General features: G+C 37.9%; 4 protein-coding genes, 1 long non-coding RNA gene and 3 pseudogenes across 6 annotated transcripts; 3 read left to right on the top strand and 5 right to left on the bottom strand.

The window, feature by feature from the left end:
- Positions 1–1,728: 1,728 nt before the first annotated feature.
- Positions 1,729–48,047, bottom strand: LOC131783609 (uncharacterized). Its single transcript, XM_066174138.1, is given in 45 exon segments — positions 1,729–2,861; positions 3,376–4,263; positions 4,472–4,641; positions 5,393–5,648; positions 6,034–6,186; positions 6,607–6,696; positions 7,642–7,737; positions 7,845–7,934; positions 8,600–8,717; positions 9,085–9,242; positions 9,545–9,739; positions 10,560–10,711; positions 11,750–11,945; positions 12,131–12,274; positions 12,655–12,797; positions 13,730–14,097; positions 14,411–14,438; positions 14,756–15,038; positions 15,252–15,290; positions 16,699–16,897; positions 17,168–17,266; positions 18,224–18,362; positions 19,341–19,744; positions 19,988–20,150; positions 20,485–20,722; positions 21,197–21,394; positions 22,817–23,102; positions 23,194–23,295; positions 23,553–23,759; positions 24,165–24,343; positions 24,534–24,651; positions 24,938–25,066; positions 25,530–25,624; positions 25,744–26,565; positions 27,186–27,392; positions 27,622–27,780; positions 28,189–28,338; positions 28,680–31,382; positions 31,975–33,657; positions 33,660–34,727; positions 35,663–35,912; positions 36,877–37,346; positions 45,146–45,308; positions 46,248–46,743; positions 47,941–48,047. Coding segments are annotated over 44 exon segments (14,628 nt in total). The 5' UTR covers positions 46,716–46,743; positions 47,941–48,047; the 3' UTR covers positions 1,729–2,499.
- A 7,600-nt stretch (positions 48,048–55,647) lies between these two features.
- On the top strand, positions 55,648–56,715 carry LOC136284141 (uncharacterized; annotated as a pseudogene).
- A 436-nt stretch (positions 56,716–57,151) lies between these two features.
- Positions 57,152–57,892, bottom strand: LOC131783608 (uncharacterized). The gene has a single exon (XM_059100366.1). It carries the CDS (start codon positions 57,890–57,892, stop codon positions 57,152–57,154), a length of 741 nt encoding a protein of 246 aa, XP_058956349.1.
- Positions 57,893–64,331: 6,439 nt separating this feature from the next.
- On the bottom strand, positions 64,332–79,251 carry LOC131769243 (uncharacterized). The gene is made up of 4 exons (XM_059084988.2): positions 79,132–79,251; positions 66,826–66,958; positions 66,230–66,493; positions 64,332–65,629 (listed from the first exon to the last, which is right to left on the bottom strand). Exons 1-4 carry the CDS (start codon positions 79,166–79,168, stop codon positions 65,257–65,259), a joined length of 807 nt encoding a protein of 268 aa, XP_058940971.1. The 5' UTR covers positions 79,169–79,251; the 3' UTR covers positions 64,332–65,256.
- LOC136277075 (uncharacterized) lies at positions 71,549–74,640 on the top strand. Of its 2 annotated transcripts, XR_010715775.1 has the most exons (4): positions 71,549–71,808; positions 73,044–73,121; positions 73,348–73,391; positions 74,510–74,640. It is a non-coding gene; the product is annotated as an uncharacterized lncRNA (long non-coding RNA). The 2 variants fall into 2 exon arrangements; XR_010715774.1 differs by lacking the exon at positions 71,549–71,808 and having other exon boundaries at positions 72,355–73,121.
- A 4,475-nt stretch (positions 79,252–83,726) lies between the features above and the next one.
- On the bottom strand, positions 83,727–93,377 carry LOC136276838 (uncharacterized). Its single transcript, XM_066158586.1, has 4 exons — positions 93,304–93,377; positions 87,520–87,658; positions 84,971–85,234; positions 83,727–84,341 (listed from the first exon to the last, which is right to left on the bottom strand). The coding sequence occupies exons 1-4, from the start codon at positions 93,332–93,334 to the stop codon at positions 84,077–84,079; spliced, it is 699 nt and encodes a 232-aa protein (XP_066014683.1). The 5' UTR covers positions 93,335–93,377; the 3' UTR covers positions 83,727–84,076.
- Positions 93,378–101,274: 7,897 nt separating this feature from the next.
- On the bottom strand, positions 101,275–112,216 carry LOC136284140 (uncharacterized; annotated as a pseudogene).
- A 7,255-nt stretch (positions 112,217–119,471) lies between these two features.
- Positions 119,472–120,575, top strand: LOC136284139 (uncharacterized; annotated as a pseudogene).
- The last annotated feature ends 2,037 nt before the right edge of the window (positions 120,576–122,612 follow it).

The following is a 122,612-nucleotide window of genomic DNA, read 5'->3' as shown; positions in this document are numbered from 1 at the left end:
GCTCGGACGCTTCTTGCAAAATGTGATGACTACCAATTTCAGAGATTAATTCTTCAGTTTCCAGCATAAGAGAAAAAAATATCGTATCGCAAGCATGTTCATCACAACGCCTCCCGATGTTGAGCGAAGAGAAAGTGGCTCCATGTTTTGTGAGATAAACCATTTCCTGAAGTTCGAACGAATCGATTAGAAAGCATGAAACATAGCGCTGAAAACTACGACAACCAAACAATTAAATTCACTCATCCTTCTGCAGAAGCAACTTTATTTTACTCGTGAGTTTGCTTGCACCACACATTTGCAGTCAATAATTTGATTCTTAGATGTTTGACAGGTTCTCACATGACAATATCGTCAAAATCAAATCACTGCGTCAGACTTAATGTAAACATGAACATCGCTGACTCAATCTCATTTCATTTTAATTTTGGGAAAAACCATTTCTTCGTTCTTGGTGTAAAATAACACCTTCGGCAAAGCGCAAATTTTTCAAATGAATAGAGTAAATCCTGCGATAATCAATTGAAGAGCAAAAAACTTGCGCTCGCGGTTCGCCATCACTTAAAAACTTTCTAGGCAAAACAAAATACGTAAGATAACTTCTTTTCCCATAACACCACAACCGTGTTAAACTTTCAAAAGAAAGGACAAGAAATAACTTGAATAATTCGAACACTATGAAATATTATTCGAGCGATGAACCAGCGTGAGGGTTTTTAGGCGATGAATGCCAGAGTCAATGTTTAACCGAAACGTGATCAGTTGAATTTACAACTGAAGCTAGTATCAAACGACAGTTGGTAAAAAACAATGCTTGAATTTTTTCTGGGTCTTAGCGTAAAAGAAAACCCAGATAAGACACGACTTACCTCCTCTTCTTTCGCGGGTCCTTTGTAGTTTGCTTCTCTTTGTTGATGACCTCTTTTCGGTCTGTTTTCAGGAGCGACTTTGCATTTCCTTCTCGCGTTGCTCTTCGCTAAATACTCGCCTTTTTATATATGCCCTTTATTGTTCTCTTTCGCGTTCCTCTCGCCGTATTCTGCCTATTTTGGCGTCCTTTCTAACTTTCTTGCGCGATTTTTTGGATACACTTTACGCCGTTTACTTTTTGGCTTTTTTTGGTTGCTCTGTCTCTTTATATCCAGCCTATTTTCACTAAAAACCCCCTCTCCACGAACTTGAATTATAACAATTTCCTCCGGTTGACGAAGCTAAACCTTTGCCGGTATTGTTGCCTTACGAGTTGTTTAGAAATTGCTAAATACTGAGACCAGTTTAATTTCCCGCTCAAAACGCGGGTGGCGAATTATTTGCTCACGCGGCTTCACATCTGCCAGCCCACGTGATGCACATCATGCAATGCCCAACCGTGTGCCCGCAGTACGCTACACTGCAACTCGACGCCCGAGTATGCGCACTTTATCGTCATTTGACGGTGTCTCCTTGCGGACGGTGTCTCCTGGCGCGCACTAATGGGGTATCCAAGTTACGCACGCAATCGCGCCTGCGCATTACCTTCTCTCTCGCCCTTCCATTACGTAATGGCTAAGATAGTGCCCGTGGTACAGTTGGCTGCGCATGCTAAAAGTAACACCTTGTACGGTGGGTCGTAAGTTCGTACAGTTATGAGTTATACGTCCTTGTTTGAATAATCCTTTAATATAAAGTTAATATATCAAAAGAACTATGAAAATAGCTCCAATCTTAACTGAAACCCGAGTAACCCCATGACGTTATTTGGCGCATTGCTTTTTGTTTGTATGTTTGTTTGTTTTTTTTTTCCCACGGTTTTTACCTTCCGACTAGGGAATAATTGGTTTAGCTCGTTCCTACTATAAATTTCTACTAGGTTGCAGATACTTTTTTATGATCTTTCTTTTAGTCCTCTCTAAATGGAAGAGGAGGTCGGAGCACAAGCAACAAGCATCTATGTATCTTATTAGCCGTTTTAGTGTGTAGTATTGCTGAGTATTCATACGAGTTGTGCAGTATTTTGACGAGGCCGTAGGGCGAGTCAAAATACGAACAATGAGTAAAGAAAAAAGGTAATACTCAGCGATACTACACTCCAAAATGTCTTATAGAAAATTGTCATTATCCAGTTGGTTCTTTTTCTGCTAAGTATTTCTGCTCTACATTTGTTTGTTCATAAAGTCATACCAGAGAACACTCAAAAGAAAACATCCCACGCAACAAACAGTAAGCTGTTCGTAAACATTTTTTTTACGCACGTTTGAAACTACTTTAAGACTAATAAATACAATAGCCTCTATTTTGTGCGGAAGTACGCGCACATTTTTTTCCTTGGAGATCATCTGTTCCTCGAAGCTCACTGTTTTCTTCGAGTTCCGCTCTCGGAAAACTGAAATAGATAATGTCCGCGGACGAATATGCGTTCATATATTCCGCCAAATCTAGGCTATTGTTCATATAGTGATTGATACTCTTCTCCCGCGACTTGTTTAGTGTAATACCAAACCCGCTGTTATCAAGGAATCACTAATCTACGCAAGGCATATTCTTCATCTCAAATGTCTCCGTTGTCTTGATTCCACGGGATACAATTCCACCAAGCTCCCCTTTGGAGTCTGTCACAAGAACCGGGTTATCAGTGCTTCCGTTAAAGCGTTCAGGTTTCTTCCTTCCGCTGAAAGGATCGTCCCCAGTGGGCTCGACTCTTCGCTTAAATTTCCGAGAAAGGATAGCGAGAAGCACAGTCGCAGTTACAACGAAAACTATGAATCCGCCAACGGAAATCCCAATGATCATAATGGGTTTTAGAAACCAACTCTTCGTAGGCGCCTCTACTGGAATCTCCTCAGTACTTACTGTCGTGATTGCACTTGGAGAGCTGTATTCGGCTGGTGGAAAATAACAGTTGAAATGATTACCTAGTTAGAAATAAACAATTTCGATTTTTAAACTCCCGAATTTTTTTTATAACAATCAGTTGCTGATTGTTATAAACGTAAATTTTGCTTGTGGTTCGGAATGCTGCACGCCTTTCAGCTAACAATTTGAGTTGTTTATCTTACTCAGGTATGCTGCGCATTTGAATAGAGTGGCTTAAGATATTCTTCTTCTGACGAGTATTAAATTCCTTTGCAATAATTAGATATCATTTCATTAATTCACCCTTTGTTTAATCCAATCTTTCCGGAATTGTTGGCACCGTTTGAGCACTTCATCAACAGATGCCACGAAAATTTTACTCCTGAAGCGGTTGACACTAGCTCGTCGAACCACGAAGCATGTTAGCAGGATATTCAGTATAAAAAATTTCTTAACAGAAAATAGAAGAGAATTTCAAACATTCAACAAGAACGAGGAAAAAAATTCCTAGACATCAGCAATAGGAGATAGAAGACGATATACCTTTCGAGCGGGTAAATGATGTAGTTTTAGTTTCAGATGTAGTTTTAGTTTCAGATGTAGTTTTAGTTTCAGCGAAAACATTTACAGTGATGTCCAGATGACTGGAGCACGAAACTTTTCCTCCATCACTTGCCACAACTATCAGAAGGTACTTTTTAGGCTGAAGTTTATCAACAACTTTTAGTTCTCCATTTTTTTCACCCACTTTGAAGGCCTCTCCACCGTTCCTTGAGTTTGATAAGGTGTATCTCACTTCTCCGTTGAGCCCACTGTCCTCGTCACGGGCGGATAACACAGTCAGAAGTCTACCTAATTGTGTATCTTGCGAAATGTTGAACCACGTTGCTTGAGGGAAGTGAAAGACCGGGCAGTTGTCGTTGACGTCGACAACATGGATGTACATGAAAGCAAAGCTTGACTTGCGTGGATTTCCATCGTCCGAAGCCACGATCTTCAGCTGAAACAGATTAGGAGAGGAACTTTCGTAGTCCAACACCGACGATGTAAGAATATCACCGGAGATGCTGTCGATGGTAAACGCCATTTTCGCGTTATTACTGTTGTCGATCGAAAAAAAACGTTTCCCATTCCGGCCTGTGTCGGCATCCCTAGCGTGCACTTGGAGAATTGTCGTTCCCGGGGGACTGTTCTCTAGGACTGAGGCATTGTAGATAGACGCGGCAAAAGCTGGAGCGTGTAGGTTCGGTTCAGCTGTCATGTTACACGCTGCCCCGTCGTATCCAGGATAACACTCGCAAGTGTTGGGTAAAATGCAATCGCCCTTCTTTGAACAGTCATCGAGACTGGAGCAGTCTGCCACACTACAAGCTGCACCATGCCACAAAGAGTCGCAAACACATGTGTCATAGCTGCTGCATACACCATGACCTATCCAGAGCCATTTAAATCAGTCAGTAATTATCTAGAAATGCTTCGGAAAGAATTTTAGCCCCAGTGACCGGGTGATTTACAAATTATCAAACAAACAAATTACATACGATGTAACTGTAAGTAATACTTGTTATCATGAAATAACCAAGCAGCAGGTCTCTGAGCAGTTATTAGTATAAGACTAAGGTTTTCGACAATGTCTCACCTGAACAGTAGTTAACACCTTCACATGACACATTTGAGCAGTCCACCCCACTGTAGCCCATGTCACATTTGCAAAAGTTTGCCTCGACACAGACACCGTGACCAGTACAATTGTCAATTGAACGACAGGAGGAAATGTTGCATTTCACACCACTAAATCCATCATAACATCTATAGGAAACAAGAAATCGTAAAAAAAAAACGAGCTGTGAGTAGGAAAAAAGAGGGGAAGACGATGAGTCAGTTAAAGATATGAGTAATAATGAAAACAAATTCAACTAGAAAGTTATACAAATAAAAATGCATTGAAAACAAAAGACAAATTTCGTTAAAATTTGATTTAATTAAAAAAAAATGGAAATGACAATGGCCTTTCTCAATCGTTCGGCAGGAAAGCCCATTCGTTCAAAGTTTTAAAATTTGAGATGCATCTTTCTCATTCAGTGCTTTGTTAAGGGAATCTTTAAAAATCCCTCTCTAATATTACAACTGTGCAACTGACCTAAAGACGTGATAAACATATCAAAATGTTCTTGGACATTTCCTTGATCGCTTTCTGAACAGGGAGACGCTGGTGTGCAGAGCGCCTTGTAAGAGGAGAAAGCCATTTTAGCGATGTCAAATTCCACCCACTATCTTATGTTTTTTAAGCAGAATTTTGTGTTTTATTGAGTCAAAAGCCCTTAGCATATCGACAAATGACAAACCAGTAAGTTTATCATCATAAATGGCTTTGACTGGCAGTTGTTTAGTTGCCCTACAGCTTGTGATTTATCATTTCTACGTTAAACCATATTCGTGTCCATACAGGAATCCCCAAGCGATCAATATATGCATTCGTTTGTGCATGCTTCACTCTCTCCATAATTTAATTAACAATGGAGAAAGATCAGAAAATTAAGATAACAGAGATGCTTTATACCTGCAAGAGACATTTCCATCATTTCCCCCTTGAATACAAACTCCGTTTCCGCTACAGTTTCCAAGAATCTCACAATCTACAACATCACTGCAGTTCGCCCCCTGGAATCCTGGGTAGCAGCGGCATGTGTTACTTGATACACATACCCCTTGACCGGAGCACTGGTTAACTCCTGCGCAATCAAAGAGAGCACAGCTGGCTCCTGTCCACCCTGGAGCACAGTCGCACTTATAAGGAGCCACGCAGCGTCCACGTTCTAGAAAAAAAAGTGCGCTATCCATCATGAATTGAATCCTGGGATAAAGGAAATACTTTGAAGAAATGGAAATAAAATATGAAAATGGAAGCGATCTTTGCTGTAATGAACACTTCTTAAGCAGTCGTAAAAATAAGGCCTGAAAAAAATTAAACAATGTACGGGATTTGAACCCATGACCCGTGTTTAAACCCTTTACAGGCCTGAATTTTTTGTATTTGGCCTTATTTTCACTACTGCTCAACTAGCGCTCAGTACAGCGAAAATCGCTTCCATATTCATTTCTTTATCCGCAGTTTACAGTTTTACATAATTTTAATATATTTACGGAAGTAAAATATGTTCTCAGATAAAGAAAATGAAAGCAAAGTGTACAAAAAATTACTTGAGCAATAGTCGAGTGATTCACAAGAGAACTGGGTACAGTCCTTTCCAGTCCAATCCTCCTGACACTTGCACACATCAAAGTCAACACAGATCCCTCTTTTGGAGCAATCAGACACATTTGAGCAGGTAGGAATAACACTGCAGTCATGTCCTGATAATTTAAGATAAATCCAGTTGAGTTTGCTCATCGAAAACCCTTAACCACCATAAAAGCCACGATTAACAAACCCGTAAATTGTATGGCGTTGGTACTGAAGGAGAGTGCGGTCTTCAATTACAATTTTTTAGCTTATTTAAACTTTAAACTGTCGTTCTCAGCCCCATGGCACGACTCAGCGCCGTGCTCCGTCTACTCTACTATTCGTTTAACAACTATGAAGTCTTGTTTAACTTCTTCATTATTTGTTTTCAAAACACTCCTTGAGTGGCCACAACTGAAGCGCAAGGTTAGTTATCATCTCAACGTTACAGCCTAGTGGCTTTGACTACATGATCAGTGAAACAGGGGACATATATCCACTTTTAAATGCATTTGCCAACTCCATTTAGCCTACACAATAAAGCAACTTACCAATGTATCCATCATGACAGTGACACTGGTCTGTCCTCTTACATAACCCGTTGCTTGGGCTTGTGCAGTTGTTGACGTTGTTGCATGTTGCTGTAACATTAGTGCGCGTTATTGTATGAGAGAACAGAGAGATCGTATGTTACTGCACTTTTATCTCGTCCCTTACAGCAAGTAAACAGAACACAATTTTATCACATTTTTTTCAAAGGGATCTCATAATTAAGAAAAATGTCGCTCATTACCCTTGAGAGGCTACGGAACACAAAGCTTATGCAACAGTCAGACCACACTGTGTTCGTGGTTAATTATTGTTGACATGAGACGAAACAATCCTTAGAGGGTTATGAATAAAGCTCTGAAAATTGCATTTCTAAATTACATCTCGGTCTGAATATCTCAATGAAGTTAAATATAGTGTTAATCAATTCGCTTGTGGAATTTTTTTCGCCTTCTTAGGCCGTTTGAAGCGTCTTTTCACGAAAGTGCTTGTGGGGAGACAAGGCTGGCAACTTGGTGGCAGCCAGCCGCGACCGCGTTCACTTGAAACTGTTATAGTCAAAGCTTCAAAATTTTTCGAGAAAATCGATACTGAATTGATTAATTTAGCTTTCTAAATATGATTGGTGCGAGACTCAGCGACCAAAGGAATTCGAAGCATGCAGACCGTTTCAAATTTACCAATCAGCGCTTGGCTTGGTTTTAAACCGCAGTGGGCTGCCACGGGAAGTTGCTGCACTTGACGGTAAATTGAATACGGCCTGTATGCTTGCCACCAAGTTGTAAGCCACATAGATTTTGTTCGTCTCATGTCAACAATTTAACCACGAACGCATAGTGTGGTCTGCCTGTGCTTAAACCCAGAAAAAAAATTACAGACATGAGTATCTTGGTAACTTCGTTTTTTTCTCATCGTTTCTAAGAACCAATTACATTTCCATGCGTAAGGTTAAGAGATCATAAGGGGAATCTTGTTAAGATTTATTGTGACTGAATATATATGAAAGCTCCTCGATATGCACTTATTTCAGAACCCACCTTTGTGATCACAACTGACTCCTTCCCAGCCATCAACACATTCACAAAATCCTTTCACGCACCGCCCGTGTTCCATGCTGCAGTTTGTGCAGTTACCTGAATTGAAGAATACTTTTCAGGAATGGACTTGGTAAGTAGTATATATTTTTTTCTTGTGACAAACTCCGTTTACGTTCTCAAGCCTTCTGATTGGCTGTACCTACCTAAGTGACAACTGTCTCCAGACCAACCAGTCATACATTGACACGTGGAGTTAATGCATGTACCCTTCCCAGAACATTGGTTTGGACAACCTTTCAAAAAAGGGAGAAAAGGATCACTTTAAGTACCACAAGTTATGTCCATTGATTTAGATTCAATTTTAAATGCTTATTTGAGTACTTCCAATAATTTAGGATTATTCGAAACTTCGCCAGCTCATTCATAAAGCCGTGTCACAAAAATAAAACCTTCCAGCGACTAAAGTCTAAAAGCTTCGTTAGCGTTGTTTGCGGTAGATAGGGTTCATCAGCTAAAAACCGAAGGCTAAGGCTGAAAACCTTTAGCGAGACCCTGGTTATTCTGGATATCACAAAAACCGAATCTAACAATTGTTCTATTATTTATTCAATGAAAAAAAAAGTGTTCACGCAAGTAAGTAGAACGGCGAGCAACACAAAGCGCGCAAACGTGACATGATTATCCCTAGAAATCATACACCGCGGACATACATGACATGATTACCCGTGACCTTGAGTGTCCTTTACATGATTATTGTATAATCGGCAGTTACATGACGTCCCAGGCGCTGACTTAAAAAAAATTCATCTTACGCTATGGGCCAACCAGAAAAGAGATAGTGAGTTGAATGTATAATAATGAAAATTGTTGGACTGGCTTATTAAGAACCATTTAATAAGTTTGTCTCAACTTTTAGCATGCTGATGAATACTTTTATGTCCGAACTTTTTCAACGTACTTTGTTTCAGGCTCTCTTGTCCAGCAAGTGTCATATCATTTGTTACGGCTACGTCATAAATGCAGCTCTGCAACATCGCGCCAGTAAGTCCAAGTGACGAACAGGCTTCCGTAGCTTCCTAGAATAAACCATACAAACTAACTGGTTTACCTACCCTCTCTTTTCTTTATATAGCAAAGGGATTTATTCTAAGGACAAACCTACCTTCCTGTTCAACTTTAAAAATGAATAATGATAATGTGTTAAGCTTTTTATTTCACATTTAGTTTCTTGAAAGCTTCTATTTCAATGTTCACGGTGACAAATTAAATATATAAAAATTGGGCCTTGCCACGTGACTTATTCCAGTGCTGTGGCTATGCGAGAATAGTTATGTAAACCGGTTATTTTTGGCATGCAAGAAAACGAAAAGAAAAAACAAACAAACAAACAAACAAAAAACAAGAAACATTTTGAGAATAAGACAAATATCAAAGAGCTTTTACCGCGACAATGATATCACCGATGCCATCTAAAGAGTACAATGGAACATGGTTTGGATCGTTGTAAGAAGAATCCATGATGTCATCGCTGTGAAAGTTTGAAGAGTTCCATGACCATGATCCTCGAAGGCCGGAGTTGTTGTGAACAGCCGTTATGCGCCCTTAAAAGAAAAAGAAATTTAAAATAAAATTTAGTGTAAAAACTGTTTAGGTAAACAGAAATTTAGAGTACAGTAGATGTGAGAGACAGCAAATATGTCTATATTTAAAAGATCTTTTTATCCAAATAATAGCTAGCCTTAGTCTCAGGAAAGCTGATTCTGGAACAGTGAAGATTTCAATCTATTCGCACAGTAATTGAAAATTTGAAAAACGGAAATTGGAAAATCTCGTGGATCAATAAGGTCCAAAGAGTAGGAGTCTGATCGACACGCTGTAGGTGAACATCATGATCCATACTTACAAGAATCAGCAAACTGAATAGGATCATTATATTGTTCTCCATTTGGACCCCTCAAGTCATTGGATGGATCATCATCCATCACTCCACATAGGCCTTCAGTTTGGCTTTTAAATCTTGCTGAGGGTATGAACATGACGTTGAGATAATGACGGCCCATCTTTGGACTGTAACGTACCTCAGCTGTTATTGTAAGTCCTTGAAGTGAAACGAACAGAGAATAAATAAGAGTCGATGAACGTCCGGACTGTTAGCTCAGTCGTGTCATCTATTAGCTCGGCTGCATCGACTCTAATACCGGAAACCGCAGTGACACCTGGTTTCATGACTATAAGTAGCATACTCGAGGAGTGAGAAAAATATAGAACTTCACAAAATAATGAGGAAGCTGGAAGACAAGAAAAAAATTCATGAACGAATGGAGTGGCTTTGAAACAACATTGGCATAGTCTTTGTACCCTGTATTATAAAGATATTTTTGGTGAATGGAATACTTATAAATCTTTGAAAATGTCACGAGAAATAGTGATGAGTATAATAGCTACGTTCTGAATCAATTATTTTTCACATAAAATAACGATACTTCAAATTAAGTCGACCATAAACATTTATAAAAGAAGATCATGATGATTCCCTTTTGAGAAAATGAAAAGCTCTCACTTGCAATTAATTCGCATTTACCTACCCTATGCCTCATAATGGATAACTTATGATTTATCCATAAAAGAATATTTGCCTGAGGCGTAGGATGAGCAGAAAGAGGCATTAGCCAGCGTCACCGAAGGGGAGTGGGATTGGGAAATCTGTAGACGTTGTCGAGTCAGTGGATCTGCGAGAAGCGAGAGATTTTCAATGAAACGGCATATAACAGGTCTTGAGAATTTCTCCGAGGACTTTTACGGCCAATAGAAAAGCTTCCGCGGGAGTGCGAAGTTTTCTGATTAACTTATTAGATATGTGGCGGCTTTTACCCGAATGATAATAGTCATATAATTTACAGTAATGAGTTTCACTAAACCTGACTCATATTGCACAGAGAAAAGTACGACTTGTGCTTCCTCTGGTTTGGATGATGTGGAAGTTTTTTGGGTATCCAACACAACCGTTCCATTATTAAGCTTCACTTTATTCCCAATCAGAGATGTGACGTTCATCAGACCTCCGTCGATTCTATGAATAACAAGAAAAAAAAATTTAAAAAAATATATATATCACCATCTCCATATCATGAATAACGCAAGAAACTTAAATGATGTTAGAAAGTGTTCCCTCGTATATATTTATAGAAATTCCTTAAAAAATAAGGGCAAGGTGTTCAGGTACTTTACGCTTTTTAGCTCTATCTTAATTTCACTATGACCACCAAAGGTCAAATTATTTATTGGGTGTTTGTCTATTTGAATATTTTATCGACAAGTAAAACTTATGTTTAACGTCAAGTCTTCGACTCGTGGTGCAAATTTAAAAGGATGAAGGCGAATTCCAGAATACTTTAATGCCTTTTGCTGGCATAAAGTATAAGGAGTCATAGTAACATGTTTTCAGACCAAATTTTGGAAGGAGGACTTCTTTATTTTCAATATCTTTGCTAATTCAAGGTAGGAAGCTTTGAAATCGCTTTCCTCTTTTTTTTTGTTCGATATTGACGGCGAGTCGCTGTAAAATTTAAGTTTTAAATACAATCCCCTTTTCTTCCAGTTTATTGGGGCAAGAGGCCGTGTCAGCTACTTTTGTTCATTTTTACCGCCGGTTTCGTGAGACGTATCTGAAAATTTTCACGGTCAGGTTATACAAGTGGCGAGAATCTGAATTATGTGACTTATACAGCGCTGCCTTAGACTTTTCATCGACGTAGCTAGTTTTATCTTTGATGCCCTCAGGAGACAATCCCCAGTGGCATGGAACTCCTGAGATGCTTTCATGACAAAGGAAAAAAATGGGAAAACTTTCAGTGCCACGCGCTTTCCATTCCTGTCAGTTACAGTTGGGATAAATGGAAATTTGACACATATGAGTGACAGACTGAAAGAACTCAGTGCCCAAACCTACACTAACTCAAAAGGTCATCGACAGTTTTTTTGTGCAGACTGCTTCACAGTTTATAGTAGTACTTATTCTTCCCCCATTTCTACCTGTTTATTGACAGAAAATTGAAATTAAGAAATGAAGGGCTTTTCAATGACAGATTTTACTAAAAACTTTTCTTACCGTAGTTTCGGAAATTGGTCGGGATTACTCGTGTTAAGAGCCATGATTGACAGTACACTCTGTCCCGCCTTAATTGCCACGCCCCCTGTAAGCGAGGCTCGTTGATAAGCAAAATAGCGGAATTGAATTCCAAAGTCATTGAAGATACTTTTACATCCCCAGAATTCGCCAATTCCAAAGTAATCAAAATCAATGCCTGCCGGAAAAATTTAAAAGTATATGATAACTGGAAACTAGCTGAAAATAATAAGGCTAAAGAAAGCATTGGCAGAGGTACTTGAGGACATTATGGCTTTCAGAATACATAAGGACTTTCCGTGTATAAAGGCAGTCACACAAATTAGTGTTTTAAAGCATCGATCTTTTTATGAAATAGCTTACCATCTAACGTCCCAAGATGAGGATCACCCCAGTTCCATCGCGGTAGCCTTATTTCGCAGCACGTTCCAATCCACCAAAAGGAGCAAATACACTGAGACCCACAGTTTGTTGTAGCTATTGCATAGCCATTACCAGAACAGCTTGCTAAAATAACCGACATAACGCAGACATATGAATACATACTTTCAGACAATTTGTTATACTCGTTTTCTGGTGCTAAAGAACCCAATTACAATCCGTCACGAACTGGCTTATAGCTATTTGATTATTATAAATGCTAAAAATCAGAGAAATAATGTTTTAATTCTTGTTGCGAGTTCAAGATTATGCAAAAATCTCTGTGTTTCCGTCATTTTGTTCTGTAAGAGTGTCTTCTGCTGTAAGACTTATTGTTATACTAGTTTTATAAGGTTGCAAAAGAAACAATCGTCATACGGTCACTCGTGTTCTTCCAGCATTTTGCGTGGCTTATCACATCAGGGTATTAAGTGAAATCAATGATGGACCACAGTTCTTTTCCTAACCTGAGCATGGCTGCACGTCTGGTTGAGTACATCCGGGTCCTTTCCTTCCCACAACGCAATTTGGAGGTTCACCACAGGGTGGATGTTCTGGACACTTGTATCGATTGTTTACAATAACGGGTTCTTTTCCTTCCGGGCATTTCCTTAAGATTACACAGATGATATAGGAATCAAGGTATTATTAAGGTCACTAATAAAGAAAAGTCTCAAATCCGAAATCAAACCTGAATGTACCTAAACCCACAACACGAAGACCAGTTTCTGTAAAACTTCATATAATCGCCAATGTTCACCTCATCATTAACGCTTGGTCGACGTATCAGAAACTCACTCAAAGTAACTTCAAATTTCATTGCTTGAAGGGAGGTGAATTGACTTGTACACATTAAGATAACATTTGCGCTACCCCATTTACGCTAGAAAAAGAGTTGGACATCTCCTGCAGAACTTTGGTTTTCAAGGTCGCCATCGAATGCGAACAATACTTTGACCCATTTCGTTCTCTTCTTTATCTTACATATCAGTTAAAATTGACATTTTCCGACCACAAATTTCGCATAAACGACTAAATATATTCTCTCACACATTGTTCGCCAGTATTGATGTGCCATATAGTAAGAAATTCTTGGATAAGCTTGAGCGCTATATCATGAATTATAAAAACTGAGGTCTGAGTAATCTGCCGAAGCTAAAGGCTGAGGCAGATAACACAGGCACGAGGCACGAAGTTTGATTATTCATAATTTTATGCGAAAACCGAATTCAAATCAATGATCGTTTTATGATCGTTTTATGACACATTTTTTAAAAATCATCTGCAAAAGAGGACACTTCTCCCTGAGTTTGCAAACGTTTGAGAACACCACATGGACAGAGACTTTGAAACTAAGCACACTTTGATCTTGACCTGAAAAACGCAATATTCGCTCCAGATATTGGGCTATTATGAAATATCGCACGATTTTCTATATTGACGGACTACTCTCCAATAATCAAATTTTTCATTGCATTTACAGTACTTGATAGAAGTGTTTGCGATTGCATTAGAATCCTCAAGTGATTTCACGACACTTACGGTTTACAGCGACAACTTCCATCAGAATCAACCAGAGCTTCTGCTCCACCATCACATCTGCAAGGAGGAGGGGTGGTCGGAGGCGGTTTTGTGGGGCGAGTAGTTGTTTTTTTTCGGGGCGTGGTAGGTTCGGTTGTCAACTCTGTTGTTCTTTCGGTCGTGATAGGGTTGGTTGTCAACTCTGTTGTTTTTTCGGTCGTGGTAGGGTTGGTTGTCAACTCTGTTGTTTTTTCGGTCGTGGCAGGATTGGTTGATAACTCTGTTGTTTTTTCGGTCGTGGTAGGGCTGGTGGTAAACCATGTTGTTTTTTCGGTTGTAGTAGGATTGGTTGTCGTTGTCCTTGTTTTTTGAGGACATTCACAGAGAGACTGGGAAAAAAAATTAGATCGTAAAAACTTAACTCAGTGCAAATCGCTTCTTTGTAGGTCCCTTAGCCTGTTGTGTAAACGCACAGACGAAATAAACACAAGTAGTGTGAAATTCAGTAGATGCACAATTATTTGCAAATCACTAATGCTTATTAAGTACGAGTAATTTGTTATCTCTATTTGTTAAACCTTATCAGATAACGAACCTTTTTGGCTCAGTCCGACCACTATGTCGTACAGCACTGCCTATCGATGAGTATTTTTGTAAAAACTAGTTGGGCTTAATACACAGCAAATTGCAAAGCAGAATTACCTTAGGACATGGCAAATGAAAGCAGTTCCTGAAAACAGAGCACAAGAAGAAGTTAAGGTTCTAAATACGTATCGGTTGTTAAATGCCGAGTGCACATGCCATAGTAACACTTATGCATACATTCACTCCAAAATTTACCCTGCACTGGATTCAAAATGGTCGAAATGGTTCCGGTGTCTTGAGATCTGTAAACTCCTTTTTATAGTCAACTTCTGTTTATTTTATATTTTTAATTGAAATAACTGCACTGTACTGTTAGGTGGCACTAGCTATGATAGTTCATTTTCCTACAAAGTCTTGGCGGTGGGCTATCTGACAAAAATCTGGTACAAGATTGACACAAACCTTAGGGGCTTCATTTCCCTCGAGTTCAAGTTTCCAATTAAATTGAACTCTAAGCCTTTCCTAGATCCTCCAGGTAAGTGAAACGCCAATCCAATGACCATCTCCGTGAATCCCAGGGGAGTTATTTTAAGTTCATGTGGTCGTCGTTTAGTTTTACAAAAGTCACTGCACCAATCAAAATCTGCCCTGATCCCGTAAGTAACCCCAACACTGAGTTGAATAATTGAAATACCCAGCCCAGTTATACGTTGATCTTCATAGTCATAGTCTTCAAGGTAATAAACTGTGGAGAAAGGGACTTGAATGAGTGCAGTTTGAGAATATTGCTAAAGAGAAAACTAGTGTACTGCGATTTTCCGCATTCTATTTCATGTTTACAAACTTCGTTCGTAGTTCTACGGACTGAGCAATACTCCGGTCGTTAGAAATGAACTCTCACCAATTACAGTGTACTGACAACTTTTTACAAAATGGTAATGATCGTCGTTAACATCACCTGAATAAACATCACCATCATCCGTGTCGTCGTCGCTCGCTAATTGGAAGACGAATAACGGAAAAAAATGAGTATTCCTGATTAAATCCACCATAAAAGTACAAAAATCTTAAGAGTAATGATAGCAGATTACAAAGCCTGTGAGTGGCACAGCCAAACGGTTTATCCTGCATAGTGACTTAGTTTGGTCAGTTAAGTTGATTACTTTGAGGATAGCATTCCAAGGGTGATCAACGGAGTTTTCAATTACACTTCCGCGAAACATATTCGTTGATGAAAACAATTAGGCCACCGTATTAGATGTTCGGGACGTGAGGCACACGTAGAAGGTCGCTCACACTTTTTAAATACTCTTATCAAGGATATCAATTAATCTCTTGTTAGAATTTTCTCCTTGTGATGTATCCCTAATTGACTCGATCGTAAGTAGACTTTCGTTAAATAATTTTTACCGTGTTGAGTTATCTGAGACCCCTGGTTCATCAAAGAAGCCACACTAGACAGAAGTGGCCTTCCTTTGATGTTTGGAAGGTTCGTGGGAATCCAAGGTAGTTTATTTTAGGTTAGCTAAGAATCAGTCTGTATGCAGTGTGGAAATTGTTTAAGCGGTTTTCTTAAGATGAGTTTTAGTCCCATATGTCCGTGTAAAGTGACATCACGCTTATCATCACCCCTAGATTAAAAAAAAAGGTTTCTTTCATTTCCTACAAATCTGCCATGGCCAAACCATGACTAATTCTACCGATGTAGATGCAATGCCCCATGTTTTTCCTCGAACTTCTCGAGTTTACTGAGATACTCGTTCGAACCTACTACAACAGGACTGTAAACTCTTAACTATATGTTAATTTACACGAGAGTCTAAAAAATTTAATGCACAAAAAAGTTCCAAATATTTTAAGTGAATCTTGGTAGAAAACTACAACCTGTTCGAACACTCCATTTACCGACTCGTGTTGATCCGTGACTCGTGCCGAACCAGTTTTGCCAATCATTCTCTACTTTGTTATTTTCAAAGAATTATTGATTAGCTTCCACGAATTTTTACAAGAATAGGGTTTTTGATAGGAACTGTAACAAGTAAGGAGCAAGCCAATTTTCGCGCGCCCAGACCAAAAACAGCAGCAACAACAACAACGATTTCCGAAAGGTAACGCAAGAAAATTCGCGGTTGATTATACAGCTTTCGTTACGCTGACGTCACAAAAGGCAGAAAAAAACCTAACATTCGGTTTCTCTGCGTGGATCCTCTGGTATGTACGCAGCAGCTAAAAGCATGTGCCTACACTCTCGTATAAAAGATCTTTTGAACCATCTGGGAACGCGTTTTCTTTTTTTTTGTTTTTTGTTTTTTGTTTTTTTTTGCGCGGCCTCATAAACTCTCTGGAGATTCTTAAATTAGACAGCCAGAAATCACACACAAACTTGACACAAATGACATACTCACGGAACGAATTAAAGAGATTCGAGAGACTCGGAATAGCCCTTTTAACAAAATCCAGGATATCCAGAGAACCTCCTTTCTCGCGCCGTGTCCCACCAGCAGGAATTCCAAGAATAAGCTTTGGAGTTATAGAAAGCTCTGCTTCCAGCTGTTTAGCTTTTGTTTCAACATCCTCAACGGAAAAATAACTGGAGCTCGTAAACTAGAACAACAACATCAAAACAAATCTATATGGCTTTACTGTGGTAAAAACAGTAGTTACTTGACCGACTGACTGACCGACTGACCGACCGACCGACTGACTGACTTATTGATGATGCTAATCACTGACTCTCTAACTGACCTACTGCTGAACTGACGACCCACTGACCGACGGACCAATTGCTAAACGGAAGGACGAACGACCGGACTTTCCGCTTGCCTGCTCGACCGGCTCAACGACTTGATGAATTATTTAGCTCTCATTACTCACTTGGCTCCTTCCTTTCTGACATCCCTCGAGAGCTCTGCAATTTCCCTCGATGATAAATTTGATGGACCTTGCCATCCTCATGGGGAGTTCAACTTCATACTGAAAAATAACGTCATGCAATAAAGATATAAAAATCAAGAACATAGAGTTAAGACCTCATCGTTTATACTGGTGAGAAAATTTAGATACAGTTTAGACCAGAAACATGTAACCTAGAAGCTTCTAAACCTACCTATATTGCTTAAAAACAAGCTGGGAATTGTTAGCTGGCCAATCAGAAGCAAGGGTGTGATTTTTTTTCTCAAATATGTAACTAGACTTTCAACTCACCTTTACTGTTTCAGAAATTTTGATTCAAAATACGGAGTATCGCACCATTACGAAAAGCACTACCATTTTGACTACCTTATGAGAAAGATTTATTTTCCACCGCACAAAAGGACGAGATTGGCACATTCGAGGACCGCGTTGGCAAATAGAAACGTCCACAAATTTTTAAAAAGCAGTTAAAGAAAATGGAAAACTTCCTTTGAAGACTACCCTTTTCAAAATGCTTGGACGAGCCGTAAGGGGACACATTACGGACCAAATTCAACATGAAAACGACGTACAACGGCAGAGTAATGGTCGACTTGAATCATCGTATGACTTGACTTATCAGAAAACTAAGACTGTCAGGACTCTGACGAGACAAGCACACTATTTGCTACTCAACATTCTATTAATGTATCTGACTGACAAAAATTACCGTGACCATGCGTTTTCCAGGAGCAACCACGACAACAAACTCAGTAATCGAAGCACTCACCGACTTACTTAATCACTAAGTTGAAAGGCAACGTAACGCCGATGTCTTTTTAAAGGGCATGTCGGAATCCACCTCGCGGTTCTCACAATCCATAAAACATTCACATCGCCTGTAAATATATTACCAACGAAGGAGACAGGGACAACCCAAACGAAAAAAAAGGTTCTAACCCCATTCTGTTGAAGAGGTAGACAAAAAAAATGGACATCTAGATATAGATGAATGATCAAATCAATACAAAAACGTACCTCAGCTGTTAAGTCAAGTTGTCCGTAAACTTCTAAAAAGATGGCAGATGGTATGCATAGCCCGAAAATGATGGGGATGCAAATTCCTGCTATCCTAATTGGACGTAGTATCGGAAATTTCTCTTTAGTGAGATGTAGCCTATGCAAACGAATCAGACAGAAGAATGTAGTATATTTACTTTATATTATCTAAATTAACTGCAACAAAACTAACATCAACTCAAAGATCTACGAACAGAAAGTTCTTAGGGCACCAAGTTTCACCAGGGAATGCACCAGTTTCATGATAACAATACAGCTAACATTTAAGATAATGGCAATGGCAATGATGATCATAGAAACAACTTGTCAGATATCTTTTGTTTTTTTTTTTTATATTTTCTTAGGTCGTGGTATTTTTAGATCAACTGTTTTACTTTGGTTATGTTGTTTGAGTCTTTCTTTTAATCGATGGACCTTTTTAGTCGGTATCAGACCAGGTTTATTTGAAAAAGTTTGGGTAGTGCCAGCTATGTTTTTCAAAGTCTCTTCCAAGTAGAACGTGGACTCCACACATCCTCAAATAAGAAGAGCAGATGTCCACTCACTTTCTAAAAATCGCGATAGTCATTAATCTAATCGTGCATCACCATATATATTAGCCTACCAGTAGTCTCTCGTTTCTGGTAAAGTCTATTGCGCGAGTTAAAAAACAAACATTGTATTATTAAGAAAAAAAATATGTGAGCACTCTGCAAGACGCGCAAACATCAAATCCTTTCTATTTTGCTTTATTTTTTTTTTTGTAGCCTATCATCAAAAGACGCAAAAGTGTTTTCTTCTCAACGCTTCGAGCAGAGTACAACACAATGGAAATAGACCTCTTTTCCATTTTTAATTTTTTTGACTTTTCAGCGCGGGGAAATCTTACAATGACTATTACCAAGAGTAACCAGTTTTCAGCCGAAAACAATTTTTTTTTAAGCGGCTGATCTTAGTCATTCCGGGCTTTGCGAAGCTTAACAAACGAGAAAAACACGATAAGGTAATAATTGACACTGCAATTCCCAATTGAAATATTCCATCCTCTACTAAAGATAACTGAATGATGATAGTATAAAGAAGTATGACATCCTACCGCGCTTTGACTATAAAGTCAACACCAACATCATATGTGACAGTACCATCCATCTTTACCCCTACAGACGCATCTTCTGGGATCATTTTACCGTTCTGGTTTCGTTTAGAAGACACGACTATGGACACAGTAAGGATTGAAGATATTGAGAGTTTATGGTTTATAGTCATGTAGCCCGATGCATACGGCACTTTTGAGAAAGCAAGTGCTATTTTAATCGGCTTCGCGACGAAAGCTTTCGAAAACGGAAGCTCTCTATTATAATAATTGTCTCTCTTGCGTCTTCTGCGTTTCTTATGGAGTTGATCAAGCTTTACCATGGTAACAGCTGTACCATTCTCAACAGACAAAACAGGAAGGACTTCTATCATCCAGAAATCCCCGTTCATGTATGATCCCACAACCTAAAAACAGATTTTTTTAATTGTAACAAAATAACTACTGTGTAAACGAGAAAAAAGATAATTAACACTTTTTTATAGTCTGTGTCATAAACAGGCAAAGCGAGTTAAGTGTTAATAAAGAATTCACGATGCAGTTTCGGACATGACTTTTATGCGTGTCATGTTTTTGCTGTCGTTGTTGTTGTTGGTTGTCTGCCTCAGCTCTACTACGTTTAGGATGAATTCCCCCGGTGTTTTTCTCACCTTTGCGAGGACGGGATAACTGGTTCTTCCGATGATAGAATCCTTAGTTGACACGTGTTGTGGATCGGCGTCTGATTCGGTTATCATCAATCCATAACTGTTGTCACCACCAGCACAAAATACGCCATCATCAGATGCAGAATCGGCGATCCGGGGTGTAAATCTTCATATCGAAACAAGAAGCAATGATCGTCATGCTAAGTGAACTCCTGTTTGTTTGCTTGTTTTTGTTTGGTTGTTTGTCTGTTTGTTTACGATTCATGAAGTTCTTTAAAAAGCTTGTGCTGCAAGTAGGGCAAACCCCTCCTCCTGTGCCTATGATTTCGATGCCGCCAACAACTAGAAGCACTCGCACGAACGCGATAAATTATTCCCTCTTGATTTTAAAGCTTAATTCAGCGTTTATTATTACCGCCCAACACATTAATAAAAACGGTTTTATTAAGAAAGTCGTAAGGTGTGAGTTTTTTCAACGACATCTAGGATTTTTCGTTTACCTTCGTGTCCAGGTAGAATTCTCCGTACACCTCTCGAGTTCTGTCTCCATGAAAACCATATTTGAAGTCTTGTTGAGTCTGGTCACCTTTTCAATAAAGCCGTGACTCCGTTCAGAAACTACCACATCTCCAGGTCGAACACTGAACGAGTTTTTTTTCTCTATAACTAGAAACTGAGAATATGCTAGACCTTCCTCCACTTTATAAATGTGTCCCAAGCACTTGAAAATAGATGTCCCTGAAAGCAAAATTAAAAAAAGGCCAAGTTATTAAGTGCTCAAATTCGGCTGCCCAACGGTATACAATCACGTTTGAAGATTTTGTATTTGTTTTGATCATGGAGTTGTGAGACAAAGTATTACACGCCACTGAATTTAACTTAACTTCATTTAAACCTGCTCTTCGAAAGATTTTTTATGTTCTCTTTTCTCACGCAATCCTTATGGCATTTACCTCCGAACAACGCATGCGGGAGGGATTTGCGCCCGAAAATATTGTAATCGCTACAGGAATCATTAAGTTAAAATCAGTTTTTGTGCTATACTATCTCGCTGTTCTAAAACAGCTATTCACTGAGGTCGAGTTGGTTAACGGCGTACATTTGCGGCTCGGCTCGGCAGATAAAACCAATTACTAGTCTCTGCCACTTCGGTAAATAGTTGCTAAATAACACTGTACAAAATATCAAAAACTATTTTTAAGGGGGGTTTACCCTCTGGTAAGATGTGAACATTAGAGTTGTTCAGCTTTAAGGTTCCATTCTTAATGTCAACTAGATTATCCATATCTGGCTGCTCATCCGAAGTAGATTCGTCGACCACCTGAGTTGGAGAAACTTTCTCCGTGAAATCTGCGTACTGGACAACATCCTCAATCCTTGCAGGTTCTCCAATCATTATTGAAAAAGGGCCTTTAATGTCAAATATCAAAAATCAAGGTAAGTCTTTTATAGCTATCATCGTGTATTTTTCTTGTGCCCACATACATTGACCTTCCCCCTAAGAAGGCCGTAAACCCTATGTTACGGTGTCGTGCAAGTCCATAACCCCTACCCCAAACCTCCCACGGTTTTCAAAATGGCGGACTATCGCGTCTCTTGGAACGCGTCTCGATTCTTGTAATCTAGCTCAGCTCTGGTACTAGCCGTAGTTGAACAAATCTGATTGGGTTTCTCGGATTAATTATAGATTTTGATTGGTTGTTCGATGTCAGGGTCTCACCACTTCTTCATTTCGATTATTGTCACGATTTCAACGTAAAAGCCACGTCCTTTAATAAATCGCTCTCACACGTGCGTGTTAATCTGGACATTTCCAACATATTCTTTGAAAGGAAAAAAAAAGGGAAAAAGAAGAGAAAAGAAAAAAAAAGGGCAAAAAAACAAACTGATGCCGAGTATTCGAACCTTAAACCTTCGGAATGGAGAGGAGCAGTTATAACCAACCCACAAGCGCTGTTCATTAACTTCTCTGCATTTTACGACACATTGCTTTATTACTCTAATGCTCCATTAATAGATAGATTAATAATGGTAATTGAAATGAGTGGAGTGCAATTTGGGCTGAAATCATACGCGTGATTTCAAAATTGAACGAGCGCGCAGTGCGAGTTCGATTTGAAATCACAAGTATGATTTCAGACCAAAATTGCACTCCACTCACTTCAATTACGACATGAGGTTCAATTACCACTTTATTACATCCATTTTGAAATCGCCCAAATACAGGATTTGGTCAGTTCAAATATTTTATTGATGCAGTACTGAGCTGGTTTGAAATTAAAATCATCCATTTTTTGGGGGAAATAATAACAGTTTTGGAAACAAAAGCAGCAAAATTCGCCACATGATACTCTTTGTCTCACATTTTCCTACCATTTGATCGGTTACTTTAAACAAGCCTTGAAATCTGATTGATTGTTTTGTTTTTAGTGTAGCCTCCTCACTGTCTAGGAAAAAGATGGGATTTAAAGCAAAAAATGATGCGATTTGTCAATAAATCGCACCGATTAGAGCCAATTAGATTAAAGGGACCACCAGTGATTTCAAAGTGGGTGTAATAAATAGACTAAACAACAGTAAGCACATGCGGTCATAGACTGCCTTTGATTCAATATCGGGATTCTGCGGTCACAAAAAAAAAAATTGAACGTCAACTTTTGAAATATATGCGACAAAGCATATTTCATTGAAGGCTATTTAAGGTTAGGACGTCTCAGCCCGAGATCCACATTAAGTAGAAAAGAATCCCGTCCTTTTATTTCTGATATGCCTTAGCAAGGTATAGAACAGCTCATAGTGTGTATACTTTTAGTATAATAATTCAAACCTTACCGGCGGCTATGGTTTGATTGATAGTGTGCATCAAACCACCTGCTTGTGCACTAGCTAGAATGTCACCAGGTTGAATACCTAAACTTCTGGGGGCGACAAGCAGCGTCATTGATTCTTCACGGCCATTTCGAACGGGACACCGGTAAACGATGGTGCTATTTGGATCAACTATCTTAACATTGGTACGTAATAGAGTATTATCTACTCGCTTTGGATCTGTGTAATCTACATGTATCAGGCCATGAGGACAACGGGTTTCGTTCCAAGTTCTGCATTTTCCTCTCTCCTATGAAGAGGGAGACAGACCTTTTATCAGATACAGGAAGGTGTTCATAGATGCTTCCCTTAATATCTTTAAAAAAAAAAAGAATCCTTACCACGTTGTTGTAGCACTTTTCAAGATCTTTACACTTTTGACAGGACTCTGAATTAGTTGTTTTATGGTTAGCGTTACACTGTCTATTGGCACAGTCCACTCTCTATAAAATACAAGTAAATGCCTTTAATAAAACACAATTAATCGCAATTGATACGATAAATGAACAATACTTCCAAACTGACAATGCATTGAAATCTAAGAAAAATAGTCTTGTTATTTTCAGCCTTTATTATTTACACCTGTACATAACTAAGATACGATTTGTTTATATTGTTTCCATCAGCACTCTAACCGTTTCATGCTTCCCTCTTTGGTGGGCATAAACATTAATAATAAAGCTCGTACAAGAAGTCTTACCTGTATTTGGCTGGAACAATAACTGACACTTCCAGTAGTGTAACAAGTGTAGAAGAACCAATCTGGACATTGCTGGAAAGACCTGGGCCCGAGAGAATTTCCCGGAATGCACAGCTGTGAACTGTCGCACCAGCCGCAAAAAGGGTCCTGGGAGCAGGTAGAACATCTTTGAAACTTCGAACAATAGGAGTAGGTACATCCTCGACCCTATAGAATGACAAGAATCCGTAAGCACTTCACAAGGCATAGAATCGTTCTCCTTAGGGTTTTGTATCAAAACACAGTCAAGTTTACTTAACCGGACAACAGCTTGACTTGCCATATAGTTAGGAGCCGAGAGAGGATATCTTCTTTAGAATTACATAGGGCAGAAGAGGAAGTAAACCCTTACCGAAATCTCATGCAGATATGGGACAGCGTTTGGGAGGGTACATCGGAATCGTTAGGCAAGAGCCTGTTATATTACGAATTGTCTTGGCACGATCGCTGGATGCTAAAGTAATCGTAGGAAAGAGCGCACAATCGTAGGAAAGACGTTAAGAAACTTCTCTAAACGCCTTGGATGACCTAAAAAACGTTGACAAAATAATTAAAAAATGCATGCATGCTTACGAGATATCCCGGTGTACACCTGCACACGTTTGGTCCAACACATTGTCCATTGCCCGAACAATTATGCACGTCATTGCAGTGATACTGAGAACAGTCACTTCTAAACCACCCACGGTAACAGAAGCAAGTAGCGCCGACACAGTCGCCGTTGTGAAAACAGCCATTTGGACAGCGGATGACTGGAAAATGGGACAGTAGTCAATTCTAGAAGTATGCAAGGGTCATTTCAAGCAAAAAGGTTCTTGTTCGAAGATGGAGGGTAAGTGAGGTCAGAATTGTGATTGTGAATATATCATTATTAGAAATATTTCGTGCCAAACAACTAGCAGTAACAAAATACTTTATTGCATCGCATATCAATGTACGTACCAGCTCCTCTACTGCATACAAATGGATAAAGACTGTTACAAGGAACAACTTTTGTAATTCTACTACGTGTCATGATGGTACAGCGCTTGTTCCTCTGTTCACTGCCAATCATTTCCACCTGTAAAAATATAAAAATATAACAATCATGGAGCAACGTTAATTAAAAAACAACATTTATACGCATTTGCAGCCAACTTAGTCCAGTTTTTCCCACTAAGGAGCTTCTATGTCATTGTGCATGAGCTCATCAAAGAAAATAATTGCTGACCTCTGTTTTTCGTTTGTTCTAAGTATTTGTGCTGCAGAGAGGAAGTGAATTTTCTCAGCAAATGTGAATTATACATACATCGTGGAACTAACAAATCCTAATTTTTCCGCCGGTTTGCATATAATTAAACACTTACGAAGTCGCCTTCAGCTGCCAACCAAATTGGCACGACGGATTTACCGTCTGGTCTCGTTGCCTTCATCGCCATGTTGACAAATTCCATGTCATTTGGTGAAGACGCCGACGTCACATGCCCTCCATAGTACTTGAATAAATACAAGTGAATAGAATTCAACAAGAATAATGAAATAGTACTGCGAAATATTTCGCAAACAAACTCGTGAGAATATCTCTTTTGTAGTCAATGGAGTTTGTTATGCTAATGAAAAAAAAAATCAGTGAAAAAGAAATGATGCAGAGTGCTGCGCGAACTCTGGCAGTCCGGTCTCTTACTCGAGGACCTCCCCGCGGCTCACTAATATCATATTTTTTTTTCACTGATCTGTTTTGACTTGCGCTACCGGACGGACTTCGCCGAAAAGGAGGGACCGCTCGTAGTCTATATCGTTCAGTCACTCATAAGCATATTCACTTTTCCTTTAGGCCCCAGCTTAAGTGTCGCACTTACTTTGAGTCACACCTTAGGAGAAAAAGAAAGGTCAACATAGCACGCAGAGTCAGTTAAATGACAACTTAAAGGGACACTTTGTCTCAGCTATTCGTCGTACCTGGCAATAATCCTCTGCCTCCATGCGCATCCTACTTCCCCTTCTGATAGTGTAGCAAGTGGAGCCTGCTTTAAACCAGTTAGCAGGACAACCAACTGTAAAATGACACAAAACCTTCAGTAACTTTTGACGTCAACTGCTACTGAAACAAACCAAATTACACTCGTATATATTGGCAGTTTCTTGTCTTACTAATATTTTTTCTTTCACTTACTGGATAAGATGTTCCTGGGAGGTAATTTCTTGAAAGGTTTGTATTGCACAGCTCCCAGTCTGTAATCATCATCATTCTCATAAATTCGCAAACCAACAAAAGCATCTATTCCAGTGCCCCACCAGTTTTGTGTTGCCAAAATCGGGTCAGTAACTGCTTGCCTCGTCGAGCTTAGCTCGTAAAGATTGTATGGATTTTTTAGGTTATTATTGTAGTATTCCATTGGCCCGTTTGACATAATTGTCACACCATAGTTTTGACCAATGTCTTTGTTGAGGAAAAACGTGTTGTGTTGGCATTTCTGTTCTTTAGGCAACGCACCAGAAAATTCGAACTCGATTGTATACAGTCCAGAATTGTTATAAAAGAAATTGTTTACCACCTCACTCTGTATATCGGTAAGTCTAAGAGTACTGCCATGCCCAAGATTACTGTCAAATGCGTTGTCGACAATATAAACAAAACTTTGGTTACTTTTCCTTCCTGACACAGATAAAGCGCCATTGGCGTTAAAGGAGAAGGTATTGCCGTATATAAAATTTTTTCGCAAACTTGATCCACCGCTTTGTGCTAGCTTAACCTCAATCCCTCCAATGCGGTTACTAGATATAAAGTTGTTAATGAGTTTAAACTTGTTGTCCTGGATTTCAATGGAGATGGCCCTCTTGTGAAGCACTTTTGAAGAAGGGGCGGGTGTGTTGGTGATCTTACAGCGTTCGATTGTGAGAGGAGATCGTATATCGCTTCCATCAGACACAGAAGTCCAGCCTATACTCTGGAGAGAGTTACCATTAAATACACTGTTGAATATTCGATGTTCACCTGTTGTGAAAAATAAATATCATATTAGAAAAGTGCTTAATACAGGTAAGTAGCTTAAAAATGTTCAGCCAAAAGTGATTAATGCGAGTGCTGTGCTCCTGCTTTCTCCCCCCTTCCTCCCCATTCCCACCGCCCTCCAAAGAAAAGGAATTTTGTAACTGCGTTTTTGTTCAAGGTATTCCTCACCTGGGATGATAAAGTTTAGTTTCGTAAAGAAGAAAGCCAAACGAAATTAAAAAGGAGTGCTATCAAAAAAGAAAAAAAAAATACTGCAAGAGAGACGATGTTGGAATGGTGTAGTTTAAACGCCACGGCGACGAAGTTATTTTATCAGAATATGGCAATTGTTAAGATGAATGTTGAAAACCATCTTGGATGGCATTTATTGAACTTACCGCTCTCTGTGAGTTGTTCCGAAAACTCTTCCAAAACTCTTAATTAATTACATGCAAACCTTTATCCAATTGTGTCTTATACCTTTTTTCCACACTTTATATATGTTGACTTCTCAATGCCTCAGTGTGGGACTTTTATTTTCTCTGATTTACTATTGTGCTACTTTGTATTTGCTCATACTTTTCAATTAAAATGCACTCTACAGGAGAGCAACAGCAATTTACCTTCATGCGAACAGCTCCTTAGCACTAGGTTATCCACAGCGACGTAGTTTAGTGAGACATAAAACGACCTGTTGTATTTTGCTTCGAGGATCAGCCTGTACTCATCAACATCGTTGTTAGGAATGTCTATCATTATCTTTCTCCACTTTCTAATGTTACTATGTTTGGTTCTCCAGATGAGCTTTTGTTCGATCTTGGGAAATTTCCCTGTATTATTTTTAAGACAAAGAAACTGAGATGGTCTTTAATCAAGTCCACTGCACATACTTTAATACGACTATTATGGCAAATACGATCTAAAAAACAGATATCTTGACGAAGAAATCAATCTACGGCTGATTAAGAAATGTTAATTCAAGGACTGAAAAAAGAAAAAAAAACCTTTTCAAAAAGGATTCATAAAAAATTACCACAGTACGAAGCAGTTCTTACGAACCTGTTTCCAAGTAAAGAGACAATCGAGTTTCTTCTCCCCTCAAGCGGTAGGTGAACATCACATAGCAGAAGCGGGAAGATTTCTTTATGGATGGGCTGATGATGGCGGCGCGAACGTCTTGTAACACCCCATAGTAATCGCCGACGAAGAGGAATCTTCCTGCACGTCAGGAATGAATGCCAAGCTGAATGTATGTTTTTTCTTTTGTCTAGATTTCTGCCCTGCAATTTTTACCTACAAATGTGACAACGGTTTTGACACAAGTATCTTTCGGAAGGGAGCTTGTGTGATAGAGCAAGACGGTCGCAAAATTTTTGTTCGAAAACTATAATCAATTCTAAAAATACATATACCTTTTTAGTTAATATGTTTTGTTTTCCCAAATCTAGGTTGGTAATAATTCTCCACAGACCTTTTTTTTTCTTATTTTCCCTTATTCACATGCAGATGCAAGCATAATTTTACAAAAGGCAAAGGTGGAGGATTCCCTAGAGACCTTCAATAAAGAAACAATTTGTGCAAACTATAGAGGTATATTAGTTGTAAATTAAAAAGGACAAACCATACCGGAATAAGAAAGGTAGGAGTAATCTTGTATGTAAAATGGCCACCCGTAAGCTAATCTTGCCCATGTTCTGGTGACGTTGTGTCCATGGATTGACACGTTGCTGAATGTACGCCAACCACAGTATCCAACCTCAAATGTACAAGGGCTACCTAAGAACAATAATTACTAACGTCAGATAATATTCATTTTGTACAAAAACTTTTTTACTCAAACCGGAAAACCGTTTTGGTATTTTTTATGAAGCAGGGTTTTCATGTTTCGAAATCGTTTTGACAAGAAATTAATCGTTGGAATGTGACCATAATCCATGTTCCATGTTTTTCTTAATTCACTAACAGGATGTCAATTGGAAAAATATGGATCCTCGCCGTGTACAGTGTTACAAAATTGTACAAAATACAACTCTTGCACAACTGATATGTTTTGCTACCATTATTTTAGGGGCAACAGAAATAATCGAAAAAAAATGTAGACGTAGGAAGATACTTACCCACAATATTGATGTTTTCTACCAGAATAAGGACTTCCGAGTTCACGTCACCAGCCCACTCCAATAAAGCTATACTGCGTGGAATGAAAAGTTCTTTGTGTACAAGAGCAGTCAGGCCCGCATGTGAGCTATCGATGATCAAATTGGAAGGAGTCCTAGAGCCATAAACTTTCAGCCGTCCTGTTCCTTTAGTGTACAACAGAGTCACCTTGATTCCTTTACCCCTGTCCACTGTCAGTACCTTTTGGCAAGTTACCGATACCCTTGTGTTTTTCGGCCGCGTAACATCAAAGTAGAGAAGTGTGATACTCGCTATCAGAACAGGTTTATATATACTACAAAGAAAGACTCGTCCATAGTAGACTCGAGGGATGTTTTCTGCATTTGGTTCTTCAACGGAAAGACCTCGAAGGTTTCTGGATGATTCGCAGGTCTCCATCACAAAGTTGCCACGTATCTGTACCACGTTTATACCAGAACCTCCAGTGTTGTAAAAAGTGCTGTGGTTGAGATATATGTCATTCACTGGAGAGAAGATTCTTAAGCCGCCGGAGGTGCAGTTTTTTATTGTGACATGTTGAATCTTTGGCGCAGTTATGACTGCTTCAATGGCTGGTACCGACACTCCTAAGTGACTTCCACAGTGGGAAAAGTGAACGTGATTCAACACGGAACGCGCGTTGGAACTACTCGCTTCTCCAGTGGATACATAGCGCAGATTCCCCCAAGGTTGACCCTGGCATTTTATTTCTCTCAGGATATTGGTATTGTTTAACGCTTCCTGATTTCCAGAGCACTCATCTAGGGCTGTTTCGTTACCATAGCAATAAAATTCTATTAGGAACGAGTCAGTAGTATTAGAGTGAGATTCATCAGACTTCCAAATTGCAAACATTGGTGGACCATATCCAAGCTGTCTACAAAGTACGTTAGAGACATTGTTAATTACCTTAAAGTTTGAAGCAGCCACTGGTTTCCAAGTATTGTTGTAAAAAACTTCTGCTCTCCCCTCCCATGGGAATCTGCCATCTAAAAGGCGAACAGGTAACCGAAAATTTTTGTTTAGGTCCGAAGGCTCCTTAACTGTCAATACAACTGGATGTAGAGATGTCCCTTTCGCCTTAAACGTTCCAGCGACAAGTATGCTCTTTCCGGGGCTTACGCTGATTGTGACACCTGCCTCTATGGCTAAAGTGACATTTTCTGTAACAAATAAATCCGAAGTTACGAAGTAAGGACTTTGAGAAGGATGAAGCGTTAAAGACTCCAACAATCTCCCTGACAGAATACGGCCAGGGATTTTAAATTCACGTTCTCCAACAGCAGATAAGATGTGGTCATCTCTACTCAGAAGAATTGGCAATAATGTGGCAACGGCAAAGTCATAGTTGTCATCGAAGTCCCAAATCCTGTCACGCACTTCAGTAATGTTTTTTGTGCCCCACCAGTTATGTGTGACGTTTACAACGTCACGAGTGGAAACAGCAGATACGTTCAAACACAGCTCCCTCCTGTATTGACTATTATTCAATTTGTTGAAGTGAAACTCCATTTCTTTATATGACAGGATGCCAGTGAAAACAACTGCGCAGGAGCTAACGTGGTTTAATAACTGTGCAGAAGAGTGAGGGATATTATTAAATATAGTGTTATTATTAAAGCCAACCTTTTTCCTCTGAAGGGATGGAGAGATGTCATAGATCATCTGAAGGAAAACCACACCTTCTGCCTCATTTGCTGTGAAAATGTTGTTTTCCAAAACAAAGCGCTCGTCCAGGCGATGGACTTCTATCACACTCTTATCCTCACAAAGATTCTCATTGAAGAGATTATTTTGCAACGAAATTTGAACGTAAGATGCCGTGCCTTCTAGAAACACGCAGGGTCCTAAATTCCGTGTGAAGTTGTTATTTTCAACCTCAAAGCTGTCACGACTTGCATATCTGCCAATGTAAATCACTCCGTTGACTGGGCATCGATTCGCCAAAAATAAATTACCTTGAATAATTACGGTTGATCTCCGTCCATAGTGCCAGGACCTGGTCTTCAACAAGATTACACTGAACCCTTGATTTTCCCTAAAGGAATTATTAGTGAAAGTAAAGGTTTGATCAATATTCCTGTTAAGTGAAATTTCCACAGTGGATCCTTGATTGCGAAAAAAATAATTGGAATGAGTTACTATGGCGGGGGAATAACTATCATAATAAGTATAGATATTGTGGTAAATGGCTCCCTTCTTGTTTAGAGAAAAACTATTATTAATTAATAATAAATCTGGGCGCGACCCGTAGGCGTGATCATAGGTCACCAATCCATAGTCACCACTCGCTGTAATGGTCGAGTTTACAATCGTGATTGAGTCTTTGTCACTGTGAGATCTTCCCTCGATTAACATATAGACTCCATGAAGAAGGGAACTGTTAATAATGCAGTTTTGTATGATAAGTTCTTTGGAAGTAAGATGCTGTATGATAATTCCTTGCTTGTTGCGATGGAGACTTGTTGAGATGATTTCAATAACCTCAATGCCGATCGGTGCAAGTCTGATACCGAATTCTTGGGAGGCAGTTAATTCTGTGTCAACGATGCTGAGATATTTCAACATGGAACCTCCAACAAGAACAGCTCCTTGAAGACTGCTAGAAACCTTTGTACGAGCTAACCTAATTTCTCCACCGATGTATGCAAGCTTTTCGCTGGCTGTTGATTAAAAGAAAATAGTATTTTTTTTATTAAAAATATGTTATTTTCCGTAATGGGAAAAACTATGCCCGACCTCGGGCACAGTTTTTCCCACTACGGTCTGACCAGGGTTGCTGAACATCATTTTAAACTTATCATTTAACTATGCCAAATGCTTGCCAAGTGAACCAAGGATTGAAATTACGGCAAAAGCCTTCATGAACTGAACAATTCTTGAGAAAGATTTTTATTTGCGTACTGATAAAGGAGATTAAAGAGGCTTTAAAACAAACTTTTAACTTTTTCTCCTTTTTTCAATAAAAAATGTTTCCACGACTTTGTTGTTGCTATATTATAGAGGAATTGGTCCACGCCTTAAGCTGTGCGTATATCGAGTTATGGTGCACGCTAGAGGTTTGGGTAGCACGAGAGAAGCACGAGCGAAGCTCTAGCTTCTTGAGTTCCAAATGGACCAGTTCTTAAATGAAGGAACTCGTCATTTTTAAAAGAAATTCGAGAGTCTAATTCTTTGGGATTATGTATTTTAAGACTACAGACATCCCGTACTTAAATCATGAAAAATTTTATAAAAATATGGATTACTACTTACCTTTGACTGTAAACACCAAGAAATTGATTACTCCACTAATTCCAGCACGCTTATAAAACTCAAAAGAAATAGACGAATTTGATGAGTTAAAGATTAGCTGATTATCCCATGATGACAGCCCCATCGTCCATGGGGACCCTTGAGATATATTTACTCCATCGTACACGTGCAAGTAAAGATAAGATGCATGCCAATGAGCTGATTTGTAAAGCTCTTGAATGACAATTTTATGTTCGGTTTCTGTCCTCAAGATATGGTGACATTTGAAGCTTGATTTCTCTTCCAATATCTCTAAGGAAAAGTGAAACACTTTACCTGCTGGTACAACAGTTTCATTCTCAGAGCAGACATGGAGAACCTTGCTCATGTCTTGGTTGGTCATTTTGGCAGTGAATTTATATGTGTTTTCCCACAACCTTGTCGTACTTAGAAATTTGAAACCATTGCCACTGTTTCTTTCCATGCATATGTCTGTAACCATTAGGGAAGGAGAATGCGAGAGGATACCATGTGACTTTGTATTTGATATTGTAGAATGGGGTATCAACGACCTGTAGTGGAACGGACTCTGATATACCACTTCTATACCGGATCCAACGGAGTTGTTTATGAAAACATTGCTCATACGAACATTGTGATGATAGAAGTCTACTTTAAGAGCGGCACCAGGAATTTGGATGTCACTACGATGAGCGAAACCAGCATCAAATATTTCCAGGTGCCGTAGAAAGGTTTGATGTGGTGTCATTGTTAGATGAAGTCCCGCCCAATTGTATTGTTGACAAAACACGTGCACGATGTACTCACCACATGAAGATCTATAGCTCCTTGTTTTGGAACTACAGTTCATTATGTCACTATCGACGTTCTCATCACAGACAACGTTATGAAGGAAACCAGGTTCGTTTCCAGAGGGTTGTTTGAAACTGTGAGAGAAATATGTAAGATCAAGTTGTTGGCAAATTATTTTGGCCTCTGAGGTAAACGATCTGTAATGCGAAAGACACAGAGGCCACCAGGTGCCATTAACTAAAAATTCCAATCTACCTTCCCATGGGCCGGCACCCCCGCTAAGACGAAATGCTCCCCGGTGAATTATTTTCGTAAATCTCACTTTTTCACTTTCGGTTCCATTGACAAGAAGCGTTCCATATACAACCATGGCTGATCTGGAAGGAAACAGCAATGTAACATTTTTTGGTACCACCAAAGTCCCGTTGGTCAAGATAATGATGTCATCTCGAACATAGTAGGGCGATTCAGTAATTGACAGGGTAAGCGGTCTATCCACGATTCCGCCAATCGTTGAACCTCGTAGAAAACAGCTTGGTCTGGAGGTATTCGAACGAATGACACGTTTTTCTGAAGAGAGGAAATACGGGAAGAAAGCCACCTGCGACAACTGAACTCTGTGATGAAAATCGAAGATCTTGTCAAAGATTTTGCACTCATCTGGCGTGCCCCACCAGTTGCGCTTTGCGTCAATAATTCGACGATGATCATAAAGCAGCGTAGAGATTTGATAAGCGAAGGCGGGATTTTCAAAGATGTTTTCACGCAAAGTAAAACTTCCTTCTTTAAAGACAATGATCGCCCGACTTGTGAGCCGTTTAAAAAAATTTGGAAAAAGATTTTTTAGATGGGGTTCGTTGTCTTCAAAAGTGTTATTTGTTAAGACGGTAATCGAGCTTCAGGATATGAGTAGAAGTCTATAAATACAGCATTTTCGACACGGTTGTTGTTAAATCTGTTTCTGCTGATTTTGACATTGACAGGGTTACTCCTATAGCTACCACAACTGATATCATCAAAAAGTTTGATTACTTTTTCCGTGTTGTTCACAAAAACGTTTGAATCGATTAAAGCGTCTATGCCGAGGAAACCTGTGCAGTACACGTAAATTGCATTTACTTTGTTTTGTTCAAAGTGATTGTTCTCCAAAAGGGCCGTCACTCTTCTTGGTCTATCAAAATACCACCGGTTGTGGTCCGGAGACAAGATTATTCCTCCTCCGCTGTTACTTGCTACGCGATTTTTGTTAATTGTGATAGAAACATTTGAAGTATGTTTCTCAAGGGCTAATTTAACACCATAGTTGGCATTTTCACTGATCACGCAATCTGTCAGAGTAAGATGTTTAAAATAGTGTCTCTGTCGAGAGATATCACGTGGAGGATCGCACAAACTAATTCCATACCTGGAGTTTAAACTTGCTGTGCAATTAAAAAACTGATGAGTTCCCTCCTCGTTTGAAATATAACCACCATCGTGACTGTTGCGTGAAAAATCGCAATATTTGAAGTTGGTAGATACTTTACCATCAGAAAACCGTACTCCACAATGTTTATTTAAACCAAAGGTTACGTTCCAACATTTGACCTTACCAGCACCGTAAGCTATTGCTAGCCCGCTATGAGCATTTCCACTAAACACTGAGTCAAAAAAATTACTTTTGAGGGCAACGCGCAAAAAATATAGTCCATTTAGCGTATTCTTTTTGGAAAACATTTGGTGAATTGTACATGATAAAAAGCTGCTGTATACAATTCGAAGACCATTGGCGCTGTTGTTAATCACGTGAGTATCGAATATCTTCATTTTCCCCTGAAATCTGTCTATCATCATTCCGTCCATTTTGTTCCTTAAGACGGAGGTCGAGGAAATGTTCATATTTCCTATGAAATTTTCTAAGTATAATCCAGTTGCTTTGTTATCATTGAATGCACAGCGGAAAATTCTGAGAGAGCAACAATCTGCGAAGATTAAACGATAATGAATCAATCAATTCAGAGAACACAGCACAGATGGTGGGCAACTTATTTGCAAAGCTACTACGTGTAGAAGAATTCAAAGAACATGTTAGAAAGGGTAATAAGTTAGTCTTATGTTTTGTTTGTGTAGTATATTCTTTAAACGAAGATGATTTCAATTGAAGCGCAGCAACGTTTAGTTTCTTAAAATAATAACAATAATAATAAATTTACGAACAAGAAGTGATTTTGAAAAGCATTTCACTATAAAAAATTGCGATAAAACATTTCTTAAAATCATTTTAAGATTAAAAAAAATTGCTAAAAAGCGACTACGTTTCGACGTTGGCTGAACGTCATTATCAAGTCAAAATAAGTAGACTTTTTTCGTCTATAAATATTAAAAAAACAACAATAGCTGATAAAAAAATTGTAACGTGAGAAAATATCAAACAAAGAGTTTCGCACGTATGGAGTCCGTCTGAATATTTAAATTGGGCTTAAGTTTCTTGATGAAGAGCATTTCAAATACTAAGCAATCAAATTTGCTCTGGCACTTTCTTAAAACCGTGAATTGGCTTTCTCTCAAAAGGTTGTTGTTACCATGAGCTTCTAAGAAATGTCTACCGATTGCCGAACTTTTGTGTTCAGCAATGCGTTGATGAAGGTGTCGGGCTGTATACCCGACATAATCTGCATCGCACAGATCACATGATTAATTAATTAATTGATTAATTGATTAATTAATAACAATTAAAGTTATTGAAAACGCATTCTGCATATAAATGTCTCGATACTTTTTACAACTAAAGGAAAGAGCTCTTACGAAACAAGTACGTTTTCAACGCCATTTTAAAACTATCAACAGAGTTACTTTGCCTAATGACAAGCGATAGCTGATTTCACAACCTCGGAGTAATTGCCGCAAAAACACCTACCTTTGTCGGCCGTTACCATGAATTTCACCCTGGCGTCTGAGCTGCCACCACTAAATCGAAATCTTATGTAAAGTTCGTGACCAGAACTTGAGTATGGAGTGACAGCCTGATTGGTACCTGTAAACTCGTCCAGGAACATGAGTTTTGTTGCATTGGTTGAATTTCCATCGTGGACGTGCAGCTCCAAATACGCACCAGTGATGGATCGAAAGTGCAGAGCCAAGTGCTGCCCTGGCTTAGCTCGTATTACCTAGGAACAATGTAAAATCTAATTAAACGAAATAAACATTACATTACGGTTTCATCGAATACGCCACGAATGAAAAGTATTGAACAAAAATATCCCATCGTTCCTATCACGTTAAACAAGTTTTCATCACGGAATAAGTTAATAAAGATGAGGCTCTTAACCTCGTGACTCTTGTCAGTGACAAGCACCTAACTACACATTCAATAGCAGCAACCTACTCTTAATCATTAATTTTATGATGGTAATTTAAAACTATCCTTGTAGTTGCACACATTGGTCTGTTTCTATTGTTTGTATTGTCCAATGAGCTTTTAGTTAAACACTTTAAATTTAACTTTGTACTTTGCATAAATCAGGACTGAAGATGACAGAAGAACTGTCGAAACATGTTTTTTTAAGAAAATGTCTTTTATTTTAAAATTCGTTACTAATTTACTGCTATCCAGACTTTTTGGCAACATCTAATTTCGCCTTATAATATCACCCATTCAGATCAAACAAAGTCTCAAGAATATAGGAAATGTTTAGCATTAAAAGAAGCTCTTGATTGTCAAAAAAATTCTCCTTGTCAGCGCCTTAGGAAATGTTTAGAGGGGAGAATGTGTATACTGCTGTTAGGGTGAGAAAAACCATAATGATTGCTTTCTAGGTTTAGAAAATTGCTCGAGTTAATGCTGTGTTCGCTTTTTATCTGGATTTTCACGTTTCGCCGCTAATATTAAAGACTTATAATTTTTTCGCTATTGCGAGTAAATGTTTCGAGAACAATAGGCATTCCGCGCGATGATGTTTATTCCGTTTGAGAAGGAACCCAATAAAGCTTTGTTTTGAAATTTCTGCCTGCCTAAGGACAAACGGAGAGACGAGGACTCTCGAACGAACTTAGGGTCATGGCGTTATGAACAAGTTAGATCGGCTTGATACTATTAATCAATAGCTCAGGAATTTATGAATATTTTCTTACCTTGGCACATTCTACATTGGAATATGCTTTGCCAAACGCTTGGAAAATCAATGGAAATGAGGCTGTGTTATTGTTCGCATCAAAGGAACAAAAATCCACTGCATTAAGGACAGTACCACGGTAAAACATGCCTTGTCCAAGAGTTGTGTTCTCCACCATAGTGCTCTCCAGAGTGACATCCCTAAGTCTTCCTTTAATGTCGATACCAGTGAAACGACTGTTCCTGACCCTACTATTACGCATGGTCAGTTGGGAACTCGAATTAACGGACCTCACTCCGTATACCGAGTTTTCAATGCGCACGTGATCGAGGATTGGAAGAAATCCTACGCCCCTTATTGCTTCGTACGCTTGGGAGATGTCAACGTATTCGAAGATAGAGTTATTTTTTGAGCCTGTAAACTCGATACCCATCCAAAGAACGAATTTTACCAGACTTTCGCATTCTAATCCAATATCCTGTCCATGATCTGTAAAGAAAGCAATATCACAGCATTCTCTTGAAATCCACTAAGCGATAAAAATCGATAATGGCAGGGCATCGTAAATTGTTGAATTTCAATAGTAATCAGTTGATTGATTTCATATATTTTGGTGATTACTGAATGTAACTTTGACTGATTTTTATGGATGCCATATCGTTTTGATTACCCTTTAGAGGGTAGCTATTTTGCAGATTGTGCGTACCTTTGGTTAAGTTGCATAAAGTTTGGATTACCTTTGTAAAAGGTAATCACTACGCAAATTGTGCGTGCCTTTGGTTAATTTGCACACTATGCGAGTTTCGAGGCGTCCTATAAACAGATTCGACTGACGTAATCTAACAGTTAAGAGCACCTTCAAATTAAGGTAACCATGTGCACATTTTATTTTAAAGTGGAGTGACTGTAACGTGACTGGAACAATCGAGTAAGGTACGTCTCCTCGTAGATCGAATAATAACAATAATAATAATGATAATAATGATAATAATAATATCATCATCGCGATCCTACGATCAGCCTTGCTGTGTCTCAGAGGAACCAGGAGCAAGAGAAGAGCAGCCAATATATCTGACATTGACATTACATCGGAAAGTGCGCAAGCCAGAATTTGAGAGTAACTCTTTATCAGTTTGAACTATTATTTTTAGATAGTTTTTATTTCTTTATTAACTTTTTGATGCTTTTTATAATTGTTATTAGTAGTCTTTAGATAGTCATTTTACGACAATTCTCTTTCGTACACAAGAAGAATGTACAATAGGTATATATTTTAATATTCATATTCTTGAATCTGTAAATAGTCTATTTTTTTTTAATCTATGAATAAAGTTTTGTTATTATTAAAAAAAAAATAATGATGATGATAATAATAATAATGATAATAAAACAAACTAGCGCGAGATCTAACGGGATAAAAGTATTTACTAGGAGCCCCGGCATTACTTGGGCTCCTGTACTTACTTAATAAATTTGATCGTTTTAGTTTTTTCTTTCCTCCTGCCAGGCCCGTAGGTCCAGGGACGGAGTCAGAAAGTGGGTTTTGTCATCTTCAAACATGTGACGTAGTCCCACTTCAGTTAGCGAGCTTTACGAGCATTACGTTTCAACCCAGCAGTAGCAAGGTAAGCTTCAGTCCTTTGTTTTTTTAGCTGCACAACTCCCTTTTTTCCAAATACTCCGACACTCTCAAATCGGTCGATTACAAGTGAAACTTCAGTGCCTTTGAATACATTGACCGTTAAAATTATCAAAGCACACTGAATGCTTGACCATAAATTGATTCGACTGAAACCAGAAATTCATTGGTCAGAATCTGAGGGGCAGAATTGCCATATAAACAAATTAGGACTAAGTGATGGCTGTAATTATTATCGTAGCCCGACATTTGTGGTAACATCAAGGCTTGACAAAGAAGAGTCTCTTTCAATAACAGACTGTAGATCTAGATATACACGATAATTGGGAAATGGGCCTGTTGCCTGTAAGCGCAATCATTACGTCATGTATTTTAATTGTTTACAGTTGCATGTTATGCATATTTAATGCTACTTTACATATAATTCCTAAACCCCGCCCCTAATCTAAGTGTATTATTTTTACCAAAATATTTTCTCTTAATTTTTTAACATGCCATGCTTACTTAGTTTATTAAAGATATAGTTAAAAAAAGAATAATAATAATTAAAAAAAAACGCGCCGAGTGCATTGTTGTGTCATATAAGGACGCCGGAATTTTGAAGAATACCAGCGAAGTACCCTTCTCGAGTGTTCTTAAAAATTCCTAAGTGCTTATATAACTCAACAATGCTCGACGAACAAGAGTTTTTCTTTTATTTCTTTTATAAGATGTATTGTGAATTGCGCGCGTGCTCGTACCGATAACGTAGGCTGCGTGCATTATATCTCAGCAGTGTGCTCGTGTGCGTAAGGCGCGTGCTTTATGGAAATATAATGAACTCGTTCTCATCAATCACGGGCCGTGCATTTCTATGAACATTTTATAATAATATATATTCAATATTAGTAAACTGTCGGCGCAAAATAAGCTCTTCTCATTCGAATTTTAACGACACCTCTCTGCTCAAATATTTTTAAACAAAATTTTAATCCCGCACTCAACACTTTTAAATAACAAAATGAACTCTTAAATGCTTAATCAGTCCCATTTTATATTCATCATTGGGTGATACTGAAATGCATAAGCTATGTAGCTACTTAAAAATAAAATATCAATTTAATATATAGTAATGAACGCAGCTGAACCAAATGCAATTGTCCAAATTTAATTGAAAATAATTAACTTCTTAAAACCATACAAAGCGAAATTTTTATTAAAAAAAAAAAAAACAGTTCCTTTACCGAGAACAAAGAAAATGAACTTACAAGAGAAGAATTTCGTTACATAAACTGCGATGTTATATAGGGATTTTTTTTTTCAGAGGGCACGGTAACGAATCCTGCAATCTGATTGGTTCTTTACCCGGTCAGTATTTTCCTATCTCTGCCCACGGGCAAGGGTAACGCTTTCGTGAGATGCCGAGTACATCCCTTCATTCGTTGCCATTTTTCATAAATATACGTCGTTTTTACCGGCTGGGCAGTATTTTTAAGCAAAGACGTCGGTCACTACCTCAAGCCGATAAATAACTTATTAATCCTCTCTTTTTGCTCTCCCGAGTCACTTTGGTTGACTAAAAAAATTTTCGTTTCAGAATGACTTTTTTGTATAAGCAATAGTGTCATTACGTTGCTTGACAGGCGGTCTAAAAGCCATCTGTAATTAATTTTAATCGCTCACAAAAAGTACCTAGAAATTCAAAACGTGGGATATTTGGTTAAAGTTGAACTAATTGATGGAACTTTCATTCATTTAATATCTGAATTTTCTCAAACAATTTGTTCTTAGTGAAAAGGCGAGCGAAGTTTTAATTTCAGTTCTACAACAAATATACGCTCTCGGTGAGTCTTTTCAAGTCCGTTCAATTTGGACATTTGTACCGTAAATTGCTCAACAGAAACTTGAGGAATTCCATGAGAAAAGGTGGCATTAAATCCCCTTGTGTCTCGTTGGAGTGTATCATCCGAATTTAGTTTTTGTGGAGGAAAGACCAGATTTTCACACGCCGTTGTAGCAAACAAACGAGCAAACTCTCACAACTTCAAAACAAAAAAAATTGAATTTACTTACAATTACTTTCCTCGCCGATTACTTAATGAACAAAGGTAAATCTTGGTACATAATTTCATCGTCGATGAGCGTAAATAATACTTTCCGTAAGATCATTGACTGTTTTTGAAGAAAATTTTGTGGTGACAGTCCTTGCCAAACTAGGTTCGTTATTTTTCAAAAATGTACATGCGCTTTTTTCTTTTCTTACGCGCTCTCTAATTGACAACTGTCAGATTGTGACATACTTGTATAATAATGTTTCAAAGTTTGTTTGGAAGCCTTTTAAACCACCTTTACCTTTACCCAAACGAAAATGCATCACCTCTATTTTAGCTACCATTTACTCGCTCAAAAACTGTTCAGTTTATGGAAGATCTTGTCGTATTTACAGCCCTATATCATTCGGGTTCTTTCGGAATAAATTTCGTTAAGTTAAAAAAATACTAATTATGTTATTTAACGGCTAAGAGTTGGTCCATATGACGAAAAACTGTGACCTCGGCCTTGAAAATGCTGCCCTCGGCCTACGGCCTTGGGCGGCGTTTTCAAGGCCTCGGTCACAGTTTTTCACCAGACGGACCTCCCAGCCGGCAAATAAAAATATATTTCTGGCCCTGAGAAAAGCCGTAACGATGCGCGTGAAAAAATATCGTATTTTTTCTCTTGTGTTGATATAGCCAATCAGCTGCTGACACGTCACTCGCCTTTGGCACCACTCGCTCTGGTTGATTGATGAATGGCAAAGCATCGCAGGGCGTTTATTTATTTATTTATTTTATTTCCAATCCAAAGTTGTTTGTTTCTGAGATTTGCACGAACTATGGCTGAAAAATTCGTTTTGCATACAGATACAGACGTAGAAAAATTTCTTGCAAACCGAAGGGGACTTGACGTTGCTTTTGGCGTTTCTCGCGACGGAGAAAGAAAATCGAAAACTTGCCACCGGCCGAATTGGATACCTTCCTGAGCGGATTTCTGTTATCCGTGCGGAAAAAGTCTGGCAAAGAGTATGAAGCAACAACTCGTAGAGGATTTATTACTTCGGTTGAACGCCATCTGACAAAAAACGGCGACTCATTAATCATGGGTCAACCGTTCGCAATAACATGAGATGCATTGAAGTCAAAACAGAAACAGCTGAGAAGGCTTAGCAAAGGAAACAAACCACGAGAGGCCGCTAGTCTCGACCAAAACGAGATCGATCTACTTTTCAAGAAGGAAGTCATGGGAATTCATCTGCCTCAAGCACTCATTAACATACTGCGGTTCAACAACTGTTTACACTTCGGAATAAGAGGAGGGAAAGAGCAACGCAACCTTAGTTAAGGAGATGTTGTCCTCAAAACCGGCTGTCCTGGCAAACGATATCTCGATTACTCAACTGAAAGAGAAACAAAAATAAGACCTGGCGATAATCTACTAAACAGAAGACAAATCAAGCCACGAATGTACGAAAACCTTTCAGTGTCCGATGAGGGAAATCCCATTTCATCATACAAATTGTACATGACTAAACGGCCAAAGGAAACTCTCGTCGATGGGTCGCCATTCTACTCAACGGTAAACGATCATAGCAAAGAAAAGTCAGCCTTATCAAGTGCGAAATGGTTTAAGCTTCAACCTATGGGAGCGAACAACCTAAATACCTTCAGGTAAGACTTTGCGAAGGCAGCTGGTCTTGGAATAGATAAGCGAATCACCAGCCATGGTGCAAAGAAAATACTTGTGCAAAGACTGCGAGACAGCGATGTTTTTCCAATAGAAATTGTCCAGATGATCAGCCATAAGAATCTTCAGTTCATCAATAACTACAGTTCATTGGGGGAAAGTCAGCAAATGTCAATTTCAACCCTCCTGTCGACAGTATGTTCAAGCACTTCTGTCTCGCAGCGGCTTCAATCGCAAACAGTGCTGCAGCCAGTGATACGACAAAACTTTTCTGCGACGCTTGTGCCCGGTAAAAGTCAAATTTTCAAGTCTTTCTTTCAAGGAAATTATATTTCTAGAAAAACATTTATATTTCTAGAGAGCAAAAATTTCTTTAAAAAGCAAATACCTTTGCCAAGACAAATTGTTTCAAATTTTCATACAGAACATTTTACTGTAGAACAATCTAAAAGAATAGGAGAAGAAACAGAAAAAAGGAAATAATACTTTTTGAGTTAATTTGCATTTGCTGATATTACAGTTGATAAAGCAGATGAAGCTGTTGAAACTGAAGAAAAACCTAACAAGAATTGAAAAGAGTCATTGAAATAGATGAAAGTGCCTTAAAAGATATTATAAAGACAAAAGGTTAGTGTTATTGATTTAATAAAATGAATTTTTTTAAAATTAATTTAATTTTATTAAATGAATTCACACGTGCTAATGGCGATATAATTGATTTAATCACAAATAAATTTAATGGAAATGGTTAAGGGATTCTTAACAGAAACATCTTACCTTTTAACAGAAAAAGGATGTGAATTTTTCATTAAATATTCTGGTCGGATTAAAATGTAAATTAATTATCAGTTATTTGATTTAGTTTAATATCAACCAATCAAAACGATCGACAGAGGCTCATCTTACATTGATTTGCTTATTGAACTCAAGAATCCAATGATAGGTCTTATGATTATTAAAAATTATTATAATTGTTTTTATTATAATCATTTATAGAATGTTTATAAAAAAGAAATACCAAAGGATCCACAAAGAAAGGAGGTGAACTTGATTATACAGACAATACTTTTCTAGTAACAATTAGTCGAATGAATAAAATAGAAAGAAAAATGATGATATAACAATTGATGTACTTGGTTATAAAAATAAAAGTGTTTCCTATTTATATTTATCAATGCCAGTTTGAAAGTGAAATGAAACAATTGCTTATATCCGATTATCAAGGCAACAGTCATTATATTGATATTAACGATTTTAATAGATTTAATTATAAACAATCAAAACAGTATGGTGAGAGATTTTTTTATATGTTTTGTCTTCATTACTTCACTGCACAAGAAATACGTGATAAATATAAACTTGCTTGTATTGAGATTAATGGGAAACAAGCTATTAACTAACCGCAAAAACTAATTTTGTTGACTTTAAGAGTTATCAGAAGAAGCCGATTGCACTTTTTGCTATTTATACAGATTTTGAGAGCATTATTATACCACGTGAAGTGCAACACAAAGATGAAACTATGAGCCATGTATATGAAACTCAAAAACACAAAATAGATAGTTATGGGAATAAAGTTGTTTGTGGGCAAGATGATAAATACATAAAAAAGTCAAGATTTAAAGAGAAGAAAATGCTACTTACCAATTAACAGAGGCAATTCGAAGAGAAAACTCTTATCAAGATTTACAAAAAACAGACAAAACATTGAGATTATAATGACAGAAAAACATAAAATATCTTATGAAAAGACAAATATTTGCTATGTATGCTTCATCATAGGTCAAAAGATGAAGACAGAGATCATTGTAATTTTAAAGGATTGTAAAGAGGTCTAGCTCTTGTTAATTGAAACTTGAATTAGAAATTTAACGATAAAAATACCGATTGTTTTTTATAGCCTGCGTGGTTATGATTTTCGTTTTATCATGCAAGAAATTTGTAAGTTTAAAGATATTGAAATGTATGTTAAAGCATCTAATACTGAGATATATATGAGTTTCATACTATCGAATAGAATTTATTAATAGTTTCAATCTTGTGGCAAGTTCTCATGAAAATTTGGTCAAAAATCTTGTGTAAATCCTGGTGATTTAATAACAAAGCATCAATTCAACAAAACGGAAATATGATGCATTAAATTTAAATACAACAAATACAATATATATTTAAAAAAAAGATTGAAAATGTTGCAGATGAAACAAGAGCAAAAAGATTGTAGATGGTGTTATAAATATGTCAAACCAAGAAGAAATTTAAGAGTTGAAAATGCAACATCGGGAACGGATGCAATCTTATCTTATCCCTTATCACAATTATGATACTGGATTTCCTGCTCTTGTATACAAGAGGCACCAGGCTTCAGGAAATGAGCTTTCCCGTCAAGTTTCACCCATCATTAAGATGATGTACTTTTCTAAGCGTAACTCGACCCTTTGTCTTATTTATCTGGACGGATCGTGAGGTATGGGGATTCTGATCTGCATGAAAGGGATTCACTTTATCTTGCAACAGGAATGAGGAATGGAATACACGAAATTGCAACGTCTTTGGCTTAAATCATTTTTGTATTTTTGATATTAAAATTTCTGGGCACGGATACCTGTACGCATACTTTCACATATTAGCATGAACGAAAAGGTTTTTTTTTTTTTTTAATTCAGCCGCCGGAAATTTCGAGTATCAAGTTTTGATTATCGACATGGGCATTTTGCAATGCGCTCAGAACTAAATATACGTGCTTGACCTGAGTTGCCAAAACACCACTGATTTTTGAAAACAGATTATGATATCAATATCATCATGTATGTAAATGTCTTGCTTCAAAATACTTTGTACTCTGAACGTTTGACAATATTTCTAAATGCTTTTTACCAAAATAGCAGAGATAAAGTATAAATTTTACAATGAAAACATCAATCTTAAGATTATTTCATGTACCACTTACCGCAAGAGTGTCTCCCAATCCCACTGTGCCTGCATTGCAACAGACTTGTAGTTTCATGCGTGGTTCCTTGGCAGTCCACTCGAGAGAGCCAAATGGCTCCATTACCTCCACCGTGAGTGTAATATCGTTTGGCTCCCAGAAAACCCAACTGTCTGCAAGCAACCTGTAATTCATAAGAAAATAAATACTTTATTAGCAATGTTTGTGCGATAATCTCTTTTAGTTTGCATGCTTCTTACTCTCCTGTAACAACCTGAATGAAACTTAAAAGTAGGAAAAGGTCTTCTTGAGCCTATCTTTCGATAACTACCGATCTCAACCCTGTGTTTCTTGTCTTCCCGTCAGATTTTAATCGAAATTTTGGTTTTCAATTCATATTTTTCAGTTTGTAAAAGGTGCACTTTGAGTATTAACTATCATAGCATTCCTTAACTCAGACAGGAGCAAAGTCAGGGTTTCTATAATTTCTCTGCATGAATATACAAATCAAAAATTAATCAAACTTGTTTCCCTCTCACACTTCATACACAAGCTGCATGTAGGCAATTTGTCTTTCATGTAGCAAGGGATTTCAACGAAACAAATGTTAATAATGTAAATGTTAGCTGGCTGATCTTGAGAGATTAAATATTAATTTCAGAACACTAACCCAAACACTTTTGCACGAAACGTACTTAATGCTTCCGATAAACAGACCGAATAAACCTCAGAACGCTTTAGCCAAAACAAAGATTTTCGTTTGGGTCCAAAACAAGGTCAGTAAACGAAGCACGTCCACTTGGAGGTTGAACAAGACAACCTCGTTGGGAAACTAATCGCAATTGCTTAAACTTAAATAACTTCAGACTTCGAATTCACATAATAACTACAAGCCGAATATAAAAGAATGACTAAAGCATACTTAACAAACTAAATAATGAAAAATCAAGCTTCATGAAATAGCACATGTCAAATAATTCACTACGTATAAAGGAAGCACATTTCGCGTGTGAAAGGCCTGTTTCTTCCACATTCCAAATCTAGAAAGACTTATTCATCTTTTTTAACAAAGACCGAATAATTGTTTAACCTAAAAGGTGCATATAAAATCCATTTGAAATACCTGAGCATTCTCCATTTGCCAACCTTCATTGCATACAGTTCCCCACTGTCCATTTATGAAGATTTCCAGTCGGCCAACTGTATACCTGCTTCCGTTGTGAAGACGAATTCCATTATGGTAAGGAGATGTGACTTTCAAATCGTCCAGATATTGTGAGTTGTTCCTCTTCATTTTGGTGAAAACAACTCGATTACGAAAGTTTCCCATAGCTTGCAGGCAACCTTTGATTCTCAAAGCCACCCCACGATCAAAGTGCAGTTGGACTCCCGGCTGTATGGTTAGGGTGGCATTTTCGGCTACAACGAGGTCTTTTGACACCAAGTAAGGTGTTGCATTTAAGGTAAGGTTTGTATCGACAATAATATCACCCTCGAGACTTGTGCCAGTAACAAGTAAGCCTTGTATGATACAGTTCATGCCCAGCACAAGAAGAACTCGCCATACCACCGCTGACGGACACTTTGCCATTCTGTTAACTATCTTTGTCTTTTGAAGCCTAAAAAGATCGAGAAGTACTTGGTTATCTGAAAGTTCAACCCACGAAAAAACAGACGCTGCGTTCACAACTAGCTGTTGATAAACGTTCGAATGTGATGTTTTTGTGTCAATGAAAAATAAGATCTTAATTTAGGTGTTCAAGAAAAAAAGGTATATATATACATTCTACGTGACAAAAAAACTTGCTTTGATAGCATGGCTTTCTACTCTCGAGGATAAATCCTTGAATGAAACGAGATTTGGCCGGTTGGATTATAAAACACTCCAGTATTTACGAATACAATAGGTAACATAACGCGATACAAAGCTCAAGCATCAGGTATAAGAGGCTAGATTCACGCAGCAACGCAGATTTTAAGACGAGAAATATTATTTGAAATTTGGTAACTGGATTTGGAAGGAATCAAGTAAAATAATCCTTTTCCACAAAATGCTGAAGAATGTACTAAGCCAGCTAATTTGCATAAAGGTTTTTTTTTTCCGGCGGAAAGCTCGTCAAGAGAAAACGACTGCGAGGGCATATATCCCCCCCCCCCCCATAGCATTTGAAAGTGCTAAGCTATTGCAATTCTTCGAAATCGCCGCGAACTACTTCGTCTTTAGCAGGTTATAAAGTTTCACTCATACTACAAAGAGCATTTAAGCCTCGAGCAACAGTTTAAGATGTCACCGGCTTCGTGACACACTCGAAATTTGTCATCTAAATCCTAAAAATAGTTGACTCTTTGCTGTGGTTTACCGGTCAAGGTATCCTTGATAAAATTCGTTTACATACTTATTCAAAGAGACCTGATTTTTCCCATGCCGCTTTAAACGATTTGTTTGTAACATTTTGCAGGCTCGGCATGAATTCCAACCTGCTGACAAAGTTCCATCACCAACCGCAATTATTACTTATGCGGTCCGCGTCAACAGGAAGCTAACAACTCAACAGCACCGAAATTTGTCTCTTGTTGACGCTTAAGTGCAGCCATCATCTTGGAATAGATTTTAGATGCCTTAATAAAATCTAATCATGTTCTTGTGGGACAATAGACTTACCAAGGTTGGTTTAGGTCGCACATCACTTTCGTTTTCTCAACCACTGTTCTGTGCGGCTTAAACACTATTCAAGGCATTACTCAGTGAGTTCAAGGCTACAAAACTATGGGATAAAGTAACTGTGTTTGGTGTCAATATGAAATTAAAAACTTACCTCTCTCTTTACCAATATGATGATGGGAGGAATAGATGTTTAAGCATGTTGTTTGAAGGGCACTCAAAACTCCATCGACTTACATGGTTCACTCTGTAACGTGAGTGTGATAGCGTGTGCTAGGTATCAGATATATATAGCAAATAATCCCTACATGCGTTATGGAGCACGAGGTCAAAATGGTCTATTTAATTAATTTCGGCAGACATAGATAATATTTTCATTGTATGGGTGCTAAGAGGTGAAAAACATGAATGCTACCAAATTGTGGATCAGGAGACCGCGGAACCTGTGAAACCGGCGGAACCCAAATTTATTTTGCAAAAGAAAAGTAATGAGATAAACTATTAAAAAAAAAATACCTAAACATTGTTTGAAAGTTCGCTTTCGAGTACAAAGTAGGATACTTTAAAAAAGAAATATGTGTAACCGTCATTGACGTCCAACTTTAATTGCGGCGATATTCACAGAATAAGGGTAATACTATATAATGTCAAACGGAGCAATCAGCTGTGAGCTGCCCTTAGAGTTAATATTTGAACCATAATTTGAAAGCTCTAACGGTTTGGGTACCGCAGGATCCGTGTGAAGCCTCATCCGAAGGCTCTCAGCAAACCATTAGGCTGGAGTTGAAGGCAGTTAATTTCATTTCATTGAGCACGACCCTTGAACTAGGAACACGAACGTTAATTACCATCATCCCCCGTGATACAGTAGAATTTCGGGGTGATCGGGGTGTCTGGAGCAAATTTACAGCGTTTTGCTGCTAGTGAATTCGTTTTGTTGGCATTGCTCACAGACGTGTCTCGGAAAGGATTATAGGATTATGTAAAGGGCAAAGCAAATGAACTAAAACCCAGCTAAACTGCCCAAAATCAGCCCAAGAAATTGGCACGGTACAAAAGAACAACTACTTGAGCGAGGTAAATTTGTCCCCATCATAAAATAGTCCAGATCATAGAGAAGGTTAAGATTGCAACTGCTCATTTCCATGCAAATCCTTATCTTTCATCCATTGCACAACGTAAACAAAACTGCATATTTACGGAGGCTCACTGTTTGAATTTCGACTTCCTGTGGTCGGATATCAAGGGCGTCAAAAAATATTTATTTTCTAACATAATCTCCTTTATAACTCGAAAACGAAATTTTACGCAGTATTAAGGTATTTTGTTTTAGCATAAAAGTGGAAGAGTGATCGACAACTGACACCGTAATATGTTTTAATTGATAGAAGAGCTGAAAAATAATAATAAAAAAAACATATCTGCGCTTGAAGAGACCCAAATAAGATGAATCTTTGTCTCGAGCTGCACCTCGGTCTAACTGGTAAAGCCCGAATAAAGTCAGACCAACTAGTAAATGAGAGATTGAAACTAACTTGAACACAACAGGGAACAGTAACTTACGATCATCGATCGTCGACGGCATTTCAGATGTCCTAGGTTAAGTAATAGGGGAGGAGGGGTGCGGAGCGGGACCAGACAACAAAGGGACACTTAATTGGTTCCTATCGTCTTTACTCCAAATGTCTCTTACGCACAGGGCTAAGAAGAGTATTATACAGATTAGCGATGCTTAAAAGCAGAGCTCCAATTAGTTTATTTTCCAGCCCTTCCCTTTATTAAATCTCTTCAGCACTGGCTGTCGAAGAATTTATTCAATGGGATTTAGGAACCAGTCCCTGGGATTGGCAGGATTGACGGGGTCTGAAGCAAAGGGACGATGTTGTCATAGCATACAAAGCGATGAACACGCATGCTAGACAGCAGTATTTTTCAAGCAGCTAAAGACCTTCGTTGATGCTTCTGATGTTTTGAACGGATTTTCGAGGATAGGAAATGTTTTCGTCTTCAGATATATTTTATGATGTCCGCATCAGTTGAACTGATATTCTATTGAGCTTGAAGGATAATTTTGGTTTGGTAAAATGAGCCAAAGTTCAAAGAAACGATTGTAAACGACTCCAAGTTAAGACAATACAGCTCGATTGAAGGGTATACCCATGAGAACAGTGAGTCAGTGAAAAACTCGCGTGTTTTCGTGAGCTTCAATTCGGCCGGATTTCACCGTGAAACAATTCTTTTTCAGAATATGTATCACACTAAAAAACTTAAGGTAAAAGTGTTAAATTCGGCTCGGCGACTATTTCAGTCTGCTAATGAGCGACATTTCTAGAAAATCACGCTTTGCTATGCCTTCCATTATATGCAATCTTCCAAAAATTTCCATAAGGTTTCCCGAACAATCAAGTTAAAATAACTTTAAAAAGTTTTTTCCCTCTCACAAAATTTCGTCCATTTGTAGGTAAAGTACTGTTTTTCACACTAGCAATGTGTAAAGAAGCGAGTTTTTATACCCATTTTGATATGTCTTCTAGACGTCCTAAAGCAACAGGAAAGGTACAAGGGGCCTCTATAATCCCTCTTCTTTGAAAACCGTATGGTAAACGTGGTTAGTTAAAAGTGATTTTAGCGAAAACAAGAAAAACATGCACCCTTCTGATGATTTTCAGTCCATTTCTCTATTGTGTAGTGCGCGCTCTGCCATTTCAGTTTCAAATTTACCGTCGTTAAGTTTGAAGGAGTCCCGGATGTGTCGCGGCATTCCTCGCGATGGTGAGTTGGATGGTTTGTGAACTTTGATGATTTGACACACCAACCAGATTATTTTAACCATTCTAACAAGGATTTACTTTGACGGCTGTGTCGAGGAGTGTTGTGTAGTGCGGCCATGGAAGAAGGACCAACGGAAAGTCAGGCATTTTCTTATCAACACACCCGGAAGTAAGAAATGTTAATAAAATTTCCTAAAAGGACTTTGAACCTTATTAGGGAATCGCATAGCTAAAAGTAAACTCGCGGTCTGATTGGCTGTCGAAGAGAGGGTATTTACGCCGAATTGCACTCGTGCATGAAGGAATGTCGTTGACGTGGGTCGCGAGAAAAATTGTTGCTATCGTGAAAACAAAAATGCAACTCGTGCTACGAAAAATATCACCTTGGAAATGAACAAATTTACAGAAAATGAATGTCTGCCAGATTTTGACCGGAAGTTTAAGATTTTTTAGAAAATTTGACACTCAAAAGTACGAGAAAACACATTGAAGAAAAAAGCAAAATGGCAGAGACGAGGGAAGAAAGCCAAACGACAGTTCTTTCCGAGGAAAACCAAACAAGTATCGCGAAAGAAAACCAAACAGTTATCAATGCCGAAAATAGTCAAGCATCTATTCCGGAAAACCAAACCACAGTAACCTATACAGACGACGAACTGGTCTCTTTTAAGGACAATATAGTTTCAAAAAAACACTAAAAAAGGTTCAAGTTCATATCCGTAAGCCGTCTGCAGTTTTGGTTCAAGGAAAAACACCGCAAACAAATTACTATCGACGCAATTTCAAGGCACCGCAGCTTCTTACTTTGATTATAGAAATAATGCAAAAGACAAAAGAAAATAAAGATAAAGAATATTAACCAGGAACATTACAAACTTAACGAAATGGTTTACGAAGGTACTTTCTGGAGTGTCCATGTCCACCGGCAGTAGATAACTGTGACCTCGAAAAATCTATTTTTAGCTATTCTTCGTAAAAGTTTACTCAGAAATTTCATTCTTAATCATCATATTTTGAATACAGTCGTTCATTTTGTTCTCAGAGGGCACGGTAACGAATCCTGCAATTTGATTGGTTCTTAGCGCGATTTAAATTTAGTTTTTGTGGAGGAAAGACCAGATTTACACAAGCCATTGCAGCAAACAAACAAGCAAACTCTCATAACTTTTAAATAAAAAAAATAAAAAAATTGAATTTACTTACAATTACTTCCCTCGCCGTTTACTTAATGAACAGAGGTAAATCTTCGTACATGAATTAATCGTCGATAAGAGTGAATAATACTTTCCGTAAGATCGTTGACATTTTTGAAGAAAACATTGTCGTGAGTCCTCGCCAAACTAGCTTCGTTGTTTTTTTCAAAAGTATACAAGGGTGTTTTCACTCGCTCAAAAATTGTTCAGTTTATCGAAGATCTTGCCGTAGTTACAGCCTTAAATCATTCGGGTTCTTTCAGAAAGAATTTCCTTAAGTTAAAAAAAAAAATTAAAAAAAAAAAAAAAAAATATATATATATATATATCAATCACCAGTTTAGGTCGGTCCGTTCTGGGAAAAACTGTACGATCTGTCTTGAGTACCACCTCGGGCGGTACTCAAGACCTCGAGCACAGTTTTTCTTGATAGGGACCTCCCGGCTGGCGAATAACATATATTTATAACCATACAACACTTAACGGTTTTTTGTAGATCTTGTTTAAATGTCGGAACACTTATAATTTTCCTTTAGCTTGAACATTTCAGTTATTGATTGTTGGTTGTATATTTTGCTAAGTTGTATTGTAGCATCGAATGAAAGAATTTTCATTCGATGAAAAGATTTGTCTTAAATAACTCTGTACTATATACTTTCAGTTTTTTTGCTGCAGATTGCAAAATGTGAGGCACTGCTTTCTCCACGAGGTTCGAGATGTTGAAATAAAAGTGGTTTAAAAATCTTGCGTCTCATTCATTGGTTCTTGACAGCTGACTTTGAAAGAGTTTCCATGGTTTGCAGGCTGGTGCAGCTCACAAAAATGCAAAAGGTTTGGTTTCGCCCAATTATTCGGTGGCTTAGCTATGCGATTCAAGAAAAATTCACTGCCTGACGTGTGAATTCCAAGTTAAATTTCTCTCGACATCTGTTTTTCGCGTGAAAGTTAACGTGGAATTCAGTCGTCAGGCAGTAAATTTTTCTTTAGAAAGAAATTTGCTTAGAAAAGTCGACCGATTCCACTCGGCTGCGCCTCATGTGCCACTTTTTTGTTCTTCCTACATTTTGACGTCCTGTGATCTATTAGTGAACAGACGCACGGCAATCTGGAATCTATTTGTTAAATATTGTTTATTAGAAATAGGACGAAATGTATGATATTTGAACATCAGAGGCCTTTTCCATGTTCACATAAACTAAGCTCGTTGAAGTTGGGAAGCTGGAAGAAATTTTAGAAAGTTACGTAAATCCTCGATTGCGTTTCGGGTTTACATAACTTTCTCGAATTCTCCGGTGCGTTCGCTAGCCGCAAGTTAAGTGTAATATTTGAGTTGATCAGAGAAAGTATAACCACTATGTAAACTCCATTGAGTGGTATTTTGAATATGGTATTGAAGATTTCAAAACCTCACAAATAATTCCCAGTGGAATTACAATCATCAATTGAATATAAACTTTTGTATGGGTCTAAATAAATGAAAAGTGGTCCAGATGTTTGAAGATTTGGATGGCGGAAGAGGGTTGGGGGAGAGGGAGGAGTGAAACAAGAAACAGTAAAGAGGTGAATGAGTTAGGGCACAAACAGAAACCCTGCTTATATCAGCTAATCATAATAAGCAAATCAAAGGTAATTCCTTTATTCTTGTAGATTGGGCTACTTCGACCACTTTGAAAGGCCTCAGTGACTATAGTGTCCTCTACTTTCTAAAGTAGTGGACACAAAAAATAAATGTATCACGCAGGCCAGAGCTTCATGTGTGTAGTGAAGAAATATTCAAATCTCTGTACTTGTGCCCAAAGTTTCATTGAAATCTTCAGTTCTAGAAAATGGAAGACAAAATTCACGATTCACGTTTATTACAGGGTTATTGATGAGGCAAATCACGCCTTACGCTGGTTTATAATTTCACGAATCGTGCCTCTCTGTATCGTTTCTTTTTAATGCTGCGGCTGACGCTTTTAAAGTTAATGATCAACTGATCATTTGAAGGGTACGTAGTGCCAAACAGCCTTTGACCATCTCATGGTGTGACGCTAGTAACACAATAATCGAACTTGTCCCACGCGACACCATATTAAGCGGTCCGGCGGTTGTCAAGATCCCGAAATGTATCCGACTTCCGAATAAACGTTGTCTTGAACTCTCATATGCTCATTTATGTTAAGGGTACGTCGCGCACTTTTGAAAGAAGATGGCAAAGAGTTAAAGGTTCGTTTCCCAGAAATCACTGTCTGAAAAGAAGGGGGGAATATTACTTTGATTAGCGATCCCTCGAGCGCTAAAGCAAGGTACAAAAAAACACGTTTACAAGAAAGTGAATTTTTAAAAAGACGGTGGATCAGCAAAAGTAACTCAGACAACTTTGTGCACGAAATACGCAAGTGAGCGAGTTAGGCAAACATGCAACCTCGACACTCAAGAATGACACACATTTTACATATTTGCTTAAGGATTCTTAGAAAACTGAAGATAATCCACTCTTTTCAAAGGTACCATTACTTCAGTAAATTTCACCCAAAATATAAAGATCTAAGACAGTGCCATCAAAATACTCTTTTTTAGATGATAAAGCGCATGCTGAATTGAGATGAATGGCTTAATCAAGTATAAACGCGCGGACATATGTGTCAGAGATGCGATTTTGAGACTCGTTTCCTAGAAATAACTGACCAAAAATTACTCCAATTTGCGATCTCGCGATTGCTTTAACAAAAGCTCTGAAGGAATATTTTAACAAGAAAGTGAAACTTTAAAATGCTAGTAAATCAGCGAAAGTAACCCTTCCAACTTTGCGAATGAAATACGCAAAGTTGGAGGAGCTAAGCAAGCGAGCGAGATAGGAAACATCAGTACCCTCAACGCTACAGGGCGACGAGTATTTTACACACTGCTAAAGAAGAGTTAGGACTCGATAGAAAAATTAGAAACGAAGCCATCGCAAATAAATCATTGGACAGACTGAATATAGGCCAACAACATTAATGAAACAAATATCAAACAGATAAATTTGTCTGTAAAGTCCGGTTTACCAGCCTGCGCATTGATGGCCTCTGTTTAACTGAATTATATGCCCATTTGCAAATGTTTTAAAACCCGAAACAGAAAACAACGATAATAACCTAAAAATTGAATGCAAAAGTGAATTGACCGACCAAAGGCAAATAAAATGCTGAAAAAGTAATCTTCATTCTGATCGTTGCGAAATTATTTCAGCACAGATACTATTTATCAGTCCCACCTTGTTTACGCGTCAGGTTGAGTCAAATATTATTTTCACTACCGCCTAAGTAGCGCACATTACTGCGAGGATCACTTTCATTGACGTCTTTATCCGCAGTTCAAATATATGACTTTCATATGTTCTTAACCGTTTATTTCATCACTTCACGGGTTTATTTAGTACCAACATCATGACCAGCTCCCAGTTGGCTTGTTAGCTCAGTTGGTAGAGCGCTGCACCGGTATCGCAGAGGACATGGTTCAAATCAGGCCTGAAGTAGTGCACATTTCTGCGAGGATCACTTTCATTCACGTCTTTATCCGCAGTTCAAATATATGACTTTCATATATTCTTAACCGATGATACAGTTTGTGAACAAATCGAGGGCCCGAGCAATCGGGATTCCACTAAAGTCAAAATAATTAAAGTTTTCACCCGTTTCACAATCATTGTTAGCATGTCCATCATTTGATGTTTCACACCTTTTTTACGATAATAGGGACCTTACGATCCGACAACGGCGACGGTGACGGCAACGTGAGAAGTCTGGGTCGAGCGGGGCCACGTCGTGTTGGCGTTCCCGCCAAAATTGAGATTACGAATTTTACGAGCGAGAACGTTGACGACGGTCATTGATGTTTATCGTGTTTTAGTCAACGAAAGTTTTTTAGAAAGCCATGCCAAAGTTCCGTGACACTATTCTCCTGGCACATGCTTCCCGTTTGATTAACGCTGAAGAATTCGTGCTTCTCTACGATTTACACAAGCCTAAAAATCCGAATTTACCGTACACTAACTACGAGTGTTTCGATCTCGACAAGATGACCGATGATGAATGTAAAACTGAGTTTAGATTTTACAAGAATGACATTTACAACTTGGCAGAGGTGTTTACTTTACCGGATCGGATCGTTTGCTACAATGGTGTAAATGTCGACATGGTTGAGGCATTGTGCATTTTTCTTAAAAGATTTGCCTATCCCTGAAGATACGTAGACATGATACCCAGATTTGGAAGGCCAGAACCACAATTGTGTATGATCTCAAATGCTGTTATGAACAAGATGTATCAAACATGGAACCGACTTCTCACTGATTTGAACCAGGATTGGTTAAGACCCGATCATTTAGAGGAGTTTGCTGTTGCAGTTCACAATAGGGGAGCTGCTCTTGAAAACTGTTGGGGGTTTGTTTACGGTACTGTGAGGCCCATATGCCGACCAGGACAAAACCAAAAGTGCTTATACAATGGTCACAAAAAAGTCCATGCTATAAAGTTTCAATCTATCGCAGCACCCAGTGGCCTTGTTGCCAACCTGTTTGGGCCTGTCGAGGGAAAGAGACATGACAGTGGGATGTTAGCTAGATCTGGAGTGTTAAACCAATTGCAACGATTTTCAGTGGACGCAAATGGGAACCCCCTATGTATTTATGGAGATCCGGCATATCCTCTTCGACTACATCTGCAAGGACCTTTTCGAGGGGCTGGACTAACTCCCATACAGTCTGCATGGAATGGATCTATGAGTGAAGTCAGAGTTTCTGTTGAATGGATTTTTGGTGAGATAATAAATTATTTTAAATTTCTGGACTTCAAAAAAAACTTGAAAATAATTTTAAGTGCTGTTGGCAAAATGTATGTGACATGTGCCCTTCTTCACAATCCTCGTGTTTGTTGTTACGGATCCACCACATCAGACTACTTTGATGTTTCTCCCCCAGAAATTGGGGATTATTTTCACTAAGTCTGCCAAACAGGTTTTACAAAAGTTACATAACACTTTTCCTTTCGAAAATTGAACTGCTTTTTAATAAAAAAAAATTATACAATCGAGAAAGGCTAACATATTGGAATTAAAGTGAAATAAATGCCACCAAAACAAACTGTTAAATGAGAACAAATAATGGTGAGCATGTTTACAGAGAGTAATGCAATTCTATAGTTGGATAAGCCCTATTGCCTTGATAAAGGCTCGGCCCCAGTTTTGATACTGGCATAACATCAATTCGGCGACTTTCAAAGGTTGGCAAAATTAAGCAACATTTCCTTTACAACTATATATGTAAACAAGTAATTATTATTATAAATCTTTAATTTTTAACTTCCTTGAAAATGTTCAAGTTAATAAAAATGTGAACTCTTTGTGCATTTAAATGACCTCTTGCAGAGATTGACCAGCATCACTTCCCAGCAAACTTTTTCATTAGTTCCATAAGTGCAAGGGTTTGTTGTTGGTGCTGTTGCATCATGTTTGCATTCATTTGCATAAACTGCTGCATTTGCTGCTGCTGAAGCTGCTGGGTATCTCTAGTTTGCTTGTTCATCATATCAAATTGCTGTTGTCTTTCTTCCTGCTCCTTTGCTTGCAGTGCTAACTCTTGCCTTTTTATCTCCAATTCATCACGTTTTAAAGTAGCTTCTACTTCTGCCCTATCCTTCAGGTAAGCCAGAGTGCTTGCACCACTAGCTCTACCCTTTTTCGGTCTTGCTCCTTGCTGTTCATCGGCATTCCTTTTGGCACTATCTTTAAAAGTTTCCAATGATCTCTTCCGCATTTCCTCTGCTTTCTTTGCTTCTTCTTCCTGCTTTTGTTTTGTTTGATCTGTGATTTTGTCAGACTCATCAAAGAGTTCAATTGTTTCATCTAACAGTTGATCTAGTTCCTTGTCCTCTTCAGAGGCAATACCTGAGGCTCTGTCTTCTTCCCTGACTTTTTTCCTTCTTCTCTTTTCCATTGTTGAATAGTGGTCACGAACAGACCGTTGAGTAACACGGAATTGGGGATAAGGAATAGCATTTAAGGATACTGCCAGCTTTTCCCAATCATCTCCTCTCTCACTAGTTCCTTTCTTGTGCAGCCATGGCTGCAAAAGCATCAATTCCCTCAACATAAGCAATTCGTGTTCTTCATTCCATTTCATTGATTGACTGAAAGTGCAGTGCAACAAAAATTACTTCATGAGGAAGAACTATCAGTATATCAGCAAAATTTGCTAACAATAAAATTATCATTGTATCTGGGATTTACTAGCACTTGGTCCTAATCATGATCAAAATTTTTAAAACAAATAACATAACTTGCTTTGGGTGGTATTAACTAGATCATCATAATATTAGACAATATCTTTGTTGTCTTTAGTCCTCCAATAAATTAGCTGAACTTGTTGACAGATAAAGAAATGATCATGAGAATACATGATGGCTATCCTTTGCCTTCCGAATGAGGGAAACATGCAATTAAGGTTGGAAGGACGCTTTCAAATGAAAACAGTCATGAATTACTAAAAAATGTGTAGCATTTGGAGCAAAATATTGGGCAATCAATAAAGTTTGGATTTTGTAAAATAATTCTTATTTAATTAGGAAACAGTGGAAATTATGTGAACGTCTCTGTTTTGTATTTGTTTTTGATTCAGTTATAAATAAAGCAATATTTGCGGTATCGGTATTCGTCGATATAACTGTTCAACCCAGCCAGTGAGTTCCTTATAAAATAAGGTTAATCTACGATTATAAATGAAAATTAGCTCAATGAAAGTATTTATACACTTTGCATCGGTCGCATCTAGTACCGCTGCCGACAAAATCTCTCTACTATTTCCTAGTAAACCCAAAATAAAATTAAGCTTAATTGTTCTCTTTTTTTGATCGAGAAAAAAGTTGGAAAGTAAGTGATAAGAAAGCTCAGTGATAGCGAGTGAAGTACAATCACAAACAAATACAAAGCAAAATAAGTCAAATCTCTCTCCATTCAGTTTGTGGTCGTATACTAAAGACTCCACGCTCTGTTCGTTTCGGATATTTCAAACAAACTAGTATTCTTTAAATTTAGTCGCAAAGTCTCGTTTTTACCTTGATTCCTTTGCCATAGTTGGGTTTTAATTTCCACGTTTTCGCACAACGTCAAACAAGGCTTCTAGACGTCCGCGCGTGAAGGGACACCGCCGTCTCAGAAATCTACTCATGCGCAGTACGTAACCGGAAGTAAAAAAGTCCCACGTCGCCGCCGCCGTTGTCGGATCGTAAGGTCCCTAATATTGCAAAAATCAAACGTTATCATGTTATACAGTTCAATTTTATTTCAGAGTTTAACGCTTTCGCTCAGGTTAACGAAATCCTAAGTTGTGACGGGACGTTGAGAACAAGATAACATCAATATGTTATCTTGTTCTCGTGGACCAAATCTAGAGGGGTCCAAATCCATTAGGACAACGGATTCCGGCTCTGTCTAACGCCAGATCCACCTCTGTAGCCGAAGAGACAAAATTGCACGTCAAGAGTTTAATTTTCCATCATTTTTTGGTCTTTCGACTGATATTAATTAAATTTGGTTTCTGTGTAGTATATACTAATTAATTATTCACATCAGTGTTGGTAAAAGTAGTGGATATCTATCTCCACTTCCTTGAAAAATTGTTAACAACTCACCGATCAGTGCGAACCGAGTAGTTTGTAACTTGATCAATGACTGACTGAAATATTGACTTTCAATCAAGAGAAGACAGTCTTCTCGCTTTCTTTGTAGCCTTTACTGAGCTGGTATTATAAAACTGATACTGAAAATACAGGTGTTAAGAAGAAGGTGATATATTTGAAATGTCGGTGGATGAGCGAAAGTAAATCTGCCAACTCTGTAAACGAAATACGCAACTGAACGGTTAATAAGACATGCAACCTCGATGCCTTAATGCGACAGACATGATATATATTTTGCTCTTTTCCTGGGAGGCTATTAAAGGAAAACTGTACTTTATGTTCCTTTTCATTGAATTATTTTTGCAGTCGTCATGCATAAAGCTATCGCGCACTTCGCTTTTGAATTCTTGGGAAAAGATATTCTATGCTTTTCAAAGCTACTTCAATTTCAGTTGATTTAACCTTCTAATTATAGATCCAAGAGAGTGAAAGCCAGTAAAATAATGTGTTTGTAGATAATAAGCTTCATACTGGATTAGAATAAACGGAAGCGAAGTAAAAACGTGTAAAACGACTGTCCAAACATACGATTTTGAGGCGGACTTGTTTGATAAAAATCTGGGAAGCTATTCTAAGAGAACTGTACTTCATGTTTCTCTGAATTGTTTTTGCAATCATCATGCAAAGACCTATTGCGAACCTCGCAGAAAGACGTGACGCTTTGCTATTCTAGGAAAAAATATTTATACTTTTCAACGGTACCTTTACTTCAGGTGATTTCACCCGAAATGTAACGATCTAAGACTGTGGCATCAAAAGATTCTTTTTGTAGATGATAAATTGCATGCTGAATTTAAATAAACGGCTTAATCTAATAAAAACTTGTGAATGATTGTTCAGACATGCCATTTTAAGGCTCGTTTCCTAGAAATAACTAACCAAAAATTACTCCAATTTGTTATCTCGCGAGTGCTTTAACAAAAGTTCTGAAAGAATATTTTAACAAATTAAATTTTAAAATGCCAGGGGATCAACGAAGGTAACTGCCAACTTTTTTAATGAAATAGACAATCAAGCGAGTTAGGAAAACACGCAAGGCGACAAACCTTGTACATACTCTGCTGAAGAAGAGTTAAGACTCGATGAAAAATAAGAAACGAAGCCATCGGAAATATCGAAATCATCAGACGGACTGAAAATTAGCCAACAGCATTAATGAGACAAATGTCACACAGATAAACGCGTCTGTAAGGTTCCGTTTATTTGTTTGCACATTTATAGCTTCTGTTTAAATTATATGCCCATCTGCAAATGTTTTGCACCAGAAACACAAATCAACGATAATAATCTGAGAATTGATTACAAAGGTGAATTGACTTGCCAGAGGCAAATATAATGCTGAAGAAAATCATCTTGATCCTGTTCCTTCAGGAGTTGATCTGCTCTCAGACTTTGATCAGTTAAGAGTTCCACCCTATATCCGCTTCGGGATGAGTCAAATGTTTGAGTTACTAGCAATCGGATCCTTGTGTTCTGCGCAAAGGTTTCTGGGACCGCCAAGTGGTAAATGTTGCAGGTTGATGGAAGAAAATTTGTGGCGAAGGGTTGTTTTGGAAACGATTTTGGCCAGAGTTCAATAATTTTTCGACGCAGTTTAATCAGAAATGGATTTTGGCAATGCTAATTCGAAAGAAATGAAGGTTTTTGTCTGAATAACTATGAAATTGGCTATGAAATATACCGATAAACTTTTCTCCTTGCGTAACCGAGGGTTTATTGTGAAATTGTCATCGACAAATATTACAAAATCATATTCGCCAAAGATTTCGCGAGGCCTCAAATAAGCTGACAACAGCTCTAATAAACCTGAAAAGGAAGTTTTCCTCTCGCATTGAGAAGGATCCGAAATCGCGCAGAAAAAAAAAATGAGGAGAAAAAGGCGAAAATATTAAAGGAGAAGCGTTTACAACAGAGGGCATGCTTGCTTCTCGAAAAACTAATTTCAAAAGAGCTGGCTGGAGAGGTGTTTTACGGTTTAAACAAAAACAAAAAGCACTAAAGAGTCAAGCTCGGACGAGGGCACTGATGATAAACCGGACCAGGAGGCTATCCAAGTGCTAGCAGGGGGAACCACTAATTTCTAGATCGACATTATTATCTCGCTATAAATCATTTTGCTATAAATCATATTGCTGTAAATTATTTCGCTATAAATTACTTGGTTTAAGCACATTTAGTTCGAGTGAGTCGCAGCACAGAACATCGATTGTATCGTTATTATAATCCAGACGCTGGCATCACTAATGGGACGTTTCTTGGATCAATACTTCACAATAATAAATTTTCTAATTACACATGCAAATAATATATATATATCCTACGGTTTTTGGTTTTTAGCCAGTAAATCGCTACCTACCATTCAGAGTTTCTATAAGATATTCAAGATTAGAAGATTATAATATCAAATTAACGATAACTCTGATTGGTTGAGAACATACAGTCAATCTACAATAGCGTGTAAAGTCGACATGATAACTCAATTCGTGCCGCAAATATTGGGTTATCAGGTCGAGTTCATAGTCTGCCTAGTTTCCAAGCCCCTCGTTTGTGTATTGTTCTCAAACGTTTGCAAAGTCAGAGAGAAGTGTTTTCTTTTGCAGATTGTTTAGCAAATGCATGATAAAAAAAATTATTGAATTCGGTTTTCAAATGATGTAATGAATTATCAAACCACGAGTCTGATTTAACTGCTTCAGCCTTCGCCTTCGGCCTGGAGACCAGCGTGAACTGAGCGTTAGAAAAGCGATTTATGAATCTCCTCGGGAACGCCGAGAAGTTCCTCTAGTCATAGACGTATAATGATTGGGATTATTGAGACCTCCTCAATTAGTTGAATTTTTTAAGAAAAGATTTCCGACTGTCCGTCACTTAGTTGCATTAAAATCTTGACCGGCTCCCGGTCATTTAGCCCTAGACGCCTGCGGAATGTAAACACTCTAAGCTCTCGCATAAACATTGATTTAAAGGTTCTTTTTGTTGTTTTTTTTTTCAGTCCACACAATTTTTTTTGTCCAATTCTTGTCATGCCGATATCTAGACCTATAAACAATATTCAGGCCACAGTCATGTAGAATTCCGGCTCTGTCGAGCTCCACATTCACCCCCATGCAGCCGAAGAAACAAAAATTATACGTCAAGAGTTTAATTTCCCACCTATTTTTGGTCTATCGACAGAAATAAACAAATTGTTGGTTTCTGTGGGGTATATACTCAATAATTATTCATCTCAATGTCAAAGAGAGACCTGGATATTTACCTCGACTTCGGTGAATAATTGTTAAATATTCACTGATCTGTGTAGAGCAAGGAGTTAGAAACTTATCAATATGACTAAAAATATTCTGCATGATATTTAGAGGTGACAACACAGCCTACTGTGTCTTGTTTGCTTTTGAACTCTTTTCTTATATTAAAAATACTAAAGAACAAGGAGGCCTTAATTGAAATGAAGAGTACCATCCGTTTTTTGTTTTTTTTTTAAACATTTTCAGCCAAAATAGAAGGAAAAACTTGTCTTTAAATACTGAATATATTTTATTTTTCCCTCGCCCTGTATACATGGATGGGCAGGAAAGGAAATTACCTAGTTTCATCCTTCTCATCTGGACCAGTTGGATCCAACTGATCCTTGTATCTCATGAATGGGGGATGTTTAAGCATCTTTCTTTGACAACCGAAAATCTTCAAATTCAAATCCTTTGTCAGACGTGACTGAGTTCCCTGGCTCAAATGAATCTTAACTCTTACATGACTCAACAGTATGAGTGTCATTGGCCTCGATGTCAATGAGGCACAAAATGCACTGCACCTTGTGATAATACACCTATCAAAAGCCGACACTGTGCTTTATTTTCTATCTAAGTATATATAACTCTGAATATCGTCAGCTGAAGGCTTCAATTTATCACATCTAAACCTCAATCCGTACTGTGGCAACTTATAATTTGCAATTGTGTTTATTGTCAAATAACTGCGAAATGTTTTTCTACTGTATTTCTTACAATTGAATCACTGTGATGTTCTGTTTCCATTCAATTAAGTTCGCGTTTTTGCGTGAGGTTATGTAAGAATTAAGCAAGTCCGATAGCGATTTATTTCTCGCCAGCTGCAGTATGCTCGTTATTTCCTTTGAATAATTCTCATTGATAATTTTCATTGCTACTAGATTTCAACTAAGTAAGTCGTTTCTTGAGTGTTTGCTGGCGCCGTGTTGCTTTTGAGTTTTACTGATGGACCTTGTTATTCTATTTGATGTAACTTTGTCATTCTTTTCGTTGTTATATTTGAACTTAGATATTTATATTTCAAATTATCAACTTCAAGTCGAATCACATCTACACATCTTCACATGGAAATATTCGTCTTTCCGAGAAATTAATTAAACGTGCATTTATTTTGAGGCGTTAAACGTGTAGTATTTGTCTACACGCATCAATATTAGATGACGAAATTCAAGTGTTGAAATGTGTTTTCTGCGTGTGATAATTTAGTCTGCGTGACAGGATTCATTGAGGGTACTGTCTCGATTTTCCTCCGCTCGGTTTTTCTCATTGTCTCAGAGTTTCCCCTCGTGTTATTGTCACCTTAGAGTAAGATTTTTGCAGAGAAGCCACAGTTGGCTCGTTGTTCTGGTATGATTTATGCCCTTTCGAAATGAGCATTGCAAGTGCGATAACCCTTTGTTGAACAAATATTCCTCCTTGAAATACTATGAACCCACTACTTTAGTAGAAACTTATTTTCTGGGAAGCTATTAAAGGAAAACTGCTCTTCATGTTTCTTTAAATTGTTTTTGCAGTCAAAGAGCTATCTTGCACTTCGCGTGAAAAGAGATAACGCTTTGGGATTCTTGGAAAAAAATACTCTATGCTTTCCAGAGGCAACTTTACTTCAGTTTCTTTTCACACAGTTTATAGATACAAGACAGTGCCATTAAAACACTCTTTTTTGTAGCTAATAAATTGCATGCTGGATTAAATAAAGGTGAGTGACGTAAAACGTGAGAAGTTATTTTACAGACAAGCAATATTCTCTACTTATTTCCTCGAAATCACTGACCGAAAATAAAAGAAGAAATATTACTTGGAATCAAGACAACGGAGGGATTTGAGATTACTGATTCAATAATGTTAGTCGGGTTTGGTATTGCTCTAAACAAGTCGCGGAAGAAGGGTTTCAATCACTTTGATATTTGGCACGAATATATGCATGCTTATTCTAAAAGCGCCAGTTATCCATTGCCTCTCTCCTCTAGAACAAACCGGTTACTATATTTATTGTGCCGCCTGTTAAAGCTCTCATGGAAGACCATGTGCATTATCTTAATAGACTTGGGAGACTAGCAAATGAAAGGAAAGCAAAACGGACATGTAAGCCATTAGAAAAAATTGAGATCGGATTTTCTTCTGATACAGCACGCAACAATCGAACGAAAAAAAGTGTACTTGTACACAAAAGTATAATTCTCAAAGAAAAAATCTTAAATCAAATTAAACAAGACTTCAACAAAAGTTGCCAAATTTGACTCCATATAGCAATCACAAAACACAATCTGATAGTTGTTTCGCAAGAAGCCCTTCGATCAATGAACATTTATTATTTGAAAAAAATGAAAGAACAAAAAATTAAAGCAAACATTTTACTGAAACGCAACTTTTAACGTGAACTTCACTTCTTTGATCATGTTACATGTTCATTGTTCTTGTTGTTTTTGTGTGTGTGTGTTTTGTTTTGTTCTTTTCTAAGTTAAACCCATAAGACTAGAAATTCCGAGTTCTGTAAATCAAGATAAACGAGATGTTTAAACCGTCTAAGCTTTAAAGAGGAACAAAAACGGAAAAAAAGCAAACATTAGCGTTAGGAATACACTGAGCTTGGTTCCAACGGCTGCACTAACGCCATAGCACTGACCATTTTTGGTCGCCTCGGGGTTCCGATTGTCTGCGCACAAAGGATTGTAGACACCTAAAGCTAAAGGGGTTCCGGCGGTTCCCGCGGCTGCACTAACATCCAGCACGCCATAACAAGAATCATTTTTAGTCGCCCCAGGGTCCCGATTGTCCGCGCAGAAAGGATTGTAGACACTATAATACAGGTCCAAGAACTCTTTCTTGCTTTCGGCTGGGTGGTTGCAGTCAGAATCGATCAGGTCCCTTAAACACTTCTTTGTTTCAGCATATTCTCTGATAAATAAATAATTTACAAAGATTACTTGAAAAAGTGAAAGCCCTCTAAAGAGTGAAGAGGTGGCACTTTGTTAAGCGCGCTGGCTTCTATAAGGAGAGGGAAGTGTTCGGCCCTCGGTCGGTCAATGTGGGTTGTCATTGAGGAATACACTAAATTCCCACACTTCTCCCACCCGATCAGGAATACAAAAGAATACAGGCGAGCTGTCAGACAATTATGACGAAATTCGAGGGGGGGGTTTACCATGACAGATTACAGATTGGAACTTTAATTGGATTAGCAGCAATACTTATAAAAATCCAATGATAGGAATCAAGAAGAGGGAAAGAACGGGATCACATTAATTGAAGACAAAGTTGTGATGCGACATTCAATTTGTGTAAAAACGCTGTGTATCTTACCCGGTTTGATAGGTATTCTGTCTTTTGCCTAGTTAGTGTGAATTTGGGTTCAACATCAATCGCCCCTGTTTCAGGTAGGGATAGCGAAGCCACAAAAGCTAGCAAGCATTAACTTATACTCCCCCCCCTCCCCCCTTCCGCTCATTTCACTCCACTTCCAATCGAAGATATAAAAGGCATGTTCATTTGACTTACGAGCAAAGAGCTGGATCTGATTTGTCCTTGATAACTGTTCGTCGAAGGCATCCAACGCAAATGGTTACATCATTTTTAAATGATGCCGAGCAAGGATTAATACTTGCTGGCATAATGGGGAGTCCCAAACGACCTTTGTCACAAACTTCTTCTTTCTTCACGATGGCGTCAATGATGTCTTTGATTTGGCTTTCGGTCAGTTGGTCTCTCCTACAAAACTTCATCACATTGATCACACAATCTTTCATTTTGCTGAACACCGCGCTGTAGGGACAAAACAGAAACCATCAAGGTCAAAGTCGAGCTGCGATGTTTTGACGTATTTCGACGCGGAAAACGGTCTTCAATTCCAAAAAAGTAAACAATGAAAGGAAGAGAAAAAACCAGCCATTTGAAAAACAAGAAAAATTAAAAAGGACAATAACCAACCAAAGAAATCAGGATGGCTGAGGGTAAAGAGGAATGAGGGAAATAACAAACTACAGAAATGAATTAGACCTGGAAAAAAATGCAACGACAACAGATGTGTTGCAACAGCTGTTTTGATATCCAGCATACTAACATCTTTAAGAACCGCCACCGTTTAAATCACTTACGCACAATCTGCCTTTGGGTCTTTCTGAAATGCTTTATAAAAAGCACCATTGCATTTACGAGTACTGCAGAAGTACTCCATGAAAGTACAGGAGCCCACATCAGGAAGGACGGCGTTGCTTCCAACGAGAAAAACTGTATAAAATTAAATGCAAAAAATAAATAAATAAATAAATAAATAAATAAATAAATAAATAAATAAATAAATAAGGGTTTCTATAACTTTCTCGAATTCTCCCTACCCCCTGCTGCTAGAATTGACCAGGGTTCAAAATGGATCCTCTTGCAACGGCTTTCAGCGGTTTCCTAGCTTCCAATCTCCGTGCAACATTTCCATATTGAACAGGCTTCGGGCCAATTTGTCAAATTTTTCTCGAGAGTTTCTCTATGTCGTTTCATACAAGTATCCTAAAAAAATCACGCGTCACGTATGCCAACGCGTCACGTATTTAAGGGAGAAATCGTTAAATCTCAAGATATCGAAATTTATCTGACTTTCGAACAAGTCTTGAACTCTCATCTGCTCATTTAAGCCAAGGGTACGTCACGTACTTTGAGAGGAGATGGCAAAGAGTTAAAAGTTGCTCTCACGTTACTGTACATGTGCTTTACAGCGTGACGATATTTTCAATCGTATCAGAGTTCCGGGTTCTTAAAAATAGCCGTACTTTTTATAGAACTTTCGTATATATCAGCTTTGGCAACAACTCTGATGTACATTTCATTTTCTTTCTTAGGCGCTAAGAGCGGATTTTCAAGAATATGAGGTTTTCAGTAGAGGAGAAGCGCTTTCAGTGTGGGAATCCTTCCGCGGCCACCTGACCGAACCCGTGTAAGATTTGCTAGCGCGACGAAAGGTCGATGTTGCTTTGATTCCTTGCGGCTTCTCTTCCCGTTTTGCAGCAAGGAACGGTTTGAAACATGGAAGAAAATTCCAGCAGAGTCGACAGTGCAGTCCTCCAAGTCCTGTGACATTTAAAATGCTCTCGATTAGACCCGAAGACGAGACAGTGAGGGAAAAAAGTGGCATTAGAGAAGAAAACGGTGATGAAGACTTCATACACTACGAGTTCGAAACAGACTAACAGACAGCGAAAGCGAAGAATAGAAAAGAGACAGAATCGAATTAAACGGTTCTTTTCAAGTGCCTCCCCTGCTATTTTTAACTGAACCACGTCTTACGAAAGTCATCAAACTACAGTCATTGCCTTTAGTACTAAAAATAACTAAACACGAGTGGGGAAATTTGGCCTTTTTGAATCATTTTCACCTTTATACTTGACTAAGCTATGAAAAACACCGTGAGTTTGACATCAAATTTGCTCTAGAGAACAGATTTTCATAGCGTCTAGTGAGCTGGAACGCTCGTTCAAAATACGTACGTGCTAACCTAAAATGACCCTAAACGAGAGAATAGAGAATCAATAGAGAATTAAAAATATATTATATGTGTACAACAACCAGGTTTATCAAGAAAAGGCTAACATACACAATTGCAAATGTCAATTTATGAGGATTGAGGCGATTAAAAATTACTGTAAGAATGGAATGAATTCAAGCTGATTCTAGTATACGAGATTGAAAAAAAAAAAAAAAAGGAATTAAAATTATTTATTCTTAATCGACGTCGCAGGGTTGGGTAGTTTTCCTTTTCTTACATCGAGTTCAACTGAGTTCCAGATTTTTGCGGCTTGGTAAGTGAAATAGTTGTTAATCCAGTTAAGATTGTTCAACGATAAAATTACAATCATAGTTAATCTACATAATAGTAAGGGTTTCCTGTATTGGTGTTGGAAAGAAAAGGAATGGAAATATTATTTTATTCTAAGTCATTTAATGTAAATTATAAAAAGGGCAGGTTGATTACTTCGTACTCCTTCTTGGTGGTCTTATCTTAAAGGTTGAGTTTAATCACGTTCTCCTTGTGAGTTTGGCCACGTTCTCCTAGTGGGTTTAATCACGTTTTCTTCGTTGTGATCGTGAGGTTGATATGGAACTCGTGATAAGCCATATTCTTAAATAAGTTAATTTGTTAGTCCAGGAAGAGTAAATCTCCCTGGTAATAGGTCGCGTTCGACACCTTCGTGTTCCCAGAGGTAATTTAAGGGTAAACAGGTGATACCCCTCATGTTTCGCAACCAAAAGTAATTTGGGTGCGGTACTTGTGAGCGCCTTTCTTCTTTAACTCTTGTGACCAACATGTTGTTATGTAACAATCTTTAAAGGGGATTTTCTCCTAAGATACACTTTCAGGTATAAATAATACTCTACACCAAGGTTATTTGTAATTTTTTATATTGTCGATCTCGTTTCTGTTCTGGCCGATCTCAACCGTAAAGATATGAAAACTGCGTAGACAACCTTAAATTGCTTTCTCAGTATGTGGGAACTATAATACGTAGTCAAGCGTGATTCGCTAGTTGAGATGGTACGATGACGACACAAGAAGATTGACGGCTTAGAAATGTCATCCGCAGTGTATTGAAGCTATATATTGAAGCTAGTTCCCATTGTAACAACTTGAGAAGAAAAGTAAATAAAGAAGGGTCAACCTAACCACAAACGAGTGTTAGAGGAATCAGTTCTAAAAAGCTTAAACTCCTTGTCATGCCAAGATTAAGACCACTATCTCTCAAGTTTAAAGCTAAACTAAAAAATAAAAAAGTCACTCGAGTACCCAGGTCCGTTGCAGAATAAAGATTTTCAAAGTAACAAAGGCGAATTGCAAATCCTCCTACGTGTTAGAGTTTTCATGTTTACAATCCCAGGTAATTCATGATATCAGATAGTCTTATCGTAACCTAAATAAAAAAAAAGTAAAAGTTAGCTTCCTCAAGACGACTTGCTTACACTTTGCCCACACCCAGTAAAAGGGAACCGCAGTGTTCTAAGTGCGGCAAAACAAAAGAATTGTAGAGACCTATTGTAACCTCAGCTAGAACAAAACGATAAATGCGTCTTAGCGCTGAAGATTTGGCGTATCCCTTCTTGAGTTGCCCCAATATATGATCCCTAAAAAGATAAAACTTTATTCGGTGTAACCCCAAGAATTTTCATGGATTCTTAGGTCCCTACTCCAATACCGTTAAGAACAATGTTGTATTTATGTGACCATGGCCTCAAGGGTGGTACCTGAGTCTTGTCATTGTTAACAAGGTTATTGTTAACAATGATTCTGATTAAACCAGGATAACAATAAGCTAAACTCAGAGTTCACAACAAATTGTAGCACAGTAGGGAAGGTATCAGATTAATAGCGGAGCTCCAGCGTAGCCCCATAACTATTCGAAATAGTAGTAAGCCATCAAGCCGAAAACATTTGGTTGTACGACCGTACGACCGTACGACCGTACAAGGTGCTACTTTTAGCATGCGCGGCCAACTGTACCACGGGCACTATCTTAGCCATAACGTAATGGAAGGGCGGGGAGAACGTAATGCGCAGTGTGACGATAAAGTTTTTCCGCCCCAAACTGGGGAACTGAATCTTCGCGGACGGCACAATAACAACTGGGGGAACTAACTCTGTAGAGACGACTTGGCAGCGAGAACGGAAACTCATCACGATTTCCTGGTACACGGAGATCTACTTCGAGCGAGCTTATACGGACGTCAAGGATAAGACAATCTTTGGTTCCACAGTACTTTTATTCTAGGTCAGGCCAACAAGCGACATGACCTCTAGCATACTCTAGTTTGTAATCATCAAAGCTGTACAAGGTACTTGCTTAAGAAGTAACTGGTGCGAAGTGTTATTGTTACACAAATCGCAATATTTGAATAGGGACACAAAGGAGCGGAAAAAAAGTCTCTTTGAAACTAAACAAAAACTACTTAAATATTCCATCTGTTTCTACGACGGAAAGAATCTCAAAATTAAAAAGACGGATGCAATAAACTTTAGGCCATTAAAGTAGGAAACCTAGGTGCGAATTTACAGCTCTGGTATAGAAAACAATACCTATCTTAATTGCAGTAGCGCAGCTCAGGAAATAAAAAAAACGAAAAAGCAATTAAAAGTTTCTGCTTATTTATACAAGATTGGTTTGGAAACCATTGCATGAAAAGAAATTAGATTTACGCGTTTAAACTCAGCTGCTATCTACCATGAAAACCAATGTTTCCATAAAGACCATTAACACTTATATTTACCTAAAAAAAAACGATGTAATAAATAACAAAAGTGCCGACAAGCAGGTGAATATGATGAAAGTGAGTAACAACAAAAATCTATTCGAAAGCCACTGTGGTTTTTTTTTATGCATTTTTTGATTTATTAAAATGAAAGGACTTGAAATGGTTAAATGTGAAAGTTTACGAATAAATATGTTCCGAATAACACACACGGGAAAATCGGTAAATTTTCCCGTAACAGCAGGCGCGATTGCGTGCGTAACTTGGATACCCCATTAGTGTGCGGCAAGAGACACCGTCAGATGACGATAAAGTGCGAATACTCGAGCATCGAGCTGCAGTGTAGCGTACCGCGGGCACACGGTTAGGCATTGCACGAGGGCTTCACGTGAGCTAGTAGATGAAATTTGCCACCCGCGTCTTGAGCGGGAAATCAAACTGGTCAGGATGTAGTTGAACAGTAACTCTCAGTATTTTGCAATTTCTAAACAACTCGTAAGACAACAATACCGGCAGAGTTTAAGCTTTGTCAACCGGAGGAAATTGTTATAATTCAAGTTCGTGGAGAGAGGGTTTTAATTGATAATAGGCTGGATATAAAGAGACAGCGACCAAAGAAGCAACAAGTAAACGGCGTAAAGCGAGTCTAGAAAAAATTACAAAGGACGCCAAAATAGGCAGAATACGGCGAGAGGAACGCGAAAGAGAGCAATAAAGGGCATAAGTAAAAAGGCGAGTTTCTGGCGAAGAGCAACGCGAGAAGGAAATACAAAGTCGCTTCTGAAAACAGACTGAAAAGAGGTCATCAACAAAAAGAAGCGAACTACAAAGGATCCGCGAAAGAAGAGGAAGTAAGTCGTGTCCTATCTGGGTTTTCTCTTACGCTAAGACCCAGAAAAAAATTCAAACTTTTTTTTTACCAATCGTCGTTTGATACTAGCTTTAGTTTTGAATTCAACTGATCACGTTTCGGTTAAACATTGGCTCTGGCATTCATCGCCTAAAAAACCCTTACGCCGGTTCATTGCTCGAATAATATTGCATAGTGGTTGTATTCTTCAAGTTATTTCTTGTCCTTTCGTTTGAAAGTTTAATACAGTCGTGGTGTTATGGGACATTTTTTTCTCTTCAAATTATCGCAGGATTTACTCTATTCATTTGAAAAATTTGTGCTTTGCCGAAGATGTGTTGTTTTACCCTAAGAACGAAGTAATGGCCTTTCCCAAAATTAAAATAAAATGGGATTGAGTCAGCGATGTCCATGTTTACATTAAGTCTAACGCGGTAATTTGATTTTGACGATATTGTCATGTGAGAACCCGTCATACATCTGAGAATCAAATTACGGACCGAAAATGTGTTGTGCAAACAAACTCACGGGTCAAATGGAGGTTTCAACAGCGGGATGAGTGAATTTAATTGTTTGGTTGTCGTACTTTTCAGAGCTATGTTTTCATGCTTTCTACTCGATTCGTTTGAACTTCAGGAAATGGTTTGTGTCACAAAACATGGAGTCACTTTCTCTTCGCTGAACATCTCGAGGCGTTATGATGAACTTGCTTGCGATACGATATTTTTCCCTTATGCTGGAAACTGAAGAATTAATCTCTAGAATTGGTAGTCATCACATTTTGCAAGAAGCGCCCGAGCTGTGATCGTGCAATTAAACGGGGTTCTGGCAATTTGACCTCACAAGCGCGCTGGTACTAAGCACATGGTTCGCGTAAATAATTGTTGTTTCCAGTTATCGAATTCAAGAGCAGTTTTTGAGAGTCTGTTTCTGTAACCTTCCTGGATATTTTCTGTTAAATTCATCGAGGTTTAGTCTCGGAATTTTACAAGCGATTATGAATGATAGATTCGTATTACAATTCGCGAACCATTTCTGTAACCTGCTTGGATATTCTCTCTTAAAGTAACTGAGTCACACCCTCGGATTTCCATTAGTAATTAAGAACGACAAATCCGTATATATAGCACAAGTGAAGCACGTTTTAAACTTTCATACGATTGTGGGAAACTGTACTTAATTGACTCTCGATAAATTGGCCTGACATAACTCGATGATAATTTTATTATTTTGTAGGCCCAAAAGCTCGGCTTGTGACTCTGGAGGTACTGAACTTGATATATTTGATACACAGAACACCCTTCAAGTAGGAAGGTTAGAATAAAATTGCTTTTATGACCATATATTGCACTCGGTTAACATATGTAGATAATTACTTAAAATATACCTTTTATAGCTGTATTCAGAAGAATAGACATGTAGGCAAGATGCTTCTGCTTTATTTTATTGTAAGGGGTTTCTTTTTATGTAACATGTATCAATCCTTTAATTTCCTCCTTAACCTGCCTGCAAATAATTGAATTTTTTGTTTGAATTCAAGATAAAACAGAAGCCTTCAGAGTTCTCATTCCAGATGGAATTCAGGTGAGAACATCAGTAAACAAGTTAAAATCATATACTTCTCCTGAATCTTTAATCTTATTACCCGGCTGGTTTTTTTCACAAACCCTATTTTATATCTCTGTGTGACAGCTAATGATTAAAACCTCAGTGAATAGATATGCTATATTTTAGTAGTTTTTTAAATTCCATCTATTTGGTTTTTGGCATTTACTATTTTAAAATTCATAAATGGCATTCCCTTTTCATCCTTGTAAAGAGATATTGCACATTTCTCTAACTAAAATATGAATTATGAAGTCAACTTAATTTCAATGAGTTTGAAACTTCACTCTACATAAGAACACTTTATTGGAGTATACTGTTATATTTATTTGCTGTCTTTCTGTTACAAATAATTACCATGTGTGTCTTAACCCTTTAACTCCCAAAAGTTCATGAGTAATCTTCCTTACTGTCTGCCATACAATTTATGTGATGTCAAATTTGAGAATTTGGAATTGGATAAACCAATTATCCCCAAATTGATATTTGTCTTAATTCTTGTTGCTTGTCTGTTTTATATCATACTAAAAGTGTAAGGAGAAATTCTGTCTAGGTTAACAGTGGGACTTAACCTTTAACTCCCAAGATCTCATTAGTAATTCTCCTTACTATCTCCTATACAGTTCTTGTGATGTTAGTTTGGAGGATTTATTATTGGATCATCTTATAATCCCCTAACTGATATTTTTCTTTATTCCCATAACTTGTCTGCTTGATATTGTTTTGATATTGTAAGGAGATATTCTTTCTTGGTCACTTATGGGAGTTAAAGGGTTAAAATGGGGGATTTCAACATATTGTAATGATTAAAATATTCTTATGCTTTCAAATGTACCAGTAACAAAAAAATGTGATGAGAATCTGATGATATGAAACACTTATGTCTTTAATGCTTAAATTTTTGTGGGAAATGCTTTCCTTTGAAAGTGGGGATACAGAAGTTTTTAAAGCTGATAGAGGTAAGCTGTTTGCAAGTAATAAAAGACAAATTGACAATCACACCTAAATGCTTGACATGCATCACTCATACATGTCAGTTGTGTGTACCAACCATTGTAGAGTGTCTTTAAAAAGGTTTTTTTTTTTTGTTACACAAGGCAACCTTCAGGGTGGAAGAGTAGAAGACCACAGAATGATGTTTACTTGGCATTTGTACTTAATGCAATCATATATTCAAGCAGTACTCTACATATATATAACTGATTACATGATGTCTTTAACCCTTTACACCCCAATATCAGAGTGCATGTTCTCCAAACTGTTCTCTATATATTTCCTTATGCACTGGCAAGGAGAATTTGTTTAACAATCAAGAGATTCTTCAGTTGATTATCATTTCCTTTATTCTCATGACCTTAATGTGTGACTCAGGGGTGATATCGAATGGAGAAATTAGATGCTAGTCACTCTCAGGGATTAAAGTGTTATTAACTGTACACATTTTCATGTATATGCTCCTTGTCTTTGTTGGCAACAATAGCTAAGATTGTTAGGAAAGCAAACAAACAAGTGAACAGAAGACAGTGAAATGAGGGAAACTGTAAACTTGACCATGTGATAGAAAAACATCACAGAATATCTGATTGATATTGTATTGATACTGTTGGGAGAAATTCTGCCTTGGTCACTCATGGGAGTCAAAGGGTTAATCAGTTGTAGGGTTTGCCTGCAATGTGTCAAATTGCCAGTGTACACTTCATTCTTCTCAGATGTCCGCTGGTAAAAAATAGGTACTTAAAAAAGCCGTTCATAAGAAAAAGCACACATCATTAAAAAAATCACACTGATTGATTGATTTATGATATTTAGAATGACACAGACAGGAAAAACACATTGAGCTTTTTCCTATTCACCAGTAAGTTAATTAGATTTTGGATTCTACATTCAGACTGGGTGAGATTAAGTTTATTCATATCATGCTTCATTATGGTTTGTTTACCTGGAAAGGTAATTGTTATGGCTTCACAGATGTTTTTGTTGCAATCACAATTAACATTCATAACAAAATTTCATTTAATGTGGAATGTTTCAAGAACACTTTTTATGTCTAATTCAATACCATTTACTATTCCTGGATCACAGTTAAAGGTAGCAGGTTATTAAAAATAAATTATAACTTTTGATTCAGGTAATTATTTGAATATGTGAGTAACATTTGATGATTTCATAACCTAAAAATGACTGAACTCCACTGTAAGAATTAGGTAACTAATTTGGAAACTTGAGCACTTGGTAAATACACCATGCCTTGCAATTCTGATGATTACAGTTTGCTGAGGAAATTGAAATGTTAGTCCCATGCAGGAACCTTCTACTTGACCTGTCCAGTCATGTGCTATGAGATAACTTTAGAAAATGCATTTCTGATGGCAGAACTATTGTAAATACAGTACCACCTAAAGACAAAAATAAATGATTTCCTGTAAGCATCAACATTTGGGAGAAGGTATGGTGGTAAATGACCCTTCTTTTGCTAGGATGCATAGGGTCTGATGATTGTCATGTATATCTTTTAGCTTTCAAACTTTCAACTTTGTATCAATTGTAGCTGTTTACTATGTCTATTCTCTGTACCATAAGCCCTCAAAAGTTGAAGCAGGCAAGTCAATAACCTGACTTCCTTTGTTTGGAATTGTGTGATTATATAATTTTTCTGTGTAAGTTACCATACTGTAACATGTAATATTATTATTCAGATTGCATTAAATACACTTCTAGTAGTGTACCTTAAGCTTTCATTAATGCATGGTGTTTCTTACCGATGATCCTACCCAAACTGAACATTGAAATAAGGAATTGGTCACAAGATATGTGAGTATAAAAGGGTGGGAATCTGGAAAAACAAGCATCTTCCTTTAATTAGGACTGAAATTAATGGGGCCCTCTTATTTTAATTCATGTGTTTCGTTTAACCTGCCTCCTCCCCTGTAATGTTCAGGGCACATAGATGAAGAGAATATTTTTTTGTATATTGATGCATAAAAGTTAAACTACCAGTAATTGGCATCCACATAATCACAAAGCAAGAATGTAAGGCATTAGCTTAATTGGTTAAAAAAAATTAATGTAAGAGAGTTTTGCAGACCGTGTCTGACTTTTTATCCTGGCTCTGGATATTTAATTTTTTATTTAAGTAACAAAGACACTATCAGTCTCATTCACTCTCACTTTCCACTGAGCTTGTGGAAAGATGATAACATCATTATTTCTTTAAATGAAGAAAGGAAAGCCTGCCCTCTTACTACAGATAGTTCTGTTGGGCATCATCAGTTCAAGATGATTGTTCCAGGTAGGCTAACCTTGAAAGTTAGTTGTGAAAATTTCTTGAACCTGTCATTGTACATCTTGCCATTGTACATCTAAAATCCTCAGTTCCTTTGCCTTGATAGCCCAACCTCGTCAAAACATTGCCAACAGGAGTGATTAGCAAATTAATGATACAGACAAGAGGGCCTATTCCCACATACATCCTCCTCCTCTATGGTCATGGCATTTCAAACATGGTGTATGTGCCACAAGTTTTCCATTTCCCTGGCTAATTAAATTGTAATAGTGTTTATATGTTGAGGAAATGGTTGGGTTGGAATGTAATACAAAGACTTGCCAGTAGATAGGTTTATTACAGTTTTTATTCAGTGTAATGTAGGGCTGGAAAATAAACTAATAAGAGCTCCGCTTTTAGGCTAAATCTATATATTAATCGGTACATTCATATTTATCAGGTGGCCTCAAGAAGCCATTGATCAAACTGTCGTTGAATTTCCTGTGGATTATGAAACTAAACAATAAAAACTGAATTTCAAACGATGGGTCATTTAAAATATGACCTTAAAAACCCGTTGCACTTATGGATTATTTCACATAATTGAAAAAATTTACTCTTTTCCTGCCAGACTCCCAGGCGATAGCGATCATTGTCTTTCTGATGAATAATATCGTCGACTCGTTGGATTATCAGTCTAACGCCGTATCACGACTGTTTTTTATGACCCTAAATTAGCATTCCATGTTATTGTTTTAAATATCGTGTTTACATTTTGTGACTTTGTTGTTCCCTTGGGGTTCGACGTTTTTTTTTCCTTTTTTCTGCGAAATGTAAACACTCAAGACTCTCCCCTAAACACTGATTTCATTTTACTTTTTATAGTCCTTCGATAGGCCTCAATAAATTCTTTATCCAGAAAAAACACTTGTTTTCCTTTCCAAACGAACTCATACTAACTCAACAACCCACGGAAAGCGAATTGTGTGACTATATCTTGTTAGTCAAGTGACATCAGGTTTCGTGGGCACAATAACAATTTAAACATAGCTCGTCTGCCCTCGCTGCAGTCTCTTGATGGGCTCTGGAAGCAAGCCTTTTTTGAACAAAAATTCTTCCTTGAAATATTATGAAGCCACTATTTTCATAAAATCTTATTTCCTGGGAAGCTATTTAAGGAATCTACTCTTTATGTTTCTTTGAATTGTTTTGCAGTCATAATGCAAAGAGCTATCGTGCACTTCGCGGAAAGAGATGACGCTCTAGGATTCTTGGAGGTACCTTTACTTCAGTTAATTTTACGTACAGTTTATAGATCCGAGAAAGTGTCATCAAAACACTCTATTTTCTTCATAATAAGTTGCATGCCGATGTAAATAAACTGGAGTGAAGTAGAAAGTGAGACAGGATTTTCCAGACATGCGATTTACTCGTTTCTTAGAAATCGCTAGCCGATGGGAGAGGATAGATATTATTCTAATTGGCAATCTCTTGAGTGTCTTAAAAAAAAACTGAATACACATATCCACAAGAGAGTGAAATTTTAAAATGCTGGTGGATCAACGAAAGTCACCAAGCCAAGTTGGTGATCGAAATACGCAACTGAGCGCGCACATGCAATCTCGACGTTCTAGAACGAGAAAAATGATACAAATACTGCTCATTTCCAGGGAGGCTATCAAAGGAAAACTGCTTTAAATGTTTCTCTGAATTACTTGTGCAGTCATCATGCGACGAGCTATCGCATGTTTCGTGGAAAGACATGACGAATTAGGATTCTTGGAATAAAACACTCTATGCCTTCCAAAGGTACCTTTATTTCAGTTAATTTGACCAACAATTTAAAGATCCGAGACAATGCCATATAAACAGTTTTCTTCGTAGATAATACATTTCAGACTGAATTAAAATAAGGGGGAGTGAAGTTAAAACGCCTGAATGATTGTTCAGACATTCTATTTTAATTAAGACTCGTTTCCTAGAAATAGCTGATCGAAAATTACTCAAATTAGCGATCTCGCGAGTGCTTGTAACAAAAGTTCTGAAGGAATATTTTAACAAGAAAGTGAAATTTTAAAATGCCAGTGGATCAACTAAAGTCCCTCTGCCAACTCTGTGAACGAATAAGGCAACCGAGCGAGTTAGGGAAACACACAACCTCATTGCTCCAGGGCGACGAACAATGTACATAAATCTGCTAAAGAAGAGTTAAGGCGTGATAGAAAAATTAGAAGCGAAGCCATCGCAAATAACTGAACACCGGAAATACTGAAAAGAAGCCAACAGTATCAGTGAAACACATATCACACAGAAAAAATTGTCTGTAAGGTCCGGTCTATTTGCTTGCGCACTCGTAGCCTCTGTTTAAATTATATGCCCATCTGTAAATGCTTTGCACCCAAACCACAAAACATCATTAATAATCTGAAAATCGACTGAAAAGGTGAATTAACTTACCAAAGGAAAATGAAATTCTGAAGAAAGTGATCCTCATTTTGTATGTTGTCGAATCGATCTCCGCTCAGACTGCGATCTGTGAAGAGGGCCACTCTGTTTACGCGTCTGATTGTGTCAATTTTTTTTCTTTAGTCGTTAGTAATCGGATCCTTGTGTCACGTGCAAAGACTAGAGCGTGACATTAGTGCGATTTAGAGGCTGGAAGCTAGACATCTTCAAATGCTGAAGAAAGTCATCTTTATTTTGTATGTTGTGGAATCGATCTCCACACAGACTGCGATCTATTAAGAGTGCCACTCTGTTTGCATGTCTGGTTGAGTCGAGTTTTTTAGTTGTTAATAATCGGATCCTTGAGTTACGTGCAAAGAACAGAGCGTGACATTGTGCGGTTTAGAAGCTGTTGGCCAGCCAAATCCGGTAGCGTTTAGACTCCCTTGTCAAAATCCGTTAGCAGATATGGACCCCTCTTCGCAGATTTGGACGCCCCTGCCAAACTTTCCTGTAAAGTATCGTTTGAATCATATTTGGTTACTAGTTCTATTTGAAAGCTTTTTGTCCTTAGTCAACTATCGGTTTATGACATTCCTCGACAATTGTAAAATTTCCTTGACCAATTTTACAATTATCCAAACTGGCTCTAGTGATGACCTCCAGTCACCCCCGCAACCATTCTGTCCACCCAATTATTTATTATTTAAATATTTAATATATTAGTTTATTTTCTAACCCTTCATTGTTTCATTTTAGAAAAAAAAGCACATTTTAGAAAAAAAAGCTGTCAGGAACCTAGGGACGACGTTCTGAAAACGTTTTAAGTTGAAATTGTATTCTATTGAGCGTGACTGATACTTTGGTTTGGGAAAATGAGCCTAAATTAAAGAATTTACCAACAGCTTAATATTCGTTGCATGTGATGTTTTCTTGTGAGTGTTCTTCGGAACGATTATATGAACAGACAAATATTTCCCTTCTTCTGTAACAACCATAAAGAGCCCTCTCATCTTGAATTAAATTTTAAACGAGGACGTATCGTAATGAACGTCAGATTTGAAAATTGGGGGATAAAATTTGGGTGATGTTCTCGGATAATCCCCAGTTTTAGTTTGGGAATATTCGCTCACGTGATGTGTTTAGACCGATCGCGCACTCATGTTTATTTTTTTCTCAGAGGGCAATGGTAACGACTTCTTAGTGCGGTCCGTATTTTCCTATCTCTGCTCCATGAGCAGAGAAAGACTTAGCAGAAAAAGAAGGAATAAGGTAATGAATATTTTATGCGACGTTTTGGAGTGTAGTATAGCTGAGTATTTTTAGTCATTGTTTGTATTCTTACTCACCCTGCGGGCTCGTCAAAATACGGCACTACTCGCGTAAATACCCAGCGTTGCATGACATGTTTTTTTCTTTAATGCAATAATTAATGGGAGAATTAAAGGGATCAAATAGTGTTAGTTTTTCAACAGAAAAAAAAAGTACACTGTCACTACTCCATTTATTTTTCTGACCATAAAAGATGCAATATGAGTTTTCTCAGTGTAAAATAAAAGGTTTGTGACTTTACCGAACCATAACGTTTTAACCTTTGCGTGTCTCTTGAGAACTTACACTCCTTCGCGCTATTGTCATTCAAGCTTAACAAGAAACCTTCTCCGGTATATGTGTCTAAAGTAGAATTCATCCTCTTTTGGTCAAGTGTCAAGGAAACCGTTTGGGAGGTATGCATGTGTATAACTGCATACAGTATGCACTACTATGAGCAAAATATGATGAAGTGAAAGATTCGTTCGCAATTAAATTCCGGAAGACTTGTTGGAATAGCTGCAAGTTGAAATAGCAAACAATATTTTGACCGAAGTAAAGATGAAGAGAATGCACCGTTCGGTAAATACCAACCTCTTTTACGTCACGGAAGTGAATAACTGATCTAGTTTTTACCACACTTGAAAAATAAAAAATTTCCAAAAAAAAAATAAAAATTAAAAAAAAAAAATTATAATAATGAAATAAGAAATTTCCACAAAATTTCCGATGAAAGGCCTTAACAACCTTTAAGATCTCATCAGTAATTCTCCTTATCGTCTGCCATTTGATTCTTATGATGTTAGTTTGGAGAATTTGGTATTGGATCAACTAAAAATTCCCTAATCGCTATCTTTATTTATTCTAATCACTTGTCTGCTTGTCACTGCGTTGACACTGTAAGGAGAAATTCTCTCTTGGTCATTTGTGGGACTTAAAGGGTTTATAGCTGCGTGGAATTTGTCAGCGAAAACAACAAAATTTTGGATCTAGCTTACATGCTTCATAAACGGAAAAAGCTTTGGTATAAACCTTAAGTAGACGATAGGTTTATAAGGGCTATACGCTTGAAGCGTTTTCTAAGTTATCACATGCGGGGCAAAATTACTGAATGCTGATTGGCTGATACAGAAGGCAATTTTTACTTTTGTCGAAAACGTAAAAGAGCTGTACCACGCTTCCTTATCAACTCACGATTTATTCCCTTGATTCAACAATTTTGCTACTTCGCTTCGATTGACTCCTACTCACAACTCTCGGCTTATTCGAAGGAAACACACCCAACGTCCAGTTGTAAGCACGTGGAACAATGCCATATATGGGACGTGCTACATGCAGGTTTATTTAGTTATGTATAAATAAACGAAATTCCATATAAATGTCAATCAAATTGAGAAAAATTAACGTATCGTACAAGACGAGGGCACTTTTGGTAATTTGATGAGGGCATGATTACATAATGCTGATTTTGATTGAGCTTGTTTGCTGTTTGCGGCAACGATTTATGGATTACAGTTTAACTACGATTGAAGCCATGCAGAGTTTTTAACTGAATTTTTAAAATAAATTGTTCATTGAATCACTTGGTCAGTTACGTTTGTTTTGACATTTTTGGAAGCATTGAAAGAGCCACATCGCGCAGACATCGTGTGCGAATGCAATTCCCTCAAAAAGTTTGCTCTTTATGTGATAAATCAGTAATTTCTTAATTTCACAAGAATTTTCGCAATTTTTGTAATTTTTTTCGGACAAATTATTTCTAAATTGCCCTCCAGCCCATGCGACTACAAATCGAGCGGCTAAACTCTGTAGATGTTTAGATCCTGAACTGGGAAAAGTTGCCGGGAAAGTTTGCAATGACGTGACGTTTTATTAATTTTACAATTTTCAGCAAAATTTTGGCATGCAAGTGCCTTTGGCAGAAATCCAAGTGCAAACGGCCTTTAGTAAGCTAAAGTATTTTGAAGCACCCGCTTTAAAAAAATTCGGGAAGATCTGCGATGAAACGAAACAATAGCACACACGATAATTCTTGCGCAATATTATCGACCAATAAAACCAACTAGTGTACGCCTCGTCGCTTATGTTCCATATCTATAATTTTTGTCGCTAAAGCTAGTCAATGCCTCGAGGACAATAGGCAAAAGGCCAAATTTAGCTAAGCAACGCTTGGATAGATTATTTCTTATGTAAGGTGACTTATGAACAGTCTACGGGAGAACGGAGAACGGAAAACGGAGAACGGAGAACGGAGAACGGAGAACGGAGAACGGAGAACGGAAAATGGAGAACGGAGAACGGAGAACGGAGAACGGAGAACGGAAAACGGAAAACGAAGAACGAAGAACGGAGAACGGAGAACGGAGAACGGAGAAAGGAAAACGGAGAACGGAGGACGGAGAACGGAGAACGGAAAACGGAGGACGGAGAACGGAAAACGGAGGACGGAGAACGGAAAACGGAGGACGGAGAACGGAGGACGGAGGAAGGAGAACGGAGAAAGGAGAATAGAAAATAGAGAATGGAGAACTGGAAATAGGAACTGCAAACGAGAAAAGGAGAAGAGGAACAGCACCCGGGAAACGAGGAGAAAATAACGGGAGTCAGACGGAGAGTCCATTGTTAATCAGCCTAACAATTCAAAATTGTGGATTACATAACGGAAAAAGGGTATGAACTCCAGTTTCGAACAAACGCTCTTCGAACTCGGTCGTATCATCTATCAGTATAGACCTCCTTCCCTTGATTACGCTGAGTGTTTCAGTTTGCTTTTACAGCTCACACTGCGAGCCTCTAGTTCGATAATTAAAAAAAAATGATTCAATAATTAACGGTAGGCATTTAACCATTATTTCAGAAAACGTTTTACCACTTAACTAGCTCTGTTGTCCGTCTCTGGACAATAGTTGTGTTACTTCTAAGGCGAATCGTTGTTGAGTTACTAAGCTGTAAATTTCAGCTTTCCCATTCAGCGGGGGTAGCTTTCACGTTTGACGGTTAAATATAACGCCTTACTATGGGTATCATAGCTGTTGGATTCGTGTTTTTTGGTGCGATCACTTGCGCTGGATAAATATTATGGAAAATTCTGGAGAAGAGAAGGAAGAACAGCCATAGTCACAAGTCAGTGGATAAAGGAAAGGAAAACAAAATGGACCTGTAAAGCACAAGAAAAACTCTAGATCGGATCTGTCCTCTGTCACAGAAAACACGAAACAGTCGTACGAAAAAAGTTCACTTGTACACAGAAATATAATTCTCACTAAAAGATCTTTAATCAAATTAAAGAAGCCTTTAACAATAGTTGCCAAATTTAACTCAAGTAATCCCAAAACACACCCTCTGATATTTGTTTGGCAAGAAGCCCGTCGATAAATGATGATTTATTATTTGAAAAAAATGAAAGATAACGAAACATGAAAGCAAACATTTTACTGAAACCAGGAGTTCGTTACTTCTAAAACTTAACTTTTACAACTGTTGCTAACTCAGATTCTAAAATGAACTGCACTTCTGTGATCATGTTAAAAATTCTACTTCACTGTTGTTGCTGTTGTTGTTGCTTTTTTTTTGTATTTTGTTCAAACTAAACCCATAAGACTAGAAACTCTTCTGTAAATCAAGATAAACAAGATGCTTAGGTCTTTTAAGCTTTAAAGAGGAACAAAAACAGAAAGATAGTAAACATCAGCGTCTGGAATACGCTGGGCTTGGTTCCAGCGGCTGCATTGTCATCATCCAGCACGCCATAGCACTGATCATTTTCGGTGGCCCCAGGGTCCCGATTGTCCGCGCAGAAAGGATTGTAGACACCATAAGACGTGAAGTCCAACATTTTTTTGGTTTCGGCTGGGTAGTTGCAGGCAGAATCGATCAGGTCCTTTAAACACTTCTTTGTTTCAGCATATCCTCTGATAAATAAATTGTTCAGGAAGATTACTTGAAAAAGTGAAAGCTCTCTAAAGAGTAAAGTGGTGGCATACTGTTAGACGCGCTGGCTTCTTTAAAGAGCGGAAAATGTCCAGCCCTAGGTTGGTCATTGTAAGTTGTCATTGGAATATACTGAATTCTCACCCTTATCCCACCCACTCAGGAATAGGAAAGAATACAGGTGAACTGTCAGAGAAATCGAAGGAAATTCGACGGGAGAAGGGAGGAAAGAAATAAGTGTTTACCATGACGGACTCGAATCTTAATTGGATGAAAAGCAATAGAATCCAATGATGACAATCAAGGGATTGGAAGAGAGGAAGAACGGGACTATATTGAAGATAACGTTGTTATGCGACATTTAACTTGTGTAAAAAAGCTGTGTATTTACCCAATTTGAAAGGTATTCTGTCTTTTGCCTGGTTGGTGTGAAGTCGGGTTCAACATTAATCGCATATGTTTCAAGCAAGGATAGCAAACAAAAACTGGCACTGGGTTACATTAACCCCATCCCCCTTCACCCCCCTCTCCCCCCTCCTTCCCCTTTCCCCTTCACTTCATTTCACTTCACTTCCAATCAAAGATATAAAGGCAGATTTATTCAACTTACGAGCAAAGAGCAGGATCTGATTTGTCCGTGATATATTTTCGTTGAAAGGATCGAATGCAATTTTGTACACCATTGTTATATGATTCGGAGCAAATGGTACTGCCTGGTGGCATAGTGGGGGATTCCACATAAAAACCTCCACAAAGTTGAACTTTCTCCGCGCTGGCTTTAGCCATCACTTCGATTTGGCTTTCGCTCAATAGGTCTTTCATACAAAACTTCATCACGTCGACAATGCAATTACGAAATTTGCTGGCCACCGCCCTGTAGGGATAAGACAAAAAATATCATGGCCAAGAGTTGAGCGGCGAGGGTATGATGTATTTTTTGCGGCGCGGAAAAGTGTCTTCAATTCCAAAGAAAAGGAAAGAAAGAAAGAAAGAAAGAAAGTAAGTAAGATAGAAAGAAAGAAAGAAAGAAAGAGAGAAAGAAAGAGCGAAAGAAAGAGGGAAATAAAGAGGGAAAGAAAGAAAGAAGAAATAGAGACAGAAAGATAGAAAGAAAGAAAGAGAGAAAGAAAGAAAGAAAGAAAGAAAAAAAGAAGAAAGAAAGAAAGAAAGAGAGAAAGAAAGAGAGAAAGAAAGAGAGAAAGAACGAAAGAGAGAAAGAGAGAAAGAAAGAAAGAGAGAAAGAAAGAATAAAGAAAGGAAGAAGAAAGAAAGAAAGAGAGAAAGAGAGAAAGAAAGAAAGAGAGAAAGAAAGAATAAAGAAAGGAAGAAGAAAGAAAGAGAGAAAGAGAGAAAGAAAGAAAGAAGAAAGAAAGAAAGAAAGAAGAAAGAAAGAAAGAAAGAAGAAAGAAAGAAAGAAAGAAAGAAAGAAAGGAAGGAGGAAGAAAGAAAGAGAGAAAGAAAGAAAGAAAGAAAGAGAGAAAGAAAGAGAGAAAGAAAGAGAGAAAGAAAGAGAGAAAGAAAGAAAGAAAGAAAGAGAGAAAGAAAGAAAGAAAGAAAGAGAGAAAGAAAGAAAGAAAGAAAGAGAGAAAGAAAGAAAGAAAGAAGAAAGAAAGAAAGAAAGAAAGAAAGGAAGGAAGAAGAAAGAAAGGGAGAAAGAAAGAAAGAAAGAAAGGGAGAAAGAAAGAAAGAAAGAAAGGGAGAAAGAAAGAAAGAAAGAAAGGGAGAAAGAAAGAAAGAAAGAAAGGGAGAAAGAAAGAATAAAGAAAGGAAAAAGAAAGAAAGAAAAAAAGAAAGAAAGAGAGAAAGAAAGAATGAAAGAAAGAGAGAAAGAAAGAATGAAAGAAAGAGAGAAAGAAATAAAGAAAGAAAGAGAAAGAAAGAAAGAAAGAAAGAGGGAAAGAAAGAGAGAAAGAGAGAAAGAAAGAAAGAAAGAGGGAAAGAAAGAGAGAAAGAGAGAAAGAAAGAGAGAAAGAAAGAAAGAAAGAAAGAGCGAAAGAAAGAGAGAAAGAAAGAAAGAAGGAGAGAAACAAAGAAAGAAAGAAAGAAAGAGAGAAAGAAAGAAAGAAAGGAAGAAGAAAGAAAGAAGAAAGAAAGAGAGAGGGAAAGAAAGAAAGAAAGAAGAAAGAAAGAAAGTAAAAAAGAAGAAAGAAAGAAAGAAAGAGAGAAAGGAAGTAAGAAAGAAAGATAGAAAGAGAGAAAGAAAGAAAATAAGAAAGAAAGAAAGAGAGAAAGGAAGAAAATAAGAAAGAAAGAAAGAGAGAAAGAAAGAAAATAAGAAAGAAAGAAAGAGAGAAAGGAAGAAAATAAGAGAGAAAAATAAAGAAAGAAAGAGAGAAAGGAAGAAAATAAGAGAGAGAGAAAGAAAGAAAGAAAGAAAGAGATAAAGAGAGAAATAAAGAAAATAAGAAAGAAAGAAAGAAAGAAAGAGAGAAAGGAAGAAAATAAGAGAGAGAGAAAGAACGAAAGAAAGAGAGAAAGAAGGAAAGAAGAAAGGAAGAAGAAAGAAAGAGAGAAAGAAAGAAGAAAGGAAGAAAGAAAGAAAGAAAGAAAGAAAGAAAGAAAGAAAGAAAGAAAGAGAGAAAGAAAGAAAGAAAGAGAGAAAGAAAGAAAGAAAGAAAGAAAGAAAGAAAGAAAGGAAGAAGAAAGAAAGAAGAAAGAAAGAGAGAAGGAAAGAAAGAAAGAAAGAAAGAAGAAAGAAAAAAAGAAAAAAGAAGAAAGAAAGAAAGAGAGAAAGGAAGAAAGAAAGAAAGAGAGAAAGAAAAGAGAGAAAGAGAGAAAGAAAGAAAATAAGAAAGAAAGAAAGAAAGAAAGAGAGAAACGAAGAAAATAAGAGAGAGAGAAAGAAAGAAGATAGAAAGAAAGAAAGAAAGAAAGAAAGAAGAAAGGAAGAAGAAAGAAAGAAAGAAAGAAAGAATGAAAGAAAAACAGATAGGTAAAAAAAAAAAAGGAGAACTTAAAAAAGACAAAATCTCACAAAAAGAAATCAGAATGGCTGAGGATAGAGAAGAGTTAAGCGAACGGAGATAATAAACTACAGAAATAAATCAGACCTGGAAAAAATGCTACTCATAGCACTACTCCCACAGATTTGTTGCAAAAGCTGTTTGGTATTCGGCATGCTAACATCTTTAGGAAAAGCCGCTCTTTAAACCCACTTACCTACAATCTGCGTTTGGGTCTTTCTGAAATGCTTTATAAAAAGAAGTCCGGCATTTACGATTTCTGCAGAAGTTCTCCTTAAAAGTACAGGAGCCCACTTTCACGTCAGTAAAGGTGGCAACGTTTCCGACGAGAAAAACTGTATAATATTAAATACAAAACAAGAAAAAGGGAATAAAAATTGAAAGACATAACCAGTTAACTTCTTATTAACCAGAATGATGTTAATCAGCAAGCAGCGAAGCCGAAACAGCTATGCCGGTTGAGATTTTCCCATAACAGCCGACCAGGCGAGTCCTTGATTATATCATTTATGGAAATATATTTTTTTATCAGAAATAGGAGGAAATACATGATATTTGAACATCAGAGGGCTCTTCCGTGTTTACATAGCCTCAGCTAATTGGAGTTGGGGAGCAGTGAGACGCTCAAGAAAGTCATGAAAACCCTCGACTGCGTTTTGGGTTCCCATAACTTTCTCGAATTCTCCCACCCCCGTGTAACTAGACTTGACCAGGATTCAAAATGGATCCTGTTGAAAAGTCTTTCAGCGGTTTCCTAATTTCCATCTCCACGCAACATTTGTAGATCGAATAAGCTTCGCGCCAATTGGTCAAATTTTTCTAGAGAGTGTCTGTATGTCGTTTTATACAAGTATCCTAACTGTCACGTATGTCCTTGTTATCTTTTCTTTGTTCGCCTTTCATTTACCTGCCTTGTTATCGTTGTACTTTACTTTTGCTTAACTTAGTTCTTCTTGTATTTCATACACCGCTGGCTGAGCAATTGAGTCTGGAAAACCTACTGGTACGTTCGCTAGACGCCCGTTAACCGTAATAATTGAGCTGGTCATAGAAAGCATTACCACTATGTAAACTCCATGAAGTGATCTTTTAATGTGGTATTGAAGATTTCAAAAACAGTTTTATGATTTGCCGTTAAAAGCGAAAAGCGAACTTCTTTAGGGTAAGAAACCGCGCTGTAGATTTCACCACGCCTAGATCATTATGTACTTGACCTCACAGCCAGAAGTTGCGTAGCATCATCTTGAAAATTCTGAAAGTTTTATGCTTTGATAAACTCTTCTATTAAAAAAAAAAAAAAAAAGAAAACCTCTCTGACATTTCATTATTTAAATATAATATTTAGCGGGCCTTGGATTCACTCAGCCTCACGCGAACTCCGAAACTTCAATTTTCCCTTTAAGCCATAATTCGCATCACTTCGGTGAATCGAAGTGTCGTTTAACTCGATAGCTTATTCTGTGGCTTTAAAGACTTTGATATCAATTTTTTTTCTTTTTACGCAGAGTAGTCTGTAACATTGTTCCCTTTCATTTTGAGCTCCAAAGAGCTAATTCGATCGGAAAAAACGGAAAATCCGACTTGAAACTGTTTAAAGTCGGCCGCGGGGACACGCTATTCCTGGCATTCCTCAGCGACTTATGTGCTAAGCCAACGGGAACGAAGATCGGTTGGAACATTTTTGATTGCAAGCGAAAATTCCCGAATTCGCAAAGCGGTTCTTTTTTTCAATTGTTTAGGCCTGAGACTGATTGTTTACAGAGTGATTCTATTGTTTACTTACGCGCTCGACTTTTTCAACGACTGTAATGTTCAATGCTTTCAAAAGCAGTAGACACAAAAAATTCACGCGTCACACAGTTCAACGCGTGACGTATTTAAAGGAGAAGTCTTCAAATCTCTTTACCTAAGAACCAAGGTTCAGGGAGATCTTAAGTTTCAAGGTTATTGAAGAGGCAAATCACGCCTTAGGCTGGTTTACAATTTCACGAATCACGAGTTTTTGCATCGTTTCTTTTAAGTGTTGCGGACGACGCTTTTTAAGTCATTTATCAACCGGTCATCTATAAGGTACGTTTGAATGTTGAAACCCTATGCATGAGGTAGCGCCAAGGAGCCTTTGGTTACCTACCCTTCTCCTAACCCAACATTAACCTTAACTTGTCGTCAATTGACTGTTGTTGAGTTAGGGGAGGGGTAGGGGGGCAGTTGCCTAGATACTGATATTGATCCCAGTTGTCAAGATACCGAAATTGATCTGACTTTCGAATAAAAGGACTCTCATCTGCTCATTTATGTTAAAGGAGATGGCAAAGTCTCACGTTACTGTGCATCTGCTTTTCAGCGGAGCTGTTTAAATTCGCATCGGAGTTTCGAAAATTCCAGCAGAGTCGATCATGGAGTCCTTAAAGACATGTGGCATTTAGAATACTCTCGATGAGACCCGAAGGCGAGGCGGTGTGGGAAAGAAGTGGTTATAGGGAAGAAAACAGCGATGATGACTTCATACACAACGAGTTCGCAACAGACTTTAATAGAGAGCGAAAGCGAAGAATAGAGAAGAGATAGAATTGAATTAATTAAAGTGGCAATAGAGAAGAAAATGGCGATGAAGACTTCATAAACAACGAGTTCGAAACAGACTCAAACAGACAGCGAAAGCGAAGAATAGAAAAGGGGTAAAATTGAGTTAAACGGCTCTTTTTCAAGAGCCAGCCCTGCTCTCTCCGCTGCACCACATCTTACGAAAGTCATTAAACTACAGTCATTGCCTTGAGTACTTAAATTAACTAAATATAAACAAGGAAATATGGCTTTTTTGAATCATTTTCACTTTGATACTTGGCTGTGAACTGCCCCCCGAGTTTGACATCAAATTTTCACGAGAGAACACGTTTTCCTCTTAAAAGCGGTGCCAAATCTCTACGGTAATTGTACAATGCATCAGGTGACTTCAAGGAGCCTTTGATCAAACCGTCGTTGGATTTCCTGTGGATTATGAAACTTAACAAGAAAAACTGGACTTCAAATGAAAAACCCGATGTGCTCATGGATTAATACTTTACCCACAGCTTATTCTCTTCCTGCCAGACTTAAATTACGATAACGATGATTGTCTTATCTGTTTGCATTAAAATGTCGACTGGTTGGATTATCAGTCTAACGCTGTATCACTACTGTTTTTTGTGCTACTAAATTAGCACGAGACTTGTGTGGAGGTTATTATGTCTTTTAAAGATCGTGTATCACATTTCGGGACTTCGTCTTTCCCTAGTGGTTCAACGTTTTTCCCATGTGTAAAGTAAACACGCAAGGCTCTCCCTAAACACTGATTTAAATTTGCTTCTTATAATACTTATAGAGGCCCCAATAATTTCTTTATCCTTAGATTTCCTGCCCAAAAAAAACTCATACTATCTCAACAACCCACGGAAAACTTGTTGTGTGACTATATCATGTCATTCAAGTGACAGCAGGTTTCGTGCTCGCTGCAGTCGCTTGCTAGGCTCTGAAAGCAAACCCATTGATAGCTTAATGTCAGCTTATAAATTCTCAAAGGTATTCAGCGTTGTTTAGCTCTTATCCAGCTCCTTTTATTAACCTTGTCCGGCCGGTCATGGCCATGACAAGAGCGTGACATTTGTGCGGTTCAAAACTGCGAGCCAAACATTTTTGTCTGTGCGGCTCTTGTCATTTCAATCTCTGGATCTATGAACGGTATTCAGGCCGCAGTCAGGCCGAATTCCGGCTCTGTTAACCCAGATCTTTATTCGGGTATTCACTTCCACTGATGTAGCCAAAGAAACAAAATTCCACGCCACGAATTAAATTCCCCACTATTCTTCGGTGTATCGACTGAAATCAACTAAACTTGGTTTTTGTGAAGTAAACACAGAACAATTATTTCATATACCTCGGTGCTGGTGAACGTAATTGATATTTACCTCCACCAAAGTGAAAAAACTGTTAACTACTCGCCGGTCTGTGCAGAGCAAGTAGTCCATTGACCATACTGTCTCGATTTTCCTCTGCACAGATTGGCTCAGTTTTCTCAATCTCTTCGACGCATAAAAGAGGGATCCTGTTCGTATTATTGTCACCTTAGAGTGAAATTTTTGCAGAGAAGCCACACTTGGCTCGTTGTTTAGGTGGGATTTGTGCCCTTTCGAAGTGAGCATTGCACACGAGATGATCCTTTGTTGAACAGAAATGACATCTTGAATTATTACGAAGCCACTACTTTCGTAGAGTCATATTTCTTGGGAAGCTTTTAAAGGAAAACTGCTCTTTATGTGTCTTCGAATTGGTTTTTGCATTCATCATGCAAAGAGCTATCTTCGCGGAAAGAGATGACACTTTAGGATTCTTGGAGGTACCTTTACTTCAGTTAATTTTACCTACAATCCACAAATCCAAGACAGTGCCATTGAAACACTTTATTTTGTTCGTAGTAAATTGCATGCTGGATTAAATAAACGTGAGTAATGAAGAAAGTACGAAATGATTCTTCAGACATGCTATTTGCTGACTCGTTTCGTAGAAATCGCTGACCGATAAGAAGGGCATAAATATTATTCTTATTGGCGATCTCTAGAGTGTTTAAGAGAGGTTTGAAGGCATGTGTTAACAAGAGAGTGAAATTTTCAAATGCCCGTGTATCAACGAAGGTAACTCAGCCAACTTGGTGATCGAAATACGCAACTGAGCGCGAACATGCAACCTCCACGTTTTAGAACGAGGAAAATGATAGAAATTCTACTCATTTCTAGGAAAGCTATTAAAGGATGACTGCTCTAAGTGTTTCTTTGAATTGCTTTTCCAGTCATCATGCAAAGAGCTATCGCGTGCTTCGCGGAAAGACATGATGAACTAGGATTCTTGGAAAAAAATACACTTTACTTTTCAAAGGTACCTTCACTTCAGTTAATCTCACCTTCAATTTATAGATTCAAGACAGTGCCATAAAAAATACTCTTTTTGTAGATAATACATTGTAGAGTTTATTAATATAGGGGGGAGTGAAGTAAAAACTGGTGAATGCTTGTTCAGACAATTTAAAGGCTCATTTCATAGAAATCACTGGCTGAAAAGAAGGGGGAAAACATTACTTTGATTAGCGATCCCTCGAGTGCTTAAAGCAAAGTCCAAAGAAACATGTTTCCAAGAAAGTGAAATTTTAAAATGATGGATCAACAAAAGTATCTCAGACAACTTTGTACACGGAATAAGCAAGTGAGCGAGTTAGGTAAACATGGAACCTTAACATTCAAGGACGACGAAACGTTTTACTTGATCGCTTTACGATTCTTGGAAAAAGAGATACTTTACTCTTTCCAAAGGTACCATTATTTCGCTAAATTTCACTTAAATGTAAAGGTGCAAGACAGTGCCATTAAAAACTCTTTTAAGATAACAAATTACATGCTGAATTGAAATAATGGCTTAATCAAGTAAAAGCGTGTGGACGTTTGTGTCAAATATGCGATTTTGAGACTCGTTTCCTAGAAATAACTGACTGAAAATTACTCCAATTTGCGATCTCGCCAGTGCTTTAACAAAATTCTGAAGGAATATCTGAACAAGAAAGTGAAATTTTGAAATGCCAGTGGATCAATGAAAGTAACTCTGCCAACTTTGTGAATGATATACGCCACCGAGTGAGTTAGGGAAACATGCAACCTCAACGCTCCAGGCGACGAACATTCTACATACTCCGTTAAAGAAGTGTTAAGACTCGAAAGAAAGATTAGAAACGAAGCCATCGCAAATATCGAAATCAATGCACAGGCCTAAAATAAGCCAATAGCATTAATGAAGTAATATCACATCGACAAACTGGACTGTAAGGTATGGTTTAGTTGTTTGCGTGCAATTGATAGCATCTGTTTAAATTACCTGCCCATCTGCGACTGCTTTGCACCCGAAACACAAAACAACGATAATATATCTGAAAATTGATTGCAAAGGTGAATTGACTTACCAAAAGCAAATAAAATGCTGAAGCAAATCATCTTTATCCTGTTCGTTGTGGAATTGATCTCCGCTCAGACTCCGTTCTATTAGGGTACCACCCTATTTAAGCGTAGGTTGAGTCCAATTGGTTGAAATTCTAGTAATTTGGATCCTTGTGTCATGCGCAAAGGTTTCTGGAATCACGAGGTGGGAAACATTCTAAGTATCTGGCGAAGGGTTGTTTTGACGTTCGAGGAAACGATTTTGGCGAGAGGTCAATTATTATTTTGCCGCGGTTTTATCAGAAATGGATTTTGGCAATGTTCATCCGAGGAAGAGTAGGATTTTGTCTGAATAACTATGAAATTGGCTATAAAATATACCGGTAAAGTTCTCTCCTTTCGTAAGCTAAGGTTTATTAATTGTGAAATCTTCATCGATTAATGCTCTCGAAATATTACAAGAAAATAGTGCAAAATATTCACGAATAATTTCAAGAGGCCTCAAAATAAGCTGACGACAACCCTAATAAACCTGAAAAGGACGTTTCTCTCTTGCATTGAGAAGGATCCGCAATCGCGACAAGAAAAAAAGGAGGAAAACAAAACAAGGTGAAAATATTAAAGGAGAACCATTTAAAACAAAGGGCATACTTGCCCCTCGAAACTCATTACAAGAGAGCTAGCTGGAGAAATGTTTTAAGGTTTAAACGAAAAAAAGCCCTAAAAGGAAAGCTCGAACGAGGACTGATGATAAATAGGACGAGGAGGTTTATCTAAGAGAGGGGGAAATCCGAGATTCAGTAGAAGATGTTGCTCAAGGGTTGTTAGAGGAAGGCGTCCAAGGTTGTATTTCTGTAACAAAAAGAGGCTTAATTTTTGAGTATCTGTGCAAGGCCTCATTCCTTCAACTAGTCTTGGCTGGTCAGGTTCAAACATCGGGATGAACTAAGGAAACAGCCGAGCCTTTGCCTTTTTAAAAGCTGATTGCTACATCAACATGATTGTTTCCCTATAAGTCATTTTTTGCTACAACTTATTTGGCTTTAAATTACTTGGTTAAAGCGCAGCTAGTCCGCGTGAGTCACAGCACTGACCATCATTACTATTGGCTTCGGCAAAGGAAAGTGGACATATATTGACTACAGGAGGCACTTCAAATCTTTTTTTTTGAAGGCTACCCAAATTGTTCGCCATGTAAATATACTCTTAACTATAGTATTTTAGCAATAAAGTTTTTCATATATAAATGTAAAATGCAATGAGGGAACCTCAATTGAACTGGAGTACAAAGCTACCTTAAGTTTCATTATGATATTAACAAATTGCATGTGCTTTTTCCTACCAAGAAAAAATTCTTAGAAAAATTTCCGACCGCCGCCGGTCAATCAGAAATTTGAGAACGGTGACCAGCAGTTAACCTCACGCAAAGTGTTAACATCCATAGCTCTATATTTTGAGCCCAGCGAAAGCCGAGCGTTAGAAAAGCGATTTATGAATGTCCTTGGGAACGCTTAGCAGTTCCTCTACTCATAGACATATAAAAGTTTGAATTGTCTAGATTCCCTTTATTTATCATTTTTTTCTTTTTTTTTTTTTTTTGTTTTTGATTTCCGATCGTTACGTGAGAATCTTGACCGGCTGCCCGTCATTTAGCCATAGCCGCTTCCGGAATGCAAACACCTAAAGCTCTCGCCTAAAAACCGATTCAAACGTTCAGTTTTTTTTGTTTTGCTTTTTTTTTTTTTCAGTCCACACAGTGTTTTTTGTACGGCTCTTGTCATGCCGATGTCTAGATCTATAAACAGTATTCAGGCCACAATCATGCAGAATTCCGGCTCTGTTCGGCTTTAGATCTTTATTCTGGTATTCACCTCCACCAGCCGAAGAGAGACAAAAATTGCATATCAAGAGTTTAATTTCTCGCCTAGTTTTAGTCGATTGACAGAGATAAACTAATCGTTGGTTTCCGTGTGGCATATACTAGATAATTATTCACCTCAGCGTCGGTGAAAGAACTGAATATTTGCCTCCACTTAGGTACTTTATAGAGAACGTTGATAGTAACTTATCACAGCTTCAATGCTCTAAACACTTCTGACATTCGAGAGGTGAGATACAGTCTATCTATGTCTGTGCTTGCTTTCGACTCTTTATCGTCTGTAGGAAGTGACGTGTATCATCCATATCTCTAGTTTAGATCTTTAGAGCCATGGTGTAAGGAAAAAAATTTGTTTTGTAAATTATTGAATATCCTTCATTTTTCTATCGCCCCTGTCGTACATGGCTAAGCAGTAGAGCAAATAACCTAGTTTCATCTTCTTCGTCTGGACCATTGGATCCAACTGATTCCTTGTATCTCACGAATGTGGGATATTTAAGGAACCTTTCTTTGACATCAGAAAATCTGAAACTCAATTTCTTTGTCAGACGTAACTGAATTCCAAGTAATAGAACTCTGAATATCGCCATCTGAAGGCTTAAAATAATCACACTCGAACCTCAATCCGCACTGTAGCTACCAAAGTTTGCATTTCTCTTTATTGTCAAATAACTGCGAAGTGATTTTTATTGTGTGTTTCTTTCCATTGAACAACTATGGTGATGTTCTGTTTCCATCCATTCAGTTCGCGTTTTTGCGTGAGTATATGTAAGAATTAAATAACTCCGGTAGCGATGTGTTCTCGCCAGAATGCTTGTTATTTCTTTAGATATTTCTCAGTTAATTTTAGTTGAGTAAGTCGTCTCGTTAGTTTTTGCTAGCGTCGTGTTGCTTTTGAGTTTTATTGCGGGACCCTTGGTACGCTACAAGTTCGTTCTATTTCATGTACTGCTTTGTCCGTTATTCTTATTGAAGTTATATTTGAACTTAGATATTTATATTTCAAATCATTAGTTTTCAGTAGAATGACATCTACACATCTTTTCATCTAAATATTCGTCTATTTCGCAAATAGATTAAATGTGCATTAATGTTTTCCGAGTGTGATAATGTGGTCTGCGTGACAGGTTTTATGGACGATACTGTCTCGATTTGGCCCCACACACATTGACTCAGTTTTCTCCAGTCTCTTCGACGCGTAAAAGGGATCACAGTCAGGCGTCGTATTCCGGCTCTATTAGGCTCCAGAATAAAGAACTTTCCCATCGCCATTTTTCGGTCTATCGACGGAAATTAACTAATTTGGTTTCTCTGTGTTATATACCAATAATTATTTACCTAAGTGTTGATGAAAGAAGTGGATATTTACCTCCATTACAGTGAACAATTGTTAACCACTCACCGGTCCTGTGCAGAGCAAGTAGTTCATTGACCATACGGTCTCGATTTTCCTCCGCACATATTGGCTCGGTTTTCCCTTAATTTCTTCGACGCGAAAAAGGGATCCTCTTCGTGTTATTGTCACCTTCGAGTAATATTTTAGCAGATAAGCCACAATTGGCTCATCGTTGTTTGTAATAATGATGTTTGGTGCCTCTTCGTGAGCACTGCACACGCGATGACCTTTGTTGAACGAAAATTCCTCCTTCAATTGAAATATTATGAAGCCACTACTTTCGTAGAATCTTATTTCCTGGGAAGCTATCAATGGGAAACTACTCTTTATATTTCTTTGAATTGTTTTGCATTCATCTGCGAAGAGCTATCGCACACTTCGCAGAAAGAGATGACGCTTCTGGATTCTTAGAAAGAAGACACTCTAAGCTTTTCACAGGTACTTTACTTCAGTTAATTTTACCAACAGTTGATAGATACAAGACGGTGTGCAATTAAAACACTCTTTTTTGAAGCTAATAACTTGCATGCTGCATTGAATAAAGGTGAGTGAGGTAAAACGTGAAAAATAATTGTCCAGACATGCGACTTTTAAGACTCGCTTCCTAAAATCACCAACCGAAAGAAAGAAATTATATTTTTCTAATTTGCGAGCTCTCAGTGCTTTAAGAAAGGTCTGAAGAAATATGTCAATAAGAAAGTGAAATCTCGAAATGGCGGTGGATCAACAAATGCAACTCAATCACACTCTGTGGTCGAAATATGCAGCCCTCGACGCTTCAGGATGACGAATATATGCACATTCTGCTTATTTTCAGGGAAACTATCAAGGAAAACTGCGTTCAGTGTATGTTTTTTAGAATTGTTTTTGCAGTCATCAAGCAAAGAGCTATGGCATACTTCGCGGAAAGACATGACGCTTTAGGATTCTTGGGGAAAAAAATACTCTAAGCCTTCAAAGGTTACCTTTCCTCAGTTTGATTTCGCCTACAATGGTAAATCTAAGACAGTGGCATCAAACCATTCTTTTCTTAGATAATAAATTGCATGCTGAATTAAAATAAACGGCTTAATTGAAGTGAAAACGTCCGACATTATTGTCCAGACATGCGACTTTAGGAATCGTTTCCGAGAAATCGCCAACCAAAAACAAGGGGGAAAATACTATCCGATTTGCGATCTTTCGAGCGCTTTAAGAAGGCCTGAAGAAATATGTTGACCACAAAATACCAGTGGATCAACGAAAGTAGCTTAGTCCACTTTGTGAACGAAATACGCAACTGAGCGAGTTGGCAGACATGCGACCTCGATGGGCCGTGGCGACGAACATTATACATAAAATCTGCTAAAGAAAAGAAACCATGGAAAACATCAACATCATCAAAAGACTGGAGAGAAGTTGTTTCATTAGTTTTGGCAGCGCCGTGTTGCTCTTTGTTTTACTGCTGGACCTTGTTATAAGTTCGTTTCTATTTCATGTACTGCTTTGTCGTTATTCTTATTATAGACCTTATTATTTTTTTTTTTTCAGGCCTTATTTCTCAACTGCTTAAGTTGAGTATATACTGCGATGATCTTCATTTGCTTAAAATGTATTTTCCGCAGTACAAATATATGACTTTCATGTATTCTTATCACACCTTCTCCTTCTACGGTATATAACGAAACTCACAATTGACCAGCTCCCAGTTGGCTTGATAGCTCAGTTGGTTAGAGCGCTGCACCGGTATCGCAGAGGTCATGGGTTCGATTCCCGTTCAGAAACTTATTTCTCAACTGCTTAAGTTGAGTATATACTGCGATGATCTTCATTTGCTTAAAATGTATTTTCCGCAGTACAAATATATGACTTTCATGTATTCTTATCACACCTTCTCCATCTACGGGTATATAAAGCCTCACAATTGACCAGCTCCCAGTTGGCTTGATAGCTCAGGTGGTTAGAGCGCTGCACCGTATCGCAGAGGTCATGAGTTCGATTCCCGTTGAGGCCTGAATTTTTTTTTTTCAGGCCTTATTTCTCAACTGCTTAAGTTGAGTATATACTGCGATGATCTTCATTTGCTTAAAACGTTATTCTTATTGTTGTTATATTTGAACTTAGATATTTATATTTCAAATAATTTATTTTAAGTCTAATCACATCTACACATCTTTATATCTAAATATCGTCTATCTGGCAAATAGATTAAATGTGCATTCATTTTGTGGCGCTAAACGTGTAGTATTTATCAACAACATCAGATCACGAAATTCAAGTGTTGCAATTTGTTTTCTGACCGTCATAATTTGGTCTGCGTGACAGGGTTCATTGACAATTCCGTCTCGATTTTCCTTCGCACAGGTCAGCTCAGTTTTTCTCAATCTCTTCGACGCGAAAAGAGATTGCAGTCAGGCCGGATTACGGTCCACGTCAAGAGTTTAATTTCCCACCATTGTTCGGTCCATCGATTGACATTAGCTAACTTCTCTTTCGTATATACTAAATAATTATTTACCGCAGTGTTGGTGAAAGTAGCGGATATTTCCCTCCAATAAAGTGAAAAATTGTTAACCACTCACCGGTTTGTGCAGAGCAAGTAGTTAATTGACCATACCGTCTCGATTTGCCTCCACATGTATTGGTTTGGTTTTTTAAGAGTAAGATTTTTGCCACAGCTGGCTCGTTGTTTTAGTATGATTGTGCCCTTTTGAAGTGAGCATTGCACACCCGATGATCTTTTGTTGAACGAAAAGTCCTTCTTCAGTTTAAATATTATGAAGCCACTACTTTCATAGAATCTTATTTCCTAAGAAGCTATTAAAGGGAAACTGCTCTTTATGTTTCTTTGAATTTTTTAGCAGTCATCATGCCAAGGGCTATCGCGCACTTCGCGGAAACAGATGAAGCTTTAGGATTCTTAGAAAAAATTACTCTATGCTCTCCAGAGTTACCTTTACTTCAGTTAAGTTTTTCCTACAGCTAAAAGGTCCAAGACAGTTCATTAAAACATTCTTTTCAGTTGCAGGTAATAGATTGCATGCTGGATTAAATAAACGTGAGTGAAGTAAAACGTGAGAAATGATATTCCAGACGTGGAGATTTTTTTTTCACTCGTTTCTTAGGAATCGCTGACCTTGTACTCAGAAATATAAATATATATATATATATATATATATATTTATATTTCATATTATCTACTTTCAGTCAAATCGCATCTACACATCTTTATATCTAAACATTCGACTTTCTGGCGAATAGATTAAATGTGCATTTATATTGTGGCGTTTTTAAAAGTGCAGTATTTATCTACATGCAACAACATGAGATCAGGAAATTCAAGTGTGACAATTTGGTCTGCGTGACAGAGTCCATTGACGACAGTCTCGATTTTCCTCTGCACAGATTGGCTCGGTTTTTCTCAATATCTTCGACGCGAAAATGTGATCCTCTTCGTGTAATTGTCACATAGATTTTGCATAGAATCCATCGTTAGCTCGTTGTTTTGGTATGATTTGTGCCCTTTCGAAGTGAGCATTGCACACGCGGACCCTTTGTTAAACGAAAATTTCTCCTTGAAATATTATAAAGCCACTACTTTCGTAGAATCTTCTTTGCTGGGAAACTGCTCTTTATGTTTCTCTGGATTGTTTTCATCATGCAAAGAGCTATCACGCACCTTAGAATTCTTGGAAAAAGAAATACACTTTGCTTTCTGGAGGTACCTTTACTTCAGTTAATTTTACCTACAGTTCGTAGATCCAAGACAGTCACGGTGTCATTAAAACACTCTTTTTCGAAGCTGATAAAAATCATGCTGGATTAAATAAACGGGAGTGAAGTAAAACATGAGCTTGAGAAACGATTTTTCAGAGATGCAATTTTTTTCACTCGTTTCTTAGAAATCGTTGACCGAAAAGAAAGGTGGAAATATTACTCTAATTCGCGGTCTCTCGAGTGCTTCAAGTCGGAACGTCTGAAGAATTAGGTTAACAAAAGAGTGATTTTAATTTTCATGCAGACATGCGATTTTAAGACTTGTTTCTTAGAAATTACTGAAGGGGGAAATTTTTGCTTCGATTTGCAAGCTCTCGAGTGTTTCAATAGATGACTTTTGGTCGTCTTTTGGTTGTACTAACTGAGATCTTAGCGTAGTCTCCGACTTGAAAACAACGTGCGACGAGACCTTTGGCGCGCTCGTAAAGGCACTTGACAATACCGCGTTTTACTGATCGAGGGTGGTGTGAATCGTACGCTAAGTATTGATCGGTGTGCGTGGGCTTCCTGTATACGCTGGTGGCGAGTTGGCCGTCTGGTTCTCTTAAAATTGTGGTGTCAGACTTGCCTTCATTGATCGTGACCCTTAGTACTACACGCGCAGAGTCAAAGAGGCAGTTCATATAAGACTTCACCCTAACGACATCAACATCATCACACATGATTACATCGTGAGACAAACGAAAAAACTTAGCTTTTATTGTTATTCACCAAGATGAATAACCACAACCTTTTTTACGAAATAATCTTAGATATTTGTCATGCTATAACCCCGACCTATAAATGACGATGTGTTCCTTGAAGAACGAAAGAAAACGAACCAATACAAAAACAAAAAAGTATCGCAAACAATTTATTGAAACACGCCTCTTACAAGTGTCGAATGTCATTTTAAATTTTCTAAGTCCAGAAACTCTTCTGTAACTCAAGACAAACAAGGGGCTAAAGCCTTCTAAACTTTAACATTTAACTAACAAACATCATCATCAAATATTTCATCCTCAAATATTTCAATGCATCACCGTTCTTATCCTGCACGCCATCGCACTGATCATTTCCGGTGGCCCCAAGATCCCGATTGTTTGCGCAGAAAGGACTGTAGTCGCTGTAAGCCAATTCTAGCGCTTCCTTGGCCGGGGCGGCGAAGTTGCAGTCAGAATCTATCAGGTTCTTTAAACACCTCTTTACTTTTGCATTTTCCCTGGAAGAAAAAAATTCACAACGTTCATTAAAAAATAAAATAAGATAAATAAATAAATAAATAATGATAGTTCTCTAAAGAGCACAATGGTGCTATACCGTTTGGTGCGCTGGCGCCTTAATATAAAGAAAAGTTTTCACTGGGTCTCGTCTGAGTAATTGTATCGTGTCCCTAAGCATGCTGAAGGAGACACTATAAGAAAAACCAACAGAGAGTTAAATATGCAATGATTGACATTTATAAATGCAGGGTCAGGGGCATATTTGGGACGGGGGGATGGGGGCGGGGGGGGGGGGGTTGGGGTGCCCACACCCATAGTGCCCCCACCTCTTTTAAAGCCTTTTTTCACATTAAACGAATCTTATCAACGACATCTCTGACTTTACTTTCTCGCAGTGAATCTCCCATACAGACCATCATCACGTCGACAACACAATTCTTCAGTTCGGCTAAGCTCCACACTGTAATACGAAGAAGATAAAAATTATCATGGTCAAGCAGTCGAACCAAATTGCGATGTTTTGATGTATCAATACGTGGGGCAGTACACTGACCTTTATTTAAAAAAATAAAAGAAAAACAGCTAAAGATAAAAGAAAAACTAACAAAAGGCAATAACCAACTAAAAGAAATCAGGATGGGGAAGGAATGGGCAATTAGAAACTACAGAAGCAAATGCGACCTAGCTATGAAGTTCTGTAAATGAATGACAGCAACAGCAAATATGAGGAAAATTCTACTCGTAGCCTAACAGATTTGTAGCAAACAGTATTTGGTATACTTATGTCCTTAAGAACGATCGCTCTTCAAATGTACTTACCCACAATTTGCCTTTGGGTCTTTTGGAAAATTTTAAGAAAAGCAGTACTGCATTTACGAGCACTGCAGTAGTACTCCATGAAAGTACAAGAGCCCACGCTAGGAAACGGAAACTGCAACTTAAGTGATGAGGATTTCTCAACCAAATCTTCTTGCCAAATTTAAGTCGGTTAGCCTGATCTAAATTCTCGGGTGAAATAACTCTAATTCCGGGCGACAAAACTACAGGAGAGATAACTTTAGGGCGACTTGACTGGTTCAGTTAACTGAATTAACAATACTGACTCAGTTCTCCTCTGCACAGATTGGCTCGTTTCCCTCTTTCTCTTCGAGTTTTCTCTCCCCTTCATGGTGAACAAGGGATCTTGTCACTTTAGTAAGAGACTTTTACCGAGAAAATACAATTGGCACGTTGTTTCAGAACGATTTAATGCCCCTTTCGGAGTGAGCACTGCATTTATTGACCCTTCGTTGGACAAGAATCTTCCCTGAAAAATTATGAAGGCACTTATTTTGTAGATTCTTACTTCCTGAGAGGCCGATAAAGGAAAATTTCAGTTTGAGTTTCTATGATTATGTTGCTGCCAGAAACAGACTGCAATGAAATCCACCACGAGGTGTATTAGAGGCCAGTTTCAGTTTTGATTCTCCACGGAAAGAAGTGACGCGCGAGGTTTCTTAGAAAAAAGATACTCTACGCTTTGCAAAGGTACCATTATTTCAGTTTCACTAACAGTTTATAGAGAAGATAGTGACATTTTGTTGATTATTTCAGTTAATTTCACCAACAATTTGTAAATCCAAGATAGTGACATTTTGTAGAAAATGAAGCACATACGTGTTTAAAATAAATTGAAGTAAAAGCGAGAGTAATGATTCTCCAAACATGCGAGTTTGAGATTCGTTCCTTCCACATCACTTACCAAAAAAAGGAGAAGAATTACTCCGACTCGCGAAATCTCGATTGGCCTAAGAAAGATCAAAGAAAGTAATCAATCTCTCTGGTGGATCAACAACATGAACTTTGCCAATATTTCGAGTGAAATGCGCAATGAGCGAGTTAGGTAAACATACAAGTTTCAGGCTTCAGGGCGATGCACATTATACTAATCTGCTTAAGAAAACTAAAAAATGAATAGAAAAACTAGAAACAAATCCATCAGAACTAATGAAATAATCTGGTCTGCGTGACAGGGTTCATTGACAGCACTGTCTCGATTTTCCTCTGCGCAGATTGGCTCGGTTTTTCTCGCTCTCGTCGACGCGAAAAAGGGATCCTCTTCGTGTTCTTGTCAACTTAGAGTAATATTTTTGCAGAGAGTCCACAGTTGACTTGTTGTTTTGTTATGATTTGTGCCCTTTCGAAGCTAGCACTGCACAAGAGATGACTTTTTCCGGTTGAACGAAAATTCCTCCTTCATTTAAAATAGTATGAAGCCACCACTTTCGTGGAATCTTATTTCCAGGGAAGCTATCAAAGGGAAACTGCTCGTTACGTTTCATTGAATGGTTTTTGCAGGCATCATGCCAAGAGCTGTCGTACACTTCGCAGAATTATTCTTTGAAAAAATAAAAATACTCTATGCTTTCCAGAGCCGGATACCTTTACTTCAGTTAATTTTACCCACGGTTCATAGATCCAAGACAGTGCCATAAAAACACTCTTTTTCGTTGCTAATAAATTGCATGCTGGATTAAATAAAGATGAGTGAGGTAAAACGTGAGAAATGATGTTCTAGGCATGCGATCTTTTTTGCTTTTGCTCGTTTCTTAGAAATCGCCAACCGTAAAGGAGGGGATAAATGTTACTCTAATTCGCGGTCTCTTGTGTGCTTTAAGAAAGGTCTGAATGTTAACAAGAAATTGAAATTTTAAAATGCTGCTGGACCAACAAATGCAACTTGATCAACTTTGTGGTCGAAATATGCAACTGAGATCTAGAGAGTTAGGTAAACATGCAACCTCGACGCTGTAGGATGTCAAACATTATACACATTATGCTTATTTCCAGGGAAGCTCTCGAAGGAAAACTGCTTTTCATGTTCCTTAACTGTTTCTGCAGTCATCAAGAAATCGCAAACCGAAAAGAAAGGAGATATTATCATTCTGATTGGCGATCTCTCGAGTGCTTTAAGAAAAGTCTGAAGAAATATGTTAACAAGAAAGTGAAATTTCGAAATGCCAGTGAATCGACAAAAGTTACTTAGCCAACTTTGTAAACGAAATACGCATTTGAGTGAGTTTGGTAGACATGCAACCGCAATACTCCCGTGGCAACGAACGTTATGGATAATCTGCCTGCGAAAACTTGACACTCAATGAAAGTTCTAGAAACGAAGTCATCGAATTATAAAAATCATTGGTAAGACTGGAGAGAAGCCAGCCGACACTTACATACAGATATGAAACAAATATCACATCGACAAATTGGTTAGAAAACCATTGTCTACTTCTTTACAGCTCCACTCAGACTGGCCATCTAACGAGAGTCCCACCACTGTATGCATATATAGTTAAGCTGTAAGAACGAGTATCAAGCTCTTTTGGTCCGCACGCCTCCCTTTCCCTACCCCCCTCCAATTAAAGATTTAAAATGCATACGAGCGGTTGCTAATAGCAGGTAAAGTGCTGTGAGGGGACGAAAGAAATATAAAAGCAAAAAAAAAAAGTCAACTCATTTCTTTTTTAATTTCAGGTTCTCTAAGTTACATCGCTAACGATTTGTCATGTACATCAAAGCAAAATAAAACATTGATAGTAAAGGTAAATAGCCTCTACGATGTTGAAGGTATTTTTATTTTCTTTTGTTCTGGATTTTGATCATTGTGTGAACACTAAGAACGAAATTTAAATTATTATACTAATATTGCTAACCATATTAGCTAATTTAACAGGAAGTAGAAATTGGTAAGAGCTATACGACGGTAATTTAATATATCTGTGATTTGTTCGTCTTATAACTAACGTTTCTTGGAGAGAACAAGAACAAATGAGGAAATCACTAGTTAATTTTAGAAGCTATGTATCACATTCAAAACTGTAAATGTTCGTGACCTTGTTGAATAGTTCCAGCGATTGATAGAATTGCATTTGGCATGATAGGTCAGTTTAAAAAGAGCAATAAAAACTTGCCCGCTGGTCGACTATTGAACCCTCGAGAGCTTGATGGCAGGAACATCGGACTACCCACTCAGGAATACAAAATAATACGGGTGAACTGGTAGAGAAATCTAACGAAATTCGAGGTGGGTGTGGGAAAGGAAGAGAGAGTTTACCATGACGGACTCCAATCTTAACTGGGTGAGAAGCAATACTTATGAAAACTTAATGATAACAGTTAAAGGATGGGAAGAGGGGAAGAACGGGATTATGTTGAAGATAAAGTTGTGGTGCAACATTTAATTTGTGTAAAAAAAACTGTGTATTTTACCCGGTTTGAAAGGTATTCTCTCTTTTGCCTAGTTGGTGTGAAGTTGGGTTCAGCATTAATCACTCCTCCTGTTTACCACCATCACCCCCACCCTCCCCCCCTTGCCCATTTCACTCCATTTCCAGTCAAAGAACTAAAAGCCATGTTCATTCAACTTACGAGCAAAGAGTGGGATCTGCTCTGTCCTTGATAAATTTTTGTCGAAAGGATCGCATGCAATTTTGCGAATCATTGTTATATGATGCGGAACAAAGGTTACTGCCTGGTGACAAAGTGGGGAGTTCCATATAACTTTGGCCACAATATTCTTCTTTCTTAAAGCTGGCGTCAACGATCCCTTTGATTTGGCTTTCGGTCAGTCGGTCTTTCCAACAAAACTTAATCAGGTCGCCAATACAATCTTTCATTTTGGTGAACACCGCGCTGTAGGGACAAGACAGAAAACATCATGATCAAAATTCGAGCCGCGATGTTTTGATGTATTTTTTGCAGCGCGGAAAAATGCCTCCTCTTCCAAAGAAAAATGAAAGAAAGAAAGAAAGAAGAAAGAAAGAAAGCAAGAAAGAAAGCAAGAAAGAAAGAAAGAACGAAAGAACAAAAGAAAGAAAGAAAGAACAAAAGAGAGAAAGAAATAACGAAAGAAAGAAAGAAAGAATGAAAGAAAGAAAGGAAGAAAGAGAGAAAGAGAGAGAGAGAGAGAGAGAGAGAGAGAGAGAGAGAGAGAGAGAGAGAGAGAGAGAGAGAGAGAGAGAGAGAGAGAGAGGGAGAGAGAGAGAGAGAAACAGCTAGGTGAAAAGAAAAAAAAGGAAAACTTAATAGAGACAATGACTAACCAAAAGAAATCGGGATGACTGAGGATAGAGAAGAGTTAAGCCATGGATATAACAAACTACAGAAAAGAATTAAACCTGAAAAATGCTACTCCTTCCTCCACAGATTTGTTGCAACACCTGTTTGGTATTCCGCATACAAACACCTTTAGAACCCGCCACTCTTTATATCCACTTACCTACAATCTGCCTTTGGGTCTCTCTGAAATGCTTTAAAAAAAAGCAGTATTGCATTTACGAGCACTGCAGTAGTATTCCATGAAAGAACATGAGCCCAAACTTACGTTAGAAAAGGTGGCATCGCTTCCGACAAGGAAAACTGTTTAAAATTAAATACAAAACAAACCAAGAGGTGAATAAAAATTGAAAGACATCAACAGTTGACTACTTATTAACCAGAGTGATGTTTATCAGTAAGCAGCGAAGTCGAAACAGCTATGCCGTCTGAGATTTTCCCATGACAGCCGGCTGGGCGAGTTCTTGAATATATTGTTCACGCAAATATATTGTTTATAAGAAATAGGACGAAATGTATGATATTTGAACATTAGAGGACTTTTCCGTGTTTACATAAGCTCAGCTCGTTAGAGTTAGGGAGCTGGGAGAATTCAAGAAATTTATGCAAACCCTATACTGTTGCAACGTCTTTGAGCAGCTTCCTAGTTTCCAATATCCGCGCAACATTTACATATTGAATAAGCTTCGCGCCAATTGGTCAAATTTTCCTATTGTGTTGGTATGTCGTTTCATATAAGTATCTTAACTGTCAGGCATGTTCTTACTGTCTTTTCTTTGTTCGATTTTCATTTCCTTGTTATCGTTGTACATTGCTGTTATTCAAGTCAGTTCTTCATACATTTCAGACACCACTGGCTGTTGGTCAGAGAAAGCATTACCACTATGTAAACTCCATGCAGTGGTCTTTTACATTTCAAAACCCCACAAATAATTCCTAGTAGGATTTACAACCCTAAATCGAACAGAAACTTTTGTATGGGATCCAGATAAATGACAAGTGGTCCAGATGTTTGCAGCCGGTTGGAATTTAACTGAGATTCCAGTATGTGCTGCCAAAAATGGGATGCAGCTCCCAGCAAAACCTCCTTTTGTTGACTTACAGCTACTATAAAAGTTACTTTTTGTGCCCTAACTTATTCACTGTTTTTACTGTTTCATGTCTGGTCTCTCTCAGGGCATTTGCAACCTCCCCCCCCCCCCCCCCCCAAAAAAAAAAAATGAATGAATAAATAAATATCCTCCGCACTTAAATGCTTTGTTGAGAGGGTGTTTTTTTTTTCCATGATATTTCATTGTTATATTTTAACGCCACCACTTGTCACAGAAACTGCTAGGTAAAGTGATCGTTCAGATGCAATGGTATGAAATCGAATCTACCAAAGGTTGTGACTGATTTGCTCGTCGTTCAAGCTGTCCTAATTTTTTTCACTTCTTTCAATACCTGTCAAACTTTGAGTTTCATTGGCAAATTAGCACCTGAGTGTTTGGCTTGCCTATGGACATGTTAAAATTTTTGAGAAATCGTTAAAACAAAATGCGCAGTAAATTCATATATAGTACCTTTAACAACAAAATGCTTCGATGAAAGTAGATCATTTAAATTACTTATTTTCAGAGACAAAAACGATAGTTACGTCTAGAGTTTCAATTAGAAGTCAAGGTAAAAATTGCTGAATTTTTCGCTTTTGAGTGAAACGGATCGTATTTCACAGTAAAATTCCAAATATTTCTAGTGCACGAAGTGATCTCATGTTTACATGAATAATTAATTAGACGAGAAATATTTCTCGACAAAAGCTGGATTCAAAACAGTTTTTTATTTGCCGTTAAAAGCAAAAAAAAGTACAAACTTTGTTCAGTTTAAGAAACCCGCGCTGTAGATTTCACAGTCTTCTACCTCTCTGACACATCATTACTTTAATGCAGTATTTGTCGGGCCTTGGAAGCGTCAAATTGTCACATGAAGACTGAAACTTCGGTTTTCACTCCGAGCCATAATTCACATCACTTCGGTGAATCGAAGTGTCGTTTAACTCGGAAGCTTATTCTGTCGCTTTAAAGACTTTGATATCCATTATTTTCTACGCAGAGTATTCTGTAGCATTGTTACTTTTCATTTTGAGCTCCAGAAGGTCTAACTCGATCAGAAAAAAAAAAAACCGAAAATACGACTTGAAATTATTTAAAGTCGGCCGCGAGGATGCTATTCCTGGCATTCCTCATCAAATTATGTGCTAACCTAACTGGAACGAAGATCGGTCGGAACATCGCCGAGTGCAAGCGAAAATTCCTGAATGCGTAAAGCAGTTTTTTTTTGGTTCAACTTGTTACCCATCAGAATAATTGTCTACTGAGTTATGCTATTGTTTACTTTTCGATGACTATAATGTCCATTGCTTTCTAAAGCAGTAGACATAACAAATTCACTCGTCACGTAGGCCAGCGCGTGACGTATCTAAAGGAGAAATCTTCAAATCTCAATTCACGGGTCACGTTTATCTCAGGGTTATTGAAGAGGCAAATCACGCCTCATGCTGGTTTACAATTTCACAAATCACGCCTTTTTGTGTCGTTTCATTTTAGTGCTGCGGATGACGCTTTTAAAGTTACTGATCGACCGGTCATCTAAAGGATACGTTTGAATATTGAAACCCTATGCATGAGGTAGCGCCAAGGAGCCTTTGACTACCTCATGGTATGACGCCAGTAACACAACAGTCAAACCTGTTTTTAGCGGCACCGTATTAAGCGGTCACTCTTTATGAAGCGGTTGGTTGTCACTGAGATCCCGAAATTTATCTGACTTTCGAATAAACTTTGTCTTGAACTCTCATCTGCTCATTGATGTCAAGGGTACGTCACGCAATTTTGAGAGGAGATGGCAAAGTCTCACGTTACTGTACATCTGCTTTTTAGTGGAGCTCTTCACAATCGTATCGCAGTTTCGGATTCTTAAAAATGGCCGCACTTTTCATAGAATTTTCGAATGCATAAGCTTTTTCAACAACTCTGATATAAAGTTCATTTTCATTCTGAGAACTCAATAACCCACGGAAAGCTTGTTGTGTGATTATCTCATGTTATTCAAGTAACAGCAGGTTTCCTGGGCACAGTAATATTTAAAACTTAACTTGTCTGGCTCGCCGCAGTGTCTTGTTAGGCTCTGAAAGCAAGCCCATTGATAGCTTCATGTCAGCTTATAAATGTGCAAAGGTATTCCGCGCTGTTTGGCTCTTATTCATCTCCTTTTATAAGCTTTCTCCGGCCGATCATGACCCTGACAAGAGCGTAACGTTTGTGCGGTTCAGAAACTGCGAGCCAGACAATTTTTTTTTGTCTGGTTCTTGTAAGTCCGATGTCTGGATCTATGAATGGTATTCAGGCCGCAGTTACGCCGAATACCGGCTCTGTTAACTCCAGATCTCTATTCACCTCCTGATGCAGTCGAAGAAACAAAATTCCATGCTAAGATTTAAATTTCCCACCATTTTTCGGTCTATAGACTGAAATCAACTAAATTTGGTTTCTGTGTGGTATATACTGAATAATTATTTCATATACCTCCACTAAAGTAAAAAATTATTAACTACTCACCGGTCTGTACAAAGCAAGTAGTTTATTGACCATACTGTCTCGATTTTCCTCCGTACAGATTGGCTCGGTTTTTCTCAATCTCTTCGACAAATAAAAAAGGGATCCTCTCCGCATTATTGTCACCTTAGAGTAAGATTGTTGCAAAGAAGCCACAGTTGGCTCGTTGTTCCGGTATAATTTGTGCCCTTTCGAAGTGAGCACTGCACACGAGATGACCTTTTGTTGAACGAAAATTCCTCTCTGAAATATTATGAAGCCACTACTTTCGTAGAATCTTATTTCCTGGGAAGCTATTAAAGGAAAACTGCTCTTTATGTTTTTGCATTCATCACGCAGAGCTATCGCGCACTTCACGGAAAGAGATGGCGCTTTAAAATTCTTTGAGGTACCTTTACTTCAGTTAATTTAACCTAAAATTCATAGATCCAAGACAGTGCCATTAAAACACTTTATTTTGTTTATAATAAATTTCATGCTGGATTCAATAAACGTGAGTGAATAAGAAATAATTACGAAATGCTTCTCCAGACATGCGATTTTCTGACTCGTTTCGTGGAAATCGCTGACCGATAAGAAGGGGATAAATATCTTTAAATATCATTCTAATTGGAGATCTCTTGAGTGTTTTAAAAAAGGTTAACAAGAGAGTGAAATTTTAAAATGCCAGTGGATCAACGAAAGTAACTTAGCCAACCTTGTGATCGAAATACGCAACTGAACGCGAACATGCAACCTGCCCACGTTCTAGAACGAGAAACACGAGACAAATTCTCCTCATTTCCAACGAAGCTATTGAAGGAAAACTGCTCTGAATGGTTCTCCCTAATTGCCTTTCCAATCATCTGCGAAGAGCTATCGCGTGCTTCGGGGAAAGACATATTGAATAAGGATTCTTGAAAAAGAATACTCTATGCCTTCCCAACTTTACTACATTAATTTCACCTACAGTTTATAGATCTAAGACAGTGACATAAAAACACCCTTTTTGTAGAAAATACACTGCAGACTGGATTTAAATAGGGGGGAGTCGATTAAAATCATGTGAATGATTGTTCAGACATGCGATTTAAAAACTCGTTTCCCAGAAATCACTGATTGAAAAGAAGAGAACAAATGCTACTTCGATTGGCGATCCCTCGAGTGTCTAAAGCAAGGTCTAAATAAACACGTTTACAAGAAAGTGAAATTTGAAAATGACGGCGGATAAACAAAAGTAACTAAGACAAATTTGTACAAGGAATAAGCAAGTGAGCGAGTTAGGTAAACATGCAACCTTGACTGAAGGATGACGAACGTTTTACATATTCGCTCTACGATTCTTGGAAAAAGATACTCTACTCTTTCCAAAGGTACCATTATTTCAGTAAATTTCACCTAAAATGTAAAGATCCAAGACAGTGCCATTAAAACACTCTTTTTAGATGATGAATTGCACACTGAATTGAAATGAATGGCTTAATCAGGTAAAAACGTGGGGACGTTTGTGTCAGCTATGCAATTTTGAGATTCGTTTCTTAGAAATAACTTACCGAAAATTACTCTAAATTGCGATCTCTCTAGTGCTTTAAAAAAATTTCTGGAGGAATATTTTAACAAGAAAGTGAAATTGCCAGTGGATCAACGAAAGTAACCCTGCCAACTATGTGAATGAAATACGTAACCAAGCCAGTTAAGAAAACATGCAATCTCAACGCTCTAGGGCGACGGACATTCTTCATACTATGCTACATAAGAGTTTAGACTCGATAGAAAAATTAGAAACGAAGCCATCGCAAAAATCGATATCATCGTACAGACTGAAAATAAGCCAATAGCACTAATGGAGAAATATTACATTGACAAACTCGACTGTAAACCATGGTTTATTTGTTTGCATGCACTGATAACCTCTGTTTAAAGTATATACCCCTCTGCAAATGCTTTGCACCCGAAACGCAAAACAACGATAATAATCTGAAATTGATTGCAAAGGTGAATTGACTTACCAAAGGCAAATAAAATGCTGAAGCAAATCATTTTCATCCTGTTCGTTGTGGACTTGATCTCCGCTCAGACTGAGTTCTGTTAAGAGTACTACCCAATTTAAGCGTCGGGTTAAGTCAAATGTTTGAAATGCTACTAATTGGATCTTTGTGTCATGCGCAAAGGTTTCTGGAACTGTGGGATGGCAAACATTTCAAGTATATGGCGGAGGGTTGTTTTGACGTCCGTGGTAACGATTTTGACGAGAGGTCAATGATTTTTCGCCGCGGTTTTATCAGAAAAGGATTTTGTCTGAATAACTATGAAATTGGTCATAAAATATACTAATGATCTTCTCTCCTTGCGTTAGCTAAGGTCTATTAATTGTGAAATCGTCATCGATTAGTGCTCTCGAAATATTACAAGAAAACATCACAAAATATTCACGAAGAATTTCAAGAGGCCTCAAATAGGCTGTCGACAACCCTAATACACCTGAAAAGGAAGTTTCGCTCTCGCATCAGTTGAGATGGATCCGCAATCGCGCATCAAAAAAAAAAAAAAACCAGGAAAACAAAAAAAAAACGTGAAAATATTAAAGCTAAACCGTTTAAATCAAAGGGCATACTTGCCCTTTAAAAAAGTCATTACAGGAGAGCTAGCTGGCGAGGTGTTTTAAGGTTTAAAGGAAAAAAAAGCCCTAAAGGGTAAAGCTCGGACGAGGACTGCTGATAAATCGGACGAGGAGGCTATCCAAGAGAGGGGGAAATCCGAGATTCAGTGGAGGATGTTCCTCAAGTGTCGGTATAGAAAGGCGTCCATGGTTCTATTTCAGTAACAAAAAGAGGATTAATTTTTTAGTATCTGCGGAAAGCCTCATACCTTCAACTAGTCGTGGCTGGTCAGGTTCAAACATTGGGATGAACTAAGGAAACAGCTAAGTCTCTAAAAGCTGTTTTTTTAGATCGACATAATTGTTTCGCTATAAGTCATTTTGCTATGAATTTTTTCGCTTTAAATAACTTGGTTAAAGCGAATCTAGTCCTCGTGAGTCGCAACACTGAACATTGATACTATTGGCTTCGGCAAAGGAAAGTGGACATACATTAACCGCAGGAGGAACTTCAAATCTGTTCCCTTGGAGGCTACCCAAACTGTTCGCAATGTAAATATTCTTTTAACTATAGCATTTTAGTAGTCAAGTTCTTAATGTATAAATGCAAAATGCAAGGACGGAACCTCGATTTAACTGGAGTACAAAGCTACCTAAAGGTTCACTATGTTATTATAAAATTGGCATATGCTTTTTCCTATCAGGAAAAAAATCTTAGAAAAAATTCCGACCGCCGGTCAATTAGAAATTTGAGAACCGTGACTAGCAGTCAACCTCACGCAAAGTGTCAATATCCATGGGTATATTCTGAGTCCAGCGAAAACGGAGCGTTAGACAAGCGATTTATGAATGTCCTCGGGAAACGCTTAGCAGTTCCGATCGTCTACTCGTAGATGTATAAAAGTTTGAACTGTCTAGATTCTCCCGATTTGTCATTTTTTTTTTCCCGACCGTTACATGATTATCTTGGCCGGCTGCCCGTTATTCAGCTATAGACGCTTACGATATGCATACACTTAAAGCTCTCGCACAAAAACCGATTCAAATGTTAGTTTTTTGTTTTGTTTTTTGTTTTTGTCTTTTGTCTTTTGTTTTTTGTTTTTGTTTTTTTTCACAAGTCCACGCAGTGTTTTTGTACGGCTCGTGTCATGCCGATGTCTAGATCTATAAACAGTATTCAGGCCACGATCATGCAGAATTCCGGCTCTATCGGGCTTTAGATCTTCATTCGAGTATTCACCTCCATTCAGCCGAAGAGACAAAACTTACATATCAAGAGTTTAATTTCTCACCTATTTTCAGTCTATAGACAGAAATAAACTAATTGTTTAGTTAGTAATCTGACCAATGACTATAACAGTTCTGACATTCAAAGGTGACAATACAGTCTACGGTGTCATACTTGCTTTCGAACCTTTATTTGTATAAGAAATTCTAAAGAATTAGGAGGCCTTAGTTTAAATGAAGTGTACCATCCACATTTTTTATATCTTCAGCCATGGCGTAAGGAAAAATTTATTTTTGAATATTGAGTATCATTCACTTTTCTATCGCCTTGTCTACATGGCCAAGCAGTAAAGCAAATTACCAAGTTTCTTCGCCTGGATCCAATTGGATCCAACTGATTCTTGTATCTCACGAATGAGGAATACTTAAGGAAACTTTCTTTGACACCAGAAAATCTTGAAACTCATATCCTTTGTCAGACGTAACTGAGTTGCAAGTAAATATAACTCTGAATTCGTCATCTGAAGGCTTCAATTTATTACATCCAAATCTCAATCCGCACTGTAGCTACTAGAATATACATTTTTATTTATTATGAAATAACTGCGAAATGATTTTATATTGTTTTTCTTTCCACTGAACTACTATTGTGATGGTCTGTTTCCATCCAATTCAGGTCGCGTTTTTGCATGAGTATATGAAAGAATTAAGTAATTCCGGTAGCGATTTGTTTCTCGCCAGTATGCTCGTTGTCTTCTATAGATAGTTCTTAATTGATTTTAGTTGGGTAAGTCGTCTCGTTAGTTTTTGGTAGCGTCATGTTGCTTTTGAGTTTTACTGCTGGACCTTGGTTCGCTACAAGTTCGTTTCAATTTCATGAAGCTTTGTCGTTATTCTTGCTGTTGTTGTATTTGAACTTAGATATTTATATTTCAAATCATTTATTTTCAGTCGAATCACATCTGCACATCTTTTCATCTAAATATTCTTCTATCTGGCAAATAGATTAAATGTACATTAATGTTTTCTGAGTGCGATAACTTGGTCTACGTAGTAGGTTTCATGGACGATACTGTCTCGATTTTCGCCCACACACATTAACTCGGTTTTTCTCAGTCTCTTCGAAGCGTAAAAGGGATCGCAGTCAGGCCGGATTCCGGCTCTGTTAGGCTCCAGACAAAGAATTTTCCCATCGCCATTTTTCGATCTATCGACTGACATTAACTAAATTTGGTTTCTCTGTGGTATAAACTAAATAATTATTTATCTAAGTGTTGATGAAAGAAGTTGATGTTGACCTCTATTACAGTGAAAAAGTATGAACCACTTACCGGTCTGTGCAGAGCAAGTAGTTCATTGACCATACTGTCTCGATTTTCCTTCGCACATATTGGATCGGTTTTTCCTAATTTCTTCGACGCAAAAAGGTATCCTCTTCGTGTTATTGTCACCTTCGAGTAATATTTTAGCAGATAAGCCACAGTTGGCTCAATCGTTGTTTTGGTATGATCTGTGCCCTTTCGCGAGCACTACAGGCGCGATGACCTTTCGTTGAACGAAAATTCCTCCTTCATTTGAAATATGATGAAGCCACTACTTTCGTAGAATCTTATTTCCTGGGAAGCTATCAAAGGGAAACTGCTCTTTATGTTTCTTAGAATTGTTTTTGTATTCATCATGGAAAGAGCTATCGCACACTTCGCGGAAAGAGATGACACTTCAGGATTCTTAGAAAAAAATACTCTATGCTTTCAGAGTTACCTTTACTTCAGTTCATTTTACCAAAAGTTCATAGATCCAAGACAATGCCATTCAAACAATCTTCTTTGAAGCTAATAAATTGCATGCTGGATTTAATACAGGTGCGTGAGATAAAACGTGAGAAATGATTGTCCCGACGCAATGCAACTCGTTTCCTAGAAATCACCAACCGAAAAGAAAGCAGAAATATATTATTCTGATTTGCGATCTCTCGAGTGCTTTAAGAAAGGTCTGAAGAAAATATGTCAACAAGAAAGTGAAATCTCGAAACAATGCAAAAATAAATTATACACATTCTGCTTATTTCCAGGGAAACTATCAAAGGAAAACTGCGTTCAGTGTATGTTTCTTAGAATTCTTTTTGCAGTCATCAAGCAAAGAGCTATTGCGTACTTCGCAGAAAGACATGACGCGTTAGGATTCTTGGGGGAAAAAAACCTCTAAGCCTTCAAAAGTTACCTTTACCTCAGATGATTTAACCTACAATGGTAAATCTAAGACAGTGGCATCAAAACATTCTTTTCTTAGATAATAAATTGCATGCTGAATTAAATTAAACGGCTTAATTGAAGTGAAAACATGCGACATGATTATCCAGACATGCGATTTTAGGACTCGTTTCCGAGAAATCACCAACCGATAATAAGGGGGAAAATATTACTTCGATTTGCGATCTTTCCAGCGCTTTAAGAAAGGTCTGAAGGAATATGTTTACCACAAAGTGAAACTTTGAAATGCCAGTGGATCAACGAAAGTAATTTAGCCAACTTTGTGAACGAAATACACAACTGGGCGATTTTGGTAGAAGTTTTTTTAGGTAGACATGCGACCTCGATGCGCCGTGGTGACGAACATTATTCATGTAATCTGCTAGAGAAAACTTGATACTCGATGGAAAAAAAAAAGGAAAGGAAGCCATTGAAAACATCGAAATCATCAGAAAGACTGGAGAGAAGTTGTTTCGTTAATTTTTGCCTGCGCTGTGTTGCTCTTTAGTTTTACTGCTGGACCTTGTTACGCTACAAGTTCGCTTCTATTCCATGTAGCTTTATCGTTATTCTTGTTGTTGTTATATTTGAACTTAGATATTTATATTTCAAATTACTTATTTTCAGTCGAATAACATCTACACATCTTTACATCTAAATATTCGTCTATCTGGCACATAGATTAAATGTTCGTTTTTGTAGCGTTAAACGTGTAGTATTTATCAACAACATTGGATCACGAAATTCAAGTGTTGCAACTTGTTTTCTGAGTGTGATAATTTGGTCTGCGTGACAGGGTTCATTGACAATTCCGTCTCGATTTTCCTCCGCACAGATCGGCTTAGTTTTTCTCAATCTCTTAAATGCGGGATCGCAGTCAGGCCGGATTACGGCTCTGTTACGCTCCAGATCTTCTCTCGGGTATTCACTTCCATGCAACCGAGGAGACAAATTTCCACTCTAGAGTTTAATTTCCCACCATTTTTTGGTCTATCGACTGGAATTAACTAACCTTGGTTTCTGTGTAGTATATACTAAATAATTATTTACCCCAGCTTTGGTGAAAGTAGTGGATATTTACCTCCATCACAGTTAAAAATTGTTAACCACTCACCGGTTTGTGCAGAGCAAGTAGTTCATTGACAATACTGTCTCGATTTTCCTCCACATGTATTGGCTGGGTTTTTTTCAATCTTTTCAACGCGAAAAGGGATTCTGTTCGTGTTATTGTCTTCTAGAGTAAGATTTTTGCAGAGAAGCCACAGCTGACTCGTTGTTTTAGCATGATTTATACCCTTTCGAAGTGAGCATTGCACACGCAATGATCTTTTGTTGAACGAAACGTCCTTCTTCAGTTGAAATATTATGAAGCCACTACTTCCGTAGAATCTGATTTCCTAAGAAGCTATTAAAGGGAAACTGCTCTTTATGTTTCTTTGAATTGTTTTAGCAGTCATCATACCAAGAGCTATCGCGCAATTCGCGGAAATAGATGCAGCTTTGTAAGATTCTTCGAAAAAAAAATTACTCCATGCTTTCCAGAGTTATGTTCACTTCAGTTAAGTTTTCCGATGGTTAAAAGGTCCGAGACAGTTCATTAAAACACTCTTCAGTTGTAGTTAATAGATTGCATGCTGGATTAAATAAACGTGATTGAAGTAAAACGTGAGAAATGATGACATGGACAGACATGGAGAATTTTTTCACTCGTTTCTTAGAAATCGCTGGCCAAATAGAAGGGGAGAAATTTTAGTCTTATTCGATCGCGGTCTCTCGAGTGCTTTCTCGTCAGTATGCTCGTTGTTTTCTCTAGATAATTCTCATTATTAGATTATTTCAACGCGGTAAGTCGTTTTGCTAGTTTTTGCTAGCGCCGTGTTGTTCTTGTTTAGGAGTTTTACTGTCGGACCTGGATACGCCACAAATTGTAAGTTCGTTCCTACCTCATGTAGCTTTTTCGCTATTCTTGTACTTGCTATATTTGTACTTAGATATTTATATTTTATGTTATCTACTTTCAGTCAAATCGCATCTACGTGTCTTTATGTCTAAACATTCGACTTTCTGGCGAATAGATTAAATGTGCATTCATGTTATGGCGTTTTTAAAAGTGTAGTATTTATCTACATGCGACAACCTGTGATCACGAAATTCAAGAGTTGCAATTCGTTTCCCGAGTGTGACAATTTTGTCTGCGTGACAGGGTTCATTGACGCAACTCTGTCTCGATTTTCCTTACAGATTGGCTCGGTTTTTCTCAATATCCTCGACGTGAAAATTTGATCCTCTTCGTGTTATTGTCACGTTAGTTTTTGCAGAGAATCCACTGTTAGCTCGTTGTTTTGGTATGATTTGTACCCTTTCGAAGTGAGCATTGCACACGCGATGACCCTTTGTTAAACGAAAATTTCTCCTTGAAATATTATAAAGCCACAACTTTCGTAGAATCTTATTTCCTGGGAACTGTTAAAGGGAAACTGCTCTTTATGTTTCTCTGGATTGTTTTCAGCATGCAAGGAGCTATCGCGCACTTTACGATTCTTGGAAAAAAAATATACTTTTTGCTTTCCAAAGGTACCTTTACTTCAGTTAATTTTACCTACAGCTCGTAGATTCAAGACAGTGTCATTAAAACACTTTTTTTCGAAGCTGATAAATTGCATGCTGGATTAAATAAACGGGATTGAAAACATGAGCTTGAGAAATGATTTTTCAGAGACAATTTTTTACTCGTTTAACCTCCACGCTCTAGGATGAAGAACATTAAAAACATTCTGCTTATTTTTAGGGGAGCTATTAAAGGAAAATTGCGTTATATGTTTCTAGGAATTGTCTTAGCAGTCGTCATACAAAGGGCTATCGCGCGTGCTTTGTGGAAAGACATGACGCTTTATGATTCTTGGGAAAAAACACTCTATGACTTACAAAATTGCCTCTGAATTCAGTTAATTTCACCTACAATGGTAAATCCAAGACATTGGCATCAAAACACTCGTTTTTTTATGTGTAAGTGGCTTTTTAAATTTAAATAAACGGCTGAATTAAAGTAAAAACGTGCAACTAGGTTGTCCGGACATGCAATTTTAAGACTTGTTTCTTAGAAATTACTAAAGGGGGAAATTTTTGCTTCAATTTGCGATCACTCTAGTGTTTCAAGAGATGATTGCCTTGACATGCCAAGAAATCACTGACCGAAAAGACAGAAAAATATAATCTCGAAATGCCAGTAGATCAACGAAAGTTACTTAGCCAACTTTGTGAACGACATATACAACTGAGCGAGTTTGGTAGACATGCAACCTCGATGCTAAGTGGCGACGAACATTATACATAATCTACTAAAGAAAACTTGACCGTCGATGAAAAAAATATATAAACAAAGCCTCACACCCCAGCTGTGAAACAGCCATTCGATGAAGTTTATTTTGCCCATGACAGTGACAAGGTTCGGTTTTACATTGGATTGCCTGCCTATGACGTGCTACAAACGGTGTGCACGAATGTTTCGACATTTGTCATTAGGAAGTCTCTAACTTTATCCAAGTTTCAAGAATTTATTCTCACGCTGATGAAACTTAAGTTAAACATGCCAATGCAGGATCTTGCCTACCGCTTTGGAATTTCTCTATCAACTGTTTCGAGAATATTTTCGGCTTGGATGGTTGTTCTTTCTGCACGTTTAGCACCTTTAATAAGGTGGCCAGAACGTGAGGATTTGTGGAGAACCATGCCTCAATGTTTCCAGGCTGTTTTTGGCAACAAAACTACAGTAATTATCGACTGTTTTGAGATGTTTATCTCTAAACCTTCAAATCTAATGGCCCGGGCACAAACTTTCTCCACCTATAGGAATCAAAATACGGTCAAAATTTTGGTTGGAATAACTCCACAAGGGAGTATTTTATTCGTCTCTGACGCTTGAGGAGGAAGGACCTCAGATAAGTATTTAACTGAGAGGTGTGGCATTCTAGAACAGCTAGTACCTGGAGATTAGGTGATGGCAGACCGTGGCTTTACTATTCGGGAAAGCCTTATGTACCACAGAGCTGAGCTTGCTATACCAGCATTCATTAAAGGAAAAGACCAGCTAGACCCTGTAGATGTTGAGCGGACCCGTGGAATCGCAAACGTTCAAATACATGTGGAAAGGATCATTGGCTTACTGAGGGGAAAGTACTACATTCTTTCTGGAATTTTACCCATTGATTTCTTACAGTGTTACCCTAATGGTTTCCATGAGGCTCAAATTCCAATGATTGACAGAATTATTATAGTTCGTGCAGCTTTGACAAACCTTTTCAGTGGTATTGTACCTTTGGATTAAAATATCAGGGTATTTAAAGATCATTCTCGTTACTGTTATTATCGAGTGTCGTAAGGTGAACAGTGTGAAAATTTTCCAGGATGATTGACTATCTCACATGAACCTTGGTCAGGAACATTGACTTTACTAATTTATATCACAGAAGATAGCTGCTCCTTTTAAGAGGTTTCTAGCTAAGTAATTTTATTAGTTAAGTAAAATTATTAATCATAAATTTGAACATTAATCAGATAGGAACTGACATTGTAGATATTTTATTTTACGTTTAAACATTTAAGTAGATTTTTCAGCCTTATTTTGGAACTATGCAACTATCTATTCATTTTATCTATTTGCACATGACCCCACAAGCTGCAATGCTTAAATCCTTACCTTGTTTTAAGAGGTTATTATTATTATCATTATTATTATTAGTATTGTTAGAAAACTTTTTATGCTACACAGAGTTAGCCAGGGTCAGTGTCCTAAATATTTCACCTCATATTTTAAAGATGTTAGGTCTACACATGGTTATTAAACTAGATCTGCAATTTGACACCATCATGTAAAAGAAACTCAGGGCTCAGGAATTTCCACTCAAGTGCATGTTGTCTATGGAATAATCTAGGTGGCACATACAGAAAGATAATTTCCCACTCAAATTTCAGAAAAATGCAACAGAATAATTTTATCAAAGAAAACTCTTCACAAGAACATTTTAAGATTAGCAGGACTTTTTGGTTTTTATAATGAATTTTATTAATTTGTTTGAAAGTGTAATAATTAGTAGGATCAGTATGATTTTTGTTTTTGTGTTTTTTTGTTTTAGTTGAGGGCCATTATGTAAACTACTGGGCCACCAATAATAAGGTATTTCACCCTTGATAAATAAATTATTTGTATTGGTATTATTGTCACTACAAGACACTAATGAGTAGGAGATGACAGAGGTTCCTGATGAAATAACATATTTTTATTAAAGAGAATGACATGGTACTTAACATTTACTTGTATTCTGATATTTTTTTGTTATTTAAGTCTGATAAGACATACTCTGTATGATTGCAAAGGATTTTACTGTACAGTCCATGTCCTAAAAAAGTTAGTATTTTTGTCAAACAACTTTGGCTATGCGATGATCATATCCCAACCATGCCACATGATTTTTTTCGTCTAATCATGACATTTTTCTGCGATAGAAGTTGAAGTGGTAGGGAAAGGAGTCATGACTACTAGTACTCTTCTTAGACAGTGCAGTAAATGTGGACGCATCTGACTAATAATGAATGTTACACTTGCAGGATTTTGTCCATAAACCAAACTTGTCGCAAACGCTATTGAAAACACACCACAGTCAGAACCATTTGCTTGATGTTGCACTGGAACACAATGAATTCCCTGAAAGGCTGGTCCGGTCAAATCAAAAGCTAGTTCCCCCAACTCTTGAGTCACAGGGGGTGAAAGGCTATCATAGACATCAACATAACCAGGAGGATTATTTATGTTACTAAGACATACCCAGTGATTGTTATTAATGTGGACTATTTGAAAAAATGGTCCAGTCATAATACTAAATTGTCGAACTCAGCCAAGAGTAGGCCTCTGAATTCCTTGTATGCCTTTATTGATTCTCCTCAGTATCATGTGCGCCTCGTGTATGATTACACAGTCCAACCATCCACTTGGGGAAGCAATAAGGCCATATTCATGATGTCGTAGTCTTCCTTCTGTCTCATGCTTGTCACGAGGAGGCGTGTTTGTAAAGACGGTTTACAGAATTGTTACTTCTTCAGTGCCAGAACTGACTGTGGGATTAGTAACTGTTTTGTTGGTGTTTGTTGTGACATGTGTGACTGTTGGCCTGGTGTTGGTTGAGATGTGTGTGGTTGTTTGCTTGGTGTGTATTGTGTTATGTGTGACTGTTTGCTTAGAGTGTGATGTGACATGTGTGACTGTTTGATTGGTGTTTGTGGTGACATGTGTGAGGTTTGGCCTCGTGTTTGTTGAAGTTTGTGTGACTGTTTGCTTGGTGTGTTTTGAGACATATGTGAGTTTTGG

This window comes from Pocillopora verrucosa, chromosome 11 (genome assembly GCF_036669915.1).
Source record: "Pocillopora verrucosa isolate sample1 chromosome 11, ASM3666991v2, whole genome shotgun sequence".
NCBI lineage: Eukaryota > Metazoa > Cnidaria > Anthozoa > Scleractinia > Pocilloporidae > Pocillopora > Pocillopora verrucosa.
Note: the sequence above shows the minus strand (reverse complement) of the source record. Positions and strands in the feature narration are given on the sequence as shown.

What these genes read in the sequence shown, in the direction of transcription:
- LOC131783608 (XM_059100366.1), bottom strand. Translation starts at nt 57,892, where the DNA reads ATGAAATGGAATGAAGAACACGAATTGCTTATGTTGAGGGAATTGATG.
- LOC131769243 (XM_059084988.2), bottom strand. Translation starts at nt 79,168, where the DNA reads ATGAGGATCACTTTCTTCAGAATTTCATTTTCCTTTG. An exon ending in CAGAATTTCATTTTCCTTTG is followed by an intron (nt 66,959 to 79,131) that starts GTAAGTTAATTC and finishes AATTTTATACAG; the next exon opens with TTTTTCTCGTTGGAAGCAAC. An exon ending in GACCCAAAGGCAGATTGTGC is followed by an intron (nt 66,494 to 66,825) that starts GTAAGTGATTTA and finishes TTGTCCCTACAG; the next exon opens with CGCGGTGTTCAGCAAAATGA.
- LOC136276838 (XM_066158586.1), bottom strand. Translation starts at nt 93,334, where the DNA reads ATGATTTGCTTCAGCATTTTATTTGCTTTTG. An exon ending in GACCCAAACGCAGATTGTAG is followed by an intron (nt 85,235 to 87,519) that starts GTAAGTGGGTTT and finishes TTATCCCTACAG; the next exon opens with GGCGGTGGCCAGCAAATTTC. An exon ending in TCAGATCCTGCTCTTTGCTC is followed by an intron (nt 84,342 to 84,970) that starts GTAAGTTGAATA and finishes TTTATTTATCAG; the next exon opens with AGGATATGCTGAAACAAAGA.